We start from the raw sequence: 144,179 nt of genomic DNA, 5'->3' as shown, positions 1-144,179 counted from the left end.
CATCTGCGGAGAGGAACACAGTTAACGTTTCAAGTCCATATGACTCTTCATCAGAACTAAGGAAAAATTGAAATGAGGTGAAATATAAGCGGGTTGGGGGTGGGGGGGGGGGCGGTGGGACAGGTAGAGCTGGATAGAGGGCTAGCGATAGGTGGAGGCAAAGAAGAGATTGCCAAAGATGTCATAGACAAAAGGACAAAGGGGTGTTGATGGTGGTGATATTAGCTAAGGAATGTGCTAATGGTGACATTAAGGGTAGAAAACAGGACAAGCAAGTGACAGATGGCCCTAGTGGAGTGGGGTGGGGGGAAGGGATCAAAATAGGCTAAAAGGTGGAGATAAAACAATGGATGGAAATAAACTTAAATATAATAGAAATAGGTGGGAAAAGAAAAATATATTTTAAAAAACATTTTTTTTTAATTATAAATTATTGGAAAAAGAGGGATCGGAAAGGGGGTGGGGATGGAGGAGAGAGTTCATGATCTGAAGTTGTTGAACTCAATGTTCAGTCCGGAAGGCTGTGTCTAGTCGGAAGATGAGGTGCTGTTCCTCCAGTTTGCGTTTAGCTTCACTGGAACATTGCAGCAGGCCAAGGACGGACATGAGGGCATGAGAGCAGGGTGGTGTGTTGAAATGGCAAGCGACAGGGAGGTCTGGGTCATGCTTGCGGACAGACAGAAGGTGTTCCGCAAAGCGGTCACCCAGTCTACATTTGGTCTCTCCAATGTAGAGGAGACCGCATTGGGAGCAGCGAATGCAGTAGACTAAATTGAGGGAAGTGCAAGTGAAGTGCTGCTTCACTTGAAAGGAGTGTTTGGGCCCTTGGACGGTGAGGAGGGGGTATGTAAAGGGGCAGGTGTTGCACCTTCTGCGGTTGCATGGGAAGGTGCCGCGGGAGGGGGCTGAGGTGTAGGGGGTGATGGAGGAGTGGACCAGGGTCTCCCGGAGGGAATGGTCCCTGTGGAATGCTGACAGTGGGGGGTGAAGGGAAGATGTGTTTGGTGGTGGCATCATGCTGGAGTTGGCGGAAATGGCGGAGGATGATCCTTTGAATGCGGAGGCTGGTGGGGTGATAAATGAGGACAAGGGGGGCCCTATTATGGTTCTGGGAGGGAGAGGAAGGTGTGAGGGCGGATGCGCAGGAGATGGGCCGGACATGGTCGAGGGCCCTGTCAACCACCGTGGATGGAAAACCTCGGTTATGGAAGAAGGAAGACGTGTCAGAGGAACTGTTTTGGAAAGTGGCATCATCAGAACAGATGCGACGGAGGCAAAGGAACTGAGAGAATGGGATGGAGTCCTTACAGGAAGCAGGGTGTGAGGAGCTGTAGTCGAGTAGCTGTGGGAGTCGGTAGGCTTGAAATGAATATTGGTAGACAGTCTATCACCAGAAATTGAGACAGAGAGGTCAAGGAAGGGAAGGGAAGTGTCATTGATGGACCATGTGAAAATGATGGAGGGGTGGAGCCTCAATTTGAAATGATGCGGGCATGAATAGAGGGCTTTTAAATTTGTTAATGAGATTTGGATGAGTTTGCTAAGCCAATATTTCTTGCCCATCCTTAGTTGCCCAGAAAGGTGGTGATGGACTGTCATCTTAAAAAGTTCCAATCGTTATGATGGTGGTCCCGCGGTGTTGTTGGAAGGAAATTCCATGATTTTAATCCAGTGAATGTGAAGAAAGGGTTCCTGCTTCTCAACTTGCATGGCTGGGAGGTATAGTTAAAGTAAGCTGTTGAACTACTGCAGTATATTCAGTATGTCATTTGTAACACACTGGCAGCAGAAGAAATGCATGTAGAATTCAGTTATTAGATTTTTATGGCCTTATTGTGTCTAGGTAAAGGTGGGTCTTCCACCACACTCTGGAGGCTTGTTAATGATAGAGTGGCTTTGAAGGATCAAAAGGTGAGTCACTGGTCAGAGTACCCACCTTTGTCTGTCTTTAAAGTTTCTAATCAGTGACTCCTAAGACTGCTTATCCATCATCCAGTACTGGATGAGCAGTACTTCCTCCAATTAAACATTGAGAAGATTGAAGCCATTGTGTTTGGTCCTTGTTCCAGACTCCACTCCCTAGCTACTAACTCTATCTCCCCAGCATCCGTCTGAAACTAAGCAAGTATGTTCAAAACCTGGATGTCATATTTGACCTCGAGATGAACTTCCAACCACATATTTGTACCATCACTAAGATCACTAAGACTGCTTATTCCCACCTCCATAACATCACCCGACTTCACCTCTGCCTCAGCTAATCTGCTGCTGAAACCCTCATGCCTTTGATTCTTCCAGACTTGACTATTCCAATGCACTCCTGACTGGAATCCTACCTTCTACCCTCTGTAAACTTGAGGCTTCTCATGTCTTAACTCACACCATGTCCAATTCACCTATCACCCTTGTGCTCATTGACCTACAATGGCTGCTGGTCAAGCAATGCCTTGATTTGAAAATTCTTGTCTTGTTTTTCAAATCCTTCCAAGGCCTCATCTCTCCCTATCTCTCTACTCTCTGCCATGCCTACAATGATCGGATATATGCTCTCCTCTTAATTTTGGCCTCTCGAACATCTCCAATTTTAATCATTCTACCACTGGTGGCAGCTCCTTTGGTTGCTGAGGCCCTAAGCTCTGAAATACCCTCCCTACACCTCTATGCCTCTCCACCTCAATTTCCTAACAACATATCACATCTGCATCGCTCTACATCCTGAAATGAAGTCAGTGTGAAAGGTACTTCACCCGCACTTGCCAAAGGTAAAGAAGAAAATTGACTCAATGTTGAAGCAAGGGGCTATTACACCTGTGACAGAACCAACAAGCTGGTACTCGGGGTGGTCCCAGTACAAAACCCAATAGATCTATCAGAATTTGTGCAGATCATACCTAGCTGAACAAAGCAGTTGAATGCAAAGTTCATCCTATGTCATCTGTGGACGAGAGCTTAGCAAAACTGGGAAAGAGTTCAATCTTCATGAAGCTAGATACAAATAGTGGTTTTTGGCAACTACCCCTTGATGAAGAGGCTAATTTGCTCACAACCTTCATTACACTGGGACGTTTTGTTTTAACAGGTTACCGTTCGGCATCACATCAATGCCAGAAATCTTCCAGAGGACAATGTCACATATCCTAGAAGGGCATGAGGAAGTCGTGTGTCACATGGATGATGTCCTGATCCATGGATCTACTCAGACAGAACATGACACCAGAGTGCGAGCTGTACTACAATGCCTACAGGAAGCAAGACTTACACTCAACAACAAATGTGAATTCTTGCAGCCAAGGTCAAGTTTCTTGGGCATATTGTGGAATCATCAGGTGTCAGAGTTGATTCACAGACACAAGAGAAATCAAGGATTTTTCAGCTCTTCAGAACATGACTAAACACATTCATGGGTATGGTAAACCAAGTCGTAAAATTCTTGCCCAACCTAGCTATTGCCAATGAGCCACTACGTCAGCTATTATGACAAGACATGGTGCTGGGAGGAAACACAATTGTTCTTTTGAGAAAATAAAAGGGATACTGCTATCACCTAACGTTTTAGTTCACTATGACCCAGAGCTTCTTCTATAGGATGCTGTACTCTTTCCGATACAAACTGATGGAAAACTTAGACCAGTTTATTATACATCCCGTTCACTGACAGAGACTGAGCAGTGATATGCAGTGATAGAGAAAGAAACAGTAGCTGCTACATGGGCTTGCGAAAAGCTTGCAGATTATGTTCTTGATCTCCACTTCAAGATAGAGATAGACCACAAACCCTTAATGACACTCTTAAATTCTAAGGAGTTAGTGAAAATGCCTCCACAAGTACAACGATTCAGACTGATGATGATGAGGTTTGATGCAAAGACGAAATATGTTCCAGGAATACAGCAGAGGCTTTGTCCTGTATCCCAGTGGCAAGGCCTGAACAAGGTAATGTAACCCTTGTTGAAGAGGTAGAAATCTTTGCATCAACAACAACCATGACTCTACCAGCAACAACTCAGTGACTGAATGAATTCAGAGATGCATAGAAATCTGACGAAGAATGTGCTCAGGTCAGAGAGTGCTGCATCAAAGTATGGCCAGTATACATGCTAGACAATCCCATTTTCAGACAGTACTGTGAACAGATGGGACACCTCAGTGTAATTGATGATTTGCTTATCTATGATGAGAGATTAGTTATTCTGAGAGTTTTGAGACTTGATATACTGCACCGATTGCACCAAGGATATTTGGGCATCACAAACTGTCGAGCCAGAGCAAAATATTCTATTTAGTGGTCAGGTCTCTCAAAATTGTTGGAAGAAATTAACTATTATTTATGCTATTCATCATCAGGAGACAAGGGAAACATTGAAATCTTCCTTTCCTTCAAGACCATGGGAACATCTTGGGATGGACCTCTTTGAACACAGAGGTAAGATGTTCTTGATAATAGTAGATGACTACTCAAGATGGATAGAAGTCAACCAATTGCAGGTCACATTCTGAAGCAGTGATTACATTCTTGAAGGAGATTTTTGCAACACATCAAACCCTAGACCTTGTAATCTCAGACAACAAAGCACAGTTCCCCAGTGAATACTTTAAATAGTTCACAACATCATATGGATTTGTCCATACTACCAGTTCACCAAGATACCTGCAAGCCAATGGTGAAAGCATTGCTAAAGAAGAATGATGATATCCAACTTGCACTTTTGAGCTATCATTCAACTCCACTCGAAAATGGTTTAGCACCATGTGAACTCCTCACAGTATGAAGACTGACAATGCAACTCCTTACGTTCCCACACACACGAATGCCACGAGTACAGGCTGATGACTTGGAAAAAGTGAAGGAGAAAGAGGACAAATATCATTCCAACCAGATGTGGAACTTCGTCAAATGCCACCAAGCATGAAAACTATCAGACCTCCAATCAGGAGAGTCAGTTTGGATCTGAGATCAAACTCGCTATGGACAAGTGGTTGAACAGAGACCACATCCACCGCCCTCACTCATTCCAACTGAAAATTGTACAGTGAGATGGAACAGGCATGCATTAGTTCCCCACGGAAGCATCCTCCTACTCAGCTACCCAACTGAATAGACCAAAGATGCTGTGCTCATCGAGAGATCCAGATGACAACCAGATTGATGAATCAGAGTCATCTACAAATTCTCCTTTTGCCCAGCAGAGCCTGAGAGATCACATGCAGGACTCAAACCCCCTATCACCTCCAAAGGAGCATTGGACCTGTTCGGGTAGTTTGGTGAAATCACCACAGCAATTGTCCCTATAAAAAAGAAATTGAAGTCAGAGGTAATGGGGAGAATCAGAGACTTTGGGGGAGATGTAGTATAAGGGATTAATTCTAACTGTGATATGCTAATGTGACACAGCATACACCATCACAGGAAGTGATGCAGTGTATCATGATCTTGCTCTCTCTTGTATGATTGAAAGATGAAGCTACTGTAAGGTGTGTTCCATTAAAGTTAACATTTTCCTTACCTCAGCAGACTCTGTAAATATTCTATGTTAGCACAAGACCAAGAATATTATAGGGCAAAGCATGATCATTAGATCCAACTGATGGCTCAATTGGTACATTACCTAAGTGTAGCAGATGAAGTTCAGTGAGGAAAGTTTCTTTTTTGGGCCTAAGATAGATCAGAGCATTTTCTAAATGGTGAGAAGCTAGGAACTGTGGAGAAGCAGAGACATTTAGCTGTCCTAGTACAGAAATCACTGAAAGCTAGTGGACAAGTACAAAAATATAATTTAAAAGGCTGGTGGGATGCAGGTTTTATCTAAAGGTGGGTGAAATATAAAGAGGTGGAAGTTATGTTATGGTTAAATAAACCTCTGGCTACACTCCATTTAAAGTACTGTGTTCAGTTCTGGACACCACACCTCGGGAAGGATATGTTGGCTTTGGAGGAGGTGCAGCACAGAATTATCAAAATGATAACAGGGCTAAAAATCTTATAGGGATAGATTGCATAGATTATATGTTTGCATTCCCTTAATATAGAAGATTAAGAGGTGATCTAATTGAAGTCTTTGACATAATTAATGACATTGATATGGTAAATAAAGAGAAACAATATTTTCTGGTAGGGCGCTTCTAGAACAAGGAATCGTAATCTTCAAATTAGAGCCAGGCCATTCAGGGGTGACCTTCAATTGAAGATTTCAAGATTAAGATTGATAGATTTTTATTGGGCAAAGGTATTAAGAGTTACTGAACAAAGGCAGGTAGTGGAGGTTAAGGTACACCTTCTTGAAATCAAGTAAATAATATTTTAAAGGTCAGTTAAGTTCAATCAAAATTAATGCTTTTTTGACATTGATTCAAAAATGCACTGTTCAGAAGTCCTACATTTTGTCCAGCTCCAGTTTGGGCCCTTACTACACAAGAGCAAGAGGCTTTGTAATCTTGAAGCTGCTCCCTGTAGACGAACTTTAACAAAAGATTTTGAAACTGTTATTAAATTGCAAGTGCTTCTTTCTTATTGATCTGTGCCTGACAGATCATACTCCTTGAGGATTAAATAGTGGAAGGTTTGCACAGAGATTTGACAATTTGGATGCACTGTAAGTGAGTTAATATATTGGAATGCTTTCACTATATTGAAGATTATTCCACTTTCACTATACAACTGTGCCAAGACTTCAAATGATCCTAAACTAATTCTGGCATGGTGATGAAACAGGTGATGTAACTGATTTCCAAACGAAGTTGGAATTGAAAACATGCATCAATCTCTTAAACATAGCCCCACACTCAATGTTATTCATGTCTTTTTGCTGTAACTGGCTCCTCGGTTGCTTGGAAACCATTTCAAATGCCTAAGCATTAACACTTTGGAGTTGTAAAAAGGATAAAAATGTTAAATACTGTGCAGAGCACAGTGAATATCTGTTACCGGCTCATCTTTGGGCACAGGGGATGTTTGTAGCTTTGAAGAAACAATTTTCTACAATATTTTCTTTTATAGTTCTATTTTCCACAAAACTCTGTTAAAGTTAGCATTCTTTAAAAAGATCGGTGATTTTGGGGGGGAGGGAGAAGCTAAGCATTTAACCAAATTAAGCTTTAAATCTGCCATATAGTGCTTTTTATTGATTATTTCAATGAATATAAGATACGCTTAACAACATTTTTAGTTTTCTAGTTTAATTAAGGGTTAACCTATCTTTTATCTCTACAAATGCTGACTGACCAGCTGTGCGTTTCCAGTATTTTTGGTTTTTATTTCAGATTTCAAGGATTTGCAGATTTTCTCGTACTGTTTGGTTTGCTGCCATTTCTGTTCTAGGAATGCCAGCCTTGAAGTTCTGTTTTTATCATTATGCTTTTTGTTCTCTTTTGGTATCTTTTATCTATTCACCATCATTGTAATCCTTTCATCCTTTACATTATATAACAATATTTGCTGTTTATGAATTTTAAGTTTAGTTTTGATTTATTCATGTTAAAGAATTCTATCTCTGTCCTCAACTTCTCATGGCAACTCTTAACTAAGGAATTCTGGGAGCCTAGGTTACTTTCTTTGCCAAAACTTGAGTACAAACCATGTCCTGTTTTACAGTTCAATAGATATTTATTTTGAAAATAAGAAACTGACAGAAGCATGCATGGAGAAAGCTACAACAGTCAAGAGCTACAGCATAGAACCACATGATTTAATAAGCCAGGAACTGGCATTAAAACTATGCTAGATGCGTCTTATAAATGCCTACTGATGCCAACATTGAGTATTTAGAAATTGAGTTTAGCTCCCAAATCCAGTCACAAATGCTAAATGTACAGACTTGCAAATTTATCGCAAATTGGTATATTATGTCTTTTTGGCACCTCCCGTGTGGCATTTGAGTATCAAATACTTGTTTGTGTTTTTTGTCACAGAGATTCCCCAACTAATGGAAGCAATCTCTGTGTCAAGCCCCTTCAGAATCTTGACAGTTTAATGAGATATTAAGTGGAATAGAAAAGTTAACCCTGACTATTGAGTACTATTGAGTACTAAACAATGCCTTGCAGATCCTGGGAATGGGGAATTTCGGTTATGAAGGTAGATTGGGGGGGGATTGGGATTATTTTCATTGGAGAAGAGAAGGCTGAGATGAGATCTGAGAGAGATATCCAAAATCATGGATAGTGAGAAACTGTTCCCACTCATGAAAAAATCAAGAACAAGAGGGCACAGTTTTAAAGTAATTGACAAAAAAAACAAAAGCGTTATTAAAAAGAACTTTTTCACGCAGAAGGCAGTTAAGGTCTAGAATGTACTACCTGTAAGTGTGGTGGAGGCAGGTTCAATTGAAGCATTCAAAGGGAATTAGACTGTTATTTGAAAAGGAACAATGTGCTGGGCTGCTGGACAGGAAAATGGTACTAGGTGAATTACTCATGTGGAGAGCTGGTGCAGACATGATGGGCTGAATGGCCTCCTTCTGTACTATAACAATTCTGTGATTCTGTGAACAGAATTGTTATGGCACATAAGGAGGCTATTCGGCCCATCATGTCTGCCTCAGCTCTCCGAATGAGAAACTTGCCTCATTCCATTCTCCCGCCTTCTCTCCGTAACTCTGCTTATCCTTTCTTTTCAATTAACAGCCTTGTCCTTGTGTACACTGGAACCTTGCTCAAATGTAAAAGTTAGATTTTCTTGAAAATATTGTTAACAGCGCAATTCCTACTCGTCTCCCAGACTCCAACCACTAATTTCCAGTTCTTGCACCCAAAGCTAAATATCAGACCTGCAACAATAAACATTATAGCAGATAAAGAACAAAAGAAAGACTTGCATTTTTATTATGCCTTTCAAGTTGGGAAATCAGGCCCAACATGCATTTGAAATTGCAATGGTTAGTTTACACTATGTTTCAGCTAAAATTAATTTGCATAATCAACTTAAAATATTCATTGCGCAGCATGATAGAATGTAATGATTTTTTTCTTCCATTAAAATGTATTAATTCATGTAACCTGGCGCAGTTTTATTAGATCCATTTTCAACTGTATTATCACCAAAAATAAGAATTTTAATAAGGGTGAAGTGTCCTCTACCTATGAGCAACATGATTTAAAATCAATGGAAATTACTTTTATAAAGCTATACTGAACCATTCAATATTTTCATTGGTGTACACTAGCCATTTTCTTGGAAAATTATTATTTTTGATATGAAAAATGATTTTACAATATGCCTACTAGTTCCTGTGCACCGAAGAAAATGACTGTAATTTGAAGAGTTTTCCGGAACCTGTGCAATCACTGGACTCTTGCAATTTCGACCTGAGGGTGCAGCCAGTTTGTGGGTGGGACCTGATTCAGGCAAATTGAATCTTGAACCATTATAAAATATAGCAGAAAACATGAGCACAAGTGGTTCGGGTGTAACTCAATTATATATGAAATCCCTGGATCTTTTGCACTGGCTTAGTTATGCCACTCAAATTATGCTGATATAACTATCTGAAAGATCAACAACTTACATTTGTATAGCGCCTTTAATGCACTTGGGCTGGAGGAGATTGCAGAGATTAGGACAAGGAAGTTTTTGAAAACAAGGATGAGAATTTCTAAATTGCAGCGTTGGGGGACCGAGAGCCAATGTAGGTCAACAAGTCGGGATTTGTTGCAAATTAAGGTAAAGGCAACAGAATTTTAGGAGAACTCAAGTTTACAACAGGTGCAAGGTGCAAAGCTGGCCAGAAGAGCATTTTAAAAGTCAAGCCTCGGGATAATAAAGACATGGATGAGGGTTTCCACAGCAGATGAGCTGAGGTGGGGTGGAATTGGGCGATGTTACAGAAGTGAAAGTAGGCAGTCTTGGTGATGGAGCGGATATTGAGTCAGAAGCTCACCTCACCGTCAGACAGTACTCCAAGGTTGCAAATGGTCTGGTTCAGCCTCAGACAGTGGCCAGCAAGAGTGATGGAGTTAGTGGCTAGTGAAGAGTTTGTGGTGGGGACTGGAGAGGATGGCACACAAAACAATCAGAAAATTAATCCCATAATATTGCCTTAAATTTATTTATTTTTTATCTGTGATACAGAACTCCTTGTGGATTTCTGTATTTAACGACTTCAACTGAATAGACCTACTGGGAAATGTCCATTACTTCTTCATATATTCTTTATTTAAGTTTTATTTGGGCATTGATATTTCATTGGTTTGTGGTTATATTAGATGATTGTGTGACTTGTTTCTAATAAAATATCCTAATCAATGTGCATATCAATCAAGCAAGATAGTTCTAGTTTTTAACAGTCTGGCATGAAAATGGACATTTCAATGATCTGTTGTGCCTGAGAAACACTTGGTGACACCTTGTTGTACTGTCCAATGTGTCAGCATTGTGAATTCAATTACAGATACTCAGATTTCAGTTGCAGAGTTAGTGAGGGATCAGGGAGTGTGGGGGTAGTGGGGGTGGTGGGTGGTGCTCAAGGCCCTTCTAATAGCTTTGGAGGACCGTCAAGGACAGTCAGCATGGTTTTGTTAAGGGGAGGTCATGTCTGACCAATTTGATTGAATTTTTCGAAGAGGTGACCAGGTGTGTAGATGAGGGCAATGCATTTGACGTAGTCTACTTGGACTTCAGCAGGGTTTTTGATAAGGTCCCGCATGGGAGACTGATAATGAAGGTAAGAGCCCAGAGGATCCAAGGCAATTTGGCAAATTGGATCCTGAATTGGCTGAGTGGCAGGAAGCAGAGGGTGATGGTCGAGGGGTGTTTTTGTGACTGGATGCCTGTGTCCAGTGGGGTTCCACAGGGTTCGGTGTTGGGTCCCTTGCTGTTTGTGGTATATATAAACGATTTAGACTTGAATGTAGGAGGGTTGATCAGTAAGTTCGTGGTAAATAGTGAGGAGGATGGCCTTGGATTACAGGAGGATATAGACGGGCTGGTCAGATGGGCTGATAAGTGGTAAATGGAATTTAATCCGGATAAGTGTGAGGTGATGCACTTGGGCAGGACAAACAAAGCACAGGAATACACAATGAATGGTAGGACCCTGGGAAGTACCGAGGATCAGAGGGACCTTGGTGTGCATGCCCACCGGTCCCTTCAGGTAGCAGGACAGGTAGATAAGGTGGTTAAGAAGGCGTATGGGATACTTGCCTTTATTAGCTGAGGCATAGAATATAAGAGCAGGGAGGTTATGCTGGAACTGTATAAAATGCTAGTTGGGCCACAGCTAGAGTATTGCATACAGTTCTGGAATCTGCATTATAGGAAGGATGTGTTTGCACTAGAGAGAGTGCAAAGGAGATTTACCAGGATGTTGCCTGGGCTAGATTGAGTAGACTGGGGTTATTTTCCCTGGAGCGGAGGAGATTGAGGGGGTACATGATTGAGGTGTATAAAATTATGAGGGGCATATATAGGGTAGACAGAAAGGAACTTTTCCCTTTGGTGGAGGGATCAATAACCAGTGGACATAGATTTAAAGTAAGGAACAGGAGGTTTAGAGGGGAGGTGAGGAAGAATCTTTTCACCCAGAGGGTGGTGGGAATCTGGAACTCACTGCCTGAAAGGGTGGTAGAGGCAGAAACCCTCATAACATTTAAGAAGTATTTGGATGTGCACTTGCGATGCCGTGGCATACAAGGCTATGGGCCTAGTGCAGGAAAATTGGATTAGAATAGTTAGGTATTTGTTTGACCAGTGCAGACTCGATGGGCGAGGGGCGCTGTAGGTTCTGGAGCACAGTCTACAGTACTATTGTCAGAGCCCATAGACTTTGCAGTATCCAGTGCCTTCAACCATACAATGGAGGACATCCTCAATGTGAAGATGGGGCTTCGTCTCCACAACGACTGTGCGGTGGTCACTCCTACTGATGCTGTCATGGACAGATGCATCTGCGGAAGGCAGGTTGGTGACGATGAGTTCAAGTATATTTTTCCCTCTTGTTGGTTCCTTCAGCACCTGAGGCAGACCCAATCTAGCATCTATGTCCTTTAGGATTCAGCCAGCTCAGTCTGTGGTGGTGCTAACCAGTCACTCTTGGTGATGGACACTGAAGTCCCCCACCCAGAGTACGTTCTGCGCCCTTGAACCTTCAGTGCTTCCTCCAAGTGTTATTCAACATAGAGGAGCACTGATTCATCAGCTGAGGGAGGGTGGTACGTAGTAATCAGCAGGAAGTTTCCTTGCTCATGTTTGACCTGATGCCATGAGACTTTATGGAGTCCGGAGTCAATGTTGAAGCCTCCCAGGGCAACTCCCTCCCGACTGTATACCACTATACTGCCACCTCTGCTGGGTCTGTCCTGCTGGTGATGATGGCGTCTGGGACATTATCTGTAAGGTATGATACCTTGAGTATGACTATGTCAGGCTGTTGCTTGACTAGTCTGTTCTCCCACTTTTGGCACAAGCCCCCAGATGTTAGTAAGGAGGACTTTGCAGGGTTGACAGAGCTGGGTTTGCCATTGTCATTTCTGGTGCCTAGGTCAATGCCGGGTGATCCATCCGGTTTTTATTGACTTTTAGCAGATTGAAACAACTGAATGACTTGCTAGGTCATTTCAGAGTCAACCACATTACTATGGATCTGGAGTCACATGTAGGCCAGATCAGATAAGGACAGCAAATTTCCTTCTCTAAGGACGTTAGTGAACTAGGTGGGTTTTTACGACAATGGTTTCATGGTCATCATTTTGGCCATCAGACTTTTAGTTCCAGATTTTTATTGAATTTATTGTGGTGGGATTCAAACCTGGGCCTCCAGAGCATTACCCTGGGTCTCTGGATTACAGTGACAATACCACTACATCACTGCCTCTCCTTCTGAAGTCTAAGGAAGTTAGAGGGTTAGAGCCTTTCTCCACACATGCTCTCAGACCTGTTGAGTATTTCCAACATTTTCTGTTTTTATTTTAGAATTACAGCATTTGCAGTACTTTGAAACAAAAGCTAAATTCTTGTACAAAAGCAAACTCTATGTATAGAGAGAATGCAAAATGGGGATTTATTATTTTATCCATTGGGCAGAATAGTGAAGTTTATGATTCATTAATGATTCATTAATCTGATCTATTCAATAAAACGATCTATTGCTTTCAAGCTGGAATCTGTTTTTTCCAAGGAGAATCATGTGATACATTCGCGCAGACATATATTGTTTACATAAGTATTGGGTAGACTATGACATGCTCCAGATTAGGGGGATTGCAAGGTTCACATAAAATGCTGAACCCGTGAAAATATCTAGGATGAAAAATGGAAACGTGATAACTTGCTTCCTTCTTTACACTTCCAATATATCCTAATGCTCTCTAGTCCTAGAAAAAAATCTACCCTCTAATTCCTTAGACTTCACTAATTCACAATTTCTTATCCTCCAGCTTGTCACCTACACTAAAGTTTAACACTTCCATAAAACTGCTTCAGAACTGCCATTCTTCTGCTTTCAATAATTGAAAGGTGTCTAAATTAGTGACTGAAGCTGCCAGAACATCAGCAATCAAGAGCCCCATCAGCAGGTTCATATGTGGACATTGATTCAGATGTGCCAAACACAGATGAGCTTCAGATGAAGGATTGAAAAAAAGACCTAGTGGATAACTGCTGCACAAATAACTAATCAGAGTCCAAGCATAATGACGGCAGATCAGAGGGAGGATGAAACAATTACATATGTTAAAGCACAGTTAATAAACCTATACTTATTTCCGAGAGAGTATAATCATACGATTGAATCACTGGAAGAATTCATGATGCACAAGGATGAAACTGAAATACTGAGAACTATTTAAAATGTTTAGCTTAGTTCACTAGCAGGAAAATGGATCCACAATGAATTGCAGCCATGAAAACAATTAACATTAAACATTACTTGGGAACACTCAAGTCCTTTTAATATTAGTTTTACAATAAGGTATGTTTGCAATTTTATGGGTACAAATTAGTAACAGTAAAGTCAGCCACACTTTTAATTTTTTAACATCTATTTCATTCTAAATAACACAAGGATGATTAAAACTAGGTACAGTTAACATGATTGCCTTATCAGTGAAACATGATTGTTCCTTTCCAGGTATACCATTCTCGGAAAGTGGACACCAATGGCCAATGGGGCAGGTCAATGTCAGTGGGTGGCTATAATGCAGAGTTGCACTGTATAATTCACTTTTATTTCACAAACCATATTGTCACCAGTAACTGCTTCTGCTATGTTAATAATTGTGTTGTATATAATCAAAAGCCTACTCAGAATTTAGAGTTGGCATGAGGTGAAGAGGCAATGTATCGGTTGGTGTATGTACAAATTTCAAATTGATAGGCATACCTCTAATAATGATATTAATCAATGTAACAATTGTTGGTCTTCAAGTGAAAAGGGCACTGTGGGTTTAAACACAGTAGTTAGACCAGTGAGTGCTACCATAGTCAGTTATCTATTTCAGTGTTCTAGTCTGAAAAGGAGGGTTCTGATCTTCATATCAGTTGTAGCCCATTGGCAACCTCACTAGCAACAGCCTCAGTGATTAAGCCAACGATAGTATAAGGATGTTCGGCAGAGGGATGGATGTGGGACTGGAGAACAATACTGTTCATGGTATGCTGTAGAGAGTCACATGATAATAGACTATCTGTGGATTAGAGTCTGGAAGAAGCCATCATGGACACAGCACCAATACATGGCAGTACCTTGCAGATGTATATAGTTATGGGTTACCAATAAATGATTTATGTTCAAGCATACAAGCATCCAGACCTCTTAATGCAACACCAAACAACCTTACAACATGGTGGCAATAAAGGATGGACCCTGAAATCCCAGGGAAGCTGGAGAAAGAACACAGAATCTTAAAGCACAAAGAGCTAAAGAAACTGAAGCCTGACCTGAGAGAAGTGTGCCTAAATTGAAGACACAGCTGGAGATCACCTTAAAGGAAATTGAAGACATAGTTGGAGATCACCTAAAATACGTTCCATTGCAGATGTGGAGGGAATGTGGAGGTCCATTTCCAGACCTGATCAAACGCAGAGTCAAGGGACCTACCTAGATCAAGAAAGGCTTCAAAAAAATTCAAAAAAGGGAAAGAAGTTTGAAAAGCAGATGAATCCACTGTGCAGATGAAAAGAAGAACCTGAGTGACTGCAGAGTCAAGGGACCTGGCCAAATCACAAGAAGGGTGAGCAAAATACAGTAAAAAAAAAACTGAAATTACCTTTTAAAATAGGCAGCAATTGGGATCAGAAAATCCAGAGTGCAGCTTCATGAAAGCTACAGTAACGGGTCCACAGCCATAACATGAGGTGGCCGAGCTCGACTGAAAAAAAAGGGTTTTTAAAATGACAGGCAGAGTTTAAAAAATCACCTTCCAGTTGATTCCCAGGCTTGGAGGGGCTGATGGCTGATGCAGATGACTTGTTTTGACATTTCCTGGAGAATCGATTAGTTTGAAAAAAAACAGCCCTGTCGATGAAGCTGGAGCTTGCCAAAGCCGACAAAGCACAGGAAGAACAGAGAGAAGGAAAAAAAGGCATCTGTGGAGCCATCTTGAAGAGTAAAAAAATTAAAGCAGTACTCACCTGCTGTAAAAAAAAAGGGCCATGGATAGTAAATTAGAACTACCAGACCAGTGAGTGCTACCAGAGTCAGTTATCTATTTCAGTGTTTTAGCCTTTGGCAAGGGCCAAACCAGACTCAAAATTGGGTGCCTTGGAGAAAAAAATGTTTAGATTATAGTACATCAGGATTAAGCAACAAATCAGAACATGTGCAAGTTAATACCCTTTTATACTTGTTTGGTGTATTTGCCGAAGAAGTAATCCTAAGACAAGGTATAGATGAATCCTCAACTACATTTAATGAGATATTAAAAGCCTTTGACAAGTATTTTAAACTCCGTGTTGTAGAGAGCGCAGACCGTAAAAGAACACCCCCAATAAAGCACCAAAAAGGCAAGGAGACCCCAGAGTGGGGGAGACAGGAGTCCCCAGGCCAAGAGAGACAGGAGACCCCCAGAGCAAGGGAGACAAGAGATCCCAGGCTAAGGGCGACAATGCCTAAGTAAAACGCAAGGTGATCACAGACCATGTCAGTGCAATAAAGTGCACAAGCTGAAGAGTTTATGCAGAAGAAAGAAGAGGCTGAGAAGTAGTCGAAAGGTTAAAAAAGAAAGCTTTTTGAAAATGCCAAAACATTACCCAAACTGCAACAGCAGGTGGCAGTGCAGAGTGAGCAGCTGGCCCTAAATAAAGGAAAGCTATGTGAGATAACACAAAAGAAACAAAACCTGCAAAAAGAAAATGATACAATTCTACAGGAAAATGTTCCTAATAAAGCTGAGTTGAAATAACTCAACCAGAAGTACAACCAAGCACAACGGCAGGCAGGAAAAGTACTCAAAGAAGTTGCTGCCCTGAAAGACTCTTTGTAGAATCAATATGTAGCCCTGGATAAACATGAGGGGCTAAAAAAGATGTTGAATGCTACTTCAGCAAAAGCTGTGTTGGAACTATCAGTAGCACCTAAGCAATGCACTGAAGCACACCATGAGTTGGCAAGAGGCTAACAAAAAAATAAACAGGTGAAAGAATAGCTAATTATCCTTCAAGATCAAATGCAAAAGGAGCACATAACCCTTCAGCAGCATGAAGAAATGAAGACTGTCTTGAACAGCAGAATGGAAGAATAGCAGAAGAAAGTAGGCTTCGCAAAGAAAAGGAAAGCCTGGTGATGGACCTTCACACGCTACAAGGATCCCTCAGATCAAAATTCATTTCCCTGGAAAATTACAAAAAAAAGCAAAATGAATTTAATGTCACCCTGAACGAACTGAAGAACCAGTTGGCAGAAAAGACTCAACAACATTCAACATTCCAGGAGGAAGCCAAGAAAGAGGCTGAAGAGCTGAAGAATCAGCTGAATGGAAAAGAGGAGGTATTGAAAGGAAAAGTCTTATATCCTTGCAAGCTGCGAGTGGAAAATGAAGCTATGAGTAGCACAATTACAGAACTGAAACAAGTTAAGATTTTGCTGGAGACAGACCTGGCCAACAGTGAATCCAAAATGAAAGGCAAGGACAAAGCTCTGCTGCAGGTGGAGAAAGAAAAGACAGAAATAAAATTGGAAAATGTAAATCCAACCCTGAAAGTCAAGGAACTAGAAGAAAAAGCACTGGGTGCCTCAAACATACTGAGAACCATTGAGTTGTTGATAAATGACAGTTGAAATGAAAACCAAGAACTGAGAATGTCAAGAAAAAGTTGAACAGTTGCAAGAGAAAGTAAAAGTTCTTACAAAGGAGTGTGAAGAGTCTTGGAAACAATTAGCAGACTCTAAATTAAAGAATGTGAGCTTGAAGGATAGCACACAGGAATTAGGCTCTGCTAAGGCAAAACTGTTCAGTTTAGAAAACCAACTTTCATGTACAAAAGATGACTTTGCTAATGAAAAATTAGAACTGGATGAACTTCAGCATCATGCAAAGAGTAATGAAGTTCTTGAACTTCGATCCAATCTGAGATGTGCAGTATGGAAGAGCAAATACAGACTTATAAAATCAGATAACTCTGAAACAAAGGCAACTGAATGCACCAGAGTAGCTGCTGAGCGGAATGAAAAGATTCATAAGCTTGAAAAAGGATTGGAAAATGAGAGAGTAAACAAATATTTGGCTAAAATTGTGCAACAAGTGGAAGTTAATGTTCCATTTTTGAAACATCAAAGTCCAACAAGAACATGACGGACTCCATGGAAAAAGAAAATCGAGTCCACTATAGGAAGAAGAGTGAACATTTCCTTCGGAAGGAATGGGACAAACCCACAGTGTCTGAACAAAGCAGGCAAGTTGTCAATAAAGAGAAACTCAGATCGAAAGAGTGCAAAAAGTGAATCAGAGGAGAGTCCAAGAGGGGGACCCTGGGACAGGCAGTCAGCAACACCTAGAGGAAGTACAAGAGGAGGACCCCAAGCCAGGCAGTCAGCAGCACCTAGAGGAGAGTGTGAGAGGAGGACCCCGAGCCAGGCAGTCAGCAGCACCTAGAGGAAGTGCAAGAGGAGGACCCCAAGCCAGGCAGTCAGCAGCACCTAAAGGAGAGTGTGAGAGGAGGACCCCGAGCCAGGCAGTCAGCAGCACCTAGCACCTAACATCACAGGAGAAACACAAGTTCATTGTTTGGTGAGAACACTCCCTGTTAGGGAATGTCAGTAAGTGCCCAAGAATTAGAAAAGCAAATTCTTTTTAAAAGAAGGAGCTACTTACATTTAAGTAAGAAACACAAGCAATAGGGAAATAAAGTTAAGTCGAAGCCAGGTAAAAGGAAGTTGAATAAGTATATATATTGCATACTCTGCGGGTAGTGTATTGAGATGGATAGAAAACTGATTGGCAGACAGGAAACAAAGAGTAGGAATAAACGGGTCTTTTTCCGAATGGCAGGCAGTGACTAGTGGGGTACCACAGGGATCGGTGAAGGGACCCCAGCTATTCAAAGTATATATTAATGATTTAGATGAGGGAGCTAACTGTAATATCTCCAAACTTGCAGATGACACAAAGCTGGGTGGGAGGGTGAGCTGTGAGGAGGATGCAGAGATGCTTCAGTGTGATTTGGACAAGCTGAGTGAGTGGGCAAATGCATGGCAGATGCAATATAATGTGGATAAATGTGAGGTCATCCACTTTGGTAGCAAAAACAGGAAGGCAGATTATTATCTGAATGGCTATAAATTGAGAGAGGGGAATGTGCAACGAGACCTGGGTGTCCTTGTACACCAGTTGCTGAAGGTAAGCATGCAGGTGCAGCAGGTGGTAAAGAAGACAAATGGTATGTCAGCCTTCATAGTGAGAGGATTCGAGTACAGGAGCAGGGATGTCTTGCTGCAATTATACAGGGCCTTGGTGAGACCACACTTGGAATAGTGTGTGCAGTTTTGGTCTCCTTATCTGAGGAAAGATGTTCTTGCTATATTTGGAGATATTACAGTTAGCTCCTTCATCTAAATCATTAATATATATTGTGAATAGCTGGGGTCCCAGCACCGATCCCTGTGGTACCCCACTAGTCACTGCCTGCCATTCGGAAAAAGACATGTTTACTCCTACTCTTTGTTTCCTGTCTGCCAACCAGTTTTCTATCCATCTCAATACACTACCCCCAGAGTATGCAATATATATACTTATGCAACTTCCTTTTACCTGGCCTCGACTTAACTTTATTTCAGCGAAGGTTTACCGGACTGATTCCTGGGATAGCGGGACTGACATATGAGAAGAAATTAAGTCGGTTAGGATTATATTTGCTGGAGTTTAGAAGAATGAGGGGGGATCTCATAGAAAGCTATAAAATTCTAACAGGACTAGACATGGTAAATGCAGGAAGGATGTTCCCGATGGTGGGGGAGTCCAGAACCAGGGGTCACAGTCTGAGGATACAGGGTAGACCATTTAGGACTGAGATGAGGAGAAATTTCTTCACCCAGAGAGTGGTGAGACTGTGGAATTTGCTACCACAGAAAGTAGTTGAGGTCAAAACATTGTATGTTTTCAAGAAGGAGTTGGATATAGCTCTTGAGGTGAAAGGGATCAAAGGATATGGGGAGAAAACAGGAGCAGGCTATTGAGTTGGATGATCAGCCATGATCATAATGAATGGCGGAGCAGGCTCGAAGGGTCGAATGGCCTACTCCTGCTTCTATTTTCTATGTAAACCAAAGTAAAATAAAGTTAACGCAAGAGAAGAAAGTTGAAACCATGGCAGGACAGCTCGGTCATGTGGAATGCGTTTCTTGTAATACGTGGGAAATCGTGGTCACTACCAGTGTCTTAGATGACCACATATGCAGGAAGTGTCACCAGCTGTAGAACCTTGAGCTCCGGGTTTCGGAGCTTGAGTGGCGTCTGGAGTCACTGTGGCACATCCGCGAGGCTGAGAGCTACGTGGAAAGCATATTCAGAGAGGTGGTCACACAGCAGCTTAGGAGCTTGGAGGCAGAAAGAAAATGGGTGACTGCCAGGCAGTCCAAGAAAATTAGGCAGGTGGTACAGGAGCCCCCTGGGGTCTCACTCACCTATTGATTTTCCTTTTTAGATAATTGGTTCCTTGGGGGAGTGCAGTCAGATCCAAGCTTGTGGCACCACAGGCAGCTCTGCTGTACAGGAGGGGAGAAAGAAGAGGGGAAGAGCAGTAGTAATAGCGGATTTGTTAGTTTGGGGAACAAACAGGCATTTCTGTGTCTGTAGACATGACTCCAGGATGGCATGTTGCCTCCCTGGTGTCAGGGTCAAGGATATTATGGAGCAGCTGCAGAACATTCTTCTGGGGGAAGGTGATCAGCCAGAGGTCATGGTCCACATTGGTACCAGTGATTTAGGCAGGAAAGGGGATGAGGTCCTGAAAGCAGACTTTGGGGAGCTAGGAAGGAGATTGAAAAGCAGGACCTCTAAAACAGTAATCTCAGGATTACTCTCAGTCTCTCTTGCAAGCAAGTATAGAAATAGGAGGATTGCGTGAATAAACACGTGGCTGGAAAGCTGGTGTAGGAGGGAGGGTGTCAGATTTCTGAGGCATTGGGACTGGTTCTGGGGAAGGTGGGACCTGTACAAGCTGGATGGTCTTTACCTGAACAGGACTGGGATGAATATCCTCACAGGGAGATTTGTTAATGCTGTTTGGGGTCGGTGGGGGGGTGGTTTTAAACTAGATTGACAGGGGGATGGGAACTTGAGGGCAAATTTAGAGCAGAGAACCGGAGATGGAGAATTAATGAGTGACTCTGAAAGACAAAAGCAGCACAGCTTAAAAAGTGTCCAGCACAAGAATTTGGCAGTGTTAAAAGGTATAAATGTAAATGCAAGGAGCATAGAAAATAAAGCTCATGAGCTGAGGGCACAGATAGACACATGGCAGCATTATATCATCACTATAAAGGAAACTTAGCTTGGAGGGATAAAAATGTCAGTTCAACATCCCTGGATATAGAGATTTCAGGCAGGAAAGGGAGTGAGATAAAAAAGCTGGGGGTGTAGCATCACTGGTTAAAGAATTAGTTGTGAGGCAGGATGAAATACTAAATGAAGCATCAAATGAGGCCATATGGGTTGAGCTCAGAAATAAAAAAGGGGCAGCCACACTGCTGAGAGTATACTATCGACCCCCAAATAGTGGAAGGGAGTTAGAAGGGCCAATATGTAGACAGATTTCTGAGTGCAAAAACAATAGGACAGTAATCATTAGGGACTTCAACTACCCTAATATCAATTGGGGTACAAACAGTGTGAAGGGCACAGAAGGCGCAAAATTTTTGAAATGCATTCAAGAAAAGTTTTTTAGCCAGCACGTAACGAGCCCAATGAGAGGGGTGCAATTCTAGATCTAGTCTTCGGAAATGGACTGCAGCAGTTCAAGAAGGCAACTCACCACCACCTTCTCAAGGGTAGCTAGGGATGGGCAATAAATGCAGGCCCAGCCAGCGAAGCCCAGATCCCGCGAATGAATAAAAAAAATGAAGCTGGGCAAGTGGATGAATGAGCAGTGGGGCCCATTGTAGAGATAATAAGCATAACATAGTTAGATTTAGTATCATTATGGAAAAGGACAAAGATAGAAGTTTCTATAGGTATGTGAAGAGGAAAAGATTGGTGAAGACAAATGTAGGTTCCTTACAGTCAGAAACAGGAGAATTTATAATGGGGAATAAAGAAATGGCTGACCAACTAAATACACACTTTGGTTCTGTCTTCACAAAGGAGGACACAAATAACATACCAGAAATGTTGGGGAACACAGGGTTTAGTGAGAGGGAGGAACTGAAAGAAATCAGTATTAGTAGGGAAATGGTGTTGGGGAAATTGATGGGATTGAAGGCCGATAAATCCCCGGGGCCTGATAATCTACATCCCAGAGTACTTAAGGAAGTGGCCTGAGAAATGGTGGATGCATTGGTGGTCATCTTCTGAGATTCTATAGAATCTGGAACAGTTGCTATAGATTGGAGGGTAGCTAATGTAACCCCACTATTTCAAAAGGGAGGCAGAGAGAAAACAGGGAATTATAGACCAGTCAGCCTGACATCGGTAGTGGGGAAAATTCTAGAGTCCATTATAAAAGATTTAATAGCTGAGCACGTGGAAAACAGTGGCAGAATCGGACAGAGTCAGCATGGATTTATGAAAGGGAAATCATGCTTGACAAATCTACTGGAATTTTTCGAGGGTGTAACTAGTAGAGTTGATGAGGGGGAGCCAGTGGATGTGGTTTATTTGGACTTTCAGAAGGCTTTCGACAAAGTCCCACATAAGAGATTGGCGTATAAAATTAAAGTGCCTGGGATTGGGGGTGGTGTATTGAGATGGATAGAAAACTGGTTGGCGGACAGGAAACAAAGAGTAGGAATAAACGTGTCTTTTTCTGAATGGCAGGCAGTGACTAGTGGGGTACCACAGGGATCGGTGCTGGGAGCCCAGTTATTCACAATATAGATTAGTGATTTAGATGAGGGAATTAAATGTAATATCTCCAAATTTGCAGATGACACAAAGCTGGATGGGAGGGTGAGCTGTGAGGAGGATGCGGAGATGCTTCAGTGTGATTTGGACAAGCTGAATGAGTGGGCAAATGCATGGCAGATGCAGTATAATGTGGATAAATGTGAGGTTAACCATTTTGGTAGAAAAAACAGGAAGGCAGATTATTATCTGAATGGCTATAAATTGTGGGAAGGAAATGTGCAACGAGACCTGGGTGTCCTTGTACACCAGTTGCTGAAGGTAAGCATGCAGGTGCAGCAGGTGGTAAAGAAGGCAAATGGTATGTTGGCCTTCATAGTGAGAGGATTCGAGTACAGGAACAGGGATGTCTTGCTGCATTTATACAGGGCCTTGGTGAGACCACACTTGGAATATTGTGTGCAGTTTTGGTCTCTTTATCTGAGGAAGGATGTACTTGCTATAGAGGGAGTGTAGCGAAGGTTTACCAGACTGATTCCTGGGATGGCGGAACTGACATATGAGGAGAGATTAAGTCGATTAGGATTATATTCGCTGGAGTTCAGAAGAATGAGGGGGGGTCTCATAGAAACCTATAAAATTCTAACAGGACTAGACAGGGTGGATGTAGGTAGGATGTTCCCGATGGTGGGGGAGTCCAGAACCAGGGGTCACAGTCTGAGGATATGGGGTAGACCATTTAGGACTGAGATGAGGAGAAATTTCTTCACCCAGAGAGTGGTGAGCCTGTGGAATTCGTTACCACAGAAAGTAGTTGAGACCAAAACATTGTATATTTTCAAGAAGAAATTAGATACAGCTCTTGGGGCGAAAGGGATTAAAGGGTATGGGGAGAAAGCGGGAGCAGGCTATTGAGTTGGATGATCAGCCATGATCATAATTAATGGTGGAGCAAGCACAAAGAGCCGAATGGCCTACTCCTGCTCCTAGCTTCTATGTTTCTACGAATGGGAGTAAAATTTCGAAATTGGCAGAAGACAAATTTTACAAAGCTGAGAGGTGAGCTGGTGAGAGTGGATTGGATTAGAAGAAAAACTGTCTTAAATCAGTGGGAGGCATTCAAAGGCAAGATTCTATAGGCACAGTGTAGGCATGTTCCCCAAAGAAAAAGGGTGGTGCTGCCAAATCTAGAGCCCCCTGGTTATCCAGAAGCATACAGGCCAAGATAAAGGAGAAAAAGAAAGCTTATGACAGTCACAAAATATTTTTTTAATTCATTCACGGGATGTGGGCTTCGCTGGCTGAGCCAGCATTTATTGCCCATCCCTAGTTGCCCTTGAGAAGGTGGTCGTGAACTGCCCTCTTCAACCACTGCAGTCCATGTGGTGTAGGTACACTCACAGTGCTGTTGGGAAGGGAGTTCCAGGATTTTGACCCAGTGACAGTGAATGAATGACAATATATTTCCAAGTCAGGATGGTGAGTGACTTGGAGGGTAACTTCAAGGTGGTGGTGTTCCCATCTGTCTGCTGCCCTTGTCCTTCTAGATGGTAGTGGTTGTACATCTGGAAGGTGGTGTCTTAGGAGCCTTGGTGAATTCCTGCAGTGCATCTTGTAGATGGCGCACACTGCTGCCATTGTACGTCGATGATTGAGGGAGTGAATGTTTGCGGATGTGGTGCCAATCAAGTGAGCTGCTTTGTCCTGGATGGTGTCAAGTTTCTTGAGTGTCGTGGGAGTTGCACTCAGCTAGGCAAGTGGGAGTATTCCATCACACTCCTGACTTGTGCCTTGTAGATGGTGGACAGGCTTTGGGGAGTCAGGAGGTGAGTTATTCATCACAGGATTCCCAGCCTCTGACTTGCTCTTGTAGCCACAGTATTTATATGGCTACCGAGTTCAGTTTCTGGTCAATGGTAACCCCCAGGATGTTGATAGTGGGGGATTCAGCGATTGTAATGATATTGAATGTTAAGGAGTGATGGTTAGATCCTCTCTTGTTGGAGATGGTCATTGCCTGGCACTTGTGCTGTGCGAATGTTACTTGCCACTTGTCAGCCCAATCCTGGATATTGTCCAGGTCTTGCTGCATTTGGACATGGACTACTTCAGTATCTGAGGAGTCGCGAATGGTGCTAAACATTGTGCAATCATCAGCGAACATCCCCACTTCTGACCTTATGATGGAAGAAAGGTCATTGATGAAGCAGCTGAAGATGGTTGGGTCTGGGGCACTACCCTGAGGAACTCCTGCAGTGATGTCCTGGAACTGAGATGACTGACCTCCAACAACCACAATCATCTTCCTTTGTGCTAGGTATGACTCCAACCAGTGGAGAATTTTCCCACTGATTCCCATTGACTTCAGTTTTGCCCCAGAAACAATTCTGCAAGACAGGATAAACTGTCGCTTAGAAAGGATTTGCCTAATACTGTAGAAAGCCTAGAGGAGTATAGAAAGTACAGGGGTGAAGTAAAAATGGAAATTAGGAAAGCAAAGAGAGGATACAAAAAATTATTGGTAGGTAAAATCAAAGAAATCCTAAGATGTTTTACCAGTACATTAAGAGCAAGAGAATAACCAAGGAAAAGGTAGGGCCTATCAGGGATGTACATAGTAACTTGTGGGTTGATGCAGAAGATGTGGGCAGGGTTCTGACTGAGGACTGTCTTCACTAAGAAGAGGAATGATGCAGACGTTCTAGCTAATGAGGAGGAGTGTGAAATATTAGATACAATAAGCATAGTGAGAGAGGAAGTACTGGAGGGACTGGCATCCTTGAAGGCGGATAAATCACCAGGGCCAGATGGATTGTATCCCAGGCTGTTGAAAGAAGCCAGGGAGGAAATAACGGATGCATTGAGGATCATTTTTCAATCCTCACTAGACACAGGAGAGGTCCTAGAGGATTGGAGGTATGCGAACATTGTACCCTTATTTAAAATGGGTGCAAGGGTAGGCCAGAAAATTATAGGTCAGTCAGTCTGATTTTGGTGGTGAGCAAACTATTGGAAACAATTCTGAGAGACAAGATGAACTTAGAAAGGATTGATGAGGGATAGTCAGTATGGTTTTTGTTAGGGGAAGCTCTTGTCTTGCTAACTTAATAGATATTTTGAGGAAGGAGAAGTGATGAGGGTAGTGCAGCAGATGTTGTCTACATGGATTTCAGTATGGCATTTGACAAGGTCCTACATGGCAGACTGGTCAGGAAAGTGAGATCTCATGGGATAGAAGGGAAGGTGGCGGGTTGGATCCAAAATTGGCTCAGTGACAGGAAACAAAGGGTAATGGTCGATGGATGTTTTTGCAAATTTAAAGTGTTTCCATTGGTGTTCCACAGGGCACAGTGTTGGGGCTCTTGCTGTTGTTGTATATATTAATGATTTAGGTTTAAATGTGGGAGGCATAATTGGTCAATTTGGAGATGATACACAATTGGCTGTGTAGTTGATAGGGAAGAGGATAGCTGTCGACTCCAGAATGATATCAATGGTTGAGTGGGCGGAGAAGTGGCAAATGGAATTGAATCTGGAAAAGTGTTAGGTAATGCATTTGGGGAGGGCAAACAAAACAAGGGTATACTCAATAAATGAGAAGTTATTGAGAGGGGTTGAGGCAGTAAGAGACCTTGAAGTGCATGTCCACAGGTCCTTGAAAGTGGCAGGACAGGTGGACAAGATGGTCAAGAAAGCATATGGAATGTTTTCCATTATTGGGCGAGGTATTGAATACAAAAGCAGGGATGTAATGATGGAACTGTATAAAATGCTGGTTAGGCCACAGCTGGAATATTGTGTACAGTTCTGGTCACCACATTACAGGAAGGACATAATTGCTCTAGAGACAGTGCAAAGGAGATTTACACGAATGTTACCAGGGCTTGAAAATTGCAGCTATGAGGAGAGATTAGATAGGATAGGGTTGTTTTCCTTAGAACAGAGGAGGCTAAGGGGTGACATAATTGAGGTGTACCAAATTAGGAGGAGCTCTGATAGAGTAGACAGGAAAGACTTATTTCCCCTAGCTGAGGGGTCAATTACCAGTAGGGATAGATTTAAGGTAATTGGTAGAAAGATTAGAGGGGACTTGAGGAAAAGCTTTTTCACTGGTGGACATCTGGAATTCACTGCCTAAGTTGGTGGTTGAGGCTGAAACATTCAACTCATTTAAAAGGTGCCTGTATCTGCATCTGAAGTGCTGTAAACCTGCAAGGTTACGGACCATGTGCTGGAAAGTGGGATTAAAATGAGCGGCTAGTTTCTATTTCTCTTTTTGGCCGGCGCAGGCATGATGGGCTGAATGGTCTCTTTCTGCACCATAATTTTTCTATGGATCTAAATGGAGAGAACCAAGTGCTGGAAACACAGAGTACTACAATTTCAATGCCAAACCAATAAAGCAACCCAAAACAACTGAGACTACCATTCCTCCAAAAATGACAGAATGAGATCTGGAAGAATTGTAAAGCCTCCAGATTGTCTAAATTTATAAAGTCAGAGTCTTTTGTTGGCGGCGGGGGGGGGGGGGGGGGGGGGGGTGGGGATGGGGGATAAGAAGTAGCAAGTAAAGAAGTTTGTATTGTAACTATATTGGGGTAAGGACTTGGGGGCAGGTCTAGTATAAGGATGTTCAGCAGAGCAAGGGTTAATGTGGGACTGGAGAACAGTACCGCCCACGGTATGATGTAGACAGTCATATGATGGTAGGCTTTGTGTAGTAGAGTCTGGAGGGAGACAGCACCCAGGTAGGGCGGTACCTTGGATCTGTACATAGTTATGGGTTACCAACAAATGCTTTATGTTCAACCATACAAGCCTCCAGATCTCTTAGTGAGACACCAAATAACCTTACAACACCAACTAACAAGGATCTTGTAATGATGCTACTCTTGTCAAACTGCCTATACCTACAATAATTTGTGTAAACCAGGAGCATGCTTCAAAGAGCTGTACACACACAGAAGCACATCATGCCATAGCAGAGAACTGAAACATGCACAAATTGCAATACCAGATGTTGATTTTCAAAGGGGGTGGGGAAGGGGGTGAAAATAGTCAGATAACAAATAAAGCATCAGAAGAGTAGGGGATTATCCCATGTCTTGGCTGATATTTATCCCTCAATCAACATTACAAAACAGGTTAACTGGTCATTATCACCTTGCTGCATATGGATTGGTTGCCCATTTCCTACATTACAACAGCGACTACACTTCAAAAGTATTTAATTGGCTTTAAAGTGCTCTTGGACGTACTACCTCGTGAAAAGCCCAATATAGGTGCAAGTCTTTCTTTCCTTCACACACACACCCACACCAAAGATAGGGAGCACCATCCCAAGTGGTGTCAATCAAGCCACAGCCCCTCAGGTCCAGGGGAAGCTGACCTTGATCACTGCACAACTTCCTCCAGCACCGCTGCTGCCTCAGCCCTTGTCCTGTCCCAACCTTACCCCAATCACGAATAGAACTCTGTCCCAGGCATGACCCTAATCTTCCTGTTGCTTGTCATTTAAATTCTCCACCATGTCCCCACTCTGACATCTCCTTGGCCTGCTACAGTATTCCAACGAAGCTCAATGCAAATTCAATGAACAGCATCTCATCTTTGAACTTGGCACTCTACAGCCTTCTGGACTGAACATTGAATTCAACAATTTTAGATCAAAACCTCTGCCTCCATCTTTCATTTTTTTTGCTGGTTTGGTTTTCCTTGTTTCCTTTTTTAATTCCTTCACTTTGCATTCTGATGGCTGCTCCTCATCTGAACACAGCTTTTGTCCTTTTATCCACTACCATGAAATCTTTTGTTATTTAGCCTCTCCTTCTCTCTACAGTATCACAGACCTTCCCTTTTGTTCTTCCCCTTTCACTTCCTCAAAGCCTATTCATTTCTATCTTTCCTCAATTCTGATGAAGGGTCATTATTAACCTGAAATGTTAACCCTGTTTCTCTCCGCAGATGCTGCCTGACCTGCTGAGTAATCCCAACATGTTTTATTTCTGCCCCAGGAGAGCCAGCACTGTCCATCAGAACCCTGACAGCTCTTCCCCCTCCAGTCCTGCACAACCCCACTTCTTTCCTCCACCTATTACCCCCCCAGCCCCTTCCCCTCCACCTATTAGCCCGCCCGCCTGCACAGCCCCACTCCCTGAACCCCCACCCCCAATCCTTCTCCAGTTCTGCACAGCTCCACTCCCTGAACCCCCACCCCTTCTCCAGTTCTGCACAGCTCCACTCCCTGAACCCCCACCCCAATGCCCCCAGCCCTTCTCCAGTTCTGCACAGCCCCACTCCCTGAACCCTATCTATTACCCCCTGCCTTTGCTCACTCCCTGATCCCTGTCTACAGCCCTCCAGCCCCGCCCTCTAGCCCCTGGCTCCGCCCCCTGGCCGCGTTGGCTGTGCGGCTTCGAGCGGGCAGCCAATGAGGAGTGGGTTGGCTAGCAGCGGCCTGTCAGTGAGGAGACAGACGGACGGAGGAGCTCGGATGCAGCAGGAGCGGCTGGGCTGGGGAGGGGACGGGGCAGGGGAGGGAGGCTGGCTGGCTCTGAGTGAGTGAGTGAGCGAGCGGCGGGTACATAAGGTGCGGCCGCGGAGCGGGGACAGCACCAGTCGCCGCTCCGGGTTTCTCAGCCTCCTCATCCGGGGCTCAGGGCCCTATTCGGACCGGCTCAGCCAGGCCCGGCCTGTTACACATCTACCCACAGCCCTGGCTCAGGGCTCGGCCTTCCCCATCCCTCACATACCCGCATCCATGGCTGGACTGTCGGCGGCGCACGGAGAGTCGGCTCTCAACCTCCAGGAGAAGGAGCTCACCGAGCGCTTCAAGCGCCTCTACCCGGCTGTCAATGAGCAGGAGACGCCGCTGCCGAGGTGTTGGAGCCCGAAGGACAAGTACAGCTACATTGGCCTGTCTCAGAACAACCTGCGGGTCCATTACAAAGGTAAGCGGATAGGGCCTGGCACCCAGGGGCGGCCTGACACTGGTACTGAGCCCAGCTAAAGGGCAAAGAGGGTGGATGGCAACCTGAGCTCATAGGCACCGACTGCCAGGCAGGCCCCTGGCCCCACATAGCAACAGTTAACACAGGTAGAGAGGCAACCGAAGCGCAGCAAATACCGACACAGGGGCCAGGCCTCGCACCTCAGTCACATAAAACTGTCTGGAATAAGGCGAGTGCCAAAATTCACTGCAGGCACCGATCTAGGTACAGGCCGAGACTTGTACAGAACAGTTCGGACCTCCAGACTTCCGTACACAATGAGGAAATGGGTGTGGGGGTTGGCGGAGAAGAGGGCCTTGAACACCATAACCGTAAATAATATCTGTGCTTTGGCCTGTTCAGGTTATTTGTTGAGCACTATCAACAGAATTAAGTACAGTTCAAATACTTGATGGGTATAAAGAGGCAATTCGTAGAAGAAGACTTGAACCTAAACGTGTCTTACACTAACATTTTAAAAATACACTGCACATATTTAGAAAACAAAGCTAATTGCACAAAAAAATCACTTAGAGAGATGAAAATGGCCCTAACTGCTAAATGATTGTGGAATATGAGTGAAACCATTTATATATTCTCAGTAATAGTTATTTAAATTAACAAACTTCTAAACCAAGCACATTATGGTGAATCAAGTCTGTGGCAAAGGAATGGCTCTGCACATGTCAGAGACATGTAAGAAGATATTATGTGAACAACTGGTAATCTTAGTTTAAAAACATTAAACCAAATAAAGGTTTTTAAACAGAACCAGAGATGTGGAAGCAAGAGCAGATCAACATTGACAGTTAAGTAGAACTCAGGCTGTAATGAGTTACAGTGCTACCTTTCTCATTTTTGGATGGAGGGTGAGAGCAAGAGAAGAATGACCTGGCTATGAAATCAGTCTGAATAGAATGAATGACTGATCTGTTTGCATCCCGGGTAAGATGAGTTTGAGCAAATGGGCTGAGTTCTTCACGATCTTCAGTGCAAAACCCCACAGCAATTCTATAATCTTACAGCGAAAAATCATAAGGAATGGATAGATTGAAAATTGAGGGGAATGAAAAAAAAGGACAGAGCTAGATTCTTTCAGAACAGAGGTTCTAAATAGTAGTTTCATGGCTGCGTGTGTGTCTGCAAACAGTGTAAAAGGCACCAATATCGGCATAAATATGCTAACCAATGTATTGCTCTTAATGTATATACAATCCTTTTCTGTTTGACCATTTTGGACTTGCATGGATCTGAATGTCCCATCAGTCAAGCCATAGAGAAGAGATTAATTGACTTGGAACCAAGAATCATAGAGTTATAGTTTTGGATATTTTTTGTTCACTATTTTTAAAATAGTCCCATTAAAATGTAAACGGGAAGCTGGCAACAGCTCACAAATTTTCTTTAATGTGCTAAAAATTCTAATCACAGCTTTGAATTTTTTAATCAGGATTCATGGTATGTTTTGTGTGTGAATCCTGGGTAACTTTATACTTAATTCGTTAACAATTAGACTTTGTAAACTTAATTTCATTGTACGGTAAGAATATAGGTGAGAAATACCTCTCGAGGATGAAAAATTTAATGAAGCTGATTTCATACCAAATCAAAACAGAAAATGATTTGGACCCTGTGCCTATGTGATTTTTTTTTGGTGGATGTGTATTACTTACATTTTGTCTGCCATCTTGTCAAATCAAACTTAATGTTGTGATTTGCTTCATATATTCTGCTCAAGCATCATCAGCTGGTATTCAGATTTTTTATTTACAAATATCTCTTGTTGTCTCCCTTCCCCCACGTACTCAGATGTCAGGGTAATATTATCTGTGCTTTTCATTCGAGGTATCGGTACTCGATGATGTCACTTGAACGCAGAGTGTTCCATTCTGCAGAATGACACCGAAGCACAACTGCAGTTGTTTACCAAGTAAATTATTTAGTGAATGGAGTGTTGTATTTATTGCTTCTCAGAGACCAGTCTACGATGATCCTTTTTTTTTAAGTCTTAGCATTGTCCCATCTTGGTGTTGAAAGAACCTATGACCCCAGTGAGATTCATTGTTAGGTAATGTCAAGTATTTGTGTATTGCTATAACAGAACTTAATTCAAATTTTGGAAATGAAATTCTAAAGATAAACTGGATTTCGCTCAACCCATCATTCTAGTGTTGCACTGTAGATGAATCTAATCATCTACAAATAATACCATGGGATCTTTAACTTCTACCTGAACCATTGGAACAAGATAGGTTTCATCCAAAGTGCAGGTCTTCTTTTAAGGCCTTGGCACTGTGCTGAAGTGTCAAGTGAGGTTATGTACTGTACTCAAATCCTGGGATGAGGCTCAACTTCTTAACCTGCTGACTTGGGTGTGAGGTCCATCATCCAAACCAAGTTGATTCCATTGATGCAACATGGTAATGACAACACCAATTTGGGTAAAATAATATGAGGTGAGACCCTATTTCTGTATAAGCTGGCATTGACAACAAACTGTAAATCAAGCAAAAAAACTGCAGATGCTGGACACCTGACTGTGTTTCCTGCATTTTCTGTTTCAGATCAGGTATCATTTGAGAACTCAGATGAGTTGGAAGTTTCAAGCATTAGATGAGTAACGTTTCAGGTGTATGCCCTTTCTCTGCACAAAGGGTGTGTATCTGAAATGATACCTGACCCATTCTTTTTACAGATGCTGCCTGAACTACTGAATGTTTCTAGCAATTTGAAACAATTTGTCTTTTAACCCTATAAATGGAAGATGGTATATTCATTGTAAGTGTTATTGGTTGAGGCAAGGATGATATCCAGGCTAACAGTTCTTCCTCAGTTAACCACCAAAACAGATTATCCAGTATTCATTCACTTGCTGTTTCTGGAACACCATTTGCCAGTTTGCGTAGCAACCCTTAACCCCTACTTTATTTTGTTTTGGAGACAGCTTGCTATCCATTCTGCTACTTAGCCCTGACTTCACATGCTCTGACCTTAGTCATGAGTTTACTCTTGTGGTACCTTATCAAAGATCTTTTGAAAATCCAAATATATTGCATCTACATTACCCTTGTCGACCCTTGCTGTTACTACTTCAAAGAATTCAATAAGGTTGGTCAGGTATGTCCTTCCCATTTGAAATCTGTGCTGACTACTCTTTCTTTTTTTATATTTTCAGCTTATAGATGTTTATCAGTTACATCTTTGAGTAAAGATTCCCTTATCTCTCCTACCACCGACATTCAACTAACTGATCTGTAGTTCCTCGGATATGTTTTCTCACCATTCTTGAAATATAATAACATTAGCTGTCCAAAATTCCTTGGGCGTAATTCCCTTTTGTAATGAATTTTTATATATGTATGTAATTTTGCCTCTGATATTTATTCTCCAACTTCTTTAAATATGAATGAATGCAATCCAGTTGACCAAGGGTTTTACCCTTGCTAAGTTTGATTAGTTTATCAATTATCTTCTCCCCTCCCCCTTGCACAATTTTCAATCTTAAATGTCTTTATAACTTTTTTTTGCTCTTTTCTTTTATCATCTTTCCCACATTTAGTCACCCTGGTAAATAATGAGGCAAAGTCACTATTCAATGTTTCTACCATTTTGCTGTGAGTTTACCCTCTGTGGCCTTGTCCTGATTTTTCTTCTGTGTGTCTGAGAATCCTATTTTTATATTCCTTGATCATTTAATTTTGTATGTCTTCTTTGCTTTCCTAATTTTTCTTAATGTCGTCTTTCCGAACCTATCAATTCACTTTTGGCATCCTCTTTGTTTACATGTTTGATATATGTCGTTTTCTTTAGTTTCAATTTTACTCACATCTTTTTATTCATTCATGTTTCGTTATTGGTTACTTTATTTTTTTTAACAGAACATATATTTGTCCTGAACTCTTTTTTTCTAAATATTTCCCACTGTTGTTCAATCTCTTTGTCATTTTATTTTTCCAGTTTACCTTCCTCCGATCCATTTTCATCCCTCAAAATCAGTTTCTTTTCTCTGTGTATTACTGTGGACTTTGTCTTTCTTATATCTTTCTCAATCATTATTTTAAACTTATGTTATGATCGCTATTGCCTAGATATTCCCCCACACTTACTTCTCTTATCTGCTCTGGTTCATTTCCATTACTAGATCTAGCAGTGAATCCTGTCTGGTTGGGCCTCTTGCATACTAGGTAAGAAAGGAGACCTGAAACAAGTGTTTTTGTGTTTGGGATGTGTGTTTTTTTTTCTATTTGTAGCATTGTCTGGAGCCATTGGGTTCAACTGAAAAGTTATTGACAGAGGAATAACCTGTGCAATTGTATTGACATATTACATTTTATTATTGAGCAATTATTAATATTCTTCTAGCATTTTAAAATTTCATAATAAATATATGGCACTGGAATTTACCATATGTTTAGCATATTGAGATTTTTTAATACTGCCATATTAGTATTATGCATTGGGCTCCTGGCAGCAGCATTGTGAGATAGCACACAGCAACCCTTGGAATTGCACCAAACAGTGATGCATTTCATTAAATAGCACAGTGGAGTTAGATGTGAGGTTAGAAAGAGAAGGAAATAGACACATTGTACAGTGTTTCATGGATGTTGCAAACAATGAGAATGTATCATTTTGCACCACCACGTATAGAAAGTTTAGGTATGCTGCAACGAAAAACTTGTCCCCTATTGTGCAATACAGCATTGCATCTGCATAGTTTTTGTTGATGTATAATCACAGAATCATAAGATCAGTTAACATTGGTTTGTGCTGGTATTAATAGAAAATCAAGTTGATTTGTCTCTAGTAGACTAACCTGATAGTCCATTGAGATGATAAGGTAGTGGTGGAATGATGAAACGTTTAAAGCTAATTGTTAAAACCCAATGGACCCTCATATATTTCATCGTAGCATTTCTGCACTGCATCCAAAACTGTTAGATACTAATACAAAAGTAAAATACTGCAGAGACGAGAGATCGAAAATAAAAATGGTAAATGCTGGAAGTACTCAGCAGGTCAGGCAACATCTGTGGAAAAAGGAACAGAGTTAAAATTTCAGGTTGAGGATCTTACAACAGAGCTGTTAGATTTTCGCTTTGTTTTTCAGATTGTCCATACGTGTCATGTAAGATCACAAGAAATAGAAGCAGGAGTAGGCCATTCAGCTCATCAAGCCTCCTCTGCCATTCCTGGTAAAATCATGGCTGATTTGATTGTGGCCTTAACTCGACTTTCCTGCCTGCCCCTTCCCCCTCTATTATCCCGACTCTCTTGTAGACCAAAAACCTAACTCAGTCTTGAATATGTTCAGTGACCCAGCCTCTATTGCTCTTTGTGGAAGAAAATTCCAAAGATGAACAACCCTAAGAGAAGAAATTCCTCCTCATCTCTGCCTTAAATGGGAGACCCCTTATTTTTGTACTGTGCTCCCTAGTTCTGGATTCCCCATGAGGGGAATGTCAGTATGTTCCATCATGTTACATTCTATAATTGATATTTTTTTGTTAATTTGAAAGTTTGAATGTATATTTTAGCCATCTTGTTAGAGTTTTATTGGTTATTTTCTATTTTTGTTTTATGCAAAAGTAAAATCAGCTGTGAAAACCTCCACAAAGTAGATCATTTTGTTTCATCCCAAATTCGGTAGTTTGTTTTATTTTGTTAAAATTAATGTTTCCTTTGCATTGTGGTTAGAACCATAGAAAAGTTACAGCACAGAAGGAGGCCATTCGGCCCATCGTGTCCATGCCAGCCCGAGGACACCCAGGTGCCCTTTCTAATCCCACCTTCCTGCACCTGGCCCATAGCCCTGTAGCTTACAGCACTTAAGGTGCAAATCCAGGTACTTTTTAAAAGAGTTTAGAGTTTCTGCCTCTGCCACCAACTTGGGCAGCGAATTCCAGACACCCACTACCCTCTGCGTAAAAAAGTTCTTCCTCATGTCCCTCCCTACACCTTCTGCCACTTATCTTGAATCTATGTCTAGAATACTCCACCAAGGGAAACAATTTTATCCTGTCCACTCTATTTATTCCCCTCATAATTTTGTACACCTCAATCAAGTCACCTCTCAGCTTTCTTTGTTCTAAGGAAAATAACCCCAACCTATCCAAACTCTCCTCGTCGCTGCACTTTTCTAATCTTGGCAACATTCTTGTAAACCTCCTCTGCACTCTCTCCAGAGCTATTATGTCCTTCCTGTAATGTGGTGACCAGAACTGTTGTGGTCTCACCAGTATTTTATACAATTCCAACATTATATCCTTACTTTTATAGTCTATACCTCTGCCAATGAAGGAGAGCATTCCATATGCCTTCTTTACTTGGTTGCTACATAAAATAGTACATTATTTTAGATGAAGCTATTAATTTTTTAGTTTTCTTTTGACATTTTAGGGCTTTTTGTCTTTAAAGTATTAAACTTTGTGTACAGATTATGTTGAGTATACTTAAAAAAAAAACAGGGCCTATCATAGCAGATGGTCATGGTGGAGGGCATTGGCAAGAGTAGTTTGGGCTGGGAACAAAGTGTAAGTAGTAGTACACTAAGAACTGAATGCATGGTTCTTGGTGTTATAGTCTGTTTCCATCTCAATTGCTAATTCTCCACTTTAACAGATATAAACTATGAGAAGAGTCTCCCCCACTCTACGATTCTCAGGTGAAGACATTTCCAAAGCAATGTCCTGCCTCCTGCAACATTGGGAATGGGAATCATTCAATATTGAATGGGGCACTAGAATCTGTACTAGGCAAGCCATGGCAAATTTACTTTCAAAGACATTTCCCCTCCGAGTTCTGGTACCTCTGCTGCCACTGCTTTTGGTCATTTGGGTGACCCAAGGCTCTTTACCCCTTGCCCCTGCAAATCCTATAGGCCCAGGATCTCCTTGTCCATTTTCATTATGTTTTGGGCTCCTCTTCCTCAATGGATACTGTAAGTTTATAGTTGAAGTGTCCCTTTTCAAACTTGACCTAATTTTCCAACTAAAATTGGCAGTGTTATGTTTTGATATGAATGTAAATTAGCCATTTAGGAATGTGAGGCAGGACATGGTTAGACTTGCTGCAGAAATTAGCTTTTGAGGTGCTTTGGATTCTAGGGCCCATTATTGTGTGTAAATTCTTTAAAAATTAATTTATGGGATGTGGGCGTCGCTGGCTAGGCCAGCATTTATTGTCCATCCCTAATTTCCCTTGAGAAGGTGTTGGTGAGCTGCCTCCTTGAACTGCTTCAGTCCCTGTGGTGTAGGTACAACCACAGTGCTGTTAGGGAGGGAGTTCCAGGATTTTGATCCAATGACAGTGAAGGAATGGCGATATATTTCCAAGAAGGATGGTGAGTGGCTTGGAGGGGAACTTGCATGTGGTGGTGTTCCCATGTATTTGCTGCCCTTGTCCTTCTAGATGGTAGCAGTTGTGGGTTTGGAAGGTGCTGCCTAAGGAGCCTTGGTGAGTTTCTGCAGTGCATCTTGTAGATGGTGCACACTGCTGCCACTGTTCATTGATGGTGAAGAGAGTGAAGGTTTGTGGAAGGGGTGCCAATCAAGCAGGCTGTTTTGTCCTGGATGGCCTTAAGCTTCTTGAGTATTATTGGAGCTGTACTCATCCAGGTAAGTGGAGAGTATTCCATTACACTCCTGACTTGTGCCTTGTAGATGATAGACAGGCTTTGGGGAGTCAAGAGATGAGTTACTTGCTGCAGGACTCCTAACCTCTGTCCTGCTCTTGTAGCCACAATATTTATATGGCTAGTCCAGTTCAGTTTCTGGTCAATGGTAACCTCCTGGATGTTGATAGTGGGGGATTCAAAATAGTAACGCCATTGAATATCAAGGGGCGATGGTTAGATTCTCTCTTGTTGGGGATGGCCATTGCCTGGCACTTGTGTGGTGCGAATGTTACTTATCACTTGTCAGCCCAAGCCTGGATATTGTCCAGCACTTGCTGCTTTTGTTCAAAATTTAGAGATTAATGCATTCCTGTTACAGTGGCATAATGTTGATCATTGAAGACTCAGATGATATAATGTTCCACAAGAGTAAAATCTGATCGATGCACCTGAAAGAACTTTGCCTTGTGTTACATCCTTGAGCTCTCATACAAACATACATTGGTAATTTTATAAAATTTTCCTTAGTGGTTCTATTTCTGAACTGGGAAGAAGACTACTTTTGCATCTTTAATTTTATGGCATTATAGCAGTTGAATTCTGCAATCATGTATTGCAGGAGGAAAGCAAAATTTTTGGGGCCTTAAGCCTGTGTTATTTCCTGTCATATGACCTACTGCCTGACAAATATGGCATGTTGTGAGACAGTTGATGCCAACGGCTAGAGAATCATAGAATGGAGACAGCACAATGGAGTTGCGCTTGTGCTGGTTCTCTGTGAGACAACTCAGCTAGTCTTATTCCCCCCTGCCTTTTGCACATAACCCTGCAAATTCTTTATCTTGAGAAAACCATGATTTAATCTGCCCCCAACACACCCTCAAGCAGTGCATTCCAGATCTTAATCATACTCTGTGAGGAGGGGAAATAAAAGTTTTTCTCTGGTTCTTTTGCTGATCGCTTTAAATTGGTGTCCTCTAGTTCATGACCCTTCCACCAGTGGGAACAGTTTCTCCCTGCCTGGACCCCTCATGATTTTGAACACCTCTATCAAATGCGTTCTCAACCTTCTCTAAGGAGAATGGTCCCAGCTTTGCCAATCTGTCAATATAACTGAAGTCTCTCATCCCTGGGACCATTCTTAAAATCTTTTCTGCTCCCTCTCCAATGTCTTCACATCCTTCCTAAAGTGATGCCCAGAATTGTACACTCCTCCATTTGAGGCTGAACCAGAATTTTATTAAAGCTCACCATACCCTTGCTTTGTACTCTCTGCTTCTACTAATAAAACCAAGGATCCCTTATGCCTTATTAACTGCTTTTTCAGCCTGCCCTGCCATCTTCAATGATTTGTGCACATGTTCCCCCAAGTGTCTCTGCTCCTGTGTCCCCTTCAGAATTGTGCTCTTTTATTTTGCCTTTCCTTGTTCTTCTATCAAAATATATCACTTCAGACTTCATTGAATTCATCTGCTATATGTCTCCCCATTTCACAGTCTATCTCTGTTCTCTTGAAGTCTATCACTATCTTCCTCACAGTTCATGACTGTGTAGAACACCACTTCTTACCTTACTCCAGTCAAAAAAAAAACAGTAGTGCAACATTACTTTGTTTCCTGTCATTCGGACAGCTTTGCATCCTGGCAGTCAATGTGTCTTTTATTTGATAGGCTTCAACTTTGCTAACAAGTCTGTTATGTGGCACTTTATCAAACACCTTTTGGAAGTCCATGTGTACCTCATCAACCCTCTCTGTTAACTCATCAAAAAAACTCAATCAAATTAGTTAAACAAACTTTCCACATTTGCCCAAGTGACTATTAATTTTTCCCTGGTTATCATTTCTAAAAGCTTTCCCACCATAGAAGTTAAAGTGACCTGTAGTTGCTGGGCTTATCCTTATACCCTTTTTTAATCAAGGATGTTACATTTGCAATGTTTTAAACATTTCCTTCATCATGAGTGAAAAGCCTGTTAAGCTGTAAGAATTTATTCGCAGAATTGTTACAGTGTAGAAGGAGGCCATTCGGCCCATTGTGTCTGCACCGGCTCTCTCAGCATTTTAACTTAGTGCCAATCTCCTGCCTTTTCCCCATAACCCTACACATTGTTTCTATTTAGGTAATTATCCAATGCCCTCTTGAATGCCTCAATTGAACCTGCCTCCACCACACTTCCAGGCAGTGCATTCCAAAACCTAGCTACTTGCTATGTATAAAGTATTTTCTCACCTCGCATTTACTTCTTTCGCAAAACACCTTAAAGCTGTGCCCTCAGGTTCTTGATCTGTTTACGAGCAGGAACAGTTTCTCCCTAGCTACTCTATCCAGGCCCCTCATTATTTTGAAAATTCTATCAAGTCTCCTCTCAGCCTTCTCCTCTCCAAGGAAAACAGTCCCATCTTCTCCAATCTTTCATCGTAACTGAAGTGTCTCATCCCTGGAACCATTCTCGTAAACCTCTTCTGCAGTCTCTCCAATGTATTCACATTCTTCCTATAGTGTGGCTCCCAGAACTGTACACAATACTCCAGCTGAGGTCTAACCAGTGTCTTATATAAGTTCTTCATAACCTCCCTGCTCTTGTACTTTATGTCCCTATTAATGAAGTCTAGAATACTGTATGCTTTAGAAACCGCTCTCTACCTGTCCTTCCACCTTTAATGACTTATGTACATTTACACCCAGGTCTCTCTTTACATCTGCACACCCTTTAGTTTATACTGTCTTTCCATGTTCTTTGTACCAAAGTGTATCACCTCACACTTCTCCACATTGAACTTCATCTGCCACCCATCTGCCTACTGTGTTTATGTGTCAGTGTCCTTTTGAAGTTCTACACTTCTCCTCACAGTTTACAATTCTCCCAAGCTTTGTGTCATATATCAGGAAGAGCAAGGGTCTCGATACCGACCCCTGGGGACTCCACTACAAACCTTCTTCCAGTCCGAAAAATACCCATTAGTCATTACTCTCTGTTTCCTAACCCTCAGCCAATTTTGTATCCACATTTCTACTGTCCCTTTTATTCCATGACCCATGACTTTCCTCACAAGTCTGTTTTGTGGCACTGTATCAAACGCCTTGTGCAAGTCCATATATACCGCATCAATGACCTTGACCTCATCAACCACCTCTGTTACCTCTTCAAAAAAACTCCAAATTAGTAAGACATGATTTTCCTTTAACATATCCATGCTGATTCTTCCGAATCAATCCAAATTTTTCCATGTGACTATTAATTCTATCCTGAATAATTGTTTCTAGAAGTTTCCCCACCACCGAAATTAAACTGACTGGTTTGTAATTGCAGGGCAGATCTTTACAACCTTTTTTTGAACAAGGGCAATTCTCCAGTCGTCCAGCACCTCCCCCAACTCCAGGGAACATTGAAAGATTATTGCTAGTGCCTCTGCAGTCTCCACTCTCACTTCCTTCAATATTCTTGGATGCATCTCATCTGGTCCCGGTGCCTTATCAACTTTAAGTATCGACAGCTTATCCAATATCTCCTTCTTATCAATTTTAAACCCTTCTAGTGACTGTGTTTCCTCCTCTGTTGCCATGGTCTGGGCAGCATCTACCTCGTAAGTAAAGACAGATGCAAAGTATTCATTTAACAACTCAGCCATGCTTCCTGCCTCCATGTGTAAATCCCCTTTTTGGTCCCTAATCGGCCCTTGTCTTCCTTTTGCCACCTTTTTACTGTTGGTGTGCTTATAGAATACTTTGGATTTCCCTTTATGTTAGCTGCCAGTCTTTTCTCATAATCCCTCTTCGCTTCTCGTATTTGCTTTGTCACATCGCTTCTGAACTTTCTGTATTCAGCTTGGTTCTCAATTGTATTTGCTACCTGAAACCTGTTGTAAGCACACTTTTTCTTCTTTAACTTAATTTCTATCTCCTTTGTTATCCAGGAAGCTCTGGATTTGTTTGTCTTCCCTTCCCTTTTGAGGGAACATACCTTGACTGTGGGAAGGTAGCCCATTGCTCAGCTACTGTTTTTCCCACCAACCTTTGGTTCCAGCCTGTCTAGCCCAGCTCCATTCTTGCCCCATTGAAGCCCACTCTGTGCCAGTTGATTATTCTTACTCTGGATTGACCAAAATCCTTTTCCACTGTAATCCTAAACCTTATGATACAATGATCACTGTCCACTAAATGTTCCCTTACTGTCACTTGATCTACTTGGCCCTCTTATTCCCAAGAACCAGGTCTAGTAGTGCCTCCTTTCTTGTTGGACTGGACATATACTGCTGTAGGAAATTCTCCTGAACACTTATTATCTGCAATTGCACTGAAAATCTTTATTTGGTTATTTCCCTCCCTTTTACACATCTTGACTTACTTACTTTACAGATAATAATACGTTGAACTAGAAAAGTAGGAGGGACATTTGCTGAACATTTTTTGAAGTTCCAAAAAAGAATATTGAATTATATAGTGTGTGAATGTTTACATAATTCAATAGATTAAGAAGCTTGTTCAGGAAGGTTCACTCCACTTCAGAGGTCAATTGAACCTTCTAAACTTGCACAATGGGCAAAAGATTGGCAAATGAAGCTCAACACATTAATGTGAGGTAGTACATTTTGGTAGGAAGAATAGAGGTCACATATTACTTGAAGGTGCAAGCGTGGGTGGGATGGAGGAACAAAGGGATCTCAGAGTACAAATACACCAATTACTAAAGGTTGTACCACAGGTTAGTAAGGCCATGAAAACAAACCAAACACGGCTTTATTTGTTGAGGGATACCATTGAAAAGTAGGGAAGTTATGCTAAACCTATATTGAATTTTGGTTAGATGATGCTTAAGAGTACTCCATGGAGATCTTGTTGCCATATTACAAAAATAATATGGGGACACTGGAGAGGTTGCAGAGAAGATTTACAAGGATGATACCAGAAATGTGTGGATATATGTATAAGGAAAGGATTGACAAGCTTGGTCTCTTGTCTTCAGAAAAAAAGGCTGCGGGGAGACCTAATAGAGGTCTTTAAAATTAAGAAAGGTTTTGAGTGGATACAGAGAGAATGTTTCCTTTTGTGATGAAGAGCCTAGCTAGAGGCTACCAATATCAGTCACCAAGACATCCAATAGGGAATTCAGAAGAAACTTCTTTACCCGTAGTGAAGTGAGAATGTGAAACTTTCTACCACAGATTGGTTGAAGCAAATAGGGTAGATGCATTTAAGGAGAAGCTAGGCAAGTATTTGAGGAAGAAGAGAATAGATGGCTACAATGGTAGATTTATGAGAAAAGATGGGAGGAGGTTCAAGTGGAGCGTGGACACTAGTATGGATTAATTGGGCAGAATGCCCTGTTTCTGTGCTGTATATCCTACGTGGGTTCACATTTCAAGGTTAGTGCCAATGGCTTCACAGTTAACTCACAGCCCATATGCACTCTTGGAGATTGCAGCATGTAAATAGAATTCGGATGAGGTGTTAAACCACTTGTTCAGGTGGGCATAAATGAGATATCGAACAGCTGGGCACCAGGATACAACAAATGCCATAGCATCCCAGCTGTCTGCTGAAGACCTGTGCTCCAGAATTAGCTGCATCTCCAGCCAAGCTGTTCCAGTACAGCTATACTAGTCTGAAAATGCCCGATTTTGTCTGATCTCAGAAGCTAAGCAGATTCGGGCCTGGCTAGTACTTGGGTGGGAGACCGCCTTGGAATACCAGGTGCAGTGGGCTTTTTATACAGAAATCTGAAAACCATGGTCTCGCTCGTCAGCTGAAGGTTTTGCTTAAATAAAATAGCTATAACATTGGCATCTACCTGACAATGTGGAAAATTGCCCAGGTATGTCCTGTCCCCAAAAAGCGGGACAAATTCAATCTGGTCAATTACCACCCTGTGAGAATTCTGTCAATCATCAGCAAAGTGATGGATGGAGTAATTAACAGTGTTAACAAGTAATACTAACTCACCAATTACCTGCTTGCCAATGCCCAGTTGGGTTCCGTCAGGACCATTCTGCTTCAGATGTCATTATGGCCTAGGTACAAACATGGACCAAAAAGTGAATTCCTGAGATGAGGTGAGAGCGTCTGCCTTTGGCATCAAGCAGCATTTGACTAAATGAGACATCAACGAGCTCTAGCAAAATTGAAGTCAATGGGAATTGGGGCAGTTGGTGGGTGGAAAACTCCACTGGTTGGAGTCATACCTAGTTCAAAGGAAGATGGTATGGTTGTTAGAGGCCTGTCATGTCAGCCACAGTGCATTGCTGCAGCAGTTACTTAGGATGATGTCCTAGGCCCAATGATTTTCAGTTAGTTCATCAATGACCTTCTGCCCTCCAACACTCCTGAATTAATTTTTATTTTAAAAAAAATCCTGTGGCCCTATTCAAAGATGGGCAGGAAGTTCTCCCAATATCCTGATCAATACCCTCCACAAACTATCACCACAAAACAGATTGACTGAAATAACCAAATAAAGATTGGCTGAGTATTTATCTAATTTCCTGTTTGTGGTTTCTTGCTATGAACTTATTGGGTTGTTATGGTTGCCTCCCTACGAATGATTGCCCTTCAAAAATACTTCATCAGTTAAGAAGCACTTTGAGATGCCCTGAAGGGTGCTATATAAATCCAAATTATCCTTTCATGTACATATTTGCAACTTTTTATTTCAAGAAATTAATCATTATTTCCCAGCCCTTGAACATATTATGCTATTTGATCTTAAAACTAATTGTGAGTAATGTCTTTCTCCCTGTATTGCATGGAGAATAAAATGCAAGAAAGAGTAAACAACAATATGCATTCTAGAAACTGAAGGCAGACTGCATCCTGCATTATAGAAGAAGGAAAGAAATAGCATTTATATAGTGGCTTATAAGTCCCCCATAATGTTCCAAACAACTTGCCAATCTAATAAAACAGGAAATGCTGGAAAAACTCCACAGATCCTGCAGCATTTGTGGAAAGAGAAATGGAGTCAGCATTTCCATAGAACCATAGAACACTACAGCACAGAAAAACAGGCCATTCGGCCCTTCTAGTCTGTGCCGAAATATTATTCCGCTAGTCCCATTGACCTGCACCCAGTCCATAACCCTCCAGACCTCTCCCATCCATGTATCTATCCAATTTATTCTTAAAACTTAAGAGTGAGCCCGCATTTACCACGTCAGATGGCAGCTCGTTCCACACTCCCACCACTCTCTGAGTGAAGAAGTTCCCCCTAATCTTCCCCCTAAACCTTTCCCCTTTCACCCTAAAGCCATGTCCTCTCGTGTTTATCTCTCCTAATCTAAGTGGAAAGAGCCTACTTGCATTTACTCTGTCTATACCCCTCATAATTTTGTAAACTTCTATCAAATCTCCCCTCATTCTTCTACACTCCAAGGAATAAAGTCCTAACCTGTTTAATCTTTCCCTGTAACTCAACTCCTAAAGACCCGGCAACATCCTAGTAAATCTCCTCTGCACTCTTCAATCTTACTGATATCCTTCCTGTAGTTAGGCGACCAGAACTGCACACAATACTCCAAAGTTGGCCTCACCAATCTCTTATACAACCTCACCATAACATCCCAACTCCTATACTCAATACTTTGATTTATGAAGGCCAGTATGCCAAAAGCTTTCTTTACAACCCTGTCTACCTGTGTCGCCACTTTCAGGGAATTATGTATCTGAACTCCCAGATCCCTTTGTTCCTCCGCACTCCTCAGTGCCCTACCATTTACTGTGTATGTCCTACCCTGGTTTGTCCTTCCAAAATGCAACACCTTCGAGTCTGACTTTTCTTCAGACTTGAAACGTTAACTTTGTTGCTCTCTCCACAGATGCTGCCAGACCTGAGCTTTTCCAGCATTTTCTGTTTTTATTTCAGATTTCCAGCGTCCGCAGCATTTTGCTTTTAACTTGCCTTTATATACCATTGAAGACATCTCGAGTTGGCTTAAAATGTAGACAAAAGCACCAACTTAATTATGCACAGCAAGATCCCAAAATATGCAATTTAGTAAATGACCAAATGATTTTTTTTTTGTGGTTAAGGGATGGATGTGGGCCTGGGTAACTAAAAGAGCTCCCTGCTCTTTGGGTCTTTTATGTAGGTTCAGCCACTGTTTAATGGCAATTCCAACAATGCAGCACTCCTTCGGTACTGCACTGAAATGTTAACCTAAATTACATACTCACATGACCATAGTGGGATTTGAATCATATACAACCTTCTAATTTCAAGTTGTGAGCCTCCTGAATTAACCAAAATGACATGCAGAATTATATTATGTGCCTGATATTAAGAAGCATTTGCTGCTGTTGAGAATTCCAGCTTTGATGTGTATTGTTTCTACTTCACTAAATATGCTGTTTTTCAGCCAGTTAAGAGTATTATCGATGTTATCTTTGACTCTCAATGTTGCTCTCATATGTTTTTTAAAAGATTTACTGTCTACAACTTTCACTGTTGGTAGAATCTGAAATAGTCAGGGTACATAGTTCTTTGTCCAAGTTGAAAATATTTTCAATTTTGAGTTTAATTTGTATTTATAAAGAAATATAACTCTCTTGGTCATGGGGTTATTCATTGGACACTGATATATTTGAGAGGACTTATACAGGTGGGTAATGATTAATCTATATAGTGACTCGAGTAGGAACCTAATTTGTTTATACATTCTGAATGCTTAGATTTTTAAATTAACAAATGCAAGATGCAAAGAAATAGTATCTGCAGTCTTAATTGGAGATGATCTTTAATGTGTTTTTTTACTCCATTCTGCATTTAATTCAATTTTGATACTTTTCCCCACTTGGCGTTGATCATGCTTTCAGATGTAGGGTTTTTAATCTGCATGGCTATTCATAGTGGGTTTTAATATAACCCAGCTAAGAAGATGACTGTTGATTTGAAATAGTTATTCTATTCGTGTCAGCAATGGGTGTTTGATTTTTTCCTAAGCTTTTGTTAAATATTTGAGTAGCAGTAATAAATCTACAGTTTATACTAGACAGCTTTTTAAAACCTGTAATTAAAATTATAAATCACTGGTTGTACAAATGGTTATAATTGAAGATAGGTTGTAAACCTCTGTTGTTGTCCTGTAAGCTGCCCTTGCTGAGCCTACTTTGCTCCAGGACATCCATTTATTGTTTAATTTGCTCCCTGTGGAAATTCCTACAGTCACCTTGCTTTTAACTGCTGATTTCTAACTTCAGAATTAGATTTAAGTTGTTTTTGTAAGTGTCTTTTTTTGAATCTCGATCTAAATTTATTTTTCAGTAATTTGAGTGAAGTGAAGCATTAAAAAAGGGACAGTTACCTGTAACATGTTACCCCCTTGAAGCATGCGCCATCTAGATTTCCATTGGTTAACTTACTATGAATGATTGCTAGAACATTTTCTACATATAATAGAATTTTAATAATATGTTACAAACTCAATTTTGCTCTAAATTTTGTGCCTTCAGGTCATGGTAAAACCCCAAAAGATGCAGCTTCAGTCCGTGCAATGTATCCTATCCCTGCTGCTTGTGGGATTTACTACTTCGAGGTGAAGATAGTCAGTAAAGGACGAGATGGGTAAGAGTGAATGAATTTCTGTGCTTTGTTTATTTCATTACAGAAATTTGCCATGTAATATTTATTTGAGCTGTTTTTAAAAATGCAGTGTTCCTGTAGGGTAAATGCCAAGTTTGATTTTTGGGGACAGTTGAGTACATTTAAGGACATAATCTTCATTCATGAAAGTTTGTCAGCTAGCTAACCTTTAGCAAGGCACCAGCAGCTGCCAGTTCTCAGCTAAACTTGCATTTATATAGCATCCTGGTACCTCCTCGGGACATCCATGGTATTACTTTTGCAGTGCAATCACTTGTTATGTAGGCAGATGTACCAGCCATATATGCACAGTGAGATTCCACAAACAATGAATGAAAAGACTGACCAGTTAATCTGTTTTGATGATGTTAAAAGGGGAATGTTAGGTAAATCAAAGGAGTATCTTTTGAAAAGTGCCGTGTGATCTTTAAAATCCATTAGCTAGATGGGTCCTGGAATTAACATCTCATCCGAAAAATGATAAATCTGATCAGTGCATTACAGAAGTGTTCATTAAGTTTGATCCTGGAAAAGCTTCTTTTTGCCCTTCCCCAAGAGTCACTTAGCACTACACTTCCATATCCTCAATTCCCTACCTACTGGCCTTCATTCCTGAAGATTCTGTCAGTCTACTAAACTGCTCCCTCATCTCTATTTTTGATGCCCTTGTGCCCAGCAAAACCTTTCCGCTTTCCTATCCCAGTCCTTTCCCCTGGTATGGTCTCAATTTCACCCCTGCCCCCACCCCCACCCAACCACCTCATGCCAAGGGGTGCAGACATGAGTATATCTGGTGACAAACTAGTTTATCTGGTCTATGTTAAACCTTCTGCAAAAACTGGCTACTACTTCATGATCATCTTGAAGAGTGAAGACAATCCCAGGTTCTTTTCTCCACTGCCTACTGTCTCCTTAAACCCTTGCTCTGCCCACTAAGCCTTCAAGCACCTAGGTCCAGATACTTACATGGAAGCTGGAAAGATGCGGGTGAAATCGAAAACAGCTGAAGAATCCACCAAAGCTGAGGGTGTGAGAGGCCTCATTAACGTTTTGTAGATCTGTCTCCCGCCCAGCAACTGGCCACGTGGATAGCCAGGCCTATGGGTGATAGGGAAGGTGGGCTGAGACCCCCATGACTGGGTGGGTGGTGAAGATAGCAATTGGAGCTAGGTGGTGAATGGCTAGACAGTAGAGCTGGAAGAATTTAAGGCTTTGTTGTAGGGCTTGGTGGGTGTACACTGCTGATCCTCCTGGCCCACAACTTGTGCTGAAAGAACCACTTACCTTGGAAGTGGAAGCTGAATGTTCCCTATATCATTGACAAGTAAACTACAAGCCAGTTAGCCTGACATCTGTCATAGGGAAATTGATGGAATCCATTATTAAGGAAATTATAGCAGGACACCTAAAATATCGTGATGTGATCAGGCATAATCAATTTGGCTTTGTGAAAGGGAAATTGTGTTTAACTAATTTGTTAGGGTATTTTGAGTAAGTAACAAGCAAGGTGAATAAAGGTGAACCTGTAGATGTGAGGTATTTGGATTTCCAAAAGGCATTTGATAAGGCAACGCATCAAAGGTTACTAACAAGATAGGAGAACATGGTATAGGGGGTAACATATTAGCATAGATAAAGGATTGGTTAGGTAGCAGAGAGCAGGGATCAAAGTTTTTATTTTCGAGTTGGCAAACTGTAACTAGTCGGGTGCTACAGGGATCAGTACTGGGCCCTCCGCTATTTACAATCTACTTCAATAATTTGGATGAAGGGACCAAATGAATGGTAGCTAAATTTGTTGATGACACCAAGATAGGTAGGAAAGTAAGTTGTCAAGAGGAAGTAGAGAGTCTGCAAAGAGATGTAGACAGGTTAAATAAATGGGCAAATGGCAATGGAGTATAATGTGGGAAAATGTGAACTTGTCCACTTTGGCAGAAAGAATAGATAAGCAGTATACTATTTAAGTGGAAAGAGATTGCAAAACGCAGTGTTACAGAGGAATCTGGAATCACAAAAAGTTAGCATGCAGGTACAGCAAGTGATTGGAAGGCAAATGGAATGTTGGTGTTCATTGCAAGGTGAATGGAATATAAAAGTGGGGATGTTTTGCTGCAGCTGTATAGGGCTTTGGTGAGACCACATCTGGAATACTGTGTACAGTTTTGGTCTCTTATTTGAGAAAATATATACTTGTGTTAGAAGCATAAGACATAGGAGCAGAAGTAGGCCATTTGGCCCATTGAGCCTGCTCCGCCATTCAATGAGATCATGATCTGATAATCCTCAATTGCTGCCTTTTCCTCCATAATCCTTGATTCCCTTACTGATTAAAAACCTGTCTATTTCAGCCTTGAATATACTTAACGGCCCAGCCTCTACAGCCGTCTGCGGTAAAGAATTCCACAGATTGACTACCCCCAGAGAAGAAATTCTTCCTCATCTGTCTTAAATGGACGACCCCTTACTCTGAGATTATGCCCTCTGGTCCTAGACTCTTCCACAAAGGGAAACAACCTCTCAGCATCCACCCTGTCAAGCCCCCCTAAGAATCTTAGGTGTTTCAATAAGGTCGCCTTCATTCTTCTGAACGCCAATGAGTACAGGCCCAACTACTCAACCTCTCCTCATAAGAAAATCCCTCCATATCCAGGATCAGCCTTGTGAACCTTCTCTGAACTGCCTCCAATGCCAGTATATTTTTCCTTAGATAAGGGGACCAAAACTGTTCACAATATTCTAGGTATGGTCTAACTAATGCCTTGTACAGCTTTAGCAAGACTTCCCTATTTTTATACTCCATTCCCTTTTAAACAAAGGCCAATATCCATTTGCCTTACCTATTATCTGCTGAACTTGTATGCTAGCTTTTTGTGATTCATGCACAAGGGCCGTCAAATCCCTGTGTGCTGCAGCTTTCTTCAGCCTTTCTCAATTTAAATAATATTCAGCTCCTCTATTCTTCCTGCCAAAGTGCATAACCTCACATTTTCCCACATTATATTCCATCTACCAAGTTTTTGTCCACTCGTTTAAGCAGTACAGAGAAGGTTGACTCGACTCATTCCTGGGTTGAAGGCCTTATCCTATGAACTAAGATTCAACAGGTTGGGCCTATAACTATTTGAGTAAGAAGAATGAGAGGTGCTCTTATTGAAAAATATAAGATCCTGAGGGGACTTGATAAGGTCAGTACTGGGAGAAACTTGTGGGGGAGACTAAAATTATGGGACATTATTTAAGAATATGAGGTTTCCCTTTTAAGACAGATGAGAAGAATTTTTTTCTCTAAGGGCCATTAGAACATGGAATTATCTTTCCCCAGAGAGCAGTGGAGGCTGGGTCATTGGATTTATTCAAGGCAGAGTTAGATATTTTTAATAGACAAAGGAGTCGAGGGTTGTTTATTCTTTCATGGGATGTGGGTATCGAAGGCTGGAGCAGCATTTATTGCTCATCCCTAATTGCCTTTGAGGTGGTGGTGAGCTGCCTTCTTGAACTGCTGCAGTCCATGTGGTGTATGTACGCCCACAGTGCTGTTAGGTAGGGAGTTCCAGGATTTTGACCCAATGACACTGAAGGACTGGCATTATAGTTCCAAGTCAAGATGGTGCGTGGCTTGGAAGGGAACTTGCAGGTGGAGGTGTTCCAATGCACCTGGTGCCCTTGTCCTTCTAGGTGGTAGAGTTAGGGTGTTTGGGAGGTACTGTCGAAGGAGCCTTGAGTTGCTGCAGTGCAATTTGTAGATGGTGCATACTGCTGCCTCTGTTCGTCATGTTGGAGGGAGTGAATGTTAAAGGTGGATGGGGTGGCAATCAAGTGGCTGCTTTGTGCCGGATGGTGTCAAGCTTTTGAGTATTGTTGGAGCTGCCCTCTTCCAGGCAAGTGGAGCGTATGCCATCATGTTCCTGACTTGTGCCTTGTAGATGGTCAATGGGCTTTGGGGAGCCAGGAGGCGAGCTACTTGCTAGAGTTCCCAGCCTCTGACCTACTTTTGTAGCCACAGTATCTGTATGTCTGGTCCAGTTCTATTTCTGGTCAACGGTAACACCCAAAATGTTGATAGTGGGGGACTCAGCGTTGGTAATGCCATTGAATGTCATGGAGTTGAATTCTCTCTTGTTGAAGGTGGTCATTGCCTGGCACTTGTGAGGTGCGAATGGTACTTGCCAGTTGTCAGCCCAAGCCTGAATGTTGTCCAGGTCGTGCTGCATTTCGGCATGAACTACTTCAGTTTCTGAGGAGTCATGGATAGTGCTGAACATTGTGCAACCATCAGCAAATATCCCCACTTATGATGGAGGGAAGATCATTGATGAAGCAGATGAAGATAGTTGGGCTAGGATACCACCCTGAGGAACTCCTGCAATGATGCCCTGGAACAGAGATGATTGACCTCCAACAACCATAACCATTTTCTTTGTGCTGAGTATGACTCCAATCAATGGAACTTTTCCCCCCTGATTCCCATTGACTCCAGTTTTGCCTGGGATTCTTGATTCCACATTCAGTCAAATGCTGCCTTGATGTCAGGGCAGTCACTCTCACATCACCCCTGAGCTCAGGTCTTTTGTCCACATTTGGACTAAGGCTATAATGAGGTCAGGAGCTGAATGGGCCTGGTGGAACCCAAACTGAGTATTAGTGAGCAGGTTATTACTGAGTAAGTGCCATTTTATAGCACTGTTGATGACCCTTTCCAATACTTTGCTGATGATCAAGAGTACACTGATGGGGCGGTAATTGGATTTGTCAGGTTGGAGTTTGTCCTGCTTTTTGTGGACAGGACATACCTGGGCAGTTTCCACATTGCAGGGTAGATGCCAGTGTTGTAGCTATACTGGAACAGTTTGGCTAAGGCCACAACTAGTTCTGGAGCATGTCTTCGGTACTATTACTGGAATGTTGTCAGGGCCATTGCCTTTGCAATATCCAGTGCCTTCTGCCATTTTTTGACATCACGTGGAGTGAATCATAGTGGCTGAAGACTGGCAGCTGTGATGCAGAGACCTCCGGAGGAGGCTGTGATAGATCATCCACTCGGCACTTCTGGCTGAAGATTGTTGCAAATACTTCAGCCTTGTCTTTTGCCTGATGTGCTAGTCTTCCCCCATGATTGAGGATGGGGATATTTGTGGAGCTGCCTCCTCCTGTTAGTAGTTGTTTAATTGTCCACTACCATTCATGATTGGATGTGGCTGGACTACAGAGCTTAGATCTGATCTGTTGGTTGTTGGATTGCTTAGCTCTGTTTGTTACATGCTGTTTTCACTGTTTGGCGTGCTAGTAGTCCTGTGTTGTAGCTTCACCAGGTTGACATCTAATTTTTGGGCATGTCTGGAGCTGCTACTGGCATGCCCTCCTGCACCCTTCATTGAATCAGGGTTGATTCTCCAATTTAATGGTAGAGTGGGGGATATGCTGGGCCATGAGGTTACAGGTTATGGCTGTATACAGTGCTGCTGCTGATGGCCCACAGTGCTTCATGGATACTCAGTTTTGAGTTGTTGGATCTGTTTGAAATCTATCCCATTTAGCACGGCGGTGGTGCCACACAACACAGTGGAGCATATCCTCAAGGTGAAGATGGGACTTTGTCTCCACAAGGACTCTGTGGTGGTCACTCCCACTGATATTGTCATGGCACCTGTGATAGGTTGATGGGTGATGACGAAGACAATTAAGTTTTTCCACTTGTTGGTACCCTCACCATCTGCCACAGGCCCAATCTAGCAGCTATATCCGTTAGGACTTGGCCAGTAGTGGTGTTATCGAGCCACCCTTGGTGATGGGCATTGAAGTCCTCCACCCAGAGTACATTCTGTGCACTTGCCACCATTATTGCTAACTCCAAGTGGTATTCAACATGGAGGAGTAATGATTCATCAGCTGAGGGGGGCATGGTGGATAGGTGATAGTCAGCAGGATGCTTCCTTGCCCATGTATGACCTGATGCCATGCGACTTCATGTGATCCAGTTTCAATGTTGAGGACTCGCAGGGCAACTCTTTCCTAACTGTATACCATTATGCTACCATCCTGAATGTGTTTGTGTTGTTGGTGGGACAGGACGTACCTAGGGATGGTGATGGTGGTGTCTGGGACATTGACTAAGATGTGATTCTGTGAATTTGACTGTGTCAGGCTGGTGCTTGACTAGTCTGTGGGACAGCTCTCCAATTTTGACAAAAGCCCCCAGATGTTAATAAAGAGGCCTTTGCAGGGTCAACAGGGCTGAGTTTGCCATTTGTCGTGTCCAGTGCCTGGGTCAATACCTAGTGATCCCTCTAGTTTCATTCCTCTTTGTAGACTTTGTAGCGGCCTTGATACAACTAAGTGGCTTGCTAGGCCATTTAAGAGTCAACCACATTACTGCGGATCTGGAGTCACATTTAGGCCAGACCAGGTAAGGACGGAAAATTTCCTTCACTAAAAGGCATTAGTGAACCAGATGGGTTTTTCGACAATGGTTTCATAGTCACCTTTACCGAGACTAGCTATTTTTAATTCCAGATTTGTTAATTGAATTCAAATTGCAGCAGCTGCCGTGATGGGATTCAAATCCATGTACCCAAAGCATTAGCCTGGGCCTCTGGATTGCTAGTCCGCATTACCGCTACGCCACCACCTGTGGGGGGGGGGGGGAGAGGCCAAGACAGGAAAGTGGAGTTTAGACCACAACCAGATCAACAATGATCTTATTGAATGGCAGAGTATAGCGAAGGGCCTACACCTGAGTCCTATGTTCCTATGACCCCTGTGAAACCCGTGCAGCAGCAGTAAATTTTGAATTGGGTCCCAGTTGGACTGTGGAACCCTCATTTTAAATGTTATTTAAGTGCCCCGCCGATCCTTGGATATCTTGATATCTGCCGCCAAGGAAGGTTGGGTTCACATTGCATGTGTCTTCCTTTTAAACACCTCTTCCGTTCATCACAGATGGGATGAATATCAAGGCCATAATCATTATAGTCTGTAAGTCCTTGCTTAAGTATCTTCACTTCCCTCTCCTTTTAATACCCTTCTTCGACTGCACCATTGGATATCCCTCATAATATATTCTTCTATTGTTCAATATTCATTCATTTCTGATTATGCCTCTGTAAAAAGCCTTAAAACATTATTTTACTCTAAGGCATTATATAAATTTTTTTTGTAGCCTTTATTTAAATGCTAAAACATGAAGCAGGGCTTGTACTCACAATCTGTTGCTACCGAGGTAAGAGTGCTACCAACAAAGTCAAACTGAAAAGCAGTGTCTCTGCTGTGATACATTTCTGCAGACCCCAGCAGCCCAATCTAGGTAGGGAGTATCATCAGGCTATTGGGTTGGAGGCTTTTGGCATTGCAGCTGAGCTGGAGAATGGAGAATTAAGTACACTTTTTCTAACAATAGTCACTAGGTAATAAGCAATAGCAACAAATTAAATTGTCTTACTTTCCTTTCCATGTCAAGGGCACTGAAACCAAATGAACTGTATCAGCTGCTGCATTGTGCTAAATCAGCACAAATTGTGATTAAACCTGTAGCTTGGAACTGTAATGTGTGAAAGCTGTGGCAAGTAGGAAAAGACAAGTGGCTCAGCCAGTAGTTAATTAGATAACAATAGTGGACTCTGCTTGTGTTGTAGTAGGGAATTAAAGGAGGTAGGAAAATTGAGATATTTAACTTGCAACCTCTTCCTTCAGATTGATCAACTGATATTTTGACTCATATTCTTTGAGTTTAGAATGTTAAACAGTGATATAATTGTGGTATTTCAAATGATAAAGAAATTTACTCGGGTAGCTACAGATATAATATTTCCTCTGGTAGGGAAATCTAGAATTAGAGGATGTAATCTTAAAATTAAAGTTAGGCTATTCAGGAGTGAAATCAGGAGCACTTTTTTTATACAAAAGGTAGGTTCATACAGGTTTCATACAAATTTGGAATTTGCTTCCCCCAAAAGACTGGAGTTTGGGTCCCAGGTTAGTTGAAAATGTCATGACTGAGATTGATTGAGTTTTGTAAAGTACCGTATCCAGAGATATGGAGCAAAGGCAGGAAAATGAGTTGAGGTACATATCAGCCATGATCTAATTGAATAGGGGAGCAGGTACAAGGGGCTGATTTAAAAAAAATATATATATTTATTCATGAACTGTGGGTGTCGCTGGCAGAGTCAGCAATTATTGCCCATCCCTAATTATGCTTGAAAAGGTGGTGGTGAGCCACTGCCTTGAACCACCACAGTCCATCTGGTATAGGTACATCCTGTTAGGAAGGCAGTTCTAGGATTTTAACCCAGTGATGATGAAGGAATGCCAATATAGTTCCAAGTTAGAATAGTATGTGGCTTGGAGGGGAACTTGCAGGTGGTGTTGTTCCCATGTTGTCTTGTTCTGTCCTGGTTCTTCTAGGAAGTAGAGGTCATGGGTTTGGAAGGTGCTGTTGAAGGAGTACAGGTGAGCTGCTGCAGTATACCTTCTAGATTCAACACACTGCTGCCAGGGGGGAGTGAATGTTTAAGCAGGTAGATGGGGTGTTAATCAAGTGGACTAATTTGTTTTGAATGGTGTTGAACTACTTGAATATTGTTGAAGCTGCACTCATCCTGGCCAATTAGAGAGTATTCCATCACATTCCTGACTTATGCATTGTAGTTGGTGGGCAGGCTTTTGGAGATCACAGGTGAGTTAGTCACTTCAGAATTCCCAGCCTCTGATCTTGAAGGTGGTGCTGAGTCATCTCCTTGTGCCATTGTGTTGTCCTTGTGTTGGCAAACCTGCCCACACAGGCCAATGAATGGCCTACTCCTGTGCCTATGTTTCTCAGTATAGTTTAGATCTGGCCAATTACCCGTCAGCACTCTTGCTCTGAATGCAAAAAATATAATTCAGCTGTTATTGTCTTTGACCAATTTATTTTGGTTTCAACTAAGATTCCCCAAGCACCTGTGTTTATTCCTGGTAAAGATTAACTGCTGATTTGAACATTTTGGTTGACAAATTTTAAAAATAGCTGGTTTTTATGATGAAATACTGTGTTTAGAGAAGCTGAATTTAAATACCAGGCTAGAATGCCAATAGCTTAAAAGATGAGGTTTTGTTAGCATTTGGACACCCTTGCGTGCAAAGATATGTCATTTTGATGTCAAGTACATTTTACTTGGTGTTGGCTTCCCAATTAAAAGAAATGCAATGTGAATGGCAAAATCGCTAGTGTGACTGAACACCAAGTTTGGGAAGAGTTAAAAAGGTAAACAAGGAAGTTATGATTAGGTGACTCCATGATTGAAGTTGGAAAGCACGCAAGTAGGAGAGGGGGGAGAATGAGTTCAGTTGGAGTAGGAGACAGTGTTACAAACCTTAATTTTGACACATGCCTGTGTATGCGTGTGATCCCTTCTCTTTCCATCTTATAATGGGCAACTGAGCAAAGGCCTGAAGAATGTTAACCATTTCTTATGGAGAGAGGGAAACAAAATGACTGGCCTTTTTTGTCCTAAAATCATAGAATGAGCACAGAAGGAGACCATGTGGCCCACTGTGCCAGATTTTTTTTTGGTAGAGCTATCCAATTAGTCCCACTCCTTTTGCACTTTCCCCATAGTCCTGTAATTTTTTCCTTCACGTATTTATCCAATTCCCATCTGAACCTGCTTTCAAGAAGTACATTCCAGGTCATTACTCACTGCAAACAAAAGGCAAAAAAAAAGAGACGATAATCTGTGTCCTTTGGTTAAGATCCTTCTGCCACTGGAAGTGTTTCTTCTATTAAAACCATTCATGATTTTGAATGCTACCTTCTTAATCTCCCTTGCTGTTAGGAAAACACCCCTAGCTTGACCAGTATCTCCACATATCTGAAGTCCCTCATCCCTGGCACCATTCTAGCTGGCTCCAAAGCTTTGACACCCTGCAACTCTGGGCATTCAATTTTTGGAGCATAATGTTTCAGTTGAGGCCTAATAAGTGTTTTATAATGTTTTAGGGTTTTTCTTGCTTTTGTATTTCATGCACCTTAATAAAACGAGAGATCCCATTTTTTTTATCAGACATCTCAACTTGTCTTGCCACCTTCAAAGTTTGTGTATACGCTCCCCAGGTGTCTTTGCTCTTTAAACTTTAAAATAATGCCCTGTGCACCCAAGTCCAGTCATTAATATGTATCAAAATGAGCAGAGGTCCTAATACCAATGTATATATTACACCCCTGGTTAAAATAAGGAGAGGGAAGACCTCAGCAACTACAGGCCGGGCAACCCTTACATCAGTGGTGGGGAAACTTGTAGAGACAATAATCCAGGACAAAATGAATCAGGATTTGGAAAAGTACAGGTCCTCCAGTCTGAAAACCTACCGTTTACCATGGCACTTTGCTTTCTGTTCCTTAGCCAATTTCGTACCAACGTTGATACTGTCCCTTTTATTTAATCCATTAAGCTTTAATTTTGCTAACAAGTCTATTATGTAGTATTCTATCAAATGCCGCCTTTGAAAATTCGCGTGCACATCAACTATCCAACCTCTCTGACACTTTAGCGAAGAACTCAATCAAGTTGGTTAGACATGAGTTTGTTTTAATATATCTGTGCTGAATTTCATTTATTAGCCTCTACTTTTCCAAAAGCCAATTCATTTTGTCCTGGATTATTGTCTCTGTGTTTCCCCATCACTGAAGTAGGGCTGACCGGCCTGTAGTTGCCGAGTTTGTCCCTCTCCCCATGGGTCCTCTGTCACTACTTCCTTATCTAAGGAGAATTGGGAGATTATGGCCAAAGCATCTGCAATTTTGCAGCCTTGCTTCCCTCAGTAACTGAGGATGCATCCTATTCAGCCTGGATGACTGTCTTCTACTTTGAGGCCTACCATCCTTTTTAGTACTTGCCTGTTATCTATCTCCATCCTATCCAATTTCTCTATCTCCTCCTTTCACTGTGACATTGACAGCATCCTCTTCTAGTAGAGATGTGAAGTATTCATTTAGTACCGCAGCCATGTCTTATGTTTCCATGACAAAATGTCCTTTTAGGTACCTAATTGGCCCCACCGTTCTTAGACTATCCTTTTACTATTTACATGTTTATAAAAAGATTGCTGAGTTTCCTGTTGCGTGAAGCGCTAATCTATTCTCATACTCTCAACTCCTCAATCCTCATTTTAGATCTCCTCTGTACTTTCTATATTCAGCTTGATTCTCTACTGTATTACATAAGCCTCCTTGTTCTGTCTCATTGTAATCTGTATATCTTTTGTCATCCAGGAGCTTTAGTTTTGGATGTAATCCAAAGATTATTACCTCTGTGGTCCTGCTCTTTAATTTCCTCCTGAGCTCCTGAGTGCAGGATCTCAATCCTTTTCCTTCCTATGTCATTGATATCTACATGGGCCATGGCTGTCCTCCTTGTCCCTGCTTCCTTAAAATGCTCTGCATCCTTTCAGTGGTGTCTTGTACCCTAGCACCAGGGAGGCTATGAGGTTTTTATTTTTATTTTTACACCAGACCATGTAGGACTCGTGCAACGGCATCAGAAACACCTGTCTATCTGCTGACTGTTGATTCCGCGTTTCTACACTGGTGTGCATTCATTCACCCCACATTGCTGTTTGTATGCTCTAGACTGCACTCCAGTGAGGTCTCATCACCCTCACTGATATTCAGCCCAGAAGATTCCTTTTAGTGCCTACCATTTCCTACCTGCTGTGGGCCAACCAACTTACTATCCTCCTGAACCCTCCCTAGCTGCGGGCTGACCACCACCTGGAATGCATCTAGGAAATTGTTTTTCACGTGCCCTGCAGTGACTCCCATTGTGTTAAATGTCATTTGGGGGCAAGAGGAGAACACAATTTTGGAATGCCTGTGACTAAATGTGGAGGGATTGAAGGAAGAGAATAAAATATCAACTATGCCATTCTGATTTGAGAGAGAACTAGAAAGCCATGAACCTTGTTGGAAGATCTGAGTCTAGAGATGCATTATGAACTTTGAAGATATGACTCTTTGACAGAGTTTTTGTTTTGTTAAAATGGGCATTTGCTAACATGGTAACTTGATATGCAGCTTGTAATGCCAGTATGATGACTCAAAATTACAAGATATCTTCAAGACTGCAAGTTCTGCCAGGGAGCTGGCTTAGGAGTTGGAAACTGATCCACACCTTTTGTATGCAAGGATAATGAAGCAAAAATACCCCACACCTCAGTGACGTCTCCTTTTTCTCCATTCTCTCACCTACCTCCTGCTCCCCTACTTTTAAACTCTTTCGAGTTATCAACAGTCACAGATTGCAACTCTTTCGAGTACAATCACAGTTCTCGGTTTTTCCGGGAGTGGGATATGAACCCACAACCCTCTGATTCAAAGGCGAGGGTGCTATGGACTGAGCCACAGCTGACACCTCTCCCCTACTTTTAAACTCTTTCGAGTTATCAACAGTCACAGATTGCAACTCTTTTGAGTACAATCACAGTTCTTGGTTTCCAGGAGTGGGACATGAACCCACAACCCTCTGATTCAAAGGCGAGGGTGCTATGAACTGAGCCACAGCTTGAATTCTTTCTGGTGTAAGGAGGCAATTCAGTGCTGTTGTTACTATATCTAACTCTCAATCTCCTTCTTAACAAGTATCAATTGAATTTCCTTTTTAAAGGCATCCATTGATTCCAAATTAACTACTGCTTCTTGGAGTCAGTTCAATACGTCCACTCTACTGTTGAGATTGGAAACAGATTTTTCTAATCTGTAATCTTGCTTGAGGCTTGCAAATGTTGTATATGTTCTTCTGCCCTGGGTTTGATACCACTTACATAACTTTCCCACTTCAATATTAAACTATTTTAAAGATCAGTATTTTTTCGAATGAAAATAAGTTTCAATTGCTTGAGCTTTCCTTCTTACTTCTCTCAAAGCCTAGCGTTGTTCTGGCCACTCACCTAAATAATTTTTTAATGCATCTGTATTCTTTGAAATGGGGGCAAACAAACATACTCCATAATGTTGAGATTTTCATTGATCTACAATGGTAGCATTGCTTGTTCTGATTTGTTAATATTCATTAAATTAATTGTTAATTAATTGCTGATTGTCTTTGAATGTTCAGGACTGGTAGATACAGAAATCATCAAACATTGTCATCTTTAACCTCTATCTAAATTGATATGAACCTTCAATTCTCATTTGGAAACATTACAATTGCGTTGTGTAGAACCACTTCTAATAGAAGCAGTTGTGCATGTCTTTGCTTTCAGTGATGTGGAATATGCTCTGGTGTGCATCGGTGTGAACAGCCAAATTGCAGTAATACACAGCTGCAAGTTTTGTTTTCAGATTGCAAGTTTTTCCTAATGACTAAGGGAAGTGTGCATGGCCAAGAATGTGAAAGTGGCTAGCTAGAAAATATAGTGACCAACTGCTTTCTTACTACTGGAGCCATCAGTGCCATGACAGCATGCCTCTTGGGGTATCACTACACTGGTGGATGCACTAATACTGGCTCAGATGGTGCTAACGTTGGTTGCCAACAGCAGCAGCAGTATGTATGCTAAGTTAAGCTGATAAGTATTCGAGTTACCTCAGGGCTTTATGCAACAATCTTATAAAAATGTTGTGCAGAAAAGTAACTGTGTAAACTTCATTGACTGAAGAAACTTAAGAGTGATTTTATTACAGGTACATGGGCATTGGGCTTTCTGCTCAAGGTGTCAACATGAACAGACTACCAGGTAGGTGCTTAATTTTAGATCGTTTCTTAAAAGATCACAATGTTTGTAACTCTGGAAACCTGAAATATAAACAGCTCATCAATAAGCACTGAAAAGAGGAGAGAACTGGAAGGATGCTCCTGATGTTCCTCTGACTTACTGCTTCACCTACTGTCTTATCTTATTCTGACCTTCCCACCTTTTGATCTCGAGGACTGTACCAGCCAAACTCAGTGCAGACTTTAGGAACATTAACCTTGATTTTAAAACCCCAACAACAGACGAGAGAGGGGCAGGGTTTAAAACATCAGGTAACCTAACTCCATTTTGATTTTGATATAATTTTAAGTGCAGGAATCAGGCCAAGGATGAGGCTCCCACAAAAAGCAGTCGGTGTCTAATTAGCATGAAAGTAGTGACATATTGACATCATTGATGGTGCGATTTAAATTTAATAGTGCATGAGGGGAAGAAGACCTGTCCTGTAGGATTACCGCCTGATGATCCAAGGTGGGAGTTTTGGGCTCCTGAAGATGAGTGGCTATTTCAGCACTCTCTGTGGGCCAGGAGAAGCAGGAGTTTCCCACTGACCCCGGTCACCCCCCACTGCCCATAACTGGCCCTCCAAAGAAATCTTCAACCTCTTCTCTGATTAACGAAAAGCTGTTTCAAGGTGAGGCGATGGTGTAGTGGCATTGTCACTAGACTAAAAATCCAGAGACCCTGGGTAATTCTCTGGGGACCAGGGTTTGAATCCCGCTGTGGCAAATGGTGGAATTTAAATAAAAGTCTAATGTTGATCGTGAAACCAGTTGTTGTAAAAACCCATATGGTTCATTAATGTCCTTTAAGGAAGAAAACCTTAGTCCTTACCTGGTCTGGCCGACATGTGACTCCAGACCCACAGCAATGTGGTTGACTCTTAGCTGCCTTCTGAACAAGGGCAATTAGGGATGGGTAATAAATGCTGGCCTAGCCAGCGACATCCACATCCAATGAATAAAAAAAAGCTAAGTATGCCTCAACATGGCACTAGAAGTAGAACCTGTGTTCCCATGCACTTATGATTAACATGCCCGATTTATAATGTATTTTTTTAGAAGAAAGATACTTATTTTATTTCAAATTATTAAAAAGCTCATTAATTCTACTCTTTTGGATGTGGGTAAATTTCAACAGCTTCAGCTGCCCTTTTCTGCATACCCACCTTTTCCCAGAGCATGTGGCCGTCACTGTGCCATAGTAAACTTAACATGTAGAAGTCATATCTTGCCCAAAGACTGTATGTTATCTATCCTCAGTTATAGAAGTAATTTTATTTTTCTAATTCAATATGGTATTCCCTCTATCAAGAAGAGTTTTGAGGTAATTTTAGGTAAACTTAGTCTGTTTATGAGCACTCCTTAATTTTACAAGGATGGACGCATGTTATTGAATCTATATAGTTGATTCAAAATTATAACCTATGGATCGAACTATTTACAATGTCTTATTATCTTGGTTCTATTGCAACACAAATTGTATCTAAGCAATCTACAAGAAAATGTTACAAGGCATACCTGCATCAAAGTGCGAATTATTTTTCAATATTCTAATGGACCTAATGTGTTTCTAGCACTTCAAAAATGCTACAGATCTGAAATAAAGACATAGGCCCAGATTTTCCGGCCCTCTCGCAGGTGGGGCCGGACGATTCTGGTGGTGGGTGGGTGCAGAAAATCCTGCCCATTATTTTTCACCTTTAATAATGATGCAGCCACATGTATTTTTTTCTTTATAAGAACCTCTATCTATCCATCTCTATTTTGTCCTTAGAAACCCTCTTTAAATCCCGACTCTTTTGACCTTCATGCTTCCTGAATTTCCTTTCGACTCCAATTCCAGTATTAACTAATTACGCTTCTATAAAGTGCTTTGGGATCTCTTTTAGGCTACAGGTACGAAACAAATGCAAGATATTGTAAACATGGAGACGATAGTCTGGTGCATTTGCTTTGATCAAAACCCGCTCTTCTTTCCCCCAACACCCCCATCCAGTCAGCTTGTGTCTGTACCTACTTCCTGTCAACTTTTTCTATTTATAGATATGGGATATAAGAATTTATAATGGAAACTATGTAATTATCGTACTGTAATTAAACCCTCCTTCCACCTGAAAACTACATTTTGGTTTTGTCTCACCATGTGTATTGCCAGGGGAGATTGACTAATATATTTTATGAAAGTGCTTACACAAAAAACAACAATTTTTTTTATCTTTACTTTGAAGTTTCTACTGCCTTGGACTTGGAATTATATTGATGACTGAGCACTTTGGGTGGGATGGCAGGGTGTGGGGAAAGGGAGTTGTTTTCTGCAAGAATTGATGAGGACAAACTGCTTTTCAAATAAATTAACATATTTAGTTGTGTGGGTCCAATAACCAATTTAGTCACCAATTGCTTTAAAATCAGTAGTTTGAAATCTGTTTGAAACTGCTGTATTTCAGAGTACATATTCATGTTTAGCATTATATTGTTTCTTTATTAATGTGGAACTTTCTGTTTTAGGCTGGGATAAGCATTCATATGGTTACCATGGGGATGATGGTCATTCATTCTGTTCCTCTGGGACTGGACAGCCCTATGGACCAACCTTTACAACTGGAGATGTAATTGGGTGCTGCGTAAATCTGATCAATAATACCTGTTTCTACACAAAGAATGGTCACAGTTTAGGTATGAATTTACAAGGATAATTCAGGTTTATGTAGAATGTTAAACATTTGCATGATCAAGTCATTGAAATTTAAGTAATTCTTTCATTTTTACACTTTAAATGCAATTCAGGAATTTCTGAGCTCAAGAACTTTAATTCTGATTCTCAGAGATAAGAGCTTCATTTATACATGGAAGGAGCATTTTGAACATAATGCTAAGAAATGTTTAAAATTGAAATAATTCATTGTATGGTGTTGTATTAATGGAAGGATATAGGTTTACACGTTTTGCTTTACTTACTTTCCTACCCTGCCCTTTCTTGATTAGCTAGCTGTCAATCCCTGGTAAAAGTTGTTATCTGCCTGAATGCTGTCCTTGTTCAATTCTTTGGTAATTAGAGTGATGTTTGTAGAAGCAGTGTAAAAATGTCTTTGATTCCTCATCGGCTCTCTATCCTATCCTTGTTCCTCATGTTCTTTTGGAGTGTTTAAATATCTTTGTACAAGTGAGGAATGCTATAGAATGCAAGTTGTTGTCTCCTGGCAAGTTGGGGAAAAGAAATTGTACATAGGCTAATAGCACAGAAACAAAGATGAAGAGACAAGATTTTGTTTTAACAGTATTGAACTCTTTTGTTAGTCCCAGGCTTTGAGTTGATTAACTTGATTTGGAAAAGGGGTGAATTTTGCAACGGGGGAGTATGTTTTCACTCATTTGTATTTGCTCACATCACTGCTCCTGGCTAATATGGTCTGAAATCTATGTTTACACGTTTTTGTTTTTCAAATTCATAGCTCCTAATCTTTGGTTCTGGAAGAATAGATAGTGTTATAATAAACCAAACGTAGATGTCTGGTGGCCAAAGATATCAGTGCATGATCAGCATTTCCCCACTAAACTTTTTTTTAAAAAAAGACATTCGACTCTCAATCTACCTTGTTTTTAAAGTTATTTCTTTGGATGCCATCTATCATGGGAGACTGCCAAGGCTCTTCTCCAGGCTTTTATTACTTATATGGCTCTGAAACTGATCTTTTTTTTAGCTCAAACAAGAATCTTTGATCATGTTGGGTTTGTTTACTGCATAATGAGGGCTTGATGCTTTGGCCATGGGGACATGGGAGGAAAACTTTCTAGTGCACAAGATCTGGCCCAGGCAGACTGCTACTCCCATAAAGCGGGAAGTTTCTGGTTTGTTACAGGTCCAGATAAACTTGATGAAAGAATCTTGTGCAGATAAGTTTATTCAATGGAGAGCTGTCAGCATCTATTCCTCACCACTTGCTAAAATACTGTTAACCTGCCTAGAATCATCCCTTTCTCAGTTTGCTCACCTAAACCAAACAAGTTTTATGAGTGTTAGATACTCTACAACTTGTAGATCTTTTCCCCACTCATGTTGCAATGTCATGCCGAGGAGTAGAATACTGCTTTTTTTATTTCAAAATTTGACTTAGGCAGATTCCCTCAAATCTTGGACCTGCATGATAGCTTGGATCACCTTCTCGCTGAAGTATTTGTGATAGGAGAGCTTTTTTGTAATCTTTTTTAACCACCACACCCCCTCCCCCCCAAAAAAAGTAGCCTTTGAATGAACCAGATCAAAGCATTTATTTTATCTGAATGTTTATTCTTAAAGCTTCATTTATTCTTAAGCCTCATTTTGAATTCAGTGAGCTAAGGGAGTTGAAATCATTCCTTTTTCAGTTTTTTAATCACTTACCAAAGTACTCCTAACTCATCGAGTGAGAGCTTTTTTAACTTGTTCAGCTGAACGAAATAGATTTTAGGAAGGATAGATGCCCAAATTTGTAGATATTTTCCCTCCCACTGATATTGTAATATCATGCAAAGAGTTGAATGCCACTTTTTTAACATTCTAAAATTTGGTTAGTGCTGATTTTATCCATTAGCGGTATATTTTGTGTAGAAACTCGAGTATTGTTTTCATCCCCAGCTGTGAAGATTTAGGAACTGATGTGATTTTGTGATGTGCATTAGAATGGTAATGTGGATAATAGAATCTTTCTCCATACTAAGGTTTTAAACACATGACATTTGACCTAACCAACATTTTAAGAATGGATCAGTTTGCTGGGCTCTTAGATTGTGGAATTGGACCAAATCTACAGCAACTGCAATTTTCGAGCAAGGCTATTATACTTTTTTGATGTTAAAATAAGTTCATATTCGGGCAGTACTGATATCAGGCTTGCCCAAGGTGATTTTTTTTTTTACACAAAGATAGTCAAATTAGTGGATAGTATCTCTGATTTTTATCCCAAAACACCTATAAAAGTTCTAGTACTAAAAACTGAATTTGACTTTGTTAATCACAATCAGTGACCTGCTGGCATGTCCAATGCTGAAATCTGCAGAGCACATTCTTAGAGAGCTGAGGCAGGCTATCCTTTGTGCCTAGTAATTTCAAGGAGAGTGTTCAAGGGAGTCCTTTGTTTTGTCACACATTTTAAATAGTGTAATTTCTTTATTCTTAGATCATGGGTGATGTAAGATCACCTTCCCCTGACTTCTGGGTAACTTGAACTAAAAGAGAATTGACTTGATCCTTTTGCTCTAGGTGCCAGAGCGTGTTGCTTTTTTATAAATTAACCAGATGTAGTTGAAGGAAAGTATAAGATTTGAAAGCTGTGAGATCGGTGTTAATTTTTTTCTTTGTAATTGGGTGGCTAAATCCATCACCTGAAACAGAGATACTTTTAATCAATCTCTTAATGAAGCACCTACAGACATAGAATAATCATTTTTTAACTGTATGTATGTAAATGCATTTTTCACATACGCATGCACACTATGAAGCATGGTGTTTGTGGGAAGTGTGCATCGATGCATATAGGAACTGACCTAATCTGGCAATTCCTTTTTTTTGCCCCTATATCCATACTAAGGTGAGTCCGCCTTGGATATCGCCATTATGCCAGATTGGAGATGAGGCTGATAGTCCTGTTGGAATCTTCAGGGAGGCGGTGAATTTTGCTCCAAGTTGTATACAGTAACACTAGGGTACTTGAGGCTCTCCAATCATGAAGACCAGAACTCAATCACTTGGACTTTAGCCAAAAATGGTCTGAAATTTTCAATGAAATTTTTATTGTTGGGCTTCTTGCCCAACTTCTTTTAGAATTTGATCTTGTTTTTGATTAATTCTGGTCTCTGGAATACTATTGTCTTTAAAAATAACCAGAAAATGTTTTTAGCTTCTCAAGGAATTCATTTAGAAATGCATGTGGGCTGAATCTTTTTCCACAAGCCTGGTGAGTTCTAATTCAGGCTCTAAATAATACCTATCAAGATGTTGGACTAGGCACCCTGCAAATGAAGGTGAGGCTTATGGGGTTCTTTTCATTTCCTTCTGAAGGCATGCACACTTCTTGGTGGAAAGTCTTTGACTTTTTTAGCCATCCATTTAGGCTCATTGTTCTGTTTAAGGACAATGTCAGATAACTAAAGGTAGCACAAGGGTTGGAACCTGCAGTCTTGATGCTGTCACCAAGTTTTAAAATGTAGAACTTCATAACATACAATTTGTTTATTTTAAAAAGTAGCAATATCCTAATCTTGGATTGAAATGACCTAAGGAGAAACTATGAATTTCAAATGGTTTAAATTTGATCTGAATTGAGTGGGTTCTACACTTTTAACTTGTTCTATGGTGTGTGTGTGTGTGTGTGTATTATGTACCATCTTCCAAACTATATCTGACATTGGTCCACATTTCTACTGGTGGCAATTATGGTTTAATGCAGCAGAAGAGTTATCAGTGAAATTGTCAGGAGCTAGCTTCCTTCAGTTACATTCCTAAAATAAATTTTCTCAGTCTGGCATGTTTTTAGAGCCACTTCTTCCTGGATTTACCCAGCCCCCAATTTCAAAAAGTGTTTAAATTATGTTGTAGAGGCAATTGCAAAGAGGCATATGCTTTTCTCATCAGCTGCAGGTCAGTAAAATGCAAGTGCTACTCAAATATTTGCCTATTAATAGAAATCCAAAGCTTGACCTTGATGGTTTAGTGAGCAGCTGAGCCATTTAGACCAAGAAGGTTCTTGATTATTACTGAGTTATTTGATGTGAGGTGGCTTTGTAGTGGTGATAGAGGGAAAGGTCGCTGTTTGCCTCTGCTCTAATTTCCTATTTTAAAGAAAAACTAGTTCTTGCTCTACATTGCTGTTCAGTGGTCCCTGTTGGAAGTGCTTGTGAGGTCTGGAAGCCTGGTTTTAGCTTTGTTTTCCTATCTCACCATGATCAGTCAGGTGAAACTTGCTGTATCAGCGCATAAGTAAAAAATGACCATTTTGCGCAATGTACTGGAGGACGGTCATGGGGCCATACCCCAGCAATAGGTTGATGTTTGCAGGAGAGAATGGGAAGAAATTTAGGAGAATTTTAAAAACAAATTTAAATTAATATCAATTGTTGGATGTGTAGTATGCACTTTAATCAATCTGCTTCAATATTGCTTTTGAGCTATTTTACCTTTTAAAGTGTTAAAATAGGTTGCTATTAATATTGCTGGATGGATATGCGTAATCTTGTTGGTCGTCTTCAAACTGAGTCATATAAGGTGACGCCAGATCTCTGTTGAAAATGGCAGCTCCGACAAATGGCTAATCCAATTAAATCAGCACATTGAGTTGCAAATGAGGACTGAGTAAAAATTATAAGAATCCTGCAGTACTAATACTGGTGTACAAGTTTTCTTTTCCCCATGAGAGTAGTAGTCATTGAGAAGCGAGACTTTCACACTTGTATAGAAAACTAGTAAGACACAAGGGATCTGTTGTTACTTACATGCTGATATTTTCTTTTTACCACAGGTATTGCTTTTACAGATCTACCGGTAAGACAATTCTTTTTACAATATTTTTTTCTAAGCTCACTCCTATGTATACAAACACAAAATGCTGCAGATGCTGGAAATATGGAAGAAAAACAGAAAATATTAGACATATTCAGCAGGTCAGACAGCATCTATGGAGAGAAACAGTTGACGTTTCAGGTCGATGATCCAAGGTCAGCGACCTGAAATGTTAACTCTGTTTCTTTCCATAGACGTTGCCTGATCTGCTGAGTATTTCCAGCATTATCTGTTTTTATTTCTTATTTATGTATTTTTTTTAAACTATGTTTGAGCATGGGTGACTGAACAATTTTATAACTTTTGTCAGATTCCTGTTACAACTGACTTGATTACAAATGTTTTAAGCACTAAATTTCCACATTGTCTTGCCTTATGTCGCTTCATTTAAATTTTGGGTAGTTTGAATTCATTTTTGGTGCAGAAAAATAACTTCAAAATTTTGCCAGATGTGACATGCTTTTTGGGTGTTTTTTTTTTACTTCATTCTTGATTATCATTCTGATGGGAATGGGTAGGCAGGGCAATTATCAAACTTGAGTCACATTTATGGCTCTCTGTGAAATCATAAGGTTCTGCCCTATCCTCTAGTGTCATGTTCATTCCAGAATTAAACAATGCTCTAGAGCAGTGGCTTCAATACAAGACCTCTGCTGTTCTTCAGGGGTGGAATTCTTCTGGCAACCAGAGGGTGATTATTGTGATCAATGGACTTGACAACTTGAAGACTTCCCTTGGGGGATAATGAAGAGGAAAAAGAAGAGCACAAATTGTGGTCTAGTGGGTCCCAGTTGCAAATTGGAATATCTTGCTGGAATCTCCGTTTGACATTCATCGTTAGTAGTTTTTAGGATACTTTCTCTTTCTAAGTGGACAGTTAGTAAATAGTTTAGGAGAATTTAGGCCTATGCTCCCTCCTGTTTCCCACAGTCTTTTCTCAGCTGCCCTGGCATCATCAGGAAATAATGGAGTTGCTATTCAACTGAAAAGCACACATGTCATTCTTACTCATTACTTCATTCAGGATCACTCTGACCTTCCAGCTGATGTCCAACATGCATGTTGTTAAAACGTCCAGCCCACTTTTCTGTGTCCTAGGCCGGTCCAGCACACTCCTGACTTGTGTTTTGTAGATGGTGACAGGCTTTTGGGAGTCAGAAGGTGAGTTACTGACTGCAGAATTTCTAGCCTCTGACCTCTGTAGCCACAGTATTTATACGGCTGGTCCAGTTAAGTTTCTGGTCGGTGGTAACCCCCAGGATGTTGATGATGGGGGATTCAGAAATGTCAAGAGGCGATGGTTGGATTCTCTCTTGTGGAGATGATCATTGCCTGGCACTTGTGTGGCGCGAATGTTATTTGCCACTTATCAGCCTAAGCCTGAATGTTGTCCATGTCTTGCTGCAGATGGACATTGACTGTTTCAGTATTTTTAGAGTCACGAATGGTACTGAACATTGTGCATTTATCAGCAAAAATCTCTAACTCTGACCTCATGATGGAGGGAAGGCCGTTGATGAGCTGAAGATAATTGGACCTTGGACACTACCCTAAGGAGCTTCTGCAGTAATGTACTGGAACTGAGATGATTGACCTTCAACAACCATAACCATCTCCCTTTGCGTTAGATATGACGCCAAACAGTGGAGGGTTTCCCCCCTGATTCCTGTTGACTTCAGTTTTGCTAGGGCTCCTTGATACCATAGCTCTCATCTCTGGGTTTCAACTCTTTTGTCCATGTTTGGACCAAGGCTGTCATGAGGTCAGGAGCTGAGTGCCCCTGGTGGAACCCAAATTTTGCATCAGTGAGCACATTGCTGTGCAAATGCCACTTGATAGCACTGTTGACGACTCCTTCCATCACTTTATTGATGATCCAGAGTAGACTGATGGGGCGGTAATTGGCCGGGTTGGATTTGTCCTGCTTTTTCTGTACAGGACATTCCTGGGCAATTTTCAACATTGTCGTGCTGTAGCTGTACTGGAACAGCTTGGCTAGCGGCGTGGCTAGTTTTAGAGCACAACTTTTCAATACTATTGCCAGAATGTTGTCAGGGTCCATAGCCATTGCAGTATCCAGTGCCTTCAGCTGTTTCTTGATATCACTTGGAGTGAATCAGATTGGCTGAAGGCTGACAGCTGTGCAAGGTTACAGGGATAAGGCAGGGGAGTGGGATTAGGTAGAATGCTCTTTCAGCAAGCTAGTGCAGACTTAATGGACCGAAAGGCCTCCTTCTGCAATATAAGGATTCTGTGATGCTCAGCATCTCGGGAGGAGATTGAGGATCACTTGGCACTTCTGGTTGTAGATGGGTGTAAATGCTTCAGCCTTGCCTTTGCATTGTTATGCTGGGCTCCTCCCATAAGGATGGTGATGTTTGTGGAGCTGTCTCGTCCAGTAGTTGTTTAATTTTCCACCACCAGTCACAGCTGGATGTGGCAGGACTGCAGAGCTTAGATCTGATCCCTTGGTTGCGGGATCGCTTAGCTCTGTTTATTGCGTGCTGATTTCGCTGTTTGACATGCAAGTAGTCCTGTGTTGTAGCTTCACCAGGTTGACATCTCACTTTTAAGTATGTCTATTGCTGTTCCTGGCATGCCCTCCTGCACTTATCATTGAACCAGGGTTGATCCCCCAGCTTGATGGTAATGGTAGAGTGGAGGAAATGTCAGGCTATGAGGTTACAGATTGTGACTGAATGATTGCTGATAGCCCACAGCGCCTCGTGGATGCCCAGTTTTGAGGTGCTAGATCTGTTTGATATCTATCTCATTTAACATTGTGGTGGTGCCACTCAACACAATTGCGGGTGTCCTCAATGTGAAGACAAGACTTCGTCTCTGCAAAGACTGTACTCATACTGTGATGGACAACTACATCTGCGAGAAGTAAACTGGCGAGGATGAGGTCAAGTAGGTCTTTCCCTCTGGTTGGTTCCTGCCGCAGACCCAGTCCCACAACTGTGTCCTTTGGGACTTGGTTGCTCAGTCCATAGTAGTGCTACTCTTGATGCTGGATGCCACCCTCAGTGCTTCTTCCAATTGGTGTTCAACGTGGAAGAGTACTGATTCATCAGCTGAGGGGAAGTGTGGGGGTTGCCACCTCTAGTGGGTCTGTCCTGCCAGTGGGACAGGACATTCCCAGGAATGGTGATGATGCTGTTTGGGATATTGTAAGGTAAAATTTGGTGAATATGACTGTAAGGTTGTTGCTTAACTAGTCTGTGGGTCAGCTCTCCCATTGGAAGAATTGTTGAGAAATAGAGGGCGCTAGTGATTGGCAGAGGAACCAAAGGCAACGTGAGAAAAAAACTTTTATATGCAGTGAATAGTTATGCCTTGGGATGCACTGTCTGAAAGACTGGTGTGGCAGCTGATTCAGTTGTGGCTTTCGAAAGGGAATTCGATAAGCATCTGAAGGGAATAATTTGCAGGACTACAAGAAAAAGGTGGAGAGTGGGACCAGCTCAATTGCTCTTGGAGACAGCAGGCATGAACTCAATGGGCTGCTTCTCTCCTGTAACTACTCTTTCATTCTATGAAACAGTGGAGGCCCCAAGAGGCTTAGGAGTCCAAGTACACAGATCATTAACCCCGTGAAAATAATCAAATAGCTAACAGAATGCTGGCCTTTATATCTGGAGGATTAGAATACAAGGGATTAGAGATGATATTCAGTTGTACAAAGGCCAGATTAGACCACAACTGGAGTAGTGTAAACTGTTCTGAGCACCAGGCCCTAGGAAAGATATATGGGCTTGGAGAGAATGCAGTATAGATTTACTAGAATGATACCTGGACCCCATGGTTTGGACTGAGGGAAGATTGAACAGACCGAGTTTGTATCCCTTGGAATTTAGAAGTTAAGTGGTGTTTTGAAGTATTCAGGACGTTAAGGGGAACAGTTTGGGTTGTTTGGCAGAAACTGTTGCCTTTAGGTAGGGAGTCTATGCTAGGGTGTGTAGTTAAAACATTTAGAGCCAGGCCTTTCAGGAGTGAAATTAGGAAACACTTAATGCAAAGGGTTATAGAAGCTAGGAGCACTCCTCTGCAAACAAAACTTAATGCTAGATCATTTGTTAAATTTAAATCTGAGATTGATTTTTGTTCGTCCAAATTATTGTGATATGGGACAAAAGTTGGTATATGGATTTAGAATGTAGACCAGCCATGATCTCATTGATGGCAGAACAGGTTTAAGGGGTTAAATGGCCTATTCTTATTCCTATGTTCCTCAAAGGAGACATACCCAACATACATGGCCTATAGGCAGAGGATAAACCTCCTCAAAGAATGAACACCAGTGTCTTAGGAGACTTAGGGTGTTGCACATGGTGGTGGCAGGCACTTGTAGTCTGCTGGAACAAGATCTAATGCCGACTAAACCTGTGGTCATGCTTTACCAATGGTTAAGAAAGTCATCATTGCACTCAACGTTTTTGCTTCTGGATCCTTCTGGAGTTCTACCAGAACATTTGCAGAATCTCCTAGCTGGCAACCCAGAAGTGCATAAGACAACGCATGTCAATCATGTCTACTTTGCCTGTAATGACATCAGTCAGAATGAGCAGGTGCTGGGATTTGCTCCTCTGGCTGGCTTTCCACATGTGCAGGGCGCCATCAACTACACGCAAGTAGCAATTAAGGCACTCATAGATCACCCAGGAGTGTTCGTAAACTGCAAGGGCTTTCAGTCTCATCAATGTTCAACTGCAAAAACATTTTTATTCAGGTGTGTGCAAGATTTCCGGGCAGCTGCAATAATGCATTCACCCTGTGACAGTCCACGTTCCCAAATGTCTTTGCACCTGGAGGCAATGTTACTGGTTGAGTACTTGGAGACAAGTGATATCCAATTAAAATTTGCTGCTGATACCTCTCAGAAACTTAAGGAATGAAGCCCAGGAATGCAATAATAAATGTCATACGACCACCAGATGTGTCATTAAACAAGCCATTGGTATGCTGAAGATACACTTCAGGAGCTTGGGGGGACCTGGAGGCAGCCTTCAGTAAGCACCAGCCAGTGCTTCCCAGCAACAAGGCTTGGATCTGCAGGTGGAACAAAACCTATGGAAAATTCCGAGGTGGAGCAGGCGATGAGGGCAGCGCAGCACCAGCAGCGCACATTGCTGCATGGGATGCTCTGATTATTGCCAAATTCACTTAGCTTCTGCCAGTCCACTTGTCCCACAAGCTCATGCAAAAAACCATTTTGGACTGTCACCATCCTCCCCACCACCCTCAAAAAATGCCACTAACTGGGAGTCCTCAACAGCGACTCCAGCCCCCATGAAGTCTCATAGCATCAGATGAAACATGGGCAAGGAAACCTCCTGCAGATTACCACGTACCACTCCCCCCGCTCAGCTGATGAATAATAAGTACTCTTCCATGTTGAACACCACTTGGAGGAAGCACTGAGGGTGGCAAGGGTGCAAAATGTACTCTGGGTAGGGGACTTAAATGTCCATCATCAAGAGTGGCTAAGTAGTACCACCACAGACTGAGCTGGCCGAATCCTAAAGGACATAGCTGCTCGACTGGGTCTGCAGCAGGTGGTGAGGGAACTAACAGGAGGGAAAAACATACTTGACCTCATCCTCACCAATCTGCCGGTTGTAGATGCATCTGCCCATGACAGTATCAGTAGGGTGATCACCACACAGTCCTTGTGGAGACCAAGTCCCGTCTATATATTGAGCATACCCTCCATTGTGTTGCGTGACACTACCACCATGCTAAATGGGATAGATTTTGAACAGATCTAGCTACCCAAAACTGGGCAACCATGAGGTGCTGTGGGCCATCAGCAGCAGCAGAATTCTAATCAACTACAATCTGGAACCTCATGGCCCAGCATTTCCCCACTCTACCATTACCACTGAGCCAGGGGATCAACCCTGGTTCAGTGAAGAGTGCAGGAGGATATGCCAGGAGCAGCACCAGGCATACCTAAAAATGAGGTGTCAGCCTGGTGAAGCTACAACACAGGACTACTTGTGTGCCACACATCATAAGCAGCAAGTGATAAACAGAGCTAAGCGACTCCACAACCAACAGATTAGGTCTAAGCTCTTCAGTCCTGCCACAGCCAGTCGTCAATGGTGGTGGACAATTAAATAACTCACTGGAGGAGGAGGCTCCACAAATATCCCCATCCTCCATGACGGAGGAGCCCAGAACATCAGTGCAAAAGATAAAGCTGAAGCGTTCGCGACAATTTTTAGCCAGAAGTGCCGAGTGGATGATCCATCTCTGCTTCCTCCAGAGGTCCCCTGCATCACAGATGCCAGTCTTCAGCCAATTCGATTCACTCCATGTGATATCAAAATACGGTTGATACTGCAAAGCCTATGGTCTCTGACAATATTCCAGCTGTAGTACTGAAGGCTTGTGCTCCAGAACCTGCTGTGACCCTAGCCAAGTTATTCCAGTACATTTACAACACTGGCATCTACCTGGCAATGTGGAAAATGCCCAGGTATATCCTGTACACAAAAAGCAGGACAAATCCAACCCGGCCAATTACCGCCCCATCAGTCTACTCTCCATCATGAATAAAGTGATGACGGGTCATCAACAGTGCTATCAAGCAGCACTTGCTTAGCAATAACCACTCACTGATGCTCATTTTGGGTTCCACCAGGGTCTTCAACTTCTGACCTCATTACAACCTTGGTTCAAACATGGACAAAAGAGCTGAATTCCATAGATGAGGTGAGAGTGACTGCCCTTGGCATCAAGGCAGTATTTGAGCGTGGCATCAAGGAGCTCTAGCAAAACTGAAATCATTGAAAATCGGGGAAAACTCTCCACTGTTTGGAGTCATACCTAGCACAGAGGAAGATGGTTGTGGGTGTTGGAGGTCAATCATCTACGTCCCAGGGTATCACTGCAGGAGTTCCTCGGGGCCAACCATTTTGGTCCTAGGCCCAACCATCTTCAGCTGCTTCATCAATGGTCTGCCTTTCATCATAGATTAGAAGTGGGGATGTGCAATCACCAGTGAACAATGTTCAGCACCATTTGAGACTCCTCGGTTACTGAAGCTGTCCATGTCCAAGTGTAGCAAGACCTGGACAATATTCAGGATGGACTGACAAGTGGCAAGTGCATTTGCACCACAAGTGCCAGGCATTGACCATCTCCAACAAGAGAGAATCTAAAATCGCGCCTTGACATTCAATAGCATTACCACTGCTGAACCACCCCCACCACTATCAACCTCCTGGTGGTTACCATTGATCAGAAACTGAACTGGACCAGCCATATAAATACTGTGGATATAAGAGCAGGTCAGAGGCTAGGGATCCTGTGGCAAGTAACTCACCTGACTCCCCAAAGCCTATCCACCATCTACAAGGCACAAGTTAGGAGTGTGATGGAATACTCTCCACTTGCCTGTATGAGTGCAGCTCCAACAACATTCAAGAAGCCTGACACCGTCCAGGATAAAGCATCCCGCCTGATTGGCACCCTTTCTGAAAACATTCACTCCCTCCACCACCACCGACGAACAGTAGCAGCAGTGTGTACCATCTGCAAGATGCACTGCAGAAACTCACCGTGGCTCCTTAGGCATCACCTTCCAAAACCCACGACTGTTATCATCTAGAAGGACAAGATCAGCAGATACAGGGAACACCATCATCTGGAAGTTCCCCTCCAAGCCACTCACCATCCTGACTTGGAAATATATCGTCATTCTTTCACTGTTGCTGGGTCAAAATCCTGGAATTCCCTAACAGTACTGTGGGTGCACACCACAGGGGCTGCAGCGGTTCAAGAAGGCAGCTCACCACCACCACCTCGAGGATAATTAGGGATGGGCAATAATTGCTGGCAGGGTCAGTGTTGCCCACGTCCCGTAAAATGAATTTTAAAAATCTAATAAAGCTGTCCGTCAAAAACTAAGCACCCTCCTCACACTCCCCATTGATTGCTGTTAATTCAGATCCTCCCATTCGTCATCAAACAACTGAAAAGGCCACATGCCATCAGCAAACGAGAATGCCAACATGAGAAAGTGGTGCAAAACAGTAATAATGTGCTTCAAATTAAGAAAAGACACTTAATACCACAATGCCAAAGACATCCACGTGCTTACCCTTGTACAACTGCAAATCTTTATTGTTTTTTTCTGGTGCTTCTACGTGATGCAACCTTTATGGCTTGAAGGAGGTTGAGGAAGCTGCTCACACCTCTGCTCTGACTGTTGAGACCCTCTTGGCTGATGTCCTCTGGGTTTTGGAGCCTTTTAAACACTGTCAAACACCACCCTATCTGTGCAAGTGCACACTCTACCTACCTTCGAAACATGAGGCAGTATGTTGGATGTTGACTAGTGGCTGGAGTAGGCTGGGGCACTGCAAAAGGAGTGAAAGCTCTTTGAGAGAAGTTCTCATTTCCTTGTGCCTTTTCATTACCATTCCTTTCACAGACCAGCAATACTCCCATGCTGCCAATCTGCTGGAGGACACTTTGCTGCAGATCAGTGGGGTGCTGCAAGGTCAAGGCTGGGATATTAATTCACCTTTTTAAGGTGAAATCCAGAGTTTGCATACCCTTGTTGAAGGCCTGCATTGTACCTGTTCAATTGCCTCATTTGATACTCCATCAATTGACCGCTTTATCCATGGAAGAAAACACCAACCCAATGGCCTGCCACAGCATCCCACTCATTCTTGAGGCATACTTCTAGAAAATCATTGCAATCATGTACATTGTGCAATATGCGCTCAGGAATTTCAAGCACAATCCCTACAGCTGTTTAATGATTATCCTCTTCAACAATGGTTCCTGGGATACTTCATCTGTGTCTAGCTGAGCAGAGTTTGGAGAAGCCTGTGCCCACCGAAGAGGACTCGGCACTACCGCCCCTGAAGACCCCATCTACTCTTCCTCACTTGAGGTGTGAGTCTTCTTTTGAAAACCTAACTATCTCTTACTGGTCCCACCGACCTGTGAGTATCTGAGCTGGTGCATGATCTGCGTAAGTCCTGTGACGGTGCACCCTCAAGGAATTAAGTTCCTCTGAGGAGTTGTCTGCAACTTCGACCAACCACTGGATTCATGAGGATCCTGTGGGGGATAAAAGATGTGACAGAATACAAGGTAAGAATGTCAGAAGTTACTCATTATAAATATGATTCATTTGCTGTTGACACCGTGTCAACATGACTGAGTATCATATGCCATGTAACTGTCTGATATTTAATCCTGTGACTGGGTAGCTGTGAGCTCCCCATCTCTGATGACCAGGCATGTCAGGACTCTGCTGATCTCTGTTGCTGCCTCCCCTGTAGCTGTTAGTGAGGTGGCTGGACAGCCACCTCCGGTTCTCTGCTTCCTGCTCTTCTCTGCTCTCTCCTGCAAGGAAGGAAAGAAGATTCCTTTGAGTGAGAATAATGGTGTATTGATTGATGGATGGAGAGCATTTATTGAGGGTGACTGAGTGAGAGGCATGACATTGAATAAAGGGATGAATGTCAGTGATGGATGGATAGATGGAGACATAAAGAAGGGGATAGACAGAAGAATGAGAGCACTTGATGGTAAATTAGTCTGAGGAGTATTGTGCTGCAGTAGGCTTGAGAAGGTGGAGTGAGGGGGTTGGGATGATATGCACATCAGGATGTAGGTGAATGTGTCCCTGCTCTCACTTTCCTGCGCTTGTTACATCATTAAACTCCTTCCTGCTTTGGTTACAGGAGCATGACATTAAGCTCCTGCTGTTGGCCTATTCTGCCACTTCCAACCATGCTAACTTGGTTTCGTAAGCAGGCTTGCTCCTCCCATTGGTCCCCACAGCCCCAGCCCACAACCAGGGAGGCATCAGTGTAGCTTTGACCATCTTGCTCCCATTTCTGACCTTCCTCATTTCCAACTCCTTCAACTTGCATATTTGGATTGTCCTTTCAAATACTGGAGTTGAGATCATGTCACCTGGGCCATTATCATGCCTGCCAGCTTACCTGCACGTTAAAGTCCATCCTTGTGTGCAATGTATTTGAAATCTTTCACTAAATTTATCTTCTGGTCCCATTAGCCAGACTTTCCTTGAAATAATATTCTGGAATGAAAACAGAAAATGCTGGATTCAGATAGGATTGTTAAATGGGGAAAAGATACAGAAATACCATAAAGTAGGTTCCGATGAAAGGTTATTGACCTGAAATATTAACACTCTTTTTCTCTGCACAAATGCGTTTGACCTGCTGAATATTTCCAGCATTTTCAGTTATAATTTTGGAATTCTCACATCTGCAGTATTTTGCTTTTGTAATGTTCTGGATTCACTTCAGCACTTTTATATGCATTAATGAGGCATTCAACTAATATTCAAGTGTGTTTTTATTGTCTTCCCCCTTTTTTGGATGTATTCATTTGTTTGAGGCTGAAATGAAGTTAAATTCAAGACAGCTTACCTCTTGCTGTTTCTTGCAATGAATAAAGCATCATTAATATAGTGGAAAAAGCAAGGAAATGGGATTTAAGGAAGATGCTTTGGCTGAATTGATAAAAGTATAATTGTGGTAGAGTGCAGTGATGCTTTCATCTTTTGGAACCTAGATATGGAGCTATGTGTCTGCTGGCCAGATCTCTGTACTGTAACTGCCAAGCTATAGTACCAATTTTTTTCCCTTGGATCTTGTGGGGAAGATGGTAGCATAGTGGTAATGTCACTGGACTAGTAATCCAGAGGCCCAGACTAATGCCCTGGAGACATGAGTCCATGACAGCTGGTCGAATTTAAATAGGTGCAATAGACTGGTTGAATAACTTTAATGCTATGATTTCTATGATTCTGTTTAAATGGAACTAAGTATGTATTTGGAAGTGCATCATTTCTACAAGGGTGTTTCTTGGATCAGAGAACTTGGATCTTTTAATGTAAACATTCTAAATTTGAGGGAGTTGGAAATCCCTTGCTGCTGCCTTGCAGGTTATTCTTATAACAAGAATAGGGGAATCAGTTTGTGATTGTAGTACTAGACAGCCATATGCAATGGAGGGGGGTGGGGGAGATGGGTGGGGATGATCACTGAGAATTACTGTTGAAGGAGCCTCCTCTTGTATCTTTTTCCCATTTAACAATCCTACCTGAATGGAGCAGGCGGTAGCATAGTGGTATTGTTGCTGGACTGGTATTCTAGTGACCCAGGGTAATGCTCTGGGGACCTGGGTTAGAATCATACCGCGGCAGATAGTAAAACTTGAATTCAAGAAAAATCTGGAATTAAAAGCCTGATGATGACCATGAAATCATTGTCGATTGTTGTTTAAAAACCCATCTGGTTAGCTGATGTCCTTTTAGGGAAGGAAATCTGCTGTCCTTACCTGGTCTGGCCTACGTGTGACTCCAGGCCCACAGCAATGTGGTTGACTCTTAATTGCCTTGTTCAGAGGGCATTTTAGGGATGGGAAATAAATGCTGGCCTAGCCAGCGACGCCACACCCTATGTCCCGCATAGTTTTTTAAAAAATGGATAAATGCTAGTAGTATGTAAACTAGAGTTACAACCTCTGGCATATAATATCTTAAAGAACAAAGAAAAGTACAGCACAGGAACAGGCCCTTCGGCCCTCCAAGCCTGCGCCGATCATATTGCCTGTCAAACTAAAACATTTTGCACTTCCGGGGTCCGTATCCCTCTATTCCCATCCTATTCATGTATTTGTTAAGCTGCCTCTTAAACACCACTATTGTACCTGCTTCCACCACCTCCTCTGGCAGCAAATTCCAGACACTCACTACCCTCTGCGTAAAAAACTTGCCCCGCACATCTTCTCTAAAGTTTTCTCCTCTCACCTTAAACCTATGTCTCCTAGTAATTGATTCTTCCACCCTGGGAAAAAGCTTCTGACTATCTACTCTGTCCATGCCACTCATAATTTTGTAAACTTCTATCAAGTTGCCCCTCAATCTCCGTCACTCTAGTGAGAACAATTCGAGTTTCTCCAACCTCTCCTCATAGCTAATAACCTCCAGACCAGGCAGCATCCTGGTAAACCTCCTCTGCACCCTCTCCAACGCCTCCATGTCCTTCTGGTAATGTGGCGACCAAAATGAGGTATTTAGTATTTTGAAAGGAATTGATAGGGTAGTTATAGAGAAACTTTGGGGGTAAGACTAGTCCATCCAGGGAAGAAGTCAGGAAATACTTCTTCATATGCAAAAACTATTAATCTCAGAGTTCCACACTTCTACCACTCTATGCATGAAGAAGGATATCTATCAAAGGATATGAAGTTAGGATACAGATCTGTCGTGCTCTCGTTGATTGGGCAGTACAATATCGAAGGGTTGGATGGCCAACTGCTGTTTCTATATTACTATTGCTTCCTTTCCCTTGAATTCAGCATCTGTGATTTTTCCAGTAATCACCTTAAAACTAGAAAAGCACATTCTGCAAGTCTTTCGTATATGTACCCGTAGGCTCAATTTGGAGGTTCTGTTGGGACCTTGGTAATTAGGAGTAGATTTTATGGATGAGTGTCCCCCCAAAGCAGAGCTTCACTAGTGGGGACACTAACATATTGGCATGGAGGATAGTGCGGGTGTTCACTAAGGGAACATCCCAACACTTCTTTTGACTAGAGCTCCTGTACACAAAGCTCTGCAAAGTGGGGGACAAGTTTGTAAATCTGTCCCTTTCTTTTTGGAGGAGAGACAAAAGTGTTATGACTGTAGTGATTTAGCCATACAGAAGGGATGGAAAGGAGAATATTTTGTCACGTGCATGGCAGATGAAGGCAAAACTTCACTTCAAGTGACTATGTTACACCAGTCATGTAATGTCATAAGTACTAAGTGCATGCTGGAATACATGGATCTGTATAGAAATTACCCATCTTAGAGAGGGCTGGGGAAGTTAATTAGCTTTTCTTTTTCTTCCACTGGGACTGCTTAGTGCTCCATACCACTCCAGGATCAGCAAATATAAAAGTATAGTTGTGGTGGCGTGCAGTGATACTTTTGTCTTTTGGAGCCTGCCTATATGCTTGCTTGCTAGATCTCTACTGTACCTGCCAATTTTTCCCCCTTGGATCTTGGGAGGTGGGATGGTGGGGAGAGAAGTTGGTGTAGTGGTAACATCACTGGACTAATAACCTAGAGGCCCAGACAATTGCCCTGGGGACATGGGTCTGTGGCAGCTGGTGGAATTTAAATTCAGTAAAAAGAAAATCTGGAATTGATAACTGGTCTTTGTAATGGTGACCATGAAACTATCATTGGCTATTGTAAAGATCCATCGGTTCACTAATGCCCTTTTAGGGAAGGGAATCTGCTGTCCTTAACTGGTCTGGCCTAGATGTGATTCCAGATCCACAGCAACGTGGTTGACTCGTAACTGCCCTCTAAAATGACCCAGTAAGCCACTCAGTTCAAGGGTTTAGGGTTGGACAACAAATGCTGGGCTTGCTAGCGACACCCACATCCCATCAAAGAAAGAAGAATAAAAATCTTTTAAAATTTCTTTTGCTACTACTGCAAAAGCATTATTGACTAAAAGTACTCAGGTGGCCCCTCCCCAAAACCATTTACATTTTTACACTGACCAGTTTATTCTACAGTCATGTTCAGTGTTTGTGAATTTTAAATTGTACTATATTATTCTTGGTAAAATAGTATAAAATAAGTGTGTGAGGATGATATACCATTTAGCACATGTTGATGCTTCTAATGAGAAAGCAGAAGTTTGCAAGTTTAATTCATCAGGATAAATATTTGCAGTAATAAAATTTAGCTGCAAAACTGCCAGGAAACTACTGGACTGTTTAAAGAGTCTAAAACTTGCAAAGTGATTATTTTTTTTTCTCTTGTTCAGCCAAATTTATACCCCACAGTTGGACTGCAGACACCAGGGGAGGTGATAGATGCTAATTTTGGACAGCATCCATTTGTTTTTGATATAGAGGACTACATGCGAGAATGGAGATCTAAAATTCAGACCCAGATTGAAAGATTCCCTGTAGGAGATCGAGAAGGGGAATGGCAGACAATGATTCAAAAGTAGGTGACACATTGTCTGTTATCTACAGTAGCATTTTTCATTTATAAATATTTAAAGGAGTTTTCTTTCCTGTGATTTAATTCTGATTTAGATTTAAAAGATAGATGGATTTCTTCTTGCATCTATTAAATACAACCTGTATTTCTCAATGTTAAATGCTACAAAGTACATGCTCATATTTCAATTCTTTTTATTACCTACAATAAATCTGGTCATAGTGACTGAAAAAATATTCAGCTGAGTGCTGCATTTTTAAATCTTTGTAATCTTGCCCTATTTGAATGCATCCTCTTAATGCAGATCCAGTAAGAGACTGACTGACCTGGTCATGGAACCATAGAAAGTAAAATACAGTCCCACACCTCTCAAACGATAACTAAATAATATTTCTGGGGCAGGCAATCAATTTGAAGTTGTGAGAAACCCTCCTCCTCTCCTATCCAAAGGAATCTTTCTTTTTCTCTTGTTTTCTTTCTCTTTTTTCCCTTCCCCAAGGTTTACAAAGCTACAAAAAAGTTGTTTTTATTGCAGCTAAGAATAGCTCAGTGCTTTGCTGTTGCATTGGCTCAAAAGAGATTGGCGTGTAAGTTTAATTAAAGGATGGTCTTAGTTACCTATTAATTCTCTAGTTCAGTTTACATGTGTTCCTCATTGCTTAAAGCAGTAAATATTTCTTCCCTGTCCTACATGCTCACATGCCCTCTTTCTCCATTTATCCCATGCGGGCACCCTTTATCTCTGTTTCTCGCATATTCACCCACTTATCTATCTCGTATCACTCTTGCACTACTGCTGTCTGTATCCTGTGCTTGTGGCCTTTCTCTCATGTACATGTCTAAAGCCCACTGCTACCCTTTTAATTACATATTTTAGTTGTCTGAGTAGATAATGTTTTTTGATTTAACTTTTAAGTCCTCTTGGTAACAAAATTGCATTAACAGAAGAAAGAATTAGCAGAGGCACACTTGTTTGTGTAAATAAACCATCATAAATTTAATGATTTTTAGATGCTAACTTATTGATGTTTTTTAGTGCATTTTTGCAGACAATCTATTGTTTTGTGCGATAAGAGTTTGTGCGTGTGTATGTATATTTGTGATGTATGTGCTTTCCTGCAAATATATTTACAAATGTCATAACTCTGCAAAACATGTAACCTGAATGTTGAAATCGTTGGGGAAAACATGGTGTGTGCACGCTTGCAAGATAGTTTCCATTGAGTTTGGTAAGCGTTTCCTGTTATTGCACATGTACAGCCTGGTGTAATCATCTTTCTACTAGATTTTTTAAAAGCTGTATTGTATTGTGAAATACTGCTGACCTTGGACTGTTGTGTAACATTTTTTAAAAATTCAATTTCTAGAATGGTTTCATCTTACTTAGTGCATCATGGTTATTGTGCCACAGCTGAAGCCTTTGCCAGGTCCACAGGACAGGCTTTCCAGGAGGAACTAGCATCCATTAAGAATAGACAAAGTGAGTCTAAATTGAACTATAGTTTGATTCTGCTCGGTGACATTGTTTAAAATGGTATTTTAAAAAATTATATTTTCTTCCGAATTTACTTTTTCTTTCACATGGCTGTCCAAGTGATGAGGGTGGGAGCATGTAAAAATAAAATTTGCAGAGAATGCCGAGCATTGTAGCCCGGTGATAAGCATGTGAGAGATTGATAGCATTCAGAGGGATCTCAGCCAGTTAAGCAGATATTCTAAGAAATGATGGATGGATTTTTACCTAGATAAGTACGTTTATGCACAATGAAACCTTAAATATGTGTGCATGTTGGCAATACTCATGAAGGCGGATTTAGTTCTGTTTACTGATCATTAACTGAAAGTATCCAGTCAGTTTAAAATTGCTGTCGATGTATTGGGATGAAGTTAAAGACTTTATGTTGAAGCAAGTTATCTTAATGCATTTGGGTTACTGCATATTGCCTCAATGGAATGTTTGATGCTTTGGGAAAAATTTAAAGAGTGATAGTATATAACTAAGGTTATTCTGAAGACTTTTTTTGTAAGCCTGCATGTGTCCATTCTAGTGGTAACCATGCATTACAGAGTTGACTTGAAAATATATGTTCAAAATTCAGTTGATTAGTGTTAGTGAAATGAATGAAGTACTGGTAGACAACCTCAGTTGTAGGTTAGTGTTTGAAGTACTAATTTACTTTCTAAAATGTAAACTTGCATAATATTAATGGTGTTCCACATGATCTTAGTCTTGTGACATCTGTGTATGCAAGGAAACACAGCCATGAAAAAGTGATAATCGTGGTAGGAGGCTGAAAATATTTTCACTCCACTTCATTTTTGTAGTTGTGAAATCCATTATTTGCAAAGGAGATTTGAAATATTAAGTTGCAGGTATAATGAAGGTGAGGGTCAATGCAGACCTGATCTTCCAATGGTATCCCGTTCAAGTTTAATAGCATTCTTAACAATAGCAAGTTAATGCCAAAAGAACCATATTCCTGCAAACTTTGTGGAATTGCACATTATCTATTAGATATGCCACTTTTGGTGGAATGGCCACAGTGAATTTATATTTACTTCTTTAGGAATTCAGAAACTGGTACTAGCCGGAAGAATGGGAGAAGCAATTGAAACAACGCAGCAACTATATCCAGGTCTACTTGAAAGAAAATCCAACCTCCTTTTTATGTTAAAGTAAGCTGCTTTCCTAGCAATGCAACGTGACTGTTTTTTGTACTGCATGAAATTTTCATTCTGCATATGACCTATGTCCATGTGACCTGTTTGATAACCACAGCTGAAATAGTGGTTCTTCTTGGCACTTCTTTGTTGACCATTGAGATCTGGGTTAAAGAAAAAACTTGTCTTTGCATAGTTAGGTATATTAAAGTTAGAAATTCAAAGAAATTATATGTTCTGTTTCAACCCTAAAAAGTATTTTTCAGGTGCCAAACTGATTTTGACTCAGTCAATGCTATTGTTTTAAGCACTATGGTAAACTATAGATCGGAGCTTTCTACAATTAAATGTAACACGTTGAAGAATAGAAGTGGACCCAGTCATGTGATAATCCTGTTTATTTGGCAGGGTTAGGCTTAAAACAATTACCGTGATCTACCTTGTTACTGACTTCTTAAACAACTGGCTGCTAAAACAGAATTACAAAATAATGGGCGATGATTATAGGGATGAATTATTTTAATTTAAATATTACTGTACCATTAATGGAGTTTGAGAAATGTTTGTTTTGTATTCACCCTAGAGTCCGCCAGTTTATAGAAATGGTAAATGGAACAGATAGTGAAGTGCGGTGTTTAGGAGGTCGAAGTCCAAAGTCTCAAGACAGCTACCCAGGCAGCCCTAGAACCTTCAACAGTCCTAGCATGAGTCCCAACCATGGGAGCAATATCCACATCCTAGCAGCATGCAAAGGGAATGGTGCACACACTCACTTTACAGGTAAATAGCTTGGATAGAATCACCAGGCAGTGTTAACATTTTTTTCTGTACCATTCACTACTACAAGAGCAAATTGCACCGTGTTTCCTTGCTAACAACTGAAGCGTAGATCAGACTTGTATTTGATCAGTCAATTTTACGCCAAATATGAAAGCAATGTGAAATTAATATGGCAATTTCATTATGGCGTGTGTGTCCGTCTGCTCGCCGTGCCTCTCTCTCTTGCCCTGAATAAGGTCACGTAAGTTTCTGGTCATTGTGATTACATTCCACATATGTATATTTAGCCTAGACATCTTGGCAAATGGGAGAAACTGTAGTCCAGACCCTTATACAATTTACAAACATAATTCTTTTACTACTGTGCCCTGTGATATTGCAAATGACTCATGTTTGTTCAGTGTAGATACTGTGTTTCATGGAGTTTACAGCACAGAAAGAGGCCCATTGTGTCTGCGCCGGCCATCAAGCCCATTTTCCAGCACTTGGCCCATAGCCTTGTATGCTATGGCATTTCAAATATTCATTTAAATACTACTTAAATGTTGTAAGGGTTCCCGCCTCCACCACCCTTTTAGGCAGTGAGTTCCACATACCCCTCACCCTGTTGGCGAAAAACTTTTTTCCTCAAATCCCCTCTAAACCTCATGCCCCTTCCCTTTAAATCTATGCCCCCTGGTTATTGCCCCCTCCTCTAAAGGTAAAAGTTTCTTCCTATCTACCCTATCTATGTCCCTCATAATTTTGTACACCTCAATCAGGTCCCCCTAAGCCTTCTCTGCTCCAAGAAAAACAGCCCCAGCCTATCCAATCTCTCTTCATAGCTGAAATGCTGCAGCCCAGATAACACCCTGGTGAATCTCCTCTGCACCCTCTCTACTGCAGTCACATCCTTCCTTTAGTGTGGCGACCAGAAGTGCACGCAGTACTCCAGATGTGGCCTAACTAACGTGTTACACAACTCCATCTTAACCTCCCTGCTCTTGTGTTCAATGCCTCGACTAATAAAGGGAAGTATCCCAAATGCCACCTTAATCACCTTACCTACCTGTCCCGCTGCCTTCAAGGATCTATGGATGTGCACACCAAGGTCCCTCTGATCCTCTGTACTTCCTAGGGTCCTACCATTCATCGTGTACTCCCTTGCCTTATTATCCCTCCCAAAATGCATCACTTCAAAATTTTCAGGATTAAATTCCATTTGCCATTGTTCTGCCCATCTGACCAGCCCATCTATATCGTCCTGTAGTCTAAAGCTTTCTCCCTCGCTATTTACCACACCACCAATTTTCATGTCATCTGTGAACTCACTGATCATACCTCCTACATTCATGTCTAAATCATCAATGCACACTACAAACAGCAAGGGACCCAGCACTAAACCCTGCACTATGCCACTGGACATAGGCTTCCAGTCACAAAAACAGCCTTTGACCATCACCCTCTGCCTCCTGCAACTAAGCCAATTTTGCAATTTCTTCCCTCTGCAGCACTTTGCTTAGGAGCATTCTACCTGTGCAAAGTTTTAAACTAATTTATTGGTATTTATTTTCCTTCTTGTTTAAGGTTGTAAATATTGGATGTTGCTCACTTTTCCAGGAAATAAACTTCAAAATGTGCTTTACAGTATTTTATTTGAAACTGAAACAAGTTAGTTATTGTCATTCTTGTTCAGGGCTACAAAAGAAAACATTTAACTCTGTCTGTAGAACCAGATACATCAGCACCCTTGGCCATAAAGAATACTTGAAGGGTAATAAGCTTGGAGTCCAAGTACTGAAACTGTCTGAATGAAACACTTGAGTCTTAAGAACTGTCTTTCCAAATAGTCCAAAGAAAGTGGGCTACCATAATTTGTAGAACCATCAACTGAGAATTTGCAGATATCTGTGACAATTCGAACAATTCTGCCGTGATTTATGAAAAATGTTTGAACATCAGACTAGTTTATTATGCCTGTGTTCCTTAATGGTACTAGTACTTCATTTTTGCAAACTCTCAATTCCCTCTTTTGAGCTTCTGGCTACACACAACTGAAGTTATAAGTATTACAATAGTTGCACGAGTGGATTTGGTTTAAGCAGGAGAGTTGGCGAGTTTCATGCCCTCAAGGAAAGTACTTCCTTGTTTGACAGATTTTTATTTTTAGTGTGATGTTATCATTTTATTATTCATTCCACCTAAAATGCTGTTGTGTTTCTTCTGGCTTAGAATTCACTTCTTAAAAAAATTCCTTCCGTTTACTTGTATCCATTTTGGATCTCATTTTCAAACACACAACAACAGTGCAGCTAGTGAAATATATTCACTGATACTCCTCGGAGTGTGTTATAAAATAGAAAAATATCTCCTAAAAGAAGTAGCATAGGGAAAAAAGTGAGCAAATGCCCTTTCTTTAAACAACCAAATTATGAGGAAAGGAATTGGCATTACTGCTAGTTAATGCCTGATTAATGAACTCAGTGCAAACTTTGCCACTTTAACCTAATCTTGTCTTCTCCTACCATGACTCCGAATAAGCATTTTGATACGTACTTTGAGGAGTTCAAAGTGTTAGGCATTTTCTGAGGTTGTTTTTGTTTTACATTCACCACCTTTCAGGCTGAAGCATGTTTAGAACAATTTCCAATTTTACACCCAGTTTCTGTCACATCCAGGTCAACCAGATGAAAGAAAATTCTCTTTACTCCAAAAATATTTCTGCTGACTAATCATAGAAAAGCATTCCCTACGATAGCTGCAATCCTGCAACCTCTCAGTGAAGTTGTCGATAGGTATTCCTGACCATTGCCCAGTAGAGCTAGACTGAGATTGCCCAAACTCATTTCATGCAAAACCTATGTGATCTGCAGACTGCAATCTTATGACTATGTAGAGAGGACATGAAGTGCCAAAACACAGAATTACCCAGCTTATCTCTGATTATATTTCTCCAAATCTAACTAATTTTTAGAATCCATCTTCCACTGATTCTTCTCTTTTCTAAACACCAAAATCTCTTCAGTAATAAGATTCAAATTTTACATTTTCAATGGAAACTGATATTTTAATGACCTGTATCCATTCATGATAACTTGAGATAGTTTAGAAAAAAAAAACTTGTCATTCAAATATGATATTGCCACCTAGAGAATGTTGATTGAGAGCACAAAGTGTACTTTACATACTGCACTGTATTCCTTATTGTGGGCAACACAGCAAGTGTAACGAATTCAGACAGCCCTGCTTACAATGCTGCAAGGGTTCAATGATTTCAGTCAGTGCTGGGGAGCCATTAGGCACAATTATATTTAAATACTAAATTGATTAGACTGATGCCTTCAAACCCCAGTCAGTTCAGAATTCTGGTACTGCCCAGACAATCTCACTGAAGCAATTAGAGTCTTACTGAAGTAGCTTCAGTGTGCAGTCGAGATTAATCCAACTGGCATGTAAATATCGGGGTTTATGTAATTTGGATTATTTTCAGGAGGGTGGGATGGTGCCTGGCGATTAAACCTTTTTCTCCAAACAGCTGGCAGGTCCGAGGAGAAACACAGGTGAGGGGTGTGTCAGTGTGCAGGTTAGATGGTTTATCCTTTTATGGATCTGAAGATCTCTGCATGCATTTCCTCTGACATCCCATGTAATGCAAAAGGTATATTAGTTCCCTGCAAAGGAAATAGCTCTTTTGACATCTTGGCAATAAATGGAGGCAAGATCCCAATGCATGGCAGAAAGATTTCCTTTCTGGAGAAGATGAGTTTGGATGGTAGGGGTCAAATATTTTATTCAAATAAAGGCTAATAGATGGTTACTGAAAGACAACTTCAATATCTTCTGTCATATTCCTGCAGTTCAGTGCAGTACTGAGGGAGTGCTGTGTTGTTGATGCTGTCTTTCAAATATGTTAAAATGAGTTCCAGACAAATTGCACTCCTGAAAGTAAAAGATTTCATTGCACTATTCAAAGAAGAGCAGAAAGTTCTCCCAGCATTCTGGCTGATAATCCCCTGGCCAACACTACCATAAACAGATTATTTGGTCATTCAATTATTCTGTTGTTTTCAAAATAGCTGACATACTTGTCTAGTTTTACTGTATTCTAAAGTAATTCACTGCTGTTAAAGCAGGTTATAATGTCCTATCTTATATATGAAAACAAGTTTTTCTTTCTTGCAGGGTATACACTAACAGTGCTTCTAATGTATTTGTTTCAGGCGCTGCTCAGTCTGTTGTACCAAATACAGTAATTCCTTGCTTAATGTTGTAGTTGCTTTCCTGAAAAGTGCAACTTTAAATGAAGCAACATTAAGTGAATCAGATTTGCCCATTACAACCAATGCAAAAATTGTAGTTGGGTTCTGTAGGATCTTTCTCATCAGAAAAAAAATTAGAACATTATACCCTGTAAGTTTGAAATACTATACATTCCTAAATTCCTACATTGTTAATGAAATAAATTTATTTTATTTTAAAAGTTAAAAATGTGAAAGAAATATGCTAACTCTTTCTCCTTACTCTCCTACTCTCTGACCGCCCTGCTTGTTGCTTTCCTCTCCTGAACCCTTGTGACAAGCAGGAGTGTCAGCGAGCGGGAGAGGCCACTCCAAAATGGCACTGACCTGGCCATGCAACATTGTATTGGCCCAGCACGAAATGATGCTAAAACAGAAATCCTGGCATTAAGTGCACATACTGGCCCCGTTTTATATGTGATGTTCAAGTGGAGTGATTTAAAACAGGGCGAATTGAAATGGGGAGTTACTGTATTCTAAGCATCTTCAACATATGTTCAACAATTGTTTAAAAAATCATGTGTCCATTGGGTGACTGACTTTTTGTAAGCTATTTTGAAATGATGGCAAGTGTGCCCCTTGATTGGTTCCAATTGAAAAAGAAAAGATTTGCAAGTATATTGCGTCTTCCACGACATAGGGGCATTCCAAAGTGCTATGCAACCAGTCAAGACTTTTTAAATTTTTCCACTGCAAGATCTCAAATAATTGATCTGTTTTTAGTTGTTTCGCAAAAAGTAAAATCTTTAACATTCATCTGCGAGGACAGATGGTTCTGTGGGAATATAATGTGGGAAAGTGTGAGGTTATACACTTTGGCAGGAAGAATAGAGGAGCTGAATATTATTTAAATGGAGAAAGACTGAAGAAAGCTGCAGCACACAGGGATTTGGGGGTCCTCGTGTATGAATCCCAAAAAGCTAGCATACAAGTTCAGATAATAGGTAAGGTAAATGGACTGTTGGCCTTTATTTCAAAGGGAATGAAGTATAAAAATAAGGGAGCCTTGCTAAAGCTGTGCAAGGCACTAGTTAGACCAAACCTAGAATACTGTGAACAGTTTTGGTCCCCTTATCTAAGGAAAGATATACTGGCATTGGAGGCAGTCCAGAGAAGGTTCACTAAGTTGATCCCGGGGCTGGAGGTATTATGAGGAGAGGTTGAGTAGGTTGGGCCTGTACTCATTGGAGTTTAGAAGAATGATAGGCAACCTTATTGAAACATATAAGATTCTTAGGGGGCTTGACAGGGTAGATGCTGAGAGGTTGTTTCCCCTTGTGGGAGAGTCTAGGACCAGAGAGCAAAATCTCAGAGTAAGGGGGTGCCCATTTAAAACCGAGATGAGGAATTTCTTCTCTGAGGGTAGTCAATTTGTGGAATTCTTTACCGAAGAGGGGTGTAGAGGCTGGGTCATTAAGTATGTTCAAGGCTGAGATAGACATTTTTATCAGTAAAGAAATCAAGGGTTATGGGGAAAAGGCAGGAAAGTAGAGTTAAGGATTATCAGATCAGTCATGATCTCATTGAATGGCGGACCAGACTCGATGGGCCGAATGGCCTACATCTTCTCCTATGTCTTATGGTTCCTTAGTCTAATGTCTCATCCAAAAAACAACAGCACTGATGGTGCAGTGCACCTTTCGTACTGTACTGGAGTGTCAGCCTAAATTTTGTGCTCAAGAACCTGGCATGTGACTTGAAGCCACAGCCTTTGTCTCAGAGACATGATACCACGGAGCCATAGCAGACACCCTAGTTCTCAATTAAGAGCTTGCAGAGCAATAAACAATAAACTGATTAATAATTAAAACTTAAGCCCTTATTGTAGATCAGCTGTAATTGGGATTCTGGCATTTTAATTCATTTCAAGAAAATGTCCCCTTGTTTTATGCATACCAACAAAGAAATTAGTTTCCATTATGTAGATCTGTGCATAATCCTGAAGTGTGTGTCTTTCACAAGGCAATTCAGGCAATCTTAATAGTTTTCTAGATTAGAGCTAAAGACAAACCAGTCTTAATACCAGAAGTTCAGAGGCAGCCTTTCCACCCAAATCTATCCACACCCCATTCTCCTTCCTTGATCATCTTGGTGCCATTTATAACCATAGTTCTTGTTTGACATACTTGTTCTAGGGTGTTGAAAGGTTGGACTTCCAGTTTTATTGTGGTACAAGGAATCCTCACTTGCAAAGACTATATAACTGGGACCAACTATTCAGAAGAACATAAAAGAGCATAAGTCCCTTGAGGTAGTAAATCAGTTATTGCTGGCGTGTGATTGCACTTCAATGGTTGATTTGTCAACCCAGGGGATTGCAAGTGTTTGGATTTATGTATGTTGCATATGCTTGGTTATGCCAATGACTGCTGTCTCCTTGAAAGCAGATTCATTATTGTCCCACCTGCCACAGCTGCCTCATGGGCATCACTCAGTTAAGTTCCATTTGATATCATGTCTAAGGTTATCACATGAAGCAAGCTTCACATATTTTACTTAATATTACTGTCTAGGTATAGCCGTAGTGCAGGAGCAGCACCTTTGGCCAATTTTATTTATGTTTCTATCTTGATGGTTAGTGTTATAGCTCCTTTCACTCTTTTTTCATACCATTGGAGCGTGCAGAGGATATGGCATGAACTGTTACCTACCTGCTACTGTCCTTTATTACTTGGGCCTCTATCACATGCCTGAATCCTAAATCAGAGCACTAAGTTTGTACTTAGATGCTTCAAATAATTTAACAGCCATGCTACTGTGTATTTTAAGCACTTTTGAAGTGTAGTCTGTTGTAATGTTGGAAATATTACAAAAGAAGGGAAATAAACCTTTATTCCAATTCCCCTCACCAAACCAAGTAAATTGCACTCACTGGAAGGAAACCAGGCACACCTACAAATGGATGGCCATTCCCTCACCAAGTTACAATTAGACCGATGGATGACCATCAACCTGAAACACTACCTCTATTTCTCTCTCCATAGATGCTGTCAGACCTGCTCATTGTTTCTAGCATCTTTTTTAAATTGAAATTTCCAGCATCTGCAGTATTGTGCTTCTGTACAATTAGACAGTCACTTGTGTAATACCAATCACTTGTGAGTTTAGCGAGTCTCCATATTGAACTCTGAAAACTACTGCAATAGCCTAAACTCAAGATTCAAAGTCCTGGGAACCTGGAAGATTGTGCTTCAATGGTGGCTTCTAGTAAAGCATCAAAATTAAGGTTATTTCTATTGAGGAATTTTCAGGTTTTCTTGAAAGCTTCATCAAGCCAACAAAAAATATCAGCGTTCCTGTTTGAAGTAATGCTGTGACCTGAACTTACCTGATAAGCTGTCGAGAGGTTCATGGTCACTTTCTGCACCTAAAACAAATGTTTTCTTCCAGTTGGGCTAATCATGGTTCTTCACCTTCATTGACACTTTTTTGGTCTGATGACTACAATCTTCTCATTATCAGGATTTGGTACGTTGGTTAGGTTTTATTTCACAAAATACCTTCTTGAAGGGTGTAAAGGTTTATAGTGATGGCACAGAAAGTTTAACAAAAACCTTTTACGACCCTACAAAATTTGGTATCAAAAATTTGGTTTTAAACTTTGTTTAATGTCCTTTTCTCCAATTTATATATAGAAAAAAACCATGACTGTAATTGTGCAGTATCTGCCAGTAACCCTTTTTCTGTGTATCCCCTTTTATCCTCTGATATGACTTGTGCATTTTGCTAAAGTAATTGAGCAGGCAAACCATAAAAGGCTTGATGTGTTTCATTTTTTTGACAGGTTATGAAAATAATTGTAGCAATGGTATAATATCAAACAAAGGTCATCAATCCAGCAGTCACAAGCACCCGACCTTGTGTTTAAATACATCAGAACTAAACAGTTTAAATGCTGCAAGATCTCAGCAATCAAACAGCTGTAGCAGAGACAAGTAAGTGTTTTAGTTTAAATTTTCTGTCTTCAACTTTTTGTTTTTCTGAGCTGGAATTATGAATCTAGCATATTTACTTCAAACTGAGAACATCTTTTCATACTCCACATACTCCAACCTGTTCCATCACCCCACCCCCAGTTCAAGTCTTTTTTCTGATTAAGTTTACATTTTCTAGTATAATTAAACATCCTCAAGGGCTAGCTGCAGTACTGAAGATGAGTGTTAACACTTGTCAGCTTGTGGAACTAACCTGAGTGATAAAATGTAAAGTAAAGCTGATAATTAAACTTAAGAGTCATCTTTTGTAAAGTGCCCAGCAGTTAGTTTTGTAGCTGTGCTGCCAGACACCTAAAAGTTATTGGTGACAGCTAGTGCATAACACACCCCTCAGTGTGAAGCAAGGACTTCGTCTCCATGAGGATTGAAGACACATGTGGCACCAACAGTGCTAAATGGAATACACTTGGAACAGATTTAGCAGCTCAAAACTGGGCATCTGTGAGGCTCTGTGGGACATCAGCAGCAGAATTGCATTCAACCACAATCTGTAACCTCATGGCCTGGCATATTCCTCGCTACCTCTACTATCAAGCCAGGGAACCAACCCCGGATCAATGAGGAATAAAGGAGAAACAAGGAGCAGCACCAGGCAGAGCTGAAAATGAGGTGCCAACCTGGTAAAGCTACAACATAGGATTAAATGCATGCTAACCACTGGAAGCAGCATGGTATAGACAGAGCTAAGCTATCCCACAACCAATGGACCAGATCAAAGTTCTGCAGTCTTGAATTGCACAGGGAAGCTCTCCACTGGTTAAAGTCATACCTAGCACATAAGGTAATGGTTGTGGTTGTTGGAGGCCAATTGTTTCAGCCCCAGGACATCACTGCAGGAGTTACTCAGGGTAGTGTCCTAGACCCAACAATCTTCAGCTACTTCGTCAATAGCCTTCCCTCCAACACAAGGTCAGAAGTGGAGATGTTCACTGACAATTAGTGTTCAGCAACATTCATACTCCTGAGATACTGAAGCATTCCATGCCCTCATGCAGCAAGAACTGGGCAACATTCGGGCTTGGGCTGATAAGTGGCAAGTAACATTCATGGCATACAAAAGCTAGGCAATGACCACCTCCAACAAAAGAGAATTTAACCATATCCCCTGGACATTTAATGGCATTACCATTGCAGAATACCCCACCATCAGCAACCTGGGGTTATCACTGACCAGAAGCTTAACTGGATCAGCCATATATGTGACAAAAAGCAGATCAGAAGCTGGAAAATCAGTGGCGAATTGACTCACTTCCTGACTTCCCAAAGCCCATCCACCATGTACAAGGCACAAGTCAGGAGTGTGATGGAACACACTCCTCTTGCCTGGCTGAGTGCATCTCCAACAACACTCGAGAAGCTTAACACCATGCAAGATAAAGTAAGCTGCTTGACTGACACCCCAAACACCACCTTAAACATTGACTCCTTCCACCACTTGTGCACAGTGTCAGCAGTGTGTACCATCTACAGGATGCACTACAGCAGATGCTTCAATAGCACCTGTGATTTCTATCACTTAGAAGGACAAAGGCAGTAGATTCATGGGAACACTACCACCTCCAGGTCACAATTGCCATTCCTTCACCGTTGCTAGGCCAAAACCCTGGCTCCCTTCTTAACAGCAGTGCAGGTATATCTACACCACATAGACTGCAGCAATTCAAGAATACAGCTCACCACCATCTTAAGGGCAAATAAGCTTGGGCAATGACTGCTGGCCTTGCCCCCATACCTCACGTCCCAAGAGCATTGTTTTTTTTTAAAAAGCCAGAAAGGTTATTTTTTGCCTTTTTGTGGGGTGGGGAAATAGAATGAAGAAGAGACAGAGTTTTGTTGCAGCTTGGCTATCAAAACCTACCGTGAAGCCACTTAGCCTATTGACGTATTCTCCATGTCAGTTAAAATGTCTGAAGGAGGGAATTCTGAATAAATCAGCTGTTCTTCTGTACCTTCTCGTGGCTCATGGCAGAAAGCATTGTTGTGTGGTTGAGAAGAATTGGTTATAAATTTTGGGCAAGATAAAAGAATGGGCCTTTAACTATTTACAAAAGGGGGGTGGTAGGGGAAATAGCTGGCGCATAAAATTCTGTATAGGTCTGTTATTGTTTTGCTGTTTAAAATTACTTCAGGCTGGATTGAGGGCAGATTTTGCAAAGCAGAATGCAATTTTCATTATAAATCTTACAATGCTGTCATTCTTATTTATCTTATTCTGTAGCACTGATATAGATATGGAGACCGAGCACTACACCAATGGGGTGGCAGACTCTTCAACTAATGGCCTCCTTAATGGCAGTTCAAAGCATGACCATGATATGGACGAAAATGATACTGATATGGGTATGAATATTTAACTTTACAAATGGGAAAAGGCAGCCTATTAATTTTGAACTTAATTCTGAACAAAGGTCTGCATCGAAAATGTTACTTTCTTCCCCCTCTCATTACAGATTGACTGACTGATCTGTACATTTCCAGCATTTTCTGTCTTGTTTTGAATTTTCCCTTTGCCTTTCTATGACACTGATGAATTGTCTGTGTAGCAAAATGCACTGCTAACTGAACATGCTAATAAGCATGGGAGTAAGCATAATTCATTTATCAAAATAGAGGGTGCCCAGTAGAATGTTGTCACTTTTCACTCTAAGGTCAAATAAGGCAAATTGCCATTTACAAAAAAGACTTGATTCCCTTCACCCTCTAAGGTTTATCTCCTTTTCTGTCTTCCTTCACTCCCCTACTGCTTTGCACTGCAACTGTGACTCTCTAAAGATTTTCCAGTCATATGGTTATTGAATATTGATGCAAAACTGTGGGGAATTTTCACGATATAGACCACAAGCCACTAAGCAATCAGATTGAGAAGGCTTAGCTTTATTCCACTTGCTACTTTTACAACCAGCACACAAAAGACATTTGCAATCCAATTTGTGTAGGTTGAATTTGAAGAAGGCCCCCAGAGTGCAGAAGCATTTTGTTTCAACCCATTGCTATGTTCAGTCTCAATACCCTAATCATTTTACTGAAATATAGTGAAACCCCGTAAATTTGGGGCATCCAAGGGATTTGCGACAGGTGTCCTTATTTTGTACATGCAGTAAGCCAGAGGTCCCAGCTGTATCTTCTGCAGGGTTTCTCTTTTTTCCCCTCACCTGGGGTTATGCCTAATTTTGGAGCTCTGCTAGCAGGATGTGCTTAATTAATTTCCTGTTTAGTGGGGTTCCTAGTTCTTTGCAATTTCCAAGGCCCTCTCTTCTATTGAGAAAGGCTTGTCATGGAATCTGGTAACTTGCATAGGACAAGGTGGCTGCTGTAGGGCTACAATACCTGGAAGATCTCAGCCATATCGTAGAATAGAATGGTTACGGCACAGAAGGCTGTTGTGCCTGTGCTGGCTCCCTGCAAGAGCGATTCACTAACTGTCACTCCCCTGCTTTTTTTCCCCATGGCCCTGCAAATTTTTCTTTTTCCGTTAATGATCCAATTCACTTTTGAAAGCTATGATTGAATCTGCCTGCACCACAATCAGACAGTGTGTCCCAGATCCTAAACACTCGTTGCATAAAAAAGTTTTTCTTCAAGGTGCCATTGCTTCTTTTGCCAATTACCTTAAATCTGTGCTCGATCCTTCCACCAATGGGAACAGTTTCTCGCTGTCTACTTTGTCTAGTCCCCTCATGATTTTGAATACCTAAAATCTCCTCTTAATCTTCTCTTCTCCAAGGAGAGCAGCCCAAGCTTCTCCAACCAAGTTAAGTAACTGAAGCACCTGATCCCTGGAGCCATTCTCGTGCATCTTTTCTGCACACTCTCTAATGTCTCACATCCTTCCTAAATTGTGGTGCCCAAAACTGGATGCAATACTCCATTTGAGGCGGAACCAGTGTTTTATAAATAGAAAGGATGGGAGTGAATGTTCTGTAGACCCCTGCCTTGGACCTCCCCCCTCCAATGTGCTGTGGCTGCTAGTGTTGGAAATGCTGGGTGGTGAGTAGGAGCTGTTAGCTTGTCAGTACCTGATGAGCTGGTGGATCAGAGTTGCCAGCTCTGGTTCGAGGTATTCCTGAAGCTTGATCACATGATGCCCTGTCAACATGGCATCTGCCCATATAATGTTGGATCAGGTGACATCAGATCACATGACTTCTAGAACTGTTATTGGATTTACTTTTATGAAACGGTTGGGTCCCCTGTAGATGAGAATTGTGTTTTGTTATACTTAGCAACTGTTGCATGATAATTACAAGAGCCAGATGGCCACCCAAGAACAGGCAAAGTGGGGAAAAGGGGAAACCATTCTTTCCACTTGTTCTTCAACCCTGCTCCCCAGGCCCTCATTCTCCAATCATCCTGTACCGCCAACTCTTGAGCCTGCGCCCCCACCCCCCCACCCATGATTTCAGGACATGCATGATTCCTCACATGTAAAATCTCTATTACACTAAAGCTGTTTTAACATCTGCTGGAGTCCTGCACTTACCGTGTGTCCAATGTTCGAAGTTGTAAACAAACTTGGTCCATTGAAGGCTGTCCATAGTTTCTAATTTGCGAGTGCCTGGGGTTTCAAATGCAGTTTGTATCTATTACAATATAAATTATTTGGAACTGTCGAGGGGCCTGTACTTTGGGGGTGTTGCAATTCATATTTACATTTTCACTCATTCGTAATAATCAAAATCCCCTGTGACGAATCAGTGTCCCTTTAACATTCTGCTTGGATGAAAACAAGCCATATGGTCTATTAATATTTTATGGTAGACTATTTTTTTAAACTACTACATTTATTTTTTTCTGTACAAAATGTTTTCTGGCAATCTAGTTTAATAGTTTTAAATGCTAATTCTCCTGTGGAGATGCAAGTAATGTGAAAAGGAGAATTAATTAAAGCAGTATAATCTGTAAATGTGGCTTTCTTTTTGCTGTGCAACAACTGTTTACTATTGTGAAACTAGAGTGGCATCTTAGACACACTATTTCTTTATTAGGTAAGGGATATGGAGCGAACATGGGTAAATGGAGTTAAGATACACATCAGCCATGATCTAATTGAATAGCTGAACAAGCTCGAGTGGCTGAATGGACTACTCCTGTTCCTATGTTCAACTGAATTCAATGGCAAGCTTGAACAATATTTTGTAGGTTGTATTGAAAGGAAGCCCACATAACTGCAGTTTACCTAGGCTAAAGTTAAACGCCATCTATATTTTGAACTTTGCATTCATTTACCTTTTTTTTTACTATTTAAGGCTTCAGTCCAGCTTTCAGTTTTAGCAGTTAGGCTTTCCAACCAATGATTCTGATGTGCTCAATCTACTTTAGAACTTTGCTTCCTGATTCAAATGCACTGGTTGCTTTTTAATTTTATTCAGCGTCTGACTGCTATCTTATTTTAATGTAAGAAATTAGATTGATGTTTTTTCATGGATTCTTGACAGAAATAGACTTGACTCAGTCACGACGCCAACTTTGTGGTGGCAGCCAGGCAGCGATCGAACGCATGATTCATTTTGGGCGCGAACTGCAAACCGTGAGTGAGCAGCTGAGAAGAGAATGTGGCAAAAACACAGCCAATAAAAAAATGTTACAGGTACCAAAGTAATACAGATTTGGCTTGGTATGAAACTTGTAGTGTTACTGAAAATGATAAATTAAGAGCGAATTAATTTTAAAAACAAATCTCAGGAAAGACCAAGCATACATGTCTGTTTGGCTCCATTGGTAACCTTTGTTTCCTCAGACTCTAAAGGTTGTGTGTACGAGCCACATTGAGGATTTAAGCACCATCTAGGCAGGCATGTTAGTGCACTCTTGCGCGCACGCGCTCTCTCTCTCTTTCTCTCTCTCTCTCCCCCTCTCCCTTTCTCCCTCTCTCTCTCTCTCTCTCTCTCTCTGGTATATGGAACGCAAATATCAGAACTTGCAGACAACATCAACACAGGGAGTCTGCTTAATTGGAGATTTGAGGACAAAGGTTTAGTATACCTGACAGATGCCAGAAAATTTAATGTGGGCTGATATGTTTTGGTGTAAAGAAAGATGATATCTTTTAAACTTCTATCATTTTAAGTGCATAAGAGCACAGAAACATAGGGGTTTCAGATACACAGATCTTTGAAAGTGGGCGGGTAACCTGATAACTTTTTAAATGCATATAGGATTCTAGGCTTTATAGCTGAGGGTGTAGAATATAAAGACAAAGCGGCAGTGACAAAACCTTATAAATCATTGCTCTGGCTGCCATTAGAAGTATCTGTCCAATTTGGTCCTATTTTAGGAACAATGTCAAGGCCGTGAGCGGTTGTGGTATAGATTCACTAAGACAATGTCAGGGTAAAAAGGCTTTTGTTATGAGTAGAAACTGAATCACCTTCATTAAAACGAAGGTTAACTAGATGGCATAAACATAATTTATAACTATCAAAGACGGGACGAAAAATATTTTGAGTTGTTAAGATGTGGAATGTTCTAACCAGAAACTGTGGTGGATGTAGAATCCATTGTGGTTTTAAAAGGAAAGGATAAATGTTTGTAAAAGAAAATAACTAAAAGGAATGGGACAAAATCATAAGCTCTCAGAAAATTTACAGAGCTGGAATGAACTGATTGGCTTCCTATCTTATTGTAGAAACCAACAATTTAATTTGGAATTGTTTGCCAATCCTCTCCTTCCCTCAGCACCGCCTATATTGACTTCTTTTCAGTTTGCATGATTTATTTTGCTTCAGAAAGCAAACCCATAAACTGTCAATCCTGATGCTATTTTTTCCCCATCAGTTAATGAGAAACCATATTCACAGCACAAACTGTAAAAACTCTATCAATCCATCTTTTACAATGATAGACTCTGGTCTATTCCAATCTGAGATTGTGATGCAGTCATTTAATTAAGCTGCAGTTATCTGTTTACTTTCCTGTTGGCGTGGTTTTCAGTTTGAAAACCACTGTCTCAAAGGGGCTGGTGTTTGATTTATTTGCTTGGTGTCAGTTTCCTTACCTATTGTATCGGTACTATTCGGCTAGAAGAATCAGAACTGCCATACCTTTAGCTATATGCTATCTACAGTTTTTTCCTTTACAAGCCAATTCAAATCAGCCGTTTGGTAGACTTGCTTCACAGAATCTTTTGTTTGTTGTTCTGGCGTGCTCTTAGCGCCTCTCAATCATGCCCATGCTTTGCACTCTTACATCAGACATCTGCATGGCAGTACCTAGTATAGAGGGCACTGCTCTGTTTTACCTTCGGCAGTCTAGTTTTGTTGCACTCCATCAGAATCAAGGGCAGCATGCTGACTAGCTGGTTGGAGATGAGATAAGACCACACGGGAGGTCCACCATTGAAGTAGAGGAATGCTACAATGAAGCTCACATCTGTACTTGAATGCCATTAGCATGATGTAGGGCAGTTAATGTATCTAGCTGACCAGGGAATCCCTCTGGTATGTTCTGTGTTTTTTGTAAGTAGCACTCTATTGCTGTATCCTAATTTTTACTCTTCAGAAAGGCTTGGAAATGATACTTAAGGATGAAACTGAGTTAGAAGCTGAAATCCCTTTGAGACATCATAACTTGAGCAGGGTTACAGATAGTTGCTGGCAGATCACAGAATCCTTACAGTGCAGAAGGAGGCCATTTGGCCCACCCAGTCTGCACTGGTTCTCTGAAAGAGCATCCTACCTAGCTCCACTCCCCTGCCTTATCCCCATAACCTTGCGCATTCTTTTTAGATAGCAATCCAATTCCCTCTTGAATATCTCAATCGAACCTGCCTCCGCCACCTTCTCAGGAAGTTTGTTCCAGACTCCAACCACCCTCTGGGTGAAAAAAATTTTCCTCACATCACACTTACTCCTTCTGCCAATTATTTTGAACCTGTGCCTTCTAGTTCTTGATGTTCTCTTGAGTGGTAGCAGCTTCTCACTATTTACCCTGTCCAAACCCCTCAGGACCCTGATTATCTCTATCAAGCCTCCTCTCAACCTCCTTTTCTCCAAGGAAAACAGTCCCAATATCTCCAATCTATCCTCATAACTACAATTTTTCACCCCTGGAATCATTCTTGCGAATCTCCTCTGTACTCTCTCCAATGCCTTCACATTTTTCCTCAAGTATGGCCCCAAGAACTGAATGCAGTACTCCAGATGAGGCCTAACCAGTGTCTTAGACATGATGACCTTACTCTTGTAATCAACACCACTATTAATAAAGCCTAAGATACTGTATGCTTTATTAACTGCTCTCTCAACATGCCCTGCCACCTTCAATGACTTATGTACATATACACCGAGTTCCCTCTGTTCCTGCATGTCCTTCAGAATTTCTCCCTTTGTTTCATACTGTCTCTCCATATTCTTACTGCCAAAACACTTCTCTGCATCCTCTGAATGGGGGAGGCGATGGCGTAGTGGTATTGTCACTGGACTGGTGACCCAGAGACCTAGGGTAAAGCTCTGGGGACCTGGGTTCGAGTTTGAACTCAATAAAAATCTGGAATTAATAGTCTAACAATGACCATGAAACCATTGTCGATTGTTGTGAAAACCCATCTGGTTCACTAATGTTCTTACCTGGTCTGGCCTACACATGACTCCTGATCCACAGCAATGTGGTTGACTCTTAAATGCCCTCTGAAATGGCCTAGCTGGAAGCGACAGTGAGCATGAAGCTCAAGCTTGATCACGTCAGGGGATCAACCCTGGTTCAATGAAGAGCGTTGAGGGTCAACATGCCAGGAGCAGCACCAGGCATACCTAAAAATGAAGTGTCAACCTGGTGAACACCAGGACACCTATAACACAGAACTACATGCGTGCCAAACAGCATAAGCAGCAAGTGACAGACAGGGCTACGTGATCCCACAACCAACGGATCAGATCTCTGCAGTCCTGTCACATCCAGTCGTGACAATTAAACAACTCACTGGAGGAGGAGGCTGCAGATGTTTGTGGAGGAACCCAGCACATCAGTGCAAAAGATAAGGCTGAATTTGCTACAATCAGTGATCCATCTCAACCTCCTCCGGAGGTCGCTGGCATCACGGATGCCAGTCTTCAGCCAATTCGATTCACTCCAAGTGATATCAAGAAATGGCTGAAGGCACTGGATACTACAAAGGCTATAGGCCCTGACAATATTCCAGCAATAGTACTTGCCGCGCCCTGATCCAAGCTGTTCCAGTACAGCTGCAACACTGGCATCTACTTGGCTAAGTGGAAAATTGCCCAAGTATGTCTTGTACACAAAAAGCAGGACAAATCCAACCTGGCCAATAACTACTCTGCTCTCGATCATCAATAAAGTAATGGAAGGGGTCATCAACAGTGCTATCAAGCGGCACTCGCATAGCAATAACCTGCTCACTGACGCCCAGTTTTGGTTCTGCCAGGGCCACTCAGCTCCTGACCTCATTACAGCCTTGGATAAACATGGACAAAAGAGCTGAACACCCGAGGCGAAGTGAGAATGATTGCTGTTGACATCAAAGCAGCATGTGGCATCAAGGAGGCCTAGCAAAACTGGAGTCAATGGGAATCAGGGGAAATACTCTTTGCTGGTTGGAGTCATACCTAGCACAAAGAAGGGAAGATGGTTGTGGTTGTTGGAGGTCAGTCATCTCAGCCCGAGGACATCACTGCAGGAGTTCCTCAAGGCAGTGTCCTAGGCCCAACCATATTCAGCTGCTTCATCAATGACCTTCCTTCCATCTTAAGGTCAGAAGTGGGGATATTCGCTGATAATTGCACAATGTTCAGCGCCATTCGCGACTCCTCAGATACTGAAGCAGTCCATGTCCAAATGCAGCAAGACCTGAACGATATCCAGGTTGGCAAGTAACATTTGCAGCACACAAGTGTCAGGCAATGGCCATCTCCAACAAGAGAGAATCCAGCCATTGCTCCTTGATGTTCAATGGCATTACCATCACTGAATCCCTCACTGTCTACATCCTGGTGGTTACCATTGACCAGAAACTGAACTGGACTAGCTATATAAATACTGTGGCTACAAGAGCAGGTCAGAAGCTAGGAATAGTGCGACAAGTAACCCACCTCCTGACTCCCCAAAGCCTGTTCACCATCTACAAGGCAGAAGTCAGGAATATGATGGAATGCGCTCCACTTGCCTGGATGAGTGCAGCTCCCCCAACACTCAAGAAGCTTGACACCATCCAGGACAAAGCAGCCCGCTTGATTGGTACCACACCCACAAACATTCACTGCCTCCAACACCGTTGCACAGTAGCAGAAGTGTGTACCACCTACAACATGCACTTCAGGAATTCACCAGGGCTCCTTCGACAGCACCTTCCAAACACCACCGCTACCATCGAGAAGGACAAGGGCAGCAGATAGATGGGAACACCACCACCTAGAAGTTCCCCTCCAAGTCACCCACCATCCTGACTTGGAAATATATCACTGTTCCTTCACTGTCGCTGGGTCAAAATCCTGGAACTCCCTAACAGCACTGTGTACCCACATCATGGACTGCAGCGGTTCAAGAAGGCAGCTCACCACCACCACCTCAAGGGCAACTAGGGATGGGCAATAAATGCTGACTCAGCCACCGAAGCCCACGTCCCATGAATTAATTTTTTAAAACTTCACCTGCCACTTATATGCCCATGTCCTTTTGAAGTACAAGACTATCCTCATCACAGTTGACAACATTTCCAATCTTTGTATCATCTGCAAATTTTGAAATCATGTCCTGAACACCACAGTCTAGGTCATTAATATATCAAGAATAGCAAAGGTCCCAACGCTCTGGGGACCTCTGGGAAACTCCACTACAAACCTTCCTCCAATCTGGAAAAAAAAACATTTATCACGGCTCTCTGTTTCCTGTCGCTCAGCCAATTTCTTATCCAAGTGCCTACTCTTCCCTTTATTCCATGAGCTAGAATTTTACGCTCAAGTTTGTTGTATGGCACTATCAAATGCAATTTGAAAATCCATATACACCACACCAACAGTGTTGCCCATATCACCTTTCTCTGTTAGCACCTCAAAAAGCTCCAGCAAGTTAGTTAAACATGGTTTTCCCTTGATGAATCCATGGCTTCCCTTAAATATCCTGCACTTATCTAAGTGACTGTTGATTTTGTCTCGAACTATAGTTTCCAGAAGTTTCCCTACCACTGGGATTCAACCGACTGGCCTCTAGTTGCCAGCTTTATCCTTTTACCCATTTCTGAACAAGGTGTAATATTCACAATTCTTCAGTCCTTTGGCACCACCCCTGTGTCTAAGGGAGAGAGGAAGATTATCATTAGTGCCTCTGCAATTTTCAATCTCACTTCCCGCAGTACCTTTGGATGCATCTCATCTGGTCCTGGTACTTTATCTATCTTAAATAAAGATAGCCTTTCTAACACCACCACCTCCTCCTCAATTGTGAATTCTTCTAGTGTACCAGTTACCACCTCTCACCTGAGCCTGGGTAGCATCTTTGTAAAGACAGGTGTAAAATGCTTGTTTAATACCTCCACTATTTCTCCTGCCTCCACTTGCAAGTCCCCTTTTTTAAAAATCCCTAATCGACCCTGCTCTTTCTTTTACCACCCTCTTTATTATTTATATGTTTATAGAAGACCTTGGGATTCCCTTTTATATTAGCTGCCAGCCTCTTTTCATACTTTCTCCTATTACTAGTTTTTTTTCACTTCCCCAAGTAAACTTCTCTAATTAAATTAACTAATTAGAGACTTTCAGTAATGTTTAATTATGATATAACTATGCAACATATGCACTGACCAGAGTGCTTCATATAATTTAAACCTACAACCCTTGGGAGCACACCATTAAAAGCAGAAAGTTCACTGAGGGTCTGAATTCTGCTAATATCTTCATTGCAGCGCAACTTAATTTTCAATAAAAATGAATCTCAATATATTTGAAACAAGAAAAGGCATAAAAGATTTCTGAAGCTTTGATTACAAAGTCATTTAGTTTCACCATTGTCCAATGGGCCATTTTTAGTTTATTTTTGTCCTATTCTAATACTTGAGTCAGGTCTTAAGATGTAGTTGTGTGGCTTTCATGATTGAGACCGCCCTCCTTTCGGGTGCTGCTAGATCCTGCAATGGAACTGCAACAAACAGACTGCTTAACCTGAGCGTGGAACCTCCACACCTTAGCCTGCTGACCTGTGAAGGTATCTGAGGAAACTGAACAGAGAACTTTCAAATGGTACTCTCCTGAGGGGAGGCGGAATCCTCGGAGCTATCTCCTGCTCTCCCTCCAGGAATGGGATTGGATATTGTCAAAGATCTGCAAGAGAACAGATCTTGGGGATTAACATACATTAGTAATTCCATGTGAAAGAATACTCTGAAGACCTTACATAATGGTGCTTTTAGCTATCACGCAACTCTGTAGATATTGCTAACCTCTCACTCTCAAATTAATTTCTTGCCTTTTCACGCCATGTGCAGGATTGAAACTTTGTCTTGCCGTACAATATTCAAATGACTTAACCCTACAATTTCTGAAAGGTCAGCACCTGATGAAGTTTCTGTCCAGCTGCAGTTCATGGGTTTGGAATTAAAGGTCTAGTGTCTCTAAGCACTGTGCCATTCAGTGCCTTATGTGTGCTTTCTTTAACAAACTGAATCATGCATTTGTCAACTTGGCTTCCACATTATTCATGGTGTCATCCAATAATTCAGAATTAAAGATATTTTTATTACAACTCCTAAAGTTATGATTACCATAGCATTATGTTTAAGATCAACAGAGGCTGTGTATTTTTGCTTGTGCATCACTTAAGTGTGATTTGATTTTTGTCAGATTTATAAGCTGTAATTTAGTAAATTGGACAACTTTCTCTTAAATGCCTTTCTATATTGAATTAGTTTTTATGCACTGTTCACATTTTTAATACCTTTGCACCATTCAGGATGCATTTAGTCTGCTTGCCTATTCTGATCCATGGAACAGTCCAGTAGGATATCAACTTGATATAGTGCAAAGAGAACCTGTGTGCTCAGCATTGAATAGTGCTATATTAGGTGAGTACAAGTGGTATATTTGAATGTTACATTAAGTAGGTGTTCATTAAGACTAGACCTAATACTGTATTTTAAAACTGTGTTAACTCTTTCTGTTGCCCATAAAGCATGATTAAATGGGAGAACGCTGTTTAATTCATCAAGCAATGGCGTACAGACAATGTTTGAGTAAATTGAAGGTAGACAATATCTCTTAAGATTAATTGGATGTGATTAAAAACCTGCCTGAGAACCGTGATCCTCAAAAGTTGATGAATAAAGTATCAACCCTAGACTTCATAACACAGCAACATTTGCTCATCTCCACAGGATCCAATCTTTGTGCTTCCCTCCACCACCACCTTTCCTTCCCCACCCTCCAACCCACTTTCTGGTTCAGCCCACATAGAGCAGAACATATATGGGAACATCACGTGGGGTGATTGCAACCTCTATCACAACTCATCATACTCTCTGTTCTGAGTTTACTGCCCTCTTGCCTTCCCTAAATCTCTTCCTTCATGTAAACATCAAACCCATATTCTTGGTCATCCCCTTGACCTTGCCATCTCTGGCGATCTTGCAACTCCTATCAACTGTTGAGACTGTTTTCTGGTATTTTTTTGTTTTGTTACTTTAAACACCATCAGTTGTAACAACCACAGAATCAGTCCTCTAACAAGATTAAGAGGGGAAAAATGAGAGTAAACTTGCAAGCAACATAAAAGCAGACTGCAAAAGCTTCTATAAGTATATAAGAAGAAAAAGATTAGTGAAGACAAATGTAGGTCCCTTACAGTCCGAAACAGGAGCATTTATAATAGGAAATGGCAGAGCAATTAAACAACTATTTTAGTTTTGCGCTCACGGAGGAAGACACAAATAACTTCCCAGAAATGCCAGGGAACCAAGGGTCTACTGAGAAGGAGGAATTGAAGGATATTAGTATTATGAAAACAACAGTGCTGGAGAAATTAATGGGACTGAAAGCCGATAAATCCCCAGGGCCTGGTAATCTACATCCCAGGGAACTAAAGGAGGTGGCCATGGAAGTAGTGGATGTGTTGGTTGTCATCTTCCAAAATTCTGTAGATTCTGGAACAGTCCCGGCAGATTGGAAGGTGGCAGATGTAACCCCACTATTTAAAAAAGGAGGGAGGGAGAAAGCAGCGAATTACAGGCCAGTTAGACTATCAGTAGTAGGGAAAATGCTAAAGTCTGTTATACAGGATGTGATAACAGGACACTTAGAAAATATCAATGGGATTAGACAAAGTCAACATGGATTTATGAAAGAGAAATCATGTTTGACAAACGTAACTAGCAGAATAGATAAGGGAAGACCAGTGGATGTGGTATATTTGGATTTTCGGAAAGCTTTTGATAAAGCCCCACATAAGTTAGTGTGTAAAATTAAAGCACATGCAATTGGGGGTAATATATTGGCATGGATTGAGAATTGTTTAGCAGACAGGAAACAGAGAGTAGGAATAAATGGACCTTTTTCAGAGTTGCAGGCTGTGACCAGTGGGGTACCTCCGGGATTAGTGCTTGGGCCCCAGCTATTCTCAATATATATCAATGATTTAGATGAGGGAACCAAATGTAAAATTTCCAAGTTTGTTGATGACAAGGAACTTGGTGGATATGTGAGCGGGTGAGGAGGATGTTAAGAGGCTTCGAGGTGATTTCAACAGGTTGAGTGAGTGGGCAAATACACAGGAAATGCATTATAACGTGGATAAGTGTGAGGTTATCCATTTTGGTAGGAAAAACAGAATGACAGAGTATTATTTAAATGGTGATAGATTGGGAAATGTTGATGCACAAAGGGACCTGGGTGTCCTTGTACACCAATCATTGAAAGCAAGCATGCAGGTGCAGCAAGCAGTTAAGAAGGCAAATAGTATGTTGGCCTTCATTGCAAGAGGACTTGAGTACAGGAGCAAGGATGTCTTACTGCAGTTGTACAGGGCCTTGGTGAGACCACACCTGGAGTATTGTGTGCTGTTTTGGTCTCCTTGCCTAAGAAAGGACATACGTGCCATAGAGGGAGTTCAGCAAAGGTTCACCAGGTTCATTCCTGGGATGGCAGGATTGTCGTATGAGAAGAGATTGGACTGACTAGGCCTGTATTCACTGGAGTTTAGAAAAATGAGAGGGGACCTCATTGAAATGTGTAAAATTCTGACAGGGACAGACAGACTGGATGCAGGGGATGGTATTTCTTCTGGCTGGGGTGGTCTAGAACAAGGGGTCACTGTCTCAAGATATGGGGTAGGCCATTTAGGATTGAGATGAGGAGAAACATCTTCACTCAGAGGGTGGTGAACCTGTGGAATTCTCTACCACAGAATGCTGTGGAAGCCAAGTCACTGATTATATTTAAGAAGGAAAAAGATGGGAGAAAGTGGGAATATGGCGTTGAGATTGGTAATGGCTGATCCTGATTGAATGACGGAGCAGGCTCGAAGGGCCGAATGCTCTACTGCTCCTATTTTCTGTTTCTATGTTGGATATTGTGACATGAGTACTGTGGCAAATCATGCCATGAGATTACAGTGTGATTATGATTGTGTACTGAGCTCATGATTCACAGTAAGAACTGCTTTGCTCAACTGTACCCTCACCTCCACCTTTACACTAGTCCCCAATAAAGCCAATACTCTCTCTTACCATGGCCACTTCCCGTAGTACGACCTTTATCGCCATTACCTCAAGAGAATTCCCTTAACCGACTTAAGAAAATATGGTGAACAACTGCTTTAGCTGCTCTCCTCCAGATCTGGCTGGACCACACAAAGCACTATCGGGTCCTGTTCTTGGCTACTACTCACTATTCCACAATCATCCTGAAATGCAAAAATAACCACCTGGCTTCTTTGGTGAAAACCATCTTCTTAAAATGCCCTCCCCAACTCCTCCACCCTCACCTCCAGCAACAAGTGTAAGAACTCATGGATTTCTTTGGATGGTCTAGATCTTAATGACAATTGGCTTTCTCTGCTGCATCCTTCCCGTACATCAGACCAAACTTTTCTTCTGCAGCCCTGAACTTGTGTCTTTCAATTTCTTGCCTGTCTCCTCTCATGCCTGCTCTGAGCTCACCTTGTCCATGATGCCTCCTGCATCCTTGACCTATTCCCACTAAACTGCTGACCACCCAGTTTCCTCTCCTGGTCACCATGTTAGCCAGTATTGTTAATAGTTCTGTCTCAGTAGCTGGTGTCCCTATCTTCTTTTAAATCTGCTGTCATTGACCCTCTCCTCAAAAACCAGCTTGACCCCACCATCCTTGAAAACTACATACGCAACCACTCCTTCCTCTACAAAGTCCTGGATCGTATTGTTGCCTCCCAAATCTGATCCCATCTTTGTCAGAACTCCATGTTTGAATTCTTCCAATCTGGTTTCGGCCCTGCCACAACTTGAAACAGCTCCTATCAAAGTGTCAAAAGACAACCTATGTGACTGCAACAAAGATAAACTACCCCTCCTCATCCTTCTCGTCCTTTGACATGCTAACCGCACCATCCTTCTTCAACGCCGCTCCACTGTCATCCAGCTGGGTGGGACTGCTCATGCCTGGTTCCATTCTTAACCTCTAATCAATAGAGAATTACTTGCTACAGCTTCTTTTCTCACTGTTCCACTGTTACCTCTAGTGTTCTCCAAGGATCTCTCCATGGCCCCTACTAATGCCCATCTACATGCTGCACCTCAGCAACATCATCCAAAAAGCACAATGTTAATTTTCACATGTATGCTGACAGCACCCACTCCCCCACCATCACCAGCTCTCTTAAATCCTCTCCTGTTGCTAAGTTATCAGACTGCTTATCTGACATCTTGTACTGGATGAACAGAAATTTCTTCCATTTGATTATTGGGGCGACTGAAGCTATTGTCTTTTGTCCCTAATCCAAACTCTGTTCCCTAGCTACCAACTCCATCTCTGGCAACTGAGTTTAAACTAGACTGTTAGCAACCTTGGTAACATATTTGACCCAAGATGAGCTTCCAACCACATATCTGCACAGCACTAAGACCACCGATTTCCACCTCCTAACTACGCCCCTGTCTCAGCTGAACTGCTGCTGAAAACCTCATTCATGCCTTTGTTACCTCTAGACTCAACTATTACAATGTGCTCCTGGTCGACCTCCCATTTACTGTAAACTTGGGAACATCCAAAACTCTGCTGTAAGTGTCCTTACTCTCACCTATCACCTCCGTGCTTGCTGGCCTACATTGGGCCCCCAGTCAAGCAATGCTTTGATTTTAAAATTTTTCTCCTTGTTTTCACATTCCCCCATGGCTTCGCCCTACCCTATCTCTGCGACCTCCTCCAGCCCCACAACCCTCCCAGAGATCTGCACTCCTAATTTTGGCTTCCTTGTGCTTCCTTAATTTTTAATCACCCCACCATTGGTGGCTGTGCCTTCAGTTGCCTAACCTCTAAATTCTGAAATTCCTTCCCTAAATGCTGCTTAAAACCCGCCTCTCTGACCAAGCTTTTGGCCATCTGCCCCAGTATCGCCTAATGTAACTCAGTGTTTAATTTTACTTGATTACTTTAAAGGCACTGTATAAATACAAGTTGTTGAAACCAGATGATCTCAGTGTGATATTGTACCAGCACCAGTTTTCCAATCTTGATTTTTCTTTTCCTTCATCTGTGGTGTCAATGTTGAGAAAAGATCATTTGGCTAGTTGAAGCCCATCTGATATCGTAGCATCCAACTTACGAATAACCATAATATTCGTGTTCTATTAAATCCCCGGCTCATTATTCCAAATAGAATTTTCACTCTGAGTAATGGATTACTTCCCAATAACTATTTTAAACTTAGTGTGATTTTAAATTTGCCCTTGAGCCCTATTTTCCTGGCTTGATTTGAAGTGGTGCCTTTTCTCCACCCCCCCCCCCCCCCCCCCCACCCTTTTAGCAACTGCGCTTGCAGATTATAGAGTTTGAATTTGTGGCAACAAATTTTAAGAACAGATGCAAATTTTAAACTCTCATCCCAAATCCACAGTGTGCAGTAACAGATAGAATTTTCCTCTCTCTTTCTCTTTTCCTCCCAACCCAACATACCCCTCCCTATAAAAAGGGGATTAATGCTAAGGGGAGGAGGTGGAAGATGATAGAAACTTTATCCTGGCATTTGTCTTCCAAGTAACATTAACAGAAAATATATTGTGTGCAGTAGTGCATATGCACGCAAGGCCACCCCACAGCCCCTTCGCCTTCCTGCACTCCCAATATCCACATCAGAATGCTTGCAGCACTCAGAATTATCTCATAGTAGCATTACAGGCAAGCTTGTGCTTCTCAAGCCCCCTCCCTGGCCATTTGGAACAACAGATAGCTACTTGTGAGATTTGCCATAAATGAATTACAAGCTTTGCACATGGGCCTGGGTGAGATTTGATCCACCAAATATTGAGGGAGGAATGGAAATGAGGTATGGAGATATATGTTGCAATTTGGATGCAGTAAATTGATGTGATTAGCTGAAGATCATATTGTGCCTTGGACGGATTGCAACAAGGTCAACACTGTTGCATCTCTTCTAGTCTTGTCCCAAAATTCAGTTGTTATTGGCATGTATAGAAAGCTATAAAAGACTGTCTGACCTTGCAGTTACTGCAGGTCAGGTCGTATGCCTATAAACATCTAAATGCAATGGTCACTTGCAAGTGGTGGGGGTGGTGGGGGGGGATGCATCCTCCTTTTGGCATCCAGAAAATTCCTAAAAGGGATCAGCAGATAATATAGAAAGTGGAAACCGTTGAGCTGCAATCCTGTGACTGTAGCCCCACAAACCTCTGTCGCAAAGACCTGAAGCTTTTAAAAGAAAATCTATCCTAATGAATCGTGCTACAATCCCAGTTTTAAATGTCCTGTCTTGCATTCTCCAATAATATCCAGTAATGCTGTACAATAACTCTGATTATCTGAATGAAATTTTAAAGTTGTAAGGAGGATGATTTGTCTAAATGAATCTTTTATACCTTCTTTAAACACATTTTATGAGAGCAATACTTTTGCGATCTAATTCATTGCACTTACCAATATTTAACATTACTTTTCAGGGAAACCAATGAATCAGCTTTTCAAATTTGTCTAATTGTCCAATTTACTTATTTGGAAGCATTCTTGCCTTGGAATCAGAAGATTCAAACCCTGCTGACCTTGAGCCATACACTTAGTTGTCAGTCTTTGGAAAAGATATTATGCCACTATTTGTAAAGCAAAAACAAGAAATTCTGGCGAATGTTTTGTTTTGCTAAAGAGACATTAACTGTTGTTTATCTCAATTGCTGTTCATGGGATGTTGGCTTTGTGTAAATTGATGGATCATAGTGTTTGCGGGTATTGTTCTTTTGAACGTACAGGATGCATCATGTGGCTGTTTATTTCACAATGTTGTATAATCCCTAAATTGACACAATTGTTCATTTTGGAGTTGCAGCCAAATTTACTTATTTTGTCTTTCCTATTTCAGAGTCTCACAATCTGCCAAAGCAACCCCCACTTGCGCTCGCCATTGGACAGGCTTCAAAGTGTTTGGAGTTGATGGCCCGATTGGGAATCGGTTCTTGTGCGTTTGCCACAGTGGAAGAATATTTGCACTAGCTATGCATTTGTACAGCTCATCCCAGAGCTACCTTAACATTAGTGACCATATTCAGCACCAGGTCTGCTCAAGGGAAACTGACTTTTAATTTCCAATGATCTTTTGTGGACAGATTGTAAATGTCATTCTACTTCTGCTTCCTAGTTTACAGCATGGTCCAGCTGTTTTCTAACTTATATGCACAGTTCATTGACATGTTTTGCATTATTTTTTATAGCAATGTCTGGAGGAGTTGTAACAGTGTAGTATGTATATCTGTTTCAGTGGAACATAACTGTGCTTCCTTATTAATTCCTCAAACATGTCAAAAGGTTTTCATCTGAAGTGGGCTGATTGAGGCTCCAGCTAAAATAAATGGTCCATCATATGGGACAGTGTCATTCATTCTTAAATATTTGGAAGAGAAAAACTAATTGGCTAAAAACAATTTAAAAAACGCTTTAATTAAAATTAAAGTGAGAATGTGTGAATAAAAGTATTTAGTTACAGATTAAAACCAAAAAACTAGGTTTTTTGTACTTTATTAAAATGTATCTTTTGTGATAAACCAAAATTTAAAATTGCTGTTGTGTGAGTGGATCTCCAATGGTGAGCATGTCTAATACAAAATGGATAAAAATGTTTTCCATCCCTCTGATGTACATCAAAAAGTTAAATGCTTGAGTAATTTGGTAGATCCTTTAAGTATAGATGGATGGAGAGTGAATTTTTTTTCCCTCCCGAGAGTATTGTAAATCTTCATTACTCAGGAGCTGAACGGACAGTCTCAACACTTGTGAACGATTGCAGCGTGTTGGTTTCAGTGTTTTTTTTTATCTCGCCAGGTTGTCTATGTGCACATGCTCTCCATCTCCATCTGTTCCCCGCCCTCTCTCCAAACATTGTTTAAATGCAGAGAAATATGTTCTACACCCATCCTTTTAACCATTGTAAAATAACAGTGTTAAGTACTTGTCAACACATTGTGTGGTAATGACATTATTTATATTAAACCAAATACTTAGTCAAAATCTGCAATGTCTTAATTTAAACTTTGTACACTCTGCATTTTTAAGCAGTGCTTGAGTGAGTACTATACTGCAATAAACAAATGTATGAATCGTAATTAATCAGCTATTAAAGATTTAAGTCTATTGAAATGGGTGGTGTTTATTTACTAGTCACAACAGCATTGTCTATATACTGAAAATGGAAACCATTTTTAAAATTATGCACCATAATGGGCTAATATTGTCTTATCCTTCAGCAGGCTCCAGAAAGCTTCAGCCTGTACAAAATTTATGGATATTCAATGCTTGACCCATACTCGTACTGTTACTTTTGAGGCTAGGTGCTGACATGATTTGGCTTGGCAATCATCCTATATGTCACTGCTTATTGTAATGTATAGTCGTTAAAGCAAATATTTTAAATACAGTATTCTTAAGTATTTTAAGCATACTTTTTTTTCAGCCGTTATTTATCATAGTCAGGCTGATCTGTAACAGTGTATGTTGTGACACTGGAATCTTTGAAGGATGTGTTATGTTATTTCCCCTTAATCCAAGAAAAATCAATTGAAGTTGCTTTGTCATTGTAGTGGCAATCAAAACTTTATTTCCAGTGGCTTTACTTACAACTGTAAAGAATTCCAGTTGTAATGTCGGGCAATGCTTATTGCCCAGCCAACTCCACCAAAAATCATTTATCTGGTCATTTATCAGTGCTGTTTGTGGGCCTTGCTTTGTGCAAATTGGCTGCTGCATTTCCTTACAATAGTGACCGCGCTTCAAAATATTTATTTAGCTGTGAAGCGCTTTGGGACATCCTGTGATTGTGAAAAATGCCACACAGGAACAAGTTCATTTATAATGTGCATATTAATTCATGATATTGTATTGAAGACTTTCTATGACTCTTTATTCCTGCCTACCCTGCTGTAAAATATTGTGGTAATTAACATGCAAATTTTCCTTCAAGAAATTTACAACTGAACAGAATATCTGCAGTAATAAATTATTACATAAATATTTTACTGGATATAAAATTGTGTGGTTCCCAAAATGTTAATTTGTAGGTTTGGGGCAGGGGTTACAAAAAACATTTAAATGCTTAAACCAGTTCAGGGCTGGGCATGTGGCTTAATGAAATGCACTAGGCACTACACACGTAGCAGTTGTAACTAGGCAAGAGGTACCAAAAAGTCAGATTTGCTAAAGACTAATTATCTGTACATTCTGAGCAAATGATGCAGACTGGCAAGTAATTTTTGAGTTCCTATTAGCATTCAGCATTAACGATGTATACAATAAAAAGGTACTGGGACATGGGATATCTAAAATTGGTTTTAGCCCATGGCCAGTGTAACCATTGTGGTGGAGAGAACATTTATTAATATGGTCTACCCCGTATCCTCAGACTGTGACCTCTGGTTCTGGACTCCCCCACCATTGGGAACATTCTTCCTGCATCTACCCTGTCTAGTCCTGTTAGAATTTTATAGGTTTCTATGAGATCCCCCCCCCTCATTCTTCTGAACTCCAGCGAATATAATCCTAACCGACTCAATCTCTCATATGTCAGTCCCACCATCCCAGGAATCAGTCTGGTAAACCTTTGCTGCACTCCCTCTGTAGCAAGAACATCCTTCCTCAGATAAGGAGACCAAAACTGCGCACAATATTCCAGGTGTGGTCTCACCAAGGTCCTGTGCAATTGCAGCAAGACATCCCTGTTCCTGTACTCAAATCCTCTGGCTATGAAGGCCAACATACCATTTGCCGCCTGCTGCACCTGCATGCTTACCTTCAGCGACTGGTGTACAAGGACACTCAGGTCTCGTTGCACATTCCCCCTCTCAATTTATAGCCATTCAGATAATAAAGTTAGTGGCCTCTGAAAGACACGAGTGAAGAGCTGTCTGATTTTTCACTTGCCCTGCTTTGAGGTGTTTGCTGTGTGCTCGGCGATTCCCTGCGTAGTGACATTGAAAACTCAGCTGGACGAGGAAATCAAACCTGTCTCCCTCCGTGGTATTTCAATGTTTAACACAACTTCAATGCTTTTGAGTATCAATATTCTGTATTGTAATTTGAGTTGCCATTGGTTACCTACTGGAGCAGTGACATTTCTTTCTGTCCCTGCTTTTCAGTGGTGCTAAGGCATAGAAGAATCCATCTGCCATATTAGACTCATCACTATTTGAATTGCCCTGTTGAGTTTTAGTTCAATCATTTAAAACCAAATCATTCAGCTATTCATTAGCTACATTATCTACTTTCCCCATAGCATTGCAGACAGGTGTTATCTAATTTATTTCACTTAGGAATATACATGTACAGTGTTTCAACTTGTGATTAGGTTTTCCATGAGAGAAATGTCCAAAAGAACTTATGTACATTGAGAGGTTCCCACAGGAATCATTTGCTTAAAGGTATGATTTTAAAGAACGTAACTAGGACTTTGAGTGATTACTGTATCAACCTAACATCTTTCAGTAGCTTTGTACAACAATGAAACATTTGTCCAGGCCAAGAGTTGTATGGTAACTCGATGTAATAAAGGCTGGATGAAATTATCAGCCCAACATGCTTTGTTAAATGCCATGAGTGCTGAAAGGCAATGTAATAATTTCTCTTTTCCTTCCCCCTCAAATTGTTTTCAGGAACTCGAACAGTACTGAATAATAAGCTTGGAGTTTGCTGCTTTAGTTGAATGAGCTGTGATAAGTTGTGGCAGTGTGTGCAAAAGTAAAGTTCTTGGTTTTAGAAGGAAAGGCATGACGTGAATGTTATTCACAAACATTGCTTTGCATTTGGTGAAGGAAATTAACTTTTTCCAAACCCAGTACTTCAGAGTGACACACAAACTCATGAATTGTGAATTTCAGTAGCATTTATATTCTACAAGTGAACTGACCTACTCTGGGAAAGAACCAATTAAAAGAAATTGCAGGGTGTGGGTGTTCCTAGCAAGGCCAGCATGTATTACCCATTCTTGGATGCTCTGAGTGGCTTGCTGGGTCACTTTGGAGGGCTGTCACAAGAGTCAATCACATAATTAGCCACACCACATAACGATGACAGATTTTCTTTCCTGAACCAGTTTGGTCTTTGTAACAAACAGACAGCTTCAAGGTCACTTTAAATAAATTGAGAAAAAAAAAAATTCCATTTCTCAAACTGCCATGGGGGGATTTGAACTCATGTTCTCTAGTAGTTCAGCCACATTCCTACAAGAATTGGAGGCTACATCCAATTCACAGAAATGGACAACACAGGATTGCCAAAACAGTAATAAGCCTGGAACATTCTATCTACTAAAAATAGACTTTCACCAATTAGCCATCATAAAGTCGTGACACAATGTAAACCCCAAAACACATTATATTCTGGAATTCCATGCCAGAAAAATTTGTGTTCACTTTGGGTAAACCAGTGAGTCTGATCATGTCAATAGTTTATTCCTAAATGCTGTTCACTAAAAATTAAATGTACTTTTTAAGAATCAGTGGTAAAAAAAAATGTTTATTGCTGCACTGTATTGGCAGATTTCCGGTAGCCATACAAAACTTGATTGCTAATTAACCGATTGCTTTTTAAACTTGGGTAGTGTTTGTGCTTCCAATAATTTCTTCAAATTAACTTGTAAAGGCAAAACAGCCAATAATATCTTCACCATTAAATATTTTATGGAGATCACATTTATACAATATTAGAAGTTTCAAGCCACCTTTCTTTATATAGAAACAAATTCAACAGTCATCCTTGAGTATAAGAATCACAAAAGACACCATCAAACTAAATAATAAAAGCAAAATACTGTGGATGCTGGAAACCTGAAACAGAAAATGCTGGAAATTCTTCAGGAGGGTCATACAGGCTTGAAACATCAACTGTTTCTTTCCCCACAGATGCTGTCATAGCTGAGTTTTTCCAGCATTTTCTGTTTGTGTACCATCAAGTCAATGACTATTAACTGCACAATATTACAGCACAAACAGCAAAGAGCTTCTTCAAGAAGTTAGCATTAATGTACCAAATTCATTAATGCCCAGAGTTTTCTTCAAGTCCAAGAGATATCCCATTTCATCCATTTAAGAGCCCCATGTAGACTTCCATTTTCTCAGTAGCCCCATTCTTTCATTTTCCAGTTAAACCATGATTCTGAAGCCATAACTTGCGAAACTTTACAGCTGCTCGTTTTTGTTGTGCACCTAAAAAAATAGGGATGTCACATTAATGATATGGAAATATAAAATCTATGCCAGGACACACAGCCCTGGAATATGCAATGAAAATAACAATGAGGCTATCAGTGCTCACTGTTATAATATAGGAAATCTGACAGCATTTCCAGAGCATTCGCATGCACAGTTAAACAGAAGTTGGTCAGATGTACTTTATTCCTCCACAGAGTGCGTATTTGCAGTTCTCACTAATAGACTCAGTACTGAAATGAATGCAACGACATAAACTTGATTGCCCACTAGTTCTGCAGCAAAAATAACTGAAAAAAAGTTGACACTCGGGAGTCAGTTGACATTCGGAAGTCAGTGAGATTTTAACAGCATGGTAAGTTACAACTACTGCTGAACAACCCCTCTAAGTGTTAATTTTATAAACATGGAACCTCATTCCCTAAGAAAATTAGTGTTGGAGATTTTTAATTGTCTGTCTGTCTCTCTTTTACCTTACTTCCTTAATCCTATCTGTATTGCCCGATCCTTATTTTGCTTTCTGTGCATCATTTCAGTCCAATTTATATTTCCTGATTTAGAATCTGTGCATCAATCTGATTTGTTGATGAGCCTCTCACACACCCCAGATCCCCAATAGAGATACAATGCTGGAAAGAGATACTGTGAGATGAATGCTGCCCCAGAGCAGAATCCAGGCCAAGATTCCAAAGAGTAGAACTAGGCAAAGCACATAATGAACCTCACAAGCCAGCTATGCATAATACAATATCAATCTGACAATATAATACTTGGACAAGTCTTTATTTGCAGTTCCTATGATAATTCATTTTCCTTAAAATAATCAATATAGCAGGTATATTCACAAAGGCAGTTAATACATGCTCCAGTTTTGGAAATCGGAAATGAAAGCTGAAAATGCTAGACAGGCAGCATCTGTGGAGAAAAAAACTGAGTTAATGTTTCAGGTTGATGACCTTTTGTCAGAACTAGAAAAGGTTGAAGATGTTTTAAGCAAGAACAATGGTATGGAAAGGGGGAGGGGGGTAGAACAAAAGGTCTGTGATAGTGTGGAAGGCAGGAGAGATTAAATGACAAAACAAATGGTGGTGCAAGCTAAAAACAAGATGGTAATGGCACAAATGAAAAAAAGAGGGTCCAGCGGACATGTAAATGCAAAAGAATCACAAATGGTCACAGCCCAAAAAATAAAAAAAATGGGAGCAGAGATTATGATCTGAAATTGTTGAATTCCATGTTGAGTCTTAAAAGCTGTAAAGTGCCTAATTAAACCAAAATGCAGTTCTTTCAGCTTCACTGTAACAGTGTAAGAATCCAAGGGCTGAGGTGTCAGGGTAGGGTTGGGACAGAAAATTAACATGACAGTTGGCCAGAAGCTGAACAGAGGCATCTTGTAAAGCCGCCACACAATCTGCGGATGTGGAGGATGATCCATTGAATTGGAAAGCTAGTAGGGAGGATGGTGAGGTCAAGGGAAACTGGTCCACTCCTAAATCACCCCAACACTTCCCTCTCACCTTCCCACACCATTTTCCCAAGCAAGTACAAGTAAACAACCCTTTTACCACCTATCCCACTATCAAAGGCCGTAAACATCCTTTCCTCGTAAAAAAAGAACCTGTCCTTTGGTTCTTTAAATTTATCATACTATATTCACAGATCATGATTTGGTCTACAATGGCGGGGACTAAATGCAGACCGGGTGGGTGTTATGTGAAACACCTCTGTTCAGTCCTCAAGCATGACCGTGCTTCTGGTTGCATTGTCATTTTAATTCTATACCCCTCTCATTGGAACAGTGTGGAAGGCCAAGGACAAACAACACTGAGGTTGAGAAACCTCTTTTGATTAAACACTTTATAGCCAACTGGATTCAACACAGAGTGCAATAATTTCAGATCATAACTCTGCCCCATTTGTTTTCTTTTGGACTGTTGATGTTTCTGCTTTTCCCATTTATGCCTCATCTAGGCCCATCTTTGTGTTTCTTTAATTGCTCCATCACCATCTCCTTATGCCTTGCACCATTATCCCTTCTGTCATTTAATCTTCCCTGCCCTCCATCTGATCACAGACCTGCCCTTTTGTTCTTTCATCCCTTTCCCCTGCCACTCTGCTTGCTCATCAGATCTCTAACTTTTCCAGTTCTGACAAAACGTCATCAACGTGAAACACCAACTCCGTTTCTCTCTTCACAGAGTCTACCTGACCTAAATATTGCTAACATTTTGTTTTTATTCAAGTTTTGGAAACTCTTTTTCCAACATCCTTAGCATTATGTCAATATTTACATACCCCAACATTTGTTGACGAACTGCATTGCAGCTTTTTTCTTTTGAGCTTTCTTATTTTCAAGTGAGAAGTATTCATTAACTGTAGTTTAAAAACACAAAACATCAGAAGCATAGTTAACAGAAGTGAAAGGAGAATGAAAAATTGAAATTTTGGAACTGAATGCAAAGACAAAGATACCATTGCCTCTCCTGCTGCCTGGACCATAAAGCCGATTATTAATGAAATCTCTGGCATTTTTGATCTGGTGATTTGTTTCCCCTTGTTCCTTTAATCGAATGGCCATATAGCTCTCCTTCCATCTGTAAGAGCATGACACTGTGTTAAACAAAGTAAAACTACATAGCAAGGCTTCATTAAGAGATCACAGTGGTCGCACTGAGCAGTCATAAAAGGGGTGCAGGGTAGAGTGTAAGATTGGGCATTTGATGAAGGGGGGGAAAGGTGCTGCTTTTTCCCTCCAATCTTTGCTGTTGTTCATGCAAGCATGAGGCAAGTTCTGTGTAAAAAAAAAGCTAAGTATTGCTGAAAAAAAGAGACATGCTTCAAAGCTTTTCATCTTGCACTCAACAGGATAACTTACAATAATTTTTCAAGAGTAGCTGAGCAGTTAACTGTTCTATGCTGCAATCTCCAACGCCTCCATCAATCCAAGCCTGCTTGCCAACCAATCAGCACTCTTCACATGCAATATAATTGCAGAGATTAGACAGGCATGTAGCAAAAGCAGATAGGTTTTAATAGACTAACTCATGACAGAAAAGTAATAAGTTTTTTTGAGCATGTCCAGGATAGTTTTCTGCAATAAAGTGTCCAAGAATCAGCAAGAGAGCAAGCCATATCAAATTTAGGAATGAATAATGAGCCAGATTTAGTTAATTAACAGCCTCAAGATGGGTGAACTGTTAATTAATATCAATCATAATATGGTCAAATTGAATGCGGTTTTTGAAAGGGAAACGTGAAACAGCTAAGATTCTAGATTTAGGGGAGTCTGACTTGCAAAAAAAAGCCATGGGTGACTAAAGAGACAACACAGAACTAAAAAACTACAAAAATGGGCAAAAAAAAATCCCTGGAGAATGGGAGAGCCCAGCGAATTTGCCCTTTAAACCTCTCAAATAGTCTGTGAAAAATCAGAGATGGTCACCCCCATACACATCAGCTTACATTATGGCTGAACAATTGTAGGCACAGACATCTGTGAAAGTGGGAAAACAATGCAGAGTTTGATTGGCGGAGAAACAGAGCTGCTCCCCCAATCTCAGATACTGTCTCTCACATACTGGCTGCTCCAGCTCTTCCAATCACAAGTTCCCTCCCTCCCGCTCTTGCTGCTCCTTCAGAGGAATTGATGATTAAAGGAGAAGAAAGGGTGAAAGGTTGGGAACCTTAGATTGGAGGCTGAGGAGGAGTTTTGACCTAAACTGAACTAGATTTTGATGTCAGTTACCTGGTGTCTACACACTCCTCAACATCTTCCTCCAATCCACTATCTTCCTCGGGTTGCAGCACAGAATTACAATCTTCACCTTAAATGAAACAAAACAACTTATAACATAAAACACTTTATGAAGGCACACAGGTTACACAAACACAGGAAAACGTAACCTTGCCTACGATTCCAGATTTTTATTGAATTCAAATTTCACCATCTACCATGGTGGGATTTGAAACCAGGTCTCTGCATTACTAGTCCAGTGACAATACCACTACACCATCGCCTCCCATAAGGTGAGGTACTGCAAAATTTAGGCTAGCTGCGGTTGAGTATGTGGCTCAAAAACTAGTGAGTCCTTTCGATACCACCCCCCCTTAAATCCCTCTGGCTCTCCACTTCCTCGTTTACAGCTCCCCTTAAATTCTGCCTCTTTGACTGAGCTAGCCAAATGACCATCCGTGAGCCGGTCTAGAAGATAACTGCAGCAGTGCACTCTCTTAGCTGGAGCTATTCCAGACTGAGTCTTGAGCATGGGGCCTCTCTCACCCGCAATGCTTAGTGCCACCCTGTCCTATGTCATTACTACTTTAATGTTGGGAGCTCCACAAGGGTTCCTTTGTTAAAACATTTGCTTTGGCTAATGTACGATTGATTTACTCATTTTATTATACAGGCTAAGGGCACAAACTGATTGCTCAAAAACCAAGAAATTTTTCTTTCCATCTCATGTATGTAACAATTCACATTTAGTAGAAAATGTTGCAAGGAGCTCCACAGAAGTGTGGTCAGCCAAAAACGGACATCATGGAAAACAAGGTATTAGACAGGTGATCAAAGCTCAGTCAAAGAGGCAAATTTTAAGGAGAGCTGTAAAAGAAGGGACGAGGTGGAGAGCCAGAGGGACTTACGGGGTGGGGGGAGTTCCAAAGTGTTGGTCCTAGATGGCTAATGGCGCAACTGTCAATGGTGGGGCAAACAGATGGAAGATGCACAAGAGGCTTGAGGAAGGGAGAGCTTGGGTGGAAGTATGCAGAGCTGGAGCAGGCCACAGAGATAGCGAGGGGCAAGACTATAAAAGGATTTAAATATGAAGATGAGAATTTCAAATCTGAGGTATTGGGGGAACAGGAGACAATGTAGGTCAGCAAGGACAGAGGTGATGGGGTCAGCAGGGCAGGATATAGGCAACAGAGTCTAAACGCATGATGAATTGGGCTTACAATGTTTAAATCACTTTTTTAAAAAAATGGGATTAAGTGTTTAGCATTGTAAAGGCATGATCCAAGTATTGGCACACAATCTACTCCACCTAACTTAAATTATACAATAAATCATGTAAACTATATTTTGTACATCATTACTCAAATGTTTATGATGGTATCAGTTCCACTTTCACCTCGTCAACCCACCAGTAATTTCATCTTAAAATTAACCCAATTCACTTTAAAATTCCTCATGTGTACGATGAATAGTCAAGATGAAAAGCCACATAAAATGACCTCTATTCCACTAACAGCACTACACGACAAGTGTAGAGGTGAGTTAACATCAGTTTAATCCTGGGATATAAATCATATCCCACAGCTCCTTATTATGCATCTCAGTGTGCTTACATTTCAAAAATAATATCAGAACATGACAGGCTGCCATAAAGACAATACACAAAAGTCTAAGACATTATGAATGTGCAGTGTTGGTGCTAATGACACTTAGATAACTGATTGAGGGAGGATTTCAGCACCAAAGCATCAGAACACAATTGGTAAGTTTAAAGTGGAAGAACTTCAAGCAGATAAAATTGTGAAATTTTTTTAAAAAGTCACATTATCCAACAGTAAGGCAACATTTAGTGGCAGTATATATTATGCTGTACCTTCTTTACTTGAGTCAGGCGCCTGATCATTCCTAGAAGGCAAAGCAAACCATTCAGTACATGGTTCATCATACTGCCAGTGTCCTGCAGTATGCAGTGCAAGCTTCAGCTAAAGTTGTTAATAAAATAACTGAAAGGTACAAACTAAAATAAAAAAAACACTGACAATATCCCAAACCTTGTATGTTCTTCAAACAAAGGCAAAGTCTTTTTCCATAAAGAAGACACTACATACAGTTTTTTTGGGATGGGTAAGGAAGAGAACAAGGATATTTCTCAGTTGCTATTAGTCCTGTTTTAAACTATTTTACTTAAAATTAAATAATTTGCATTTATATAACCCCTCATCATAATCTCAGGATATCCCAAAACTTTTTACAAACAATGAAGTACAGTCACCATTATGTAATCAAACTGGGAAGACAAATTTTGCAGAAAATATTTGAGCAGACAAATAACCACATAAACTGTCTTTAGTGGTGATAGTGGAGGGAGGAATGTTGGTCAGGATTTGAGAACTCCCTGCTCTTTATTCAATAGTGCCAAGGTTATTTTACATCCACTGAACGAGAAGGCGGTCCATTTTTTTCCCTAAAAGGTTAATTTACTGCTCATTCCTAATGTAGTGATTGTTTTACAACTATGTGAGTTGCTGTGCCATTTTAAGAATTAACCGTATACAGCAGAGATGCCAAGTTCCTTGAATCATGGTGCGTCAGTTTGATTTTTAATGGCTATCCAGCAATTTTCATGGCACCAGCGCGAAAATTATTAGATTTAAGTATGTTTCACAACAAGACAGTGGAATTTGAAACAAAAACAGAAAATGCTGGAAAAACTCAGCAGGTCTAACAGCATCTGTGGAGAAAAAACAGAGTTAATGTTTTGAGCCCTTATGACTCTTCTTCAGGACCCTGAAGAGTCACATTTTCTGTTTTTGTTCCAGATTTCCAGCATCCACAGTGTTTTGCTTAGTGGAATTTGAACACTTGGCTGCTAGGCCAATACCACAGCCACTTTAAATATCCCTTCTGAAAAACGTCACTTCAGATAATTTAGCTCTCCCTCAGTGTTGTACTGAAAGGTCAGCCTATATTTTCAAATCTGTAGTGGGGCTTCAGCCTTTTGACTCAGGAAGTGAGAATTCTATCCATTGAGCCAAACTGGCCACAACCTCTAACTGACTTGGGAGGCTTTATGCACCAATTTTACTTTCCTCACTGCAATTAATTTCTTGATGTAGTTTTATCCCTTTACTTGCTGATCAGAATTTGAAATCTCCAGCCTTAAAGCTGGAACCAAAGTCAAACAAATAGAGAGTCAGGTTTCTGGGCAGATAGTGATAAAAGTAGTTCTTAACAAATTAAAAAATTGTATGTGGCAGACACTGCAAAAACAGTAAAAGATTATAAATTTGAATGGGTTAAATCCATTTTTAACTGTTTGTTCAGGGTTAAACACAGCAGCTGCAAAAAGTTTAAAGTCTGTGTTTCCTCTCCATATTTTGAGCAATTTACAGAATTGACTTAGAACGAGGACCAACTCGATTTGCTAACTGTTTACACTCATGTCATTTAAAGTTTTATATAGGATCCTGTAGCAGCAACAAAATTGTGCCTGCCTTCAAAATGAGTACAATCTAATAAAACTCAAGATCATTAACAGCAGTTAACAGCTTCCAGATTTCCCCTCGTCTGAGAATTTTGACAATGTTTAATCAATAATTTTAACATTACATTTTAGTAGGAAATGCTGCACCAAATCTGGCACTAATGAACATTGTACAGCAGGTTGGTATTTCAATCCCATACATTCAGCTAAGTGAAATGGTATAAACCCAGGAAAGTTTTCTTCTGTCCATCAGAAAATTTGGGATGTTGGGTAATTCAAGCAATATTAACAATGACCTTTTTAACTTTTAATTAAGGTAGATGTGAAGGGCTTGTAAAAGTAGGACTTGGTACTACCACCAGGGAATTTTCACAGGTGGTGTACAATGAGTGCAGCTGATGGTCACATTAATTTTAAAAATTTCACCAGGTTTTTCTTAAAACGAATCCTCAAAGAAAATGAAGATTAAGGTTTGTGGAAGATTGTTCCAGTCTTTAATTGTTAGTTGGACAACTCATTTACCTGATGCTTGTGGTAACAATCTGAGACCAAACCAGTCTGTTCACAACCTTGGTGTCATATCTGACCCCATGATGAGCTTCCAGCCACATATTCACACCATCACTCGGATCACCTACTTCCACTTCTGTAACATCGCCTGACTTCACCCAGTCTCAGCTCTTCTGCTAAAACCCTCATTTGTGCCTTTGTTACTTCTAGACTTCAACTTTCCAATACACTCCTGGGCGATCTCCAATATTCTACCCTCTGAAAACTTGAGGACATCCAAAACTCTGCTCCCCGCTCTCAACTTGCACCAAGTCCCATTCACCTATTACCCCTGTGCTCTCTGGCCTACAATGGCTGCCGGTGAAGCAACATGCTGACTTTAAAATTCTCATTCTTGTTTTAAATCCCTCTATGGTCTCATCCCGCTCTATTTTTGTAAGCTCCTCCAGCCCCACAACCTCAGGGATATCTACTCCCCTCTAATTCTGGCCTCTTAAGCATTCCACCACTGGCGGCCATGCCTTCAACTGTCTAGATCCTACATTTTGGAACTCCCTCTCTATACTTCTCCACCTCTCTATGTTTCTTTCCTTCATTATGACACTCTTCTACTGCTACTGCTAAACCTACTGCATTAACCAAGCTTTTGATCATCTGTTCTGATATCTCCTTACATGGTTCAGTGTCATATTTTTGTTTTATAATGTTCCAGTGAAGAGACTTAAGATGCTTTATTAATTAAAGGTGCTCCATATATAAGCTGTTTTTGTGCAGTTTTAACTAGAACCCTAATGTTAACGAGTGGTGGGTTGGTTAGATTTTCAGAAGGAACAGGTTATTTGTGAGGTATTAATTCTTATTTTCTGACACCTTCTAGTTTCTATTGTTCATTTTATTTAAACGTGCATAAACAGAAACCATCCAGATAACTTGCTAAAATGTACTCAAATAGCTTCATCAACACATTTGTTCCTATTATCTCATGCCTATTCCAGTGGGGCTGAGGCACAACAAATGTACCCATATTTAGATCAGCGCACAGAGTTTAGATTTGAAAGCAAACCTGTGATCCCGATTTTGATTGCTTTGTTGGCTTCAGCCAAAAACATTCCCCAATAGCTGTTGGCCAACTAATGTCATATTACCAAATTTTCTTCAAATCTTTCACAAAGTTGATACACAATTGGTCAAGAAAATGTCTAAATAATTATTTTTATTTTATTTTAAAAGGCGATGCTTACAGTTTAGAATGAAAAAGAAACATGGCAACTGCAGCATTTAGAATAATGTTAATTTTACAAGCTAAGACAGATCAGACATATTAAACAGGTAATCTATCTTTATGAAGACTACTATTTACTCAGATTTTGTTTATTACTTTAGATTCTTACTATAAACATATTCCATACATACATAAATTGGTTGTTTAAAAATTGCCTACTTACTTTTCTGGGACTGAAGTGATCTCTTCAAGAATGCTATCTGGAAGTAACTTGCGTTTCTGGTTTAATAATCAGCAAAATAGGAGGAGAGAGATTATCAAATAGACATATCTGATATCATGCCATCTAGAGAGCAGAAGCAAATTTCAGGCTCTACCCCAGAATTGGAAAATTCTTATTTCATTCCAACTTATTGAAAAAGGGGTATATCCACCTTATATGCGTTTAAAAAAAGCTACAATAAAAACTGACGCACTTGCCTGTATAACACACCTAGTTCAACTGCTTAGTGTTTAACATATTATAAATCAAATGATCCTATGACTGTCCACAAGCAAGTTTCCAATTTCAGTCATTGCATAGAAAATAGGAGCAGGAGTAAGCCATTCGGCCCTTCAAGCCTGTTCTGCCATTCAATTTGATCATGGCTGATCCTCTATCTCAAAGCTATACTCCCGTTCTCTACCCATACCCCTTGACGCCTTTAGAGTCGAGAAATCTATTTCCTTCTTAAATATATTCTGTGACTTGGCCTCCACAGCCCTCTGTGACAGAGAATTCCACAAGTTCACCAACCTCTAAATTTCTCATCTCAGTCCTAAATGGCCTACCCCATATCCTGAGACGAACCCTTGTTCTAGGCCACCCCAGCCAGAAGAAACATCATCCCTGCATCTAGTCTGTCCAGCCTCGTCAGAATTTTATATGTTTCAATGAGATCCTCTCATTCTTCTAAACTCCAGTGAATACGGGCCTAGTCAGCCCAATCTCTCCTCATACGACAATCCTGCCATCCCAGGAATTAGTCTGGTAAACCTTCGCTGCAATCCCTCTATGGCAAATATATCCTTTCTTAGGTAAGGAGACCAAAACTGCAAACAATACTCCAGGTGTGATCTCACCAAGACTCTGTATAGCTGCAGTAAGACACCTTTGCTTCTGAACTTGAGTCCTCTCGCAATGAAACTATTCCAAGTTATCAACAGTCACAGATTGCAACTCTTCCAAGTACAATCACAGTTCTTGGTTTCCGGGAGTGGGACATGAACCCACAACCCTCTGATTCAAAGGTGAGGGTGCTATGGACTGAGCCACAGCTGACACCTCGCCTCACAATGAAGGCCAACATGCCATTTGCCTTCTTAACTGCTTGCTGCACCTGCATGCTTGCTTTCAGTGATTGGTGTACAAGGACACCCAGGTCCCTTTGTACATCAACATTTCCCAATCACCATTTAAATAATACTCTGCCATTCTGTTTTTCCTACCAAAGTGGATAACTTCACATTTATCCACATTATATGCATCTGCCATGTATTTGCCCACTCATTCAACTTGTCTAAATCACCTTGAAGCCTCTTAACATCCTCTTCACCTCTCACATTCCCACCTAGTTTTGTGTCATCAGTAAACTTGGAAATATTACTTTGGTTCCTTCATCCAAATCATTGAGATATATTGTGAATAGTTGGGGCCCAAGCACTTATCCCTGAAGTACCCCATTAGCTACCACCTGCCACTCAAAAAGACTCATTTATTCATACTCTGTTTCCTGTCTGCTAACCAATTTTCAATCCATGCTAATATATTACCCCCAATCCCATGTCCTTTAACTTTGCACACTAACCTCTAATGTGGGACTTTATCAAAAGCTTTCTGAAAATCCAAATACACCACATCCACTGGTTCTCCCTTATCTATTCTGCTAGTTATGTCTTCAAAAATCTCCAGTAGATTTGGCAAACATTATAAATCCATGTTGACTTTGTCTAATCCCACTGATATTTTCCAAGTGTCCTGATAACACATCCTTTATGCTTGCTTTCAGTGATTGGTGTACAAGGACTCTAGCATTTTCCCTACCACTGATGTTAGGCTAACCAGTCTGTAATTCCCTGTTTGTTCCCTCTCTCCTTTTTTAAATAGTGGGATTACATTTTCCATCCTCCAATCTGCTGTGACTGTTCCAGAATCTACAGAATTTTGGAAGGTGACAACCAACGCATCCCATATTTCCATGGCCACCTCCTTTAGTACACTGGGATGTAGATTATCAGTCTGGAAATTTATCGGCTTTCAGTCCCATTAATTTCTCCAGCACTGTTTTTTTAGTAATACTAATTTCCTTCAAACCTTCCTTATCAATACACCCTTGATTCCCTAGTATTTGGCAATGGGCAGTGTAAATGGCAACAAGACAGCAACTGCAAGGTGACTGGAACAAAAGCTCTGAAAGCAAGTCAACTTCTGTTGATTTTAGAAATTTGCAGTGGCACAGCTGGGCTCCTTGATGGCTATCCACTTTCTTAGCTAGGAAATAATCAAGGTGCAGCAATAAAAATTCTCCAGAGAACATTCCCAGTGGTCATGAAGAAGCACCAACAAATAGTGACAAAATAATGCAAGACATGTTGAACCAGCATTCACATCATTACACAAATTCAGGGAACTCTGAGACAGAGCAGAATGATGACAAACATATACAACACTTTGTAGGAATTAATGACAATTAGTATATTCTTGACTAACCTTGTACTTGCATTCCAAAAGACCAGAAAGACTATTCAAAACTAACTTTTTAATCAAATAAAATGATTCTAATTGTTCAGGTTCATTTTAAACTTTTTCCCTCCCATTTTAGCACTGCACTACTGCTTGTTTAAACAAGAGACAGTATGCACATTGAAAAAGTCCAGATATCACATCCTGTACCAGTGAACACACAGTATGAACTACAAATATGTACAGTGGGGTCAAAATATTTGTGTCATTGTGGACATTAATGTATTCAGCTTTTTCTTAAACTTTGGGTAGCCATTGTCTGACTTAAATGAAAGCCACTCACAACAGCACAAGTACAGTCACCAAAACATCTAAACTCACCTGTGAGGTTTCTGTTTGCCCAATACGGATGTACAGGGAACCATTGTAAGCAAATACAGAGAACTTAAGTACAGATTGGCAGAGTTAAGGCTTAGGGTGCCAAGTGTATGGAGTTGTTTAACTAGCTCATTAAAGTTGCTTCTTGCTTGTCGAACCAATAACATCCTACTCCAGCAATGAACAAGGGTTATCAGGAATGTGCATGAAGAATCCCTGCCCATTTGTTGGCTAGTCTGGCTGGTCAATCATCAATAGTCCCCTGCAGTACTCTGCAACAGCTTGAATTGCCCATCTTATTACTGACTTTCTTGCAGGGTTGACTTGGTTTCGAGTTTTCATCATTAAGCGTGTCACCTTGGAGGCATGTTCATTTCAAAGAGGCCCTGCTACCTTCCCTTCCTTGCCCATCTGCCACCCCTGCTCCCAATCCAGAAGGTGGTTACTAGTTGATCTCATCTGTCACAAGAGATACAGGAACATAATTTTATATCCAAGGTCTTGAATCTTCCTCCCTTACTTCTATAAAATGTGCTTTTAAAAAAAAATAATTTCACTCCACAGAAAAAAAGGAAAATTCCACATTCCAGTATCATTTTATTTGATTATTTTAGCCACTGGCTGATTAACAACACAACTGAAATGATCACCAATCTCCATCCCTGTCTTAGCTCACCTGCTGCTGAGACACTCATCCATGCCTGTAGAACTTAATGCCTTAATTATTCAAATGCTGAACTAGCCAGCCTCCCGTACTGCACCCATTTGACTTCATCCCAAACATTGCTGCCTGTATCCTAACTCACACCAAGTCCCATTCACCATCACGCATGTGCCTGTTGACATATACAGGTGCCTGGTCTAGCATCACTTGGATTTTAAAATCCCTCTATGGCTTCATTCTCCCCTTTCTCTGCAACTTCTTCTAGACCCAGTACCCTCCTAGATCTCTGCGATCCTCTATTTTTTGCACCTCGTACATTCCAATTTTAATCGTGCCACCACTGGTGGCCATGACTTCAGCTGCCATTGTCCCCAAGCTCTGGAATTCCCTCCCTAAATAACTCTCTCTCTTGCTGAATGTTTAAGACACTGCATAAAACCTAGCTCTGGCCAAGCTTTTGATCACCTGCTCTATTATCTCCTTATGTTGCTGAGGATCAAAATTTGTGAAGTGCCTTAGGACGTTTTATACTATGTTAAAGGCGCTAGATAAATACAAGTTGTTGTCGTCACAGCTTTGACCAATGACAAGAATCAACAATTAATTTAAGTTACCAAGCCAGTAATGAAAATAGAAAGAATTTTATCATGGTTCTCTCCCCCATCTTATCCCAACCAAAACAAAATGTATAATACAGTAGGACAGGCTAGTGGGATTCTTCAGTTTTGAAATCATGCAACTTAACTAAAATTTTGCAAAGCAGGAAAAACTGAATAAACATTTTCTCACAAAATCAACTTTATGCATAAACATCTATGGGATGGCCTCCAATATTGAAAGGTTCCGTGAAAAGTTGCAATAGCAGTGGGTTCTGTAAATGATATGTTGAGCTGTTTAAAGTGTGCCTTGTTAGCACACAAAATCAAATTCAAAAATAAATGATTCAAGTTTGTTTGGTATGATGACTCACAGCCTTACCTTCTGCTCTTTGAATAATTGTTCCTTTCTTTTTCTTTTCTCTTTCAGCAAGGCTTTGTCTCTGAAATGTTTTAAAAGCATAATTACAAATAAAAATGACATTCCCTTTTGACAATTTGAGTTTAAGTGTGACAATGTGCTGCGCAAAACCACCCATTTGCCAATGCACTGTCCCTCCTCATCCATTTCACAAATCACATTCTCCAAAAACATATGTGCCCAAAGATGAACTATTTGGGACATTATCAAATTACTTTGTAGAGAAATTGAAATTCACTGCATTTTAAAAGTAGTGTGCCCAATTCTGGGCACACTTTGGGTGGGATGTCACGGCTTTGGAGAAGGTGCAGAGGAGATTGACTAGAATGATACCAGGGATGAGAGAATTCAGTTATGTGCAGACACCAGAAAAACTGGGGTTGTTCTCCTTAAGAGTACAGAAGGTTAAGAGGATATCTAATACAGGTGCTAAAATTATGTACGGTTTTGATAGAGAATTCAGGGAGTAAACATTCATTCTGGCAGGAATGTGGATAACCAACGTATGCAGATTTAAAATTATTAGCAAAAGAATCAGCTGGGGAATGAGGAGATTTTTTTTTAATACACAGGTAATTATAATCTAAGATGCATTGCTTAAGAGTAGTGGAAGCAGATTCAATAGTAACTTTCAAAAGGAAATTGATATATACTTAAAAATAATACATTTGCACAAATATGACAAAAGAATAGGGCTAATTGGATAGTTTTTTCAAAATGTTGGCACTGGTACAGAGTGGCCTTCTCCTGTGTTGTATGATATTATAATAAATGCAAATTAATTTCCAAAAGCTGATCATGGGACTCATCTTTGGATCTGAATAAAGATCGCAACTAAGGAAGCAGGAATTATGTTGGTATTTGCAATCAAAGGTAGTAGTTTTATTCTTTCATGGGATGTGAACATCACTGGCAAGGCCATTGTTGTTCATCCTCATGTTACCAGTTATGTCTGCACATAACTGAATTCTCTCATCCTTGGTATCATTCTAGTCAATCTCCTCTGCACCTTCTCCAAAGCAGTGACATCCCACCCAAAGTGTGTCCAGAATTGGGCACACTGCTCTTAAAATGCAGTGAATTTCAATTTCTCTACAAAAAGTTTACTCTGGATTCTGTATTGTTTTCTAACCTCTTCCTTAACCTACCCTGCCACTTTCAGCAATTTCTTCAGTCATGTGTCCACCCATTCCACCAGTCTGTCTATGCCTCACATCCTTTAAAAAGTACCTGGATGAGCACTTGGCACATCATAACATTCAAGGCTATGGGCCAAGTGCTGGTAAATGGGATTAGGTAGGTAGGTCAGGCGTTTCTCACGAGTCAGTGCAGACTCGATGGGCCGAAGGGCCTCTTCAGCACTGTGTAATTCTGTAATTTGATAATGTCCCAAATAGTTCATCTTTGGGCATGTTGTTTTTGGAGAATGTGGATGAAAAGGTGATGGTGAGCCACCTTCTTGAGCAGTCCATCTGATCTAGATACATACACAGCGCTGTTGCCATTATCATTTCCAGTGCATAGGCGAATGATGGGAGTTGTGTCCAGTTTTATTCTTCTTTGACTTTTCTGTAGCGGTTTGGTTCAACTGAGTGACTTGCTAGGCCATTTCAGAGAGCAGCTTAGGGTCTGGCCAGATCAGGTAATGATGGCAGATTTCTTTCCCTGAAGGACATTAATGAGCCAGATGTTTGTTTATGACAATCTAGTAGTTTCAGGTCACCACTGAGACGAACTTTTAATTCCAGATTTATCAATCAAATTTAAATTTGACCAGCTGCTGTGGTGAGAATTGAACTCGTGTCCCCTGAGCATTAGTTGGGGCCTCTGGATTACTAGTCCTGTAACATTACCAATATACTATCATCCCCAGTAGTTAGTAGGGCCATATATTACATGAGAATATATGTCACAGGAACAGGAAATTTGGCCCAACTAGTCTGTACTGGTGTTTATACTCCAAACAAATTTCCTCTCATTCCATATGCCTGATCTCAGCCTTTCAACATATCTTTCTAGACCCTTTTCTCTCATGTTCTTGGATACTTTCAAAAGGAAACTAGACAAGACTTAAACGCTTTTTATGGTAACAAGTTTCACATTCTCACCACTGAGTAAAGAAATTTCACCTCATTTCCTATTAGATTTATTGGTAACTAACTCATAGTTATTGCCCTTAATTTTAGATTCTCCCACAAGTGAAATATTCTCTCCACATATCACCCGCCCACTCGGGACCAAGCCAGTGAGCACTTTATCTCCTTGGTTACTGCCTATTGGATATAGTACCTCCTAAAATGATGTGCTATATGAATGAAAACACCAGATTTGAGCACGAGGGAAACACCAGCAAAGTATTCAAGTGCTCAAGCAAGAAAACGCCGCTCCAACATGGCAAAGAACAATCAGCATCTCATTGTGTTCTGGATGGAGAGCAAGAGCAATTCTGGCATGTCTCATTGCTGAGAATATTGATTTACACAAATCACTCTGTTCTTAAAGAGCGACTTCCAACTGCTGGATAAAAACCTAGAAACTGCACTAAAATGTTCAGGGAGATAAATTTCAAAATTTGGTAAAAAGACGGCAAAGTTTCATACAGAATGTTTGTTGAATGAACTTACACTTGAAATACATTTACTTGCTTTGTGTGTACATACCTAAAGGCCCCCACCTCTGGTATAATTTTGGTAAATGTCCTCTGCATCTTTTCAGTGGCCTTGACATCCTGCCTGTGTGATGCCCAGAATTTGGCATAATACTCTAGCTGAAGCCTAACCAGTGTTTACAGAAGTTTAGTACAACTTCCTTGGTTTTTATACTCAATGCCTTTCTTCATAAAGCTAAGCATGCCAATGGTATTTTCTTTAAAGCCTTCTCGACTTGTCCTGTCACCTTCAAAAATGATTGTACTCACAGGTGTCTGTTATTGCACTCCCTTTGAAACGGTATCACTTACAAAACATACGAACATGCACATGAATTAGGAACAGGAGTGGGCCACTCGGCCCCTTGAGCCTGCTCCGCCATTCAATAAGATCATAGCTAATCTGACTGTAACCTCAACTCCACATTACTACCTACACCGATAACCTTTCACCCCCTAGCTTATCAAGAATTTATCTAGCTCTGCCTTAAAAATATTCAAACTTTTGAGGAAGAGAGTTCCAAAGATTCTCAACCCTCAGAGAAAAAATTTCTCATCTGTCTTAAATGAGCGACCCCTTATTTTTAAACAGTGACCCCTAGTTCTAGATTCTCCCACAAGAGGAATCATCCTCTCCACATCCATCCTGTCAAGGCCCCTCAGGATCTTAAAGGTTTCAATTAAGTCACTTCTTACTCTTCTAAACTCCACTTAATCCATACTGCTACTCCTGATTCTTCCAACCAAAATAGATTACTTTACACTTCAGCATTAAATTTCATCTGCCGTGTGTCTATCCATTTTACCACTCTGTCTACGTCCTCCTGAAGCCAGTAACTGCCCTCCTCTTTGTTTACCACATTTACAAGTTTCATTATCATCTGTAACTTTGAAATTATGCCCTTTACATCCAAGTCCAGGTCATTAATATATATCCAAATGAGCAGTGGTCCTAATACCAACTGCTGGGGATCACCGTTGTGTACTTTCCTCCAGTCTAAAAAGTAACTATTCACTGCTACTCTCTGCTTTCTGTCCCTTGGCTATTTTTTAAATTTGTGGTGCCACTAGGGAGAAGTCAGACATGTGTAATGTTGCATTATGTAAATAAATATAGGATAAAGTAAAAAGATTGGCGTCTGGTTTCCTACTTCACCATCTAGCTTCAGAATGAATTAACATGGTAGCATAGGATGGTTGCCTAAAGGTGAAAGTTGGAAACTAAGATCAGAGTTACTTTTGTGAAGAAGGGCTGAATTAGGTGATTACCCACTAATGTCCCCTTAATCTGAACCTTATGAGCAGTGAAAAAACGAAGTGGATACATGGACATGGGTGACATCCTTACTGAAGGAAAAACAAGATGTGGCCTTGGATTGTCGCTTCCTATTAAAAGTAAAATCAGAAGTATTTTGTGGGTTGGATGGCAAGTCAGTGGAATACTGATGAAGGATTGGGTCTTCTATTAAGCTTCATGAATAAAATTGACAAGTAAGATGGTCTATTAAATGCAACGAGGTATGGCCAGACTTTGACAGATTTTGAAAGCCTGACGGTCAATCCATAGTAGAATAGGCCATGGACTTAACAGGACTGTATAAAAGATTGCAGAAATTCAATTTGGAGATTCTTCATTCAGTGCCCACATTTAAATTGCTGGACTGTGCTAAGGTGTTACATAGGGATAGGTTCATAGTCTTAATTGGCTTTCGGTTCTTAGAAAAAAGACACCCTTTTGGATCAAACGTCTGCTGCTTTAAAAAAAATCCTGAGGAAGCAGACATTTCCAATAGCCTTGATTGCACAATGGGCCATTCTGCAGTATCCCAAAGGATGGAGGACTCAATGATTGTGGCCTTTCAAGGTCATTCAGATACAGAGCACAGGCAGAAGAGTTATTGCCAAAAATAATGAGGATGAAGGAATTTTTAGCAGATCTGGCAGCTGACAGGATTGTAGTAGTAATAATTTACGAACTGAATGCCCGGGGAACTATTAATAGGTGCTTCAGAGGTAACTCAAAGTATCATTATGTGAGAATGGGCAGTATAATTGGGGGAATATGTACCACCCACTAAAGCCACAACCAGGGGTTCAAAAAGTCATGTTGTCACGGTGCTGATTGGTTGGCAAGTCGATTCTGATTGGTCAAGGTGTTGCCATGTCCCTTGTCAACACCTTTTTCTCATGCAGTATAAATTATAGCTCCATTTGAAATTTGGCATTCTTGCGTCTATCCTGATATGTGCAAGATATAAAGCTTCAACACCATGTCTCTTTTTTCCAGCAAACCTTTGCATTGTTACCTGAGCCCCGTGCCAATCGGCAAAGGGATAAACAAATTATATGGTTAAATGCTGGCTGAAGGAGTGGTGTGGGAGATAAGGGTTTCATTTCATGGGCCACTGGCACCAGTACTTTTGATCTTCCAGAATTCTTTAGATTCAGAGCAGTTCCCAAAGATTAGATGGTAGAAAACAAAAGGCCATCTCAATGTTTCTACTCCACTCTAACCTCTGGAGCACTCCATTTTCACAGGTCCAACCCCAATGCAGTCATTAAGGATGATATTTCTGTTGTTTGGTGAACTGACCTCTACCTTGCGGAGGCTGAAAGCCAACTCTCGCTGACACCTCATTCTACCTCCACCATTGACATCAAGCCTTCATTTCCCAGACTATTACTGACCCCCATCTCCTCTGCAGATCATCCCTTCAGAGCTCCCAACCTCATGATTCCCCAATGGCACACAGTCTACTTATACCTCTTCCTAAGATCCACCAAGAGGACTACCCTATTTTGGCCATGAACACATTGTTTTAGCCTATTCTTACAGAGTCAGAGTTATGAAGCACAGAAACAGGCCCTTAGGTCCATCGTGTCCATGCCGGCCATCAAGCATCTATCTATTCTAATCCCATTTTCCCTATGCAATGGCGTTTCAAGTGCTCATCTAGATGCTTCTTAAATGTTGAGGGTTCCTGCCTCTACCGCCCCCTCAGGCAGCGTGTTCCAGATTCCAACCATCCTTTGGGTGAAAAGATTTTTCCTCACATCCCCTCTAAACCTCCTGCCCCTTACCTTAAATCCATGCCCGCTGGTTATTGACACCTCCGCTAAGGGGAAAAGTTTCTTCCTATCTATGCCCCTCATAATTTTGTATACCTCTATCAGATGCCTCCTCAGACTTCTCTGCTCTAAGGAAAAAAAACCTAGCCCGTCCAGTCTCTCTTCATAGCTGAAACGCTCCAGCCCAGGCAACATCCTGGTGAATCCCCTCTGCATCCTCTCCAGTGGAATCACATCCTTCCTATAATGTGGCGACCAGAACTGCACACAGTACTCCAGCTGTGGCCTGACTAGTGTTTTATACAGCTTGTCCCACAGAACCGATTTCTTTGTATCTTGACTATTTTTTCTCCCCTTGTCCAGTCTCTTCCCCCCTATAGTTGTAACTCTTCCAGCACCTGCTACCACTTTAACAGTTTCTGTTGTCCTGGCTGCTTTCATTATGGATACCCAATTTCGCTATGCCTATTCCCCACAAGGACAGCGTGAGGCACCTCTAATTCTTCCCTAAACTGAGACCCAACCATTCCACATCCACACCCTCCACAAACTGGCTAAACTTGTTCTCACATTAAACAACTTTTTCCTTTGACTCCAGTCACTTACTCCAAATTAGGGGAGAACCCATATGGGTCCTAGCAATGCCTAACTTTTCGTTGGATCTATGGCACATTCTTTGTTCCAATCCTACTCAGGTCCCCTCCCTCACCTCTTATTCCAGTGCATTCATGACTGCATCAGCGTCATTTCTTATTCTCAATTCAAACTGAAAAATTTAATCCACTATGCTACCCTGCGCTCCACAGTTCCCTCATCATCACATGGAACGTATACAACAAGTCACCAAATAATAGGATGAAGACCGAGGAGTTTTGGTAATAATAGAGTCCCATGTAGCAAACTGTGCCAGGACCTCATCAACTTTACCATACACTACGAATTTACGCACACGCATTCCAAACCCATCTTAGATTGTTTTGCATTTCCATGGTCTGAATTGACTCCTTCTATATTGTATCACTATGATTCTATAAAAATACAAATTAGCTTAATCACATCTTGAACGAGATTAGAGAAGCAAGGTTTTCACATTAGAACCCTTCAGCAGAACTGAATTTCCAGTCCTGATAAAGCGTTATATCACGAAGTTTGAAACAAAAACAGGAAATGCTGGAAAAACTCAGCAGGTCTAGCAGCATCTGTGGAGAGAGAAACAGAGTTTATGTTTCGAGTCCGTATGACTCTTCTCCACAGCTAATGAGAAGTAGGAATGTGATGAAATGTTTAAGAGGGGTGGAGGAGGTGAAGCTGGATAGAAGGCCAACGATAGGTGGGGACAAAGGAGAGATTGACAAAAATGTCATGAACAAAAGGACAAAGGGAGTGTTAATAGCAGTGGTTAGTGCTAAAAAAAGGTGCTGATAGTGGCATTAAGGTAAGAAAGCAGAATGGGATAATAGCAGAACAAGGGTGAGCACACTGTGAAAGAACACGGGACAAGTAACAGATTGCTCTTTTGGGGGTGGAGTAGAGGGAGGGGGCTGTGGATAGTAGGGAAAAAAGGATCGGAAATGGGATGAAAGGGGGGATAAAAGGGGGGGGGGGGGTGAAACAATGAATATAAATAACTAAATAAAAATAAGTGGATAAAATATAAAAATGAATGTAGAATAAAGGGGGATTAAAAAAGGGGTGAGGATAGAGGTCTGAAGTTGTTGAACTCAATGTTAAGTCCGGAAGGCTATAAAGTGCCTAATCGGAAGATGAGGTGCTGTTCTTCCATTTTGCGTTGGGCTTCACTGGAACATTGCAGCAGGCCAAGGGCAGGCATGGCAGCAGGATAGCGTGTTGAAATGGCAAGCGACAGGAAGGTCTGGGTCATGCTGTCAGACTGAAAGTGTTCTGCAAAGCGGTCACCCAGTCTGTGTTTGGACTCCCCATTGTAGGGGAGACTGCATTGGGAACAGTGAATGCAGTAGGCCAAATTGAAGGGGGTGCAAGTGAAGCGCTGCTTCATCTGAAAGGAGTGTTTACCTTCCTAAAATCTATAAACAGGACTGTCCTGGTAGACCAATCGTGTCAGCCTGGTCCCGCCCTACGGAACTCATTTCTTCCTATCTTGACTCCGTTCTCTTCCCCCTTGTCCAGTCTCTTCCCACCTACATCTGTGATACCTCTGATGTCCTAAGGCATATCAACAATTTCCAGTTCCCTGGCCCTAACCGCCTCCTCTTCACCATGGATGTCCAACCCTTCTATACCTCCATCCCCCGCCAGGATGGTCTGAGGGCTCTCCACTTCTTCCTCGAACAATCACCATCCACCATCACTCTCCTCCGTCTGGCTGAACTTCTTCCCTCACTGAACAATTTCTCCTTTAACTTGTCTCACTTCCTCCAAATAAAAGGTGTGGCTATGGGCACCCGCATGGGCCCCAGTTATGCCTGTCTCTTTATGGGGTATGTGGAACATTCCTTGTTCCAATCCTACTCAGGCCCCCTCCCACAACTCTTTCTCCGGTACATTGATGATTGTTTCAGTGCCGCTTCATGCCCTCGTCTGGACCTGGAAAAATTTATCAATTTTGTTTCCAATTCCCACCCCTCCATCACCTTCATATGGTCAGCTCCGACGCTTCCCTTCCCTTTCTTGACCTCTCTGTCTCCATTCCTGATGATAGAGTCATAGGGTTATACAGCACAAAAACAGGCTTTTAGGCCTATCGTGTCCATCCATGCCAGCCATCAGGTCCACCAATATTCATTACAAGCCCGACTCCCACAGTTACCTCAACTACAGCCCCTCACACCCTGCTTCCTGTAAGGACTCCATCCCATTCTCTCAGTTCCTTTGCCTCCGTCGCATCTGTTCCAATGATGCCACTTTCCAAAACAGCGCTTCTGACATGTCTTCCTTAACCAAGGTCCACCCCCCCAAACCTGGTGGTTTGACAGGGCCCTCAATCGTGTATGACTCATCTCCCGCAACTCTGCCCTCACACATTCCCCCCCTCCCGGAACCATGATAGGATCCCCCCTGTCCTCAGTTTTCACCCCACCAGCCTCCGCTTTCAAAGGAACATCCTCTACCATTTCCGCCAACTCCAGCATGATGCCACCACAAAATACACCTTCCCCTTACCACCACCACCCCCCCCCCCACCACCCCGTCAGCATTCTGTAGGGACCGTTCCCTCCGGGACACCCTGGTCCACTCCTCCATCACCCCCAACCTCATCCCCTACCCACAGCACCTTCGTACACAATCGCAGAAGGTGCTAACACCTGCCCCTTTACCTACTCCCTCCTAACCGTCCAAGAGCCCAAACACTCCTTTCAGGTGAAGCAGCGTTTCACTTGCACCTCCTTCAATTTAGTCTACTGCATTCCCTGCTTGCTCCCAATGCGGTCTCCTCTACTTTGGAGAGACCAAGCGCAGACTGCGTGACCGCTTTGCGGAACACCTTCGGTCTGTCTGCAACCTTGACCCAGACCTTCCTGTTGTTTGCCATTTCAACACACCATCCTGCTGTCATACCCACACATCCACCCTTGGTCTGCTGCAATGTTCCAGTGAAGCCCAACGCAAACTGGAGGAACAGCACCTCATCTTCCAATTAGGCACTTTACAGCCTTGCGGACTCAACATTGAGTTCAACAACTTCAGATCTTGAACTCGCTCCGCTATCCTCACCCCTTTTTAAAATCCCCCTTTATTCTACATTCATTTTTATTTTTTATCCACTTTTTTTTATTCATTGTTTCATCCCATTTTCTATCCTTTTTTTCCCACCTTTTTTCCCTCACCCCATTCCCTACAGGGCCATCTGTCATTTGTTCCACGTTGTTCTTTCACACAATGCTACCCTTGTTCTGCTATTATCACATTCTGCTTTCTCACCTTTATGCCACTATCAGCACCTTTTTTTTTAGCACTAACCACTACCATTAACACTCCCTTTGCCCTTTAGTTCATGACATCTTTGTCAATCCCTCCTTTGTCCCCACCTATTGCTGGTCTTCTATCCAGCTCCACCTTCCCCCCCCTTCCCCCTTAAACAGTTTAAATTTAATCACATTCCCACTTCTCTGTAGCTCTCAAGAAGGGCTCGAAACGTTAACTCTGTTTCTCTCTCCACAGATGTTGCTAGATCTGCTGAGTTTTCCCAGCATTTTCTGTTTCAGACTTCCATCACCTACAGTATTTTGCTTATATCATAAAGTTTGAACGTTTGCCTGTCTTTTTACAAAAATGCTAAGTTTATGCCCGTTTATTTTCAGTATTTTCGGTTTCAGTGTTCGTTTTTCCTCTCTTTAATCAGTACATTGGTTGTTGACCTACAAACTGACTTGAATCCCACCTCACCCCAGTGAACTCGCTTGGTTAACAGTTCATCAGATTGAACCGAAGCCCGTGCACTCCCAGGAGAATGGGTCAGCGAAGATGTGCTGATGGGGGTCAGGGGCACAAAGTTTAAACAGACAAGGCAGCAAGTCCCTGCCCTGGGCCGGGGTCAGGTGGCGGGGCCCTCTCCCTCACACGGAGAACCGATGAGAGGCTCAGCTGTTCAGGCTGCCCCGACTCTGGGCTCACTTACAGGCCGCAGCCTGTGGACTGAAAGCCGGATGAAGCGGGTAGGGGCCAGCCGGCGAGGTCCTGGGGTTAATGTTCAGGACATCCAGCCCCGGGAGGGGGGGGCCGGGAGCCGGAGCCGGCCCCTGTGGGGGGGGGGGACCGGCTCCCGGCCGTGGGGGCCGGCCCCGGTGGTTGTGGGGGGGGGAAGCGTGGCCGGCTCCTAGCCGGGACCTCTCTCACCTCCTCACGCTCTCCAGCGCCGCTTTCATGCTGCTCTGAGCCTCCTCCCGGGCGCTGCTGAAAGTCACCTCCTCCGGCGCTTCATCATCTTCCTCCTGGCTGGATTCGGCCGACATTTCCCGCCTCACCCCGAGTGTATTCAGAGGCAGCACAGGCTCCTTCCCCACCATTCTCCGCTTCTCAAACACCCGGCTCCGAGCGTCACGCTCACTACCGCGCCCTCTGCCGCCGGGAGGATGGATACCGCGCCCCCTGCCGCCGGGAGGATGGATACCGCGCCCCCTGCCGCCGGGAGGATGGATACCGCGCCCCCTGCCGCCGGGAGGCTGGATATCGCGGCCTCCTGCCGCCGGGAAGTTGGATATCGCGCCCCCTGCCGCCGGGAGGCTGGTTTTCATCATCAGCAGCAGAATTGTACTAGAACACAATCTGTAACCTCATGGCCCGCATATCCCCCACTCTACCGTTACTACCAAGCCAGGGGATCAACCCTGGTTCAATGAAGAGTGCAGGAGGGCATGCCAGGAGCAGCACCAGGCATACCTAAAAATGAGGTGTCAACCTGGTGAAGCTAGAACACAGGACTACCTGAGGGCCAAACAGCATAAGCAGCAAGTGATAGACAGGGCTAAGCGATCCCACAACTAACTGATCAGATTTAAGCTCTGTAGTCCTGCCACATCTAGTTGTGAATGGTGGTGGACAATTAAACAACTCACTGGAGGAGGAGGCTTCACAAATATCCCCATCGTCAATGATGGAGGAGCCCAGCACATCAGTGCAAAAGATAAGGCTGAAACATATGCTACAATCTTCAGCCAGTAGTGCCAAGTGGATGAGCCATCTCAGCCTCGTCCAGAAGTCCCAGCATCACAGATACCAGTCTTCAGCCAATTCGATTCACTCCATGTGATATCAAGAAATGGCTGAGGGCACTGGGTACTGCAAAGGCTATGGGCCCTGACAACATTCCAGCAATAGTACCGAAGACTAGTGCCCTAGAACTTGTTGAACCTCTAGCCAAGCTGCTCCAGTACAGTTACAACACTGGCATCTTTCCAGCTATGTGGAAAATTGCCCAGGTATGTCTTGTACACAAAAAGCAGGAAAAATCCAACCCGGCCAATTACAGCTCCATCAGTCTACTCTTGATCATCAGTAAAGTAATGGAATGGGTCATCAACAGTGCTATCAAGTGGCACTTGCTTAGCAATAACCTGCTCACTGACACCCAGTTTGGGTTCCTACAGGGCCACTCAGCTCCTGACCTCATTACAGCCTTGGTTCAAACATGGACGAAAGAGCTGAACTCCTGAGGTGAAGTGAGAGTGACTGCCCTTGATACCAAGGCAGCATTTGACCAAGTGTGGCATCAAGGAGCCCTAGCAAAACTGGAGTCAATGGGAATCAGGGGGAAAACTCCCTGCTGGTTGGAGTCATACCTAGCACAAAGGAAGATGGCTGTGGTTGTTGGAGGTCAGTCATCTCAGCTCCAG

At 41.5% G+C, this 144,179-nt stretch overlaps 2 protein-coding genes and 1 pseudogene across 3 annotated transcripts; 2 read left to right on the top strand and 1 right to left on the bottom strand.

Annotated features, from left to right (window-relative positions):
- Positions 1-28,889: 28,889 nt before the first annotated feature.
- ranbp9 (RAN binding protein 9) lies at positions 28,890-114,364 on the top strand. 2 transcript variants are annotated; one of them, XM_078539184.1, is made up of 14 exons: positions 28,890-29,372; positions 46,470-46,581; positions 60,257-60,309; positions 62,838-63,005; positions 67,823-67,845; positions 81,699-81,883; positions 83,248-83,360; positions 84,448-84,556; positions 85,125-85,321; positions 93,383-93,533; positions 95,812-95,933; positions 99,029-99,180; positions 106,491-106,602; positions 113,094-114,364. In XM_078539184.1, the coding sequence occupies exons 1-14, from the start codon at positions 29,183-29,185 to the stop codon at positions 113,222-113,224; spliced, it is 1,818 nt and encodes a 605-aa protein (XP_078395310.1). In that variant the 5' UTR covers positions 28,890-29,182; the 3' UTR covers positions 113,225-114,364. The 2 variants fall into 2 exon arrangements, with proteins under 2 accessions (XP_078395310.1, XP_078395311.1); XM_078539185.1 differs by having other exon boundaries at positions 29,033-29,372; positions 99,029-99,120.
- LOC144679220 (5S ribosomal RNA) lies at positions 42,613-42,731 on the top strand (annotated as a pseudogene).
- A 3,553-nt stretch (positions 114,365-117,917) lies between the features above and the next one.
- On the bottom strand, positions 117,918-142,933 carry LOC144678998 (U3 small nucleolar RNA-associated protein NOL7-like). The gene is made up of 8 exons (XM_078539186.1): positions 142,684-142,933; positions 132,114-132,174; positions 127,595-127,650; positions 124,029-124,060; positions 122,168-122,246; positions 120,895-121,016; positions 120,718-120,795; positions 117,918-118,419 (listed from the first exon to the last, which is right to left on the bottom strand). The coding sequence occupies exons 1-8, from the start codon at positions 142,851-142,853 to the stop codon at positions 118,346-118,348; spliced, it is 672 nt and encodes a 223-aa protein (XP_078395312.1). The 5' UTR covers positions 142,854-142,933; the 3' UTR covers positions 117,918-118,345.
- Between the last annotated feature and the right edge of the window lie 1,246 nt (positions 142,934-144,179).

Source organism: Cetorhinus maximus, chromosome 3 (genome assembly GCF_964194155.1).
Source record: "Cetorhinus maximus chromosome 3, sCetMax3.hap1.1, whole genome shotgun sequence".
Taxonomy (NCBI): Eukaryota; Metazoa; Chordata; class Chondrichthyes; order Lamniformes; family Cetorhinidae; genus Cetorhinus; species Cetorhinus maximus.
Note: the sequence above shows the minus strand (reverse complement) of the source record. Positions and strands in the feature narration are given on the sequence as shown.

Excerpts from the sequence above, each read along its gene's own strand:
- ranbp9 (XM_078539184.1), top strand. The coding sequence starts at position 29,183 with ATGGCTGGACTGTCGGCGGCGCACGGAGAGTCGGCTCTCAACCTCCAG. Across the intron at positions 46,582-60,256 it reads GTCAGTAAAGGACGAGATGG|GTACATGGGCATTGGGCTTT; the intron begins GTAAGAGTGAAT and ends ATTTTATTACAG. Across the intron at positions 63,006-67,822 it reads AAAGAATGGTCACAGTTTAG|GTATTGCTTTTACAGATCTA; the intron begins GTATGAATTTAC and ends TTTTTACCACAG.
- LOC144678998 (XM_078539186.1), bottom strand. The coding sequence starts at position 142,853 with ATGGTGGGGAAGGAGCCTGTGCTGCCTCTGAATACACTCGGGGTGAGG. Across the intron at positions 127,651-132,113 it reads AATTATTCAAAGAGCAGAAG|AAACGCAAGTTACTTCCAGA; the intron begins GTAAGGCTGTGA and ends TTATTAAACCAG. Across the intron at positions 120,796-120,894 it reads AGGCAGCAGGAGAGGCAATG|TTAATGAATACTTCTCACTT; the intron begins GTATCTTTGTCT and ends TTTAAACTACAG.